The sequence below is a fragment of the Mchenga conophoros genome, linkage group LG1 (assembly GCF_057382185.1).
Source record: "Mchenga conophoros isolate Kocher_MC1m ecotype Shallow Benthic linkage group LG1, M_conophoros_male_GT1.1, whole genome shotgun sequence".
In the NCBI taxonomy this organism is placed as follows: domain Eukaryota; kingdom Metazoa; phylum Chordata; class Actinopteri; order Cichliformes; family Cichlidae; genus Mchenga; species Mchenga conophoros.
Window position 1 is genome coordinate 13,152,879 of NC_140526.1, and position 144,179 is coordinate 13,297,057.

The window sequence follows — 144,179 nt, forward strand, 5'->3', positions numbered from 1 at the left end:
CCTTGGTCACCGTGCCAGTGAACTACATTGCACAAGGAAAGGTTCAGGCAGTTTAAAAATGCTACTAATGCTGTTTAAATTATTTAAAAATATACCTGTTTTCTTCCATTGGAAATCTTGACCATGCCGCCAGGTGTTAAGTTGTTTCTGCCAAGTAAACCTGTATGTGATACATTTATAAACTCAGTCAAAAATTAGTCTAAGATAGACAACCAAACACGATTTACATGAAAAGATTTTTTTGGAGAAGTTTCTGTATCGCAGAGAGCGGTCTACCACTGCTGGTACACGCATACATCTGCAAACCGTTTCACCTTTTGAGGGGATTTAAAACAGTTTGTGTGACTCAGACAAACATTTTGTAGTTTACGGTTATTACATCTGACATTTATTGCTCCGATTGCTTTAGTTGTAGATTTTTCGACATAAAGGTGAGTAAAAAGCTAAATGTTCTCCTTTACTAGCCGTAGTTTTCAATACACAATTGCCTCGCATCAATCAAAAACCACAGAACACCATTTAAATTAACCTCCTAAGACCTGAACTCTTTCGCATTTTTAATTTCGCTTTGCTATTTGGGCTGATTGGGACCCGATGAATGTAAAAACAAAGAATTACATGCTTTTTTTTTTTTTTTTTTTACCTCATTTTTGTTTCTGAGAAAAATGAGGGCCACATATTAGGACATTCACTTTAAATTTCGCTAGAACAGTGGCAGTATCGTGTCCTCGTATGTTGATATCAGACCCTTGTAGAGGAAAATTTAGTATTTTGTCTACACAACCCAAAATGTGATGTCCACATACGTGGACGCTGGGTCCTAGGAGGTTAAATAAGTCAAGTCTGAAAACAACCCCAAAATCTATTTTTGTGTTTTTGTTTTTTTAAATTAAAATATAAATATTTCATTAGATGCTTATGTTGTTCTCTAAACTTTGTGGTAAAAGGGGAAAACACTGGTGCTAATACTTCTGTTTTTTTCACTCTGGGTACAAAAATAAAACCAGCATTTAAAGCTCCACATTGAACACTACAGCAACTCTCAAAGCAATCATTCTTGTGTTAACTTTGAATAAGATTTGAACACATCAACTTTCTAAATCACCTACAGGAACCTGCAAAACTGAAATCCTTTTTTGCATACATAATTCATGCTTAATTTTTTTTTTTTTGTATGACATATGTCTATTCAGCATGTTGTACCATACCAGGTGCGATCCAAAAATTCTGCAACTCTGCCAAAAAAAAAAAAAAAAACAGTGTATAAACCATACCTGATAGAAATTAGGTCACTTTGTTTGATAATTACATTAAGTTTGGGCGGTGAGATGTAATTTCATGCATTTATTTCTTACAATTTAAGTCCAAAGATATTGACAGATTTCTTTCATTTCTTACAGCAGCATTTCTTTATCATGCAGAAAAACTGAAACACATTGTTGAAATTTCACTTTCTTCTGATATTGAGATATCGCAGGGATTAAGGGTTAAGGTAAACTTCTTTACACGTGTGTGTGGTTGTGACAAATAATACTTTGAAATGAAAATGAGCAATGGCTATGTTTTTAGGGTTTGTTTTCTTTCATTGCCAATTATCAAGATAATAATTCAAATTCAAACTAATAATTAAAATAGACTTTTTTCAGTTTGAATAATTTGCCCAAACAGAGGTTGGACTCTAGGCTTTTACATGGAAGTAGTTTTTTAAAATTTTTATTTCTTGTTAACAAATTTCTAAACGTTTTAATACAATAAAAACATGGTATTAATGTTAAAAATACAAGGTTTATTTGATATATTTATATTCATATAAATCCCCAAGCATGTGGTATCAGTTATTAATGTTGATAATCCATAGCTAACAGGCTGTGTCATGTTCATCATAAGGTCTGAATATGTTTTGCAGCTCCACAGAGATATTTTATTAGGGGCAATAAAACCCTTCACAGGGATTGATTGAATTTCATTTTTAGAATCTATGAACTTTTCAGGGAGACAAAATTGGGAAGGCATGCATGGATCTCTGGCTGTTGCCACAGCTGAGGTGGTTTGCTTCAAATGTGCTTCCTTTAAAGCTTCAGGGCATTAAGGGACAACCCGGTGTCGACCCTGGGGGAATTATTCAGTGTGCAACTTCATGAAAAATAGACTGGTCAGCTCCTGAACTGTTGTGGCGCCTGCAGGTTTGAACACTGTTGACTGTTTGGTCTTTGAGTTGCGATTCTCATCTCCAGTGATGAAAGTCAACATGATGGTTGGGTGAAAACAGAAAGTTCATCTTAGCTCTCTGCGTGAGTTTGAGGTCCATGATGACATTGCCCACAGGTAAGTGCAAGTGGTCAGACACCACTTCCAGGGAGCATTCTCAAAATGTCAACAGCACTGAAAGACGTTCAGATGTGTGCAACATGTGACCTAAGCCAAGCTAATATCAGGTATGATTTTTTGCTTTTTTATGGGCAGAGCCACAAAATCTTTTGATTGCTCCTTGTATACACACAGCATCCTAAGCACTTGTAGGCTTGTTGAAAGGGCAAACTGACCTCATAGTTTGAATTGATTCTGTTGCTCTGGGCTGTAAAGACACACTGTAGGCTAACCTGTGAAATACAAGAAATAAGGCCGGAGAAGGACAGCAGACTATTTTGCCATCTGTTGACACAAACTGACAGAAGTATGGGACAACAGCGGTTTCTTTGGTTGGTGTTGATGAAGGTTGCAGAACGACGTAAACATGACTTATCTTAGGCTCATTTGTGAGTGCAGGGCTGAAAACCATAGATCCACTGCAACAAAAACAAACGAAAAACAGCTTCAAGTACATTAAAAGTCACTGTGAGGAACTGTCAGTGCGTTAACAAGATGGTACAAAAATGATTTAAATATATTCAGCCATTACACATAAATGCATAACTTTTTTTAACAGAGCAGAGCTAAACAAAGGTGAATGACAGTCACTCAACATGGGTCTTCAACTAAAAACAAACTCTTAACTATTTACTGTTGGAAAATTGCACTAATATTTGCACTTTACAAAGGTAAAACAAAGTCAAATTTCCCTTGATAGAAAGGATCTGCTTTTTTATATTAACAGTATTGCACATCAAGATGAACTACTCCTACAGATTGCAGTAGTCAAAGAACTGACCAGACACTTGACTACCATTATAGCGCTAGCTCACATAGTCCCATCACCTTTATAACTACTGTAAAAGTAACTACAGCAAAGTGACAACTGTTCCTCACGCACAGAAGTTCATTGTAGTTATTAGAGTTATTTGGCTGCTATTTCTTAAACAGTAAACCTATAAACTCCATTACTTATTTATATCCTTAAAAAGGCTTAATTTCTAGTCATTGGATGATGAAACTTTAACAGTTCCCTAGTGTCTGGACAAAAACTGTCAGCAGATGTTTGGCCGCTAATAAAGTCTTCTGTCAGGGCAGCACCATCACACACCCGTGTCACAAAGCTACTACAACTAGTCGTTTAGCAGTGTTTTTAAATTGAATGTTTCAGATCTGGGATTGTAAAGTACATCTGGAGAAATGTGTAACGTCTATTTGCATCTGCCTAAGAATCGTATAAAACTATAATATTTGCAAACACGTTTGACTCAGGACTCATCTACATTCAGTAATGCTTATTCGTCAATTTCACGCTTTCTCTAAGCCCACCACCTGAAAACAGCAGCCATAATAACATTTAATCACCATGAATATTGTTGATTTGATATAAAAAACTGATGATATAGTCTGCCCTCCATTTTTAAATCTTTTAAATGTCTTAAACTCTCAGTTGCACCCCAACACCTCAGATCGTTTTGTATTACAGTGATGATACAACATATAAATTAATAAAAAAATAAAGGCAACTATTATCTGTGGTTGAAGAAGAGAACTCAGGCATACTTGATACAGTTTTCAAATTAAACCCAGCTCCTGTGATTTTGTGAAAAAATAAAATACCTTGATGACCTGAATTTCTAAAGTAACATTTCCTTTCCTCGTAGTGATGGTCAAACGTAATAAACAAGGCTCTTCAGGGGACAGTACGTGGCTTGTGACAGGATTATTCCTGGGAGAAGCTTAGTTGAAATCAGGAACAGAGCCATCCATTTCTCTCCTCTTGCCTTCTCTTCTGACCTGTCTGTTATCTGTATCCAATTTCCATGAGCGCAGGCCTTTGTTGAGTCATTTGGTCTGTTTTCACTTTGCCTCACTAACAAGGAAACCTCCCATCCATCGTAACTTACAGGCGAACCAGCGCCGCAGAGGGCAGAAGTATTCAAAGTGGAACTGCTGGAATTCAGGTGTCTTGCGGATGTCTCTTAAGAAGGCAATGTCCAGGTCCGACTCTGTCAGCATGATGAGAAGCAGCAGCAGGGCGAACAGAAGTCCAATGGTAACCAGGAAGAGACGCAACACGCTCAGGATAAACTTGTTGAGCTCCTCTACCTCGCTAGATGTTGCGGGCCTCCTCTTGACCATACGTTGTTCTCTCCTGCTGTGCCCAAATTCTGTGGCCTGCCCCTCTTTCGATGTCCCTGCCTCTGACTCCTCCTCGTCAATGCTGCAGGGGGCACCATTGAGGTGACGAGCCAAAGGCATCTCCATTCCATGTTCTGCCACGGGTGTAGGCAGCACGCTGTCAGAGGGGCTGTAGTTCTCATCTGAGATGACTGCTGACGTGCTTGCCTCACTGCCATCTACCGTCTGGCTCCTTGAAGGCATGAAGGAGTCGCCATGCGAAACTGAGCGCACCGGTGTGGAGTGAGCACTGTCTCGAAGGGACTCCAAACCTGACACAAACAGCAGGGAAAGACAGGAGTTCATAAGATTCAATAACCGGAAGGAAGTTTGGTGCTCCTTGCACCACTTAAAAAAGGGATTTTGTCTTAGATGTGGGATCCAGGACAATAACGAACTTTCATCTAAAAAGCACTAAACACTCTCATTAATACAGAGAAGACCCTCTATGAGCAAGCAGTTGGTGACAGGAAAAACTCCCATTTAACAGAAAGAAACCTCTGGCAGAACGGGCTCTGGGAGGGGCAGTCATCTGCTGTGACTGGTTGGGGCGTGAAGGGAGGGAGACAGGACAAAAGTGACACTGTGGAAGAAAACCAAAGACTAATAAAACTAATAATTAAATGCAGAGATTGTGTGAAAGCACAAAGAGAATGAAAACAGATGAGTGGAGAAGAGTGAAGAACTAAGGGAGAAGAAATACTCTTCTAACAGGCCCATTGCAGCATAACTAAAGAAGGATTAAGGGTCACCTGATCCAGCCCTAACTAAATTAAACAATATTATAAAAGGAAAGCTTTAACCCTAATCTTAAACATAGAGAGGTTGTCTGTCCCCAATGCGTGGATGTAGATGGATCCACATGTATTATTTGGCGCAGATTTTGTGCGAGACACCGTTCCAGATGCAATCCTCCTATTTATCCAGCCTGGAAAACAGCACTTAAGAGTACAGTAGGATTTGTGTCTCCCTCTGGTCTTGAACTATGGATCTTTCATGTGTGAACCACTACCCCATAAAATAGACTGTAGATTGCAAACCTACTTGATTGTTAAGTCATCATTTTGTATTGTTTTTCTCTTCTGAAAGCAGGCGGTATTAAAATACCTAGAATCGAGGACTGACTTACAGACTATCCATCATGTTGTTTTTGCAGGCTGATCTGGTAATATTGGAAATAACAGCTTTACACATGTAGGTGCCATTGCATTGGATAGGCAGTTTTTATAGGTATGCAGCAATTAATAGTTGCTCATGAATATCCACATAACTAGTAGATGCCTGGAAAAGACATGCTTATTATGTCTGAAAGTTATAGATATAAAAGTGGATATAAAGAACCTGTCCCTTATAGCACATAAAAGAGGAGGTCTAAAGGGAAATTACGTTCATTTGTTCCTTATTAATTAGTTCTGAAGCAAAGTTTCCACAAGCCTCTGGAGCTTGGCTTGCTGAGCTGCCAGAATATTCTGGTACATTTGTGCTTTCTTTAACACTGTGCTGACATCTCTTATGCTAATATAGTCATAAGGGAAGCTGGATTTCTTTTTAATGGCTAGCTTTTCACAACTTATGCGGAAGAAAATTAGCCTTCACATCATGTAATCTATGTCCAAGGAAATACAAATGGCAACTGTAACCCCAAAGCAAGCATGCAACATAAAACCGATGTCTTCTAGGAACTTACTCAGTTCTCATATTCTCACAGCTGCTTTTTGGAGGTTCATCACAGTGCAAACTTTCTATCTATCACATTAGATTTTAGCAATAGGTCTTACAGTCACTTAATACTGTAATGTTTTGAAATATAACCACAAAAAAATCACTTTTAAAAATCAGGAAATCTATCACAAAATATCTCAATCCAACAAAACCAGCCTGATTTTTACCTGCACGATTGCCTGCTGGGCTGCAGCCATGTAACTGGAGTGGAACAGCTAGCCTGGAAGGAGCCCTGGACTCCTGTCTTAACCCAGGTCCAGAGCCTGAGTTTGAAGATCCCCCCGGTAGAGCGGGGAAAAGGGGAAGGACTCCCAGAGCCTTGCCCAAAAGCCTGGGTCCCAAAGACAGCACACGCACCTTCACATCCCGATAACAATGGTTGATCATACGCAGATGAACATTCACCTTGGTCTTGATGCGGATCAAACACTTCACCATGATTACACAACAGCAAAAGCACTATTTCCAATTGAGTTTCTACACGTTTTCAACTGCTATCCTTTCGCTTTCTAAATCTTAAAACGGCCTCTTTGTATTCTGCCTGTCTGCTGCCTGTCTTTGTCTCCAACTGAGACTGGTCTAGCTAAGCAGCACTACTCCCTTCTATGCAGTAAGCTCCCACATGCTGTTAGGCGGGCTGACAGCAGTAGATAAATAGAAAGACAGTCAGAGTGAAAGACAAGGCCCAGGAATGTGGTCCCCTTGTGCCACAGTTCACCTCGACCTCCCCTCGTGCTGTCGGCTGTGACACACACAGCATGGTCCCTGACAGCAGGAGCTTTTTTCAGGCTGAGATATCATTGCCAGTTGAAATACCAGTACAAATATAGCAACACGACAAAACACAGGGGGGTTGCTTCCCTGCTGATACACTGGGGTGCAATGTCAGAGTCCAGGACAAGAACTAAGGCTGGTTTGATAAAATACATTTTTTCTATTTGCTTTTCTTTTTTGCAGACAGGCTATGTTGTAAGTTTATTAGTGTGACTGAGGCCTATCGGCAAAGAGTAAACTTACTCTCAGTGGCAGCATTGGCAAAAGGTTAATAGCCTGTTGGAGGAAAGGCAGGATGGTAAGTGCCCTTTATAAACTGACAGGATGACTTTCTCATGTCAAAATAATACCTGAGGCCAGTTGCTGATGGGCACTGCAGTGTGTGCACTTTTCAGTAAAGCACACCCTTTAGAGAAAGAGTGAGATCTCACAAAAATACAGAGAAAGCGACTGACATTTGCAAGTAGGTAGGCTGTTAACATGGAAAAGCACTTAGATTGCGCTCTTTCTCCATGCAGGTATTCACAACTATGTCTGATAGTGTTATAAGGAATCTAAAAAAAAATGCTGTGCCATTGCTGTGCAACCCAGATCAAATCACAGGATTAAGACAGTGATTCCCCCAGGGCACACTATAAGGCAGACTGTGATATCTCTAAATTAACCAATAAAATAATTTTTTAAAAGATAATAAAAATCTATATTTTGAGGTAAGTGTAATGCCTCAACACCAGGGCCCAAGATTTAATGGAAATCAGCAATTTAGCTAAGAAGTTTAGGTAGCTACAGTAAGACCTGGCCTAACTGGGAAGACTTTATATGTTTAAACAAGAAAAAAAGCACAGTGGATAAAGTGTTTATATTAGTAAACTAAAGGAAAAGAAATGAACTAAAACTATCTGAGCTATAGCAACATATTTAATACCTCCTGTATTATCAGGATTTGAGCAACCAAATATGGCACACAGGTTCCTCTTAGAACTCTGATGGTTCTTATGGGATAGATTTATAGTGCACCTCGGATTAACCATCTAAAGCAACAGACAGTGCACAAGACAAGTGAAGAAGAGAATGCAGGTATGGTGGAGTGGGTGGAGACGAGTGTCAGGGGGTGACTTGTGTGAAGGATAGCAGCAAAAGTGAATGGGAAGGCTTACAAGATGGTACTGATATCTGCTATGATGTGTGGTTTGGAGATGGTAGCACTAACAAAAAAGACAGGAGGCAGAGCTGGACGTGGCAGAACTGAAGTTTCTTTGTTGGGAACAAAGAGAATGGACAAGATTAGAAATGAGTATACCAGAGGGACAGCTCAGATCAAGCGGCTTCGATTCAAAGTTAGGCAAGGCTGAGATGGTTTGGATGTGCAGGTACTTTGTTTAAGAGAGGAGATCTAGTGGATATATTGGACAAAGGGTGTTGAAAATGGAGCTGTCTGGCAGGAGAAGAGGAACACCACAGAAAAGATTCATGGATATAGTCAGGGAGGACGTGCAGAGGGCTGGTGTGACAGACGACGACCTGTGGATAGGGTGAAATAGAGGCAGATGCCCTCTAAAGTGAGCAGCCAGAAGAAGAATACTTTTATAGCGCCTTTCTCTTCAGTGTGAGCAATCATGTCACCTTCTACTAGAAGTCTCGTTTACCCAGTCACATGAACATTCATACAGTGCCTTTATCTATGTCTTAGTGTTTTATCTAACTTTCACAAGCACTCTCACACTCAAATGGATTCCTCAGGGTTCAGTATGGAGGAGCCGGGGATAACAACAGTGGACCTTCCAGTTTGTAGAAAACCCGCTCTACCATCACAGCCATCACTTACCTATAGATATTGTGACGCCATCGTGTTACCTAGCAACCAACAGTCTAAAATGATCCATGTGCAGTATTTGTGCACTTATAAAGCCCAATAATAGCACTTGTATTTCATAAAGTAACAATAGCAAATAATTTATATCCACAAAAATGATATATTATGATGTCAGCATGTTAATAGTAACCATCCACTAATGGACTAACATCACTAACCAAACAATGCTATAGTATGAGCATATACTAGGTAAAATTATTGGTTAAACAGCCCTCTTTTTGCACACTTGCAAATACATATATTGTTTGGCAGTTTGAGGACTGACTCCCATGACTTCCACCAACACAGTGAGAGCTTCAGCTACACTTTGCTCTTGTGTTTGTGCGGTTTACCTTCCATAATGGAAATGTGCACAGCTCTTCGTCGGGTCCTTGGCACACTCGTTAGACGAGGGCCATGAGTGATGGATGGACAGCTCCTACTAGGCACCATACCAGCCCTGTGAGAAAACACATGTATGCATAAAGCCCCAAACAAACACATTTGACAGTGCATTCAGAGCTTAATCAATTTGTTACATAATTTAATCAATGCATGATTGTTATGATTGTTACCTGTGGATCTCCGGGGGGTCTCTCTTAATTTTAGCACTTTGTTCCATTACTTCTTTTGCAACCTTTCCGCTAAAAAACAGATAAACGTGACCACTACGGCAAGCACTGAAAACTCCCAATTGTACTTAGTATTCCCATATCATGCTTTGCAATAAACATATTGTTCTGTTGATACCTGTATCTAAAGCGACTACCCTTGAAGAAGAGGTTACTACTGGACACAGTGCGGACTTGGCTTGACTTCTCCAGCCTGTGAGTGAAAAACCATAAATACAGTCATTAGCTTAAATGAAAAGATACCTATTCAGTTTTTGTATGTAATTTTACTCACTTGTAGAAGGCCTGATTCTCCACCCCACACTTCCAAAGATGCTTGCAGGCCTCTGGTGTAGGTGCAAAGTAAGTCAGTATGATCTTCTTATCCTGTAACCAGTCCACTATATTAACTCATATTTGTGATGAAAGCAACATTCTTTTTCATCTAAAGGCTTTACATTCTCATTCAAACCAAAGCCTACATTGAGTTTTAGAATATGAGAAGGTGTCTATACAGATATATTTAAAGGGCACTGTAACCAATCAGCCAAAGAAAACCCAAAAGAAATAATCCTTCTGATCTAAACATCAACCGCCTCTAACACAGTGTCTTTATTTTACTCTTTTGTCTGCTAAAACCTATGGGTAGCACACAATTTTGTCAAATCCTTCCTCATTTATTTCCGCATTAAGAATATAGTACAGTGGCTCCCCAGTGGCAGAGTCTCCATGCATAAAACATGGACGCACTCATTTAACTTCCTGAGCTCCACAGGCTAGAATAGGCAGTTTTAATAATGAATACACATACCTCCTTCTGATTTGCATATATATGGAACGTCTTTGCTTCAAACTTAAGTTTGGTCACCTCCTCCCTGAGGTTAAAATAAAGAAGACAAACCAAACAGAGTAACAAAGAAATCAGACCAGAAAGAATAGGGGAGAAAGTGAGCAAAAGAAAGGAGAGACATAAACCAAAAAAGGCTGTAAAATATTAAGAGCTGTAGGTAAATTAACAGGGCTAACAGTGATTCATTTCTGTGCAAGAGCTGCAAGAGCTCAAATGCTGATTTGGAAACAACAAAACAAGTCAGATGCTGTGAAAACCTCGAAGCTTTCTCTGCGGTCTTACAAAGGTTACTGTTATCTTCTTGTATGGATAACTGGTTACTTTTTTCCTTTGGACTCTCTTGCATCACATTTCACAATATTTTAAAAATTGTACTGTACTTTGTGTGTTTTTTTCCAACAATGCGTGAAATTGTATTAAGTTTAGGATTTTATTTGTTCTTTTCTTTATTTAAAGCACTGAGGTCATTTTGAAGTGGAATGTAGCTGATATATTCATGGGCATAAAAGTTTAAAATAAGTTTAAATGTTAAAGTCTTTTGATGCTTAATTCATATTTGAGCTTTTTCTGCAACTGATGGGGAGATTTTATTTAAAATAAAGTCACTGTCTTGCTAGTACAAACCTTTGATATGAATATGATTATCAAGTGAAGTTTCAACTCTTCATCTCTACTCACCATTTGAGGAAGTGAACCCTCCTGTTTCCTTGCAGCACAGTGAATCCAAAAGGGGTGAAAGCCAAAAAAGCCGGGTTCCCAGACACATCCTGACAGCACATCCGTGTTTTTGTAAAAACATGGATTTGAGTTAACATTTTAAATCACAATGACATTCAGTCATTCATGTTAGGGTTCACTTTACTGTAAATCTTAATGATAACCTTGCATGGATGTGGGTCGACCCCATAGGTCTCCAACATCTGAGCCTTCTGAAGAAAGTTGAGCTCTGATGTTTCAGGAGTCTGACCTCTGAGAAAAAAGTTAAATAAATAAAGTCAACATACTGGGTTCTGTCACAACTCTTAATTCATGGAGACAGACTTATGTGAAGATTATCATTATCAAACTTGATAATGTGTAGCATCAGAAAGGTTTGGATGCTTTAATTTTCCTAAAGAAAAAGTCTCTAACCATCTACTTACTCTTTTAAATGTCTATAGCTACCAGGGTGTAAACTGTGCAGGATACATAATTAAATCTGTTCACTGTGTGTAAAGAATCAAACAAAAGCTTACTTCAGTTTTTAGCCCTGCAGGTCAAACTTTAAAGCAGTGACTATAATGTTCTAACAGCTGTTGTACTGACCACAGGAATGAAAGGATTATAAATCAATCTGCTGTCTACATTTTCTTCTATTAATAATCCTTGATGAAACTAGTGTATGAGTCACATTAGCTCAGCTGGAGAACATACTGTAGCTCTTTGTTTTTGCTCAGGCAGTCTGAAATAAACTGAATTAACGTCATTATCCCTTTGCCACACTCAAGTTTCTTGTATCTTAGCAAATTACACTGTTATTCTTATGCAAAATGTTTTACGGACAACCTTTGACACTTAACTCCAGGGAATGTACTTAATTATGGGAAGGAAATGAGCAACAGAGGGCAGTATAGGATTGAATCTATACCCAGTGCCAGCGTCCTCCTGGGTTTTGTACATTGTATATACAGCAAGTATAAGTTACTGTGGAGCTGTTTATTTGATTAAATCCTCTTTTGCCCAGGAATACTATCTGCAAGGTTCATCTTCCAACATTGTACAGAACATTGTACAATGTACTCCTAGTCTCAACATCACTGAGCTGGTCTTAAATTATCCAGTCAGTCTAAATCCACAGAAGAACTACAATTTTTCCAAAATCTTAAAACAAATTACCAGCACAGTAAAAAAAAAATGTATTCATGTTTTTTTAAACATTCTTTAAAGGTTTTGTACCACATGAAAAAACATCTAGGTACCTCTACATCACTGCTTTTAATTCACAATACCTGCTACATAATTAAAAGTTCAGAACTTTTTACAATATATAAGAAATTATGCTTGCCTATCTTGTCTTAATATCCTAAATGAGAATTCCAATGTTGCCGTATGTTGATCTAAAAGCATCCGCACTCATGTAAGTTAAATAAGAAGCTATATATTATATAGAATAGTTGATTGCATAGGTGCTCCAAGTCAGCTATGCTCTTGTGATGCCTGCACCTTGCCTCTGATAAAACTGAAGGAGACTACACAGGTATGCAGGCATCTGGACAGATGCCACCTTACATCAGCTCAGTTTTGTGGATCTCAGCAATCCGCCGCTCCAACTTCTCTGAGTGCTTCGGGAAGAACTGAAACTTGGAGCTGTAGCCCTCTGGATGTTTCCCAGGGTCATAGTCACCAATTTCAGCTGGAAAATTAAAAAGAAAGAAATAAAAGAAAAGGATGACTTTTTTAAATGATTTTATGTTTGGCTTTTTGCCTTGCCTTTATTTGATAGGTAAAGCTAAGTGTGAAACGATGACATACAGAAAAAGGCCAGAGTTGGAACTGGGACTGCTGAGGTAATAAATTAGATGGTGTATGTGCTACCAGCTGGCCCATGAGTCACTTTTTTGTGATGTAAGACCCTTCAACCAACTATGGGATAAAGAAATCGTAGCTAAATGCTATTGCTTGAACTTTCAAACAAACAACTGGACTAAATTATGTTCATCATACAGTTGTTGTTCTTATTAGCTCAGTTTAAAGATAAATTGTACAAGTTGAATAATCATGCACAGAGAGACAGTGTGTTCTCAGTATTAAGAGAATATTATCTCCGTCCTGCTGCCCAGCATATCTTTGAGCATGAAAATGTCACATAGAAAACAGTGAAAAATATTTTCACTTTGCCAATTTTGACATTAAAAGGTCTTTCCTTTTACTCAGAATTATTTCAGTTTATGTTGTGTTCAGCTACCAGTGACAATGTTTGACTTTCTCATTTATGTGGTTGGCCTTGACAGAAAAGAGTTTGTGCTGGGGTGCATGATACTGAAAGACATTTCTTTAAACTAATAGTAGTAAAAAGATTAAACTTAGATTATAATTTTTCAAGGTTAAAACATCTGCTCACGAATACACGAATCTTTATTCTGAATCAAAACTTTGACATTCAAACAAAGATCAACACAATGTAATATGTAAACATCAGTTTAGTGGAATTTATCAGAGTTGAAACCTTCAAATGTGTTATTTGTGTCTAAAGGATTGATGTGCAGCACGAGACAGCTATGGTAATTTACTTCAAATTAACATAGGTAGTAATTATTTAGCATAATTGGGCAAAAAGTCAATAACAAAATTTAAGCACACTGTAAAACGAGTGATTTGAGATGAGAATACTTTGCTCTTCCTCTTGGTTACTTCTTTCAAGTCTTGGAGAATATGACTCTTCTATACTGTAAAGGGGGACTCTGGCCAATATAGGTCCTTTCAGAGAAATGGTGTCCCTATTGGCGATTACATGTCACCTCAGATGGTGAAAAGTGTGACTCAGTGGTGGAAAATCCTGGTGGAATAGCTCTCATTCCTGGCTTCACAGCCTTCACAGAGCCATCCCACCCCCACCGAAAAAAGAAGACAGACTTAATAAAAAGAGCATAAAAGACAATGTGACTGAAAAAATATTTAAAAAGCATGTAAATCTGCAAAGTTTCTCAGTTTCATCTGAGCTGTTGTTGTGTTTGGTTTGGTTAGGTTAAGAAAAGTAGATCCACCATAAAAATAGGTGCTATGATAACCAGGCTAATGACAGCTAACTTAATTACAGTGCCAGCTGCAAAAGATTGGGGAAGTTTTTTGCCCATGTGATAGTATCAGAGTTGTGATTGTCGTAACTGCTGAGATGTTTTCCAACTCACAAATAAACTGTATACATTGCATTAAGTGTATATTATATATATGTAATGTTTTTAAGCCCCCGCAGATGAACTCTCTTTATCTGGTGTATAAAAATACAATATTTCTAAAGACTGGTGTGGTTGAAACCACATTTGTATTGCAGCCACTCAAGGCTTCTGTTTCTTATTCAAACTGTTATTCTCCCTCTCAAGTGATTATTGCTAAATAATTAAAAAACACAGTTCACCCAAAAAAATTACATTTCTTTTCTGGCCTGTTATTCTGTTTATTCGTCTACATTATTTTAGTGTGAAATGCACCATTTTGTTAATGCATGCGTTCTAAGGCACACTGCGGTTTGTATTATTTACTGTAGGAACATAAAGAGACACAGAGGACATTTAGAGTCAGGGAATGTCTGAGAGACAGAATCCTGGCAGCAGAGATGTTTGGTAGTGTGTGTGACAGGGAAACTGTTTCTTAATGCACCTCACCCCTCTGCATGTTGATGAGTCTAACACCCAGAGGAACCAGGAAGTCTTTTTGTCAGAACTCTCAGATTTGGTTTCAAAGCATGTAAACATCTTAAATTAAACTGATGATTTTTTTTTTACATTGAGTTTATCTAAGTTGCTTTTCATACTGTTATTTAAAAAAAAAAAATTCAGTTCAGCATAAAAACAACAAACTCCGATTCCCTTTGCAAACAACAGTATGAACCCTATGAGTCTTCAGCTTTTAAACACACTCTGCTCACATGTTTGCACACAACCACACAGTGAAATATATGTTTACAGTATGATTAAACATACTCGTCTCAAAAAAGGTTGTTTGTCATACCTTGTAATATATAGGCAGCCAGCAAAGCTGCATCTGATGTCTTGCACAGGAGGCGGCCGTGGTAGAGATCCCTCTTAACCTGCAGGAAGACAAGATATCTGTGGAGTGGAACACAGAGAAACTGATTTGGGTCATTACTCATAGGACGTCTAGATGTTTACAATTTAAAATTAAAGTGCCTTTTGAGGCTGCGTATATAGTATATGGGAAGTCACTGTTAGAAGATGAAATTCTGAGAGTACCAAATAAGAGCTGAGGCTGACTTCTATAAAGTGTTTAGAGTGAAAGACATGATGACAGATTATGACACGAGTGTTTTAAGGCGACTTGAGATTGTATGTCTGTGTTTACTACGAATAAGCAACCTTGTAGACCACAACCACAGTAAAATGTAAAATACATAAATGTAACTTTTGAAACCTTATTAGAATACTCAGGCCTTTTTGTAGCCCATTTTTTAATTCACTTATAACACAATTTATGAGAAAAATGAGTCATCATCTTATGTCCAGGCTTCTAAAATGGACTGGTCATGCATTTAAGAAGGTGAAAATTTATTCTAATTTCACACAGAGCATGAGCATCCATCCATCCTCTGCTGCTTCAGCCTTTCCCAGTTTCTCTACATGTTCATGAAGAGCCTGAAGAGGGTGTGAGACAGAGCACACCCTGGACAGGTCTGGACCAGTCTGTCGCTGGAGTTTCGAGCTTATACATAATCATTTTGGGAATTGAGATTGATTTAAAATATGATTGCAGTTTCATGGACAAACCCTCTGGGTACAACTTCATCTTCTGGTCTCTTCTACAACATCCAAGAATTCCTGTCTGTCATTTTGCTCACCCTAAATTCATTTCATACGGCTGTGATTCTGCTTCTCTCCAAGCAGCAAAGCAATAAATAGCATAGAAGTATTAAGCATTGCTGGGAAAAAGTGTGGTTATTGAGCATTTTACATTACTGAGGTTATTACTTGTTGTCTTCAATGTGTGCAAGTTTCATACAAGGTTCATTTTTATGTAATTTCTACTGCCTTTGCCACCTCATTGCTCACAAAATCTTGCATGGTACCCAAGTTTCTTTTACAATACACAAAAGCAGGATTGCTGTGAAATAACTGGTATTATTTAGATATATTTTTGCTTATCCGCTATGCATTCATTTGTCTGTAAAAGCCTCTAGTCGGAACAGATGGATGAGGATGGAGGGGCTCTGCCTTGCCGGCGCGCTGGTCTATCAAAATGAGCTGGATTGTGAATAAGAGATTTCATTGCATGGCAACCAGTCGAGGGATGTGATTTACAGGGATCTGTGCACTTGGAAGCTCTCCGGCTCACGCCTCACAGCAGTTTGTTCAGCTGTCACAGATGCTGCACGCCATACAGTAGTGGCACAGAGCTTCATGACACCACGGCTTGCACAAAAGGAAACACTCAAATCCTCTCTGCACACAGGCCATTGTGCTGAACTCGGAGTACTCTTACAAATTGAAAAGCGTGGGTTTCTGCCCCTTCATAACCACTTGCCCATTTTAATACTGGACTTTAGATAATTTATAGGGTCATTTTGGCTCATTAATAAAGAGGCCAAGTTGAAACCCATTTTCAACGTTCCCATTAAAATTGCTATTATACTTTCCAGGGTTTTTTTTCCTTAAGCGAATAACAATTTACTGAAAAGGATTCCTTATTTAAAATCAAATAGGATTTCCTAAAAATCTCGTTTAAGTTGCAGTGGTATTATTCATTCTTCCATTTTGTAAAAGCCAGCTACAGAAGCATAAAAAGGCATTATCTGATTGGATTTTATGAGATAAGTAAGGGCAGAAGAAAAAGATGTCTTCCCCACCCCTTTTTGGTTCAATAAAAGTCTCTCTTTGCTGTGGAGACTTTTATTATTTTACATCTGCCATTTAAGTTTGATCTGTGTCAGCATTTCTTAGATTGTTGAGTGTAAGAAGCAAAAAGGTAGACATCTATACACATTTCCTGCTTTAAGTTGTGTTAAAAAGGAATATTCCACACACATATAATAATAATAATAATAATAATAATAATAATAATAATAATGTAAGCTAACTTGAAGCACAACAAAAGGAACTCAAGTTTGCCCTTCAGTATTTTCTAATGCCCTGAGCTCCAAATAAAACGAGGCTGACACTGCAGTTTTTTTTCATTGTGTGTCTGTAATTTGTTTTTTCTCTCTTTTCTATGAGCGTCATGATTGGCAGTCCCATTTCAGTGTAATGGCAGACGTCTTGACCCTATTCTGAAATTGCAAGTGACAGATCCCCGTGACCTGATAGAAGGAAATTTGCAAGTGAAAATGAGTCGCTCAGTTTTCTTGGTATGCATTAAATCCCCCTTTTTTCTTGCACATCTGGTTTTTATTTGAATTTTTTACATTTGTTAACTATTTATTTTTTCTAGTTTTCCCAGTAGTCAATACAAATGGCTGCAGACAGTGTGACATTAGCATACTTGCTTGTTGTAATGAAGGCATTTAAGTCATGTAGAAATGCAAAACATGACTGTGAAGAGATGTGAACTGGCAGGCAGTTGTAAAAACTGACACCTTACAGTCAAATATCATTTGTTGATGGCATATTTTATTACTGTGTGCACCTCTGCAATGTGTCATTTTGTTTGTATTTGCTCGATTACTGTGCAAAAAGTTCAACTGTTATCTGCAGATGAAAATTAGCTCTAAGCAAATTCAGGTATAAGACATAAAATTATCATATTTTAAACTTCAAAAGGTCTCCCATAGAAGAAGAATATGATATAAATTAACCCCACCTTTTCCCATGTGGAGCCGACTAAGCCATCTTAATGTCTTACCTGGTGATTTCCTCTTTCAGGGCAGCGGGGTCAGGTGGGTAAAACTTGACACGCAAACACATGGTGAATGGAGGCTGGGCTACAAACAGGAGATATATTTCTTTCAGGGGTTTTACTCTAATCAACTCTGGACATCTTGGAAAATGAATAAACCAAAAACAGTATCAACAAACTCATCAGGGATCTCAAACTAAATACTTACATTTCATTTGTTTGGCAATTGACTTTGTAAACTCCAACCAGTGCTGTAGGGAAGAGAAAGAGAAGTAAAGACCTGCACTTTTAACACTGATTCGATATCTGCCAAACTGTCAGTCTGGGGTCTGATTACTCAGCAGCTGAGCATGATGACTTAAAATCTATAGCTGGAAGGCACAGTAGAATTACTCCCATCGCCTCGCCTTCTGTTTGTTTAGACTCCCTCCAATACAGTCACCATGCAGAGAAAAGAAAGACATTTAGAAGATAATCAGGACAGTGCTGCTTTTCTGTTTATTTTGAGCACCAACCATCAAGATTCATTAGTGGTTTTAATCAGTGAGATAATTACAGTTTGACAATGGGGCACGGAAGTCAACACAGGGTAGCCAAAGATGCTATAAAGAAAGGGCGATTGGCTGAGGCAAGGTCGGTTAGTTTTCTGGGGCAATTTTTTTTGAAGATTTTTGTTCTCTACAAGATCTGCCTCCTTGAGATATCAACCTGGTAAATAATGCATGTGTAAAACGCAATGCTGAATAGCCCTCAAGGTATCTCCTATCTTTTCATTGTGTTGAGCTAGAGTTGAAAGATTTACACAAAGATCCAGCAGAAAGTCTTATCATGTCTGACTATCAAATGCAGTCATACATGATGGGAATGGTGATGTGAAATGCTGTACAACAAAGCATCGTTATTCCAGGTTTATTTCTGAATCATCCACTATCTCAGAGCCTATTGGATTGCACATTCTTAGCATTAAATAGCATATGTTTCGCTTATGACTTTGTGTATTTAGAGGCTGTAAAGTAACCGCCATCCAAAAATGGGTGGTTGTTGGATTACTGGTGGAGGCTGAAAAATGTAAAAATATCACCACTGAAGTAAAATACTGAAGTGACCTTTGAGAGTGTAAAAAGAACAAAGCTTTTTAGACCTTTTAAAGAATTTGTAATCTTATTTACAGTTAAAGGTTGAATAATTAAGGAGTCCTCAGTTCAAGCTCTGCAAATCTACCTATCACTGTATCATTTTTCCCTTTAATTCACATTCACTTCAGTCAAAGAGGTTGGCTTTTTGCCAGCTTTTATTATTAATCTGTAGATCTACCCATCTGTTCAGAATCCTTAAATAGACCCAAATGCTTTCTTATCCTTGCATCAGCTTCCCATTATTTTCTTCAGCGCTTTTAAGATTTATATTTGAATATGGTTATCCTTTAAATCCAGCGTAGCGAATGAATCTCAATGCTGTATAACCTTTTTGAGGCATAAAATGGATTTTTGAGGACAAGGACCCAGCTAACGTGTGCTCACAAATGATCTAAAAGGTGAACAAAACCTCAAATAATGTAAGAAACTTAACAAGAGATAATTATTGCTGGGAAATGTAGATATTAAAAGGTTGGGTTTTATTGACAGAGGGAAATTTTTTTAACTTGTTTTATTTTATTTTTCTATTTGATGGGTTTGTTATGAACAGGGGTGCATATAAGTGGTCCGCAGATTCGCATGCGCTGTCAAAATAAAAAACGCGCACCAGATAAGAAGTTGCAACGCGCGTTTGCGTACATACGATTTTCACGGCACATTCCGCACCACATCTCTGTGCGTTCATCATTTGTTTGAAGCCAGCTCACCTCCTGCAAACACTTTTCGAAGAATACGCGCTTCTTTTGCGGTTCGGGCTCCTTCTGACATTTCTTTGAAGGCGGAGGAGCATCAAAGCAATTGCTTAAAGGAGCTTGCTTCTTCAACATCTTTAAGAGTTCTAAACAAATGTCTGTCCTCCTCCAGAAAATCTTCTGTACACAAACGCGCGTTGCAACTTCTTATCTGGTGCGCGTCTTTTATTTTGACAGCGCATGCGCACCTGCCGACCACTTATGTGCACCCCTGGTTGTGAAGAAGATTCATACTTACTCTCTGCTTGTCTGGGTCAACATATCTGATGCCAAAGTAGTCTTTCTCCAGCAGGTTAAGATGGTGGCAGATGAGGTCAAACAAGTACTGTCCTTTGGCGTCCCGCTGAAAGAGACGTGACATGAGATAGTATTAGAAGATTCAACCAATGTGCCCATTACTGAGGGATATTAAAGTCAGAAGGGTAGGGGAAAGACATGACTGAACAGTCTCCATCCTCCCTCACAGTAGTTGCATACTGGGACACAGTTAATGAACCCCAAGCAGATCAATGTTGTTTACTGTGCACACAAACACGTGGAATCAAAATCTAGACTCCACATTACAGACAGAGCAGCAAACAGCATCATGCATTATAAAATGAAGAGGACATTTAAAGACATAATAATCGTGCCACATCGAGCTGATTTATTTCTGTCTCATCAGGAAGTCAATCTTTTTTTTTCTGTTCTTTTTGAGCCTCTGAAAAGTCAAAACGGCCACCAGAAAATGTTTTAATATTTTACTACCCTCAAGGGAGATATATGAAGGCTATCAAATATTCATATGGAGGCAGCAGCCATCTGTGAATGCTCTGAAACATTACTGCAGCAGAAAAAGTCCCGAAAAAGCAGCAAGACAGTGAGTAGGCTCACTGCAGACTGGAAAGAAGATATAGGCCTTGTCATGCAATGCAGCCAAAAAATCTAAATTTATGACAATTTTTTTTAGATTTCTTTTTGTTTCTGTGGGCCTGTACTTGACCAAAAGAGTGAAGATGGACTGGAAAGGGGGAGAGATAGACGGGGAGATGAAGTGAAGCAAAGGGCCAGAGGATGAATCAAAGTCAGGTCACTGCATGGAGAAATAAGTCTTAAGTGAATGGTAGACACGCTGAGCCAGGTGTGATATGGGGGAGCCCCAGGATACTGTAACACACACACACACACACACACACACACACACACACACACACACACACACACACACACACACACACATATATATCAGATGTGACAGTTAACGTTATTCACTTTTGGAACTAGCAGTTTAACTCAGAGTAAATATGGCTTTACAAAAAGCTGCATGTACCCAATGTGACTCATTGAAAATCTATTTTAGTGAAGTCTTTATTTAGATTTAACTACATCATTAAGACGCATAGCTCCCACTGAATGCAAAATGAACCGTGAGAAGTAATTTGGTGTGTTATAACAGTGCCAACAAAAATCATCTGTGATGGACAACACTGCAATATTTCACCCCTCTTGGGCTTGTAGTATAGACCAAAAGTGATGTTGAGAAAGAAAAGGGAACAGTTACCTTAACTGATTTAAAAAGGGGTTTTCGTGACATACACATGCATTTCACATACACTTCTCCTATGTTGAATGAATGGACTTCAGTCAGCTAGGAGCAATAGGTGTGGTCATGCACTGAAAAATGCAAACGAATTGTGAACATTTATTAGACCACCACCCAGTGTAAGGTTTATATCAGAGCTGCTCTAAACTCACAGTGTTAGTAATTACCAAAATATTTTTTTATGTTGCTGTAATGGTTACATCAGTATGCACAATCAATATGATATTTTTAATGCTAAAATTATTGTTATTATCCATTCATATTTAAATTTTCTGTTTTAAAAAAGCAGAACAAATAGTAAAGCAGTAAATCGGGGTTTTTTAAAACACCAAAATTGCATTAATTTACTTGCATTTCAAAGAGGTAAATTAATTTAGTGGTTGAACGTTATGCTTGATTAATTTTTGACTTCTCAGTGAAGTTTGCTGTGCTGGTTGAAATCTGGTTATAAAAGCATGAATTTAGTTTGTTACAGTTTGCCTAAAAATATGTTAAATAAATATATATATTTTTTACTATTTTTTTACTATACGGGTGGTCCAATAGCACTGTAAATGGAAATTAAGTATATGTGGCAAAAAAAGAGTTTGTATAATTCTAACAAGCTTGAAAGTCAACATTTAGTCTGACCACCTTTATTCTTCAACACAGCCTGAACTTTCTTAGGCAAGCTGTAATTTCTTCAAGTAGTCTACAGGACGTCTCGAAGGACATTCAAAGCTCTTCTTTGGCTATTGCTGCCTTTTGTTTCATTCTATGTCAAGATGATCCCACAGTGATTCAATGATGTTGAAATTCAAGCTCTTAGGACGCCAGTCTATGACTGATAATGTTCCATTGTGTATTTTTATATTCAGGTATTAGGGGTGGGAATCAAGAACCAGTACTTTTAGACGTCCGGCTCCCAGCAGTTCAATTCCTTGGAATTGTTAGCCTGCTTGCCTTTCAATTCCATTCACAGCTCCGGCACAAGTACTACAATCAGCTGACTTCAGTGTGTGTGCTGGAGGAGAAAAATAGTGGTGACATCTACAACGTGGATATGAACATTATTTTTATTTTTATTGCACAAAAGGGTGAGAGCACAATGGTAAAGTGCAAACTGCATCCAGAACAGACACAACTGCATTTAGGGTTGCCAACTCTCTGAAAAATAAATAAGGGACACCTCGTGGCCAGGGCCGGGCGACCCAGTTGTCTTCACCTTTCCCAGTGTGGTGAATTTTCTAGCTCTTTTTTTGTGTGTGAAATTATTTTTTTTTAACCATTTGACTTGAAGTTTATTTAAGTAGATGCATATTCTATTCTTTGTGATATGAACACATGTGAAACAAGTGATCATTTAGCCATTTATTTTTAGCTCAAAATGACAACATTAACACAGTAAAACAGGTCTCTTTCTTAAACAGAAGCCTGTCATGCTTAACTTTTGGGAATATAAGTAAATCTTTCTTTAAAAGAACTCTGTCCTGCTTAACTTAAAATAATAGAAAATAATAGAAAGAAAAACATTCTTGTAACAGTGCACATTTAGTGCATTTAGTACAATTGGCTTCAGGTATTATTTCAGCTTTTCTAATGCTAATCAGCTGCTCCTGTTTGTAAACCCGCTTGCTCCCATGATTACGCATCTTAACTCATCATCATTATTCATCTATGTATTACTTTTATGTATTAGTCATCAATTTGTTGTAATCATCTATCCTTGCAGTTGTTTATTACACAAAATAAGTTATATTATCACACTTCTGGCCACATAGCGCTGATATTCACTGCACATGCCCATATTAACTTTTTCCAGCCAGGTGTTTTCCTTTTCCCATTCTTCCCTTTCTCTGAGGGGAACAAACATTGCTGCTCTAATGCTGGGCTTACACTGTGCGATTTTTGGCCCATTTTGAGACGATTTTTGAGTAGTGCGACCGATTTGGTGATCAGACCGATTTTGGCCTTCATCGTGCGTCGTGTAGTATACGTGGGGTAACGAGAAGTGATTAACACCTCACGACCAGCTCCCGATCATCAATCGCTCGTGAGGGTCTCACCACAGCCGCTCACACTGCTCACGCGCAAACACGTACAGTGGGGCAAAAAAGTATTTAGTCAGCCACCGATTGTGCAAGTTCCCCCACTTAAAATGATGACAGAGGTCAGTAATTTGCACCAGAGGTACACTTCAACTGTGAGAGACAGAATGTGAAAAAAAAATCCATGAATCCACATGGTAGGATTTGTAAAGAATTTATTCGTAAATCAGGGTGGAAAATAAGTATTTGGTCAATAACAAAAATACAACTCAATACTTTGTAACATAACCTTTGTTGGCAATAACAGAGGTCAAACGTTTACTATAGGTCTTTACCAGCTTTGCACACACAGTAGCTGGTATTTTGGCCCATTCCTCCATGCAGATCTTCTCGAGAGCAGTGATGTTTTGGGGCTGTCGCCGAGCAACACGGACTTTCAACTCCCGCCACAGATTTTCTATGGGGTTGAGGTCTGGAGACTGGCTAGGCCACTCCAGGACTTTCAAATGCTTCTTACGGAGCCACTCCTTTGTTGCCCGGGCGGCGTGTTTTGGATCATTGTCATGTTGCAAGACCCAGCCTCGTTTCATCTTCAAAGTTCTCACTGATGGAAGGAGGTTTTGGCTCAAAATCTCACGATACATGGCCCCATTCATTCTGTCCTTAACACGGATCAGTCGTCCTGTCCCCTTGGCAGAAAAACAGCCCCATAGCATGATGTTTCCACCCCCATGCTTCACAGTAGGTATGGTGTTCTTGGGATGCAACTCAGTATTCTTCTTCCTCCAAACACGACGAGTTGAGTTTATACCAAAAAGTTCTACTTTGGTTTCATCTGACCACATGACATTCTCCCAGTCCTCTGCTGTATCATCCATGTGCTCTCTGGCAAACTTCAGACGGGCCTGGACATGCACTGGCTTCAGCAGCGGAACACGTCTGGCACTGCGGGATTTGATTCCCTGCCGTTGTTGGTCCCAGCTCTCTGCAGGTCATTCACCAGGTCCCCCCGTGTGGTCCTGGGATCTTTGCTCACCGTTCTCATGATCATTTTGACCCCACGGGATGAGATCTTGCGTGGAGCCCCAGATCGAGGGAGATTATCAGTGGTCTTGTATGTCTTCCATTTTCTGATGATTGCTCCCACAGTTGATTTTTTCACACCAAGCTGCTTGCCTATTGTAGATTCACTCTTCCCAGTCTGGTGCAGGTCTACAATACTTTTCCTGGTGTCCTTCGAAAGCTCTTTGGTCTTGGCCATGGCGGAGTTTGGAGTCTGACTGTTTGAGGCTGTGGACAGGTGTCTTTTATACAGATGATGAGTTCAAACAGGTGCCATTCATACAGGTAACGAGTGGGGGACAGAAAAGCTTCTTACAGAAGACGTTACAGGTCTGTGAGAGCCAGAGATTTTCCTTGTTTGAGGTGACCAAATACTTATTTTCCACCCTAATTTACAAATAAATTCTTTACAAATCCTACCATATGAATTCATGGATTTTTTTTCACATTCTGTCTCTCACAGTTGAAGTGTACCTCTGGTGCAAATTACTGACCTCTGTCATCATTTTAAGTGGGGGAACTTGCACAATCGGTGGCTGACTAAATACTTTTTTGCCCCACTGTAAACGTCGGTGAAAAAGACGGAGCAGCACGGCTGTGCAGCGTGTGCACTATCCACAAGCGATGGAGGCACAACTTGTAGAACTTTGGAAAGCTCATCCGAGCCTTTTCGATGTGGCATCACAAAATTATCACGACCACAACAACTGTGAAAATAGTTGGATTTACACTGCTGCTCAATCACAGCTGCCTGATAAATGTTTTTCATTATCAGTTTAGCAAAGTTGATGGTGGTGGTGTGTCTGTGTGAGTGAAAGACAGAGAGGGAGAACGACAGATTTTCTGTTATAACCTTCATTTTATGGAGGCACAGTGTGAGCACTCAGGTCGCATCGGGCGGTATAGTGTGAGACCTGCATCGTGACCTATGAACTTCTAACCTCTGCGAGTCAATCGTGCAGTTTGAGCAGGAGCTGAATAACGTGACTGAAAAAATCGCACAGTGTCTGCCCAGCTTTAGGTGTACTGTCGTCCGAGACTTGCACCGCAGTGTCGGCGTTTGGTTCCCTGTTGGCCATGCTTGTTGTTGTGGTCATCTGTTGTCTTCCGGTATTTTCTCCGCAAGTGACCTTTCCTCGACCAATGAGATGAGCGGTAATCTGAATTGTCATACTCGAATTGTCATAAGTGTGCTGTCAGCTCATTGGTCACAAAGCAGGAGAGGGGCTGGGAATTATGTTTTCAAACAAAGCGTTAATTCCATTAACATTTATAGACTACTTTTGATTCTAGCTCAATACGGGACAAAGTGCGTCCCTTATTAGCTCAATACGGGACGTGTACTTTTGTTTCGAAATACAGGACGATTCCGTATTTTAAGGGACGGTTGGCAACCCTAACTGCATTATACTTCCAACACAACTTTGGCTCTTTGCAAGTACTAGCATATACAGCATGCTAACCCTAAGCTAGCCCAGAACCCAGACTGTGTTAAAACTGAGTGAATGCAGACCCACGCCCAGCAACCAGACCCTGAACTTCAACAGGTAACAATGTTTCCATGTTTCTTTATACTGGTTTTTATCTTTGCTTTGTATTCATACTTAAATAGTAGGAGAACGATTATATATGTGCCTTCATTAGAATAGGGATTTGTGTTGGTGTGTGGGACTGTAGCATATGTAGACAACGTGTTTCATGTAACAACAGATGTAATGAGTAGTGTAACAAATTAATTTCTCCTGCGAGTAGTTAAGTAATGTTCTGCATTACTTTTAGGAAAGTGTTCTGTGTAATATATGTAATACATTACTTTTTTAGTAATTACCCCAACAGGCAAAATACCTCCAACATGCACAAACATTTGACCAAACAGCATGCAATTAATTTGCACAAATGTAATGTCTTTGATATGCTGCTTAGCGATGGTAGTGACTCTCAAAGTGCAGCCAATAAGAACCCAATGAGAATCGATAAGTGATATCGATAATGGGATCGGAATTTCTAAATTCTTATCAATTCGCTTCCCTACCAGTTATGCTTTTACTGCATTGGCAGTGTATTTGGAAACACTGATATCCTTAAAAATCAAACTCTTTGCCATTGAAACACTTTCCAGTTAACAGTAGGATCAAAGTCTGATGGTACTTTTCTGCATTTATAATTGAATCAATTTTGACAACGTTGACAAGAAATGCAGGCTTTGACAGAGTCTCCACCGTGTTCTCTGTTTGCAGACACTCACTGTTATACCTCTCCCTTGATATCCTCACTATATAATAATGGAGATTTATTGCAGTATGTCTTAAAATGTCTCCTTTGAGGCGTATCACCATGGATTGGATGTACAGCAAGGGAATTTTTTTGCCCCTTGTACACTGTACTGTACATATAGGATATATTTTGTCTTTGTTGTAAAGGACACTATAAAATATCTGACTCTGCCCTTCAGAAGACACAGTGTTCACATAAGTGTCACAAAACTGCAGAGTCAGAGAAAGTCATAGGCAGATATGTGAGAACGGGAGAAAGAGAAGGGAAAGGCAAAACCAAACAGAAAGTGAGATCAAATTAAGAGAGAGGACAAGAACGCAGGGAGACGACGGAGAACAAAGAAGGCCAGATGACTCTGATTAATATGTCTCTATCCAACACCACAATCAATAGGGGATAGGAGAATAACTGCACTGAAGGACTGGTTCATGTGTGAACCACAATCTATGCTCAGGCCTGCTGAGACATATCATGTCGGACAATGTGTGAATCTATGATGAATCCTGTCCACACTTTCATATCACTCAGTATCAGATCAGATTTTTGAACAATTTTATTATTTTATTTACTCTGTTTCGTGTGGTGTTCCACTTTAACAAATCTGCCTTGGTTTCTGTCTGAACATGAAGCCTTGCTGACAACATCATTCTCTTCTTTGTGCCAGTGAAGCTACATCACATGCTGAATGCTAAATGACCAGTGTGGCCTGTTCTCTCCTTATTTCATGACAAATTAAGCAGATAAAGAAATCTTGAGATGATTCTAACGGTTGAGCATACATTCGGTAGATGTTCACTAGAACTCTCAATATGAGGTCCAAAGAGATGTTGATACAAGGTAAGGAGGCCATTATGGCCTTTAGGTCTATTATTTTAAGCTTTTTACTTATGTTTTTCAGGTTTAGCCCTTAGTTGAGGATTTTTGTTAGGATTATTATTTTTAGTTATTGTTTAATTGAAACCTAGCTTCTATTAGCTTTTCACATGCATTACCAGATTGCTTGTGTTTTGGTTCATTTTTTTCTAGTTTCCCTGAATGTTAAATGACTGTGCATATGTGTGTCTGGCGTCTGTATTTGTCAGTTTCTTCCTATCTAGTATTGTTACTTGTCTCTAGTGTCTTATGTTTAGCTTTACTTCCTCATGTGTCATTGTCTTTGATTGTTATTGTCTGAGTCTTGTTACCCTGTTGTGTCCACTTCTTCTAATTACTCTCATGTGTTTAAATAGGACTGTTCCAACAGTCTCTGTCTCAGCAAATTCCCTTGTTCCCTTGTATGGCTGTTGTAGAAGTTTGTTTGTTTTTGTGTGTGTGTGCACACGTGCACTTTTCCTCTCATGGTGTTATTTAAATCATCTTAATTAAACAGCTTATTTTTGTTACATCTTATATTCCTCCAAAGTCTGAATTTGTGGCTCCTTAGCGTGCTAATCACGATAGAGCTATTATCAGCTATCATTAGGTCATTGGGAATGGACATATCAGTAATCTAGTATGTTCTTAAAAAGAGAGCATGCACTGACCGCCCAGCAACACTAAAAATCTTTAAAGTCCGCAGTAGACATCTAAATTGGATGATTACAAAATTGTTTCATTGGTTAACAAAAATAACTTCGTAATATTTAGCCAAGTCAAGAATATCTTCGTAGATGTATCGTTGTTAAAGTTTACAGCCAAGTCTTTATGAATGTGAATACAGAGGGTTTATGACAAGGTGCAAACCACTGGTTACAATCATGAACCGGAACGCCACATTACCAGAAAGCATCTAACAAAACCGCCACAGGTTCTTTTTACAAATGAAACCAAGATGAACTTGTATTAACATGATAGGAAGAGGAAGGACGGAGAAGAAAGAACCAGCTCTTCACAGTGGAAATGTATAATGGTGCAAAGCACACTGTAAAAGCAACCCGAGACTTGTTCAAGGGAAACAAATGGGATGTTCTTCAACGGGCAAGTCAGTCCCTTGATTTCAACAAAAGGAAAGCATGCTATTCAGTTACTGAAGGCACCACTTCAAAGGAGAAAACAACATTTGGCGTCCATGGACACTAGACAGCTAGTCAACGACTGCAAAGGATTTTCATCAAGTATTAAAAACATTCCTTACATGTAAACATATGCTAGTTTATTTGAAAATGGGTGATTATGTATTAGAATTATTGCGATTCCTAAACACTTGATGCAATGCTTTTGTAAAGCCCTTGAATTGTCTGATTTAAAATCCACTGTGGCGAAGACAAAATTACAATTAATTTGTCAGTTAATTCAGAACAGTCTTTACGAAATGAATCTATAATGAAAAATCTGCCGCAAGAAATAACTTAGAAGCATGCAATTAATACGTGTTTTTAATGAAGTATTTGATCCATTCTTTAGCAAACACCAAAGCACAACCTAACATGAATCATGTTTAGTTGTGTCAAGATGTGCACTTACTAGACCTTTCCCAGGATGCACCAGGCTGACCCTCCATCTCCTCTGTCAGTGTGTCTGTATGTCATTGTCATGACAGACACCCAGACTCACCAGGACAAGCCTGCTGACCAGCCCAGGAGCAAAAATAGAAAGGCGCATCCCTCTTGCCCTCTCTCTCTCTCTCTCTCTCTCTCTCTCACACACACATGCACAAACACGCACACACACGCACACACACGCACATTCACTGTTATAATGGATGGTGATACACCTGTGAAACCTCTAAATCCACAGCATTTTCAGAGCCTGTACCTCCCACTCGCTCCATCTGCTTAGCTCTGTAGTGTAAACTATGCAATCCCACTTAATCACTATGCTATGCTAATATGTGCACTCGAGTGTTAGTATATGCCATATCTTAGTGTGTGTGTGTGTGTCTGCCTGTGTTTCCCTGTGTGTGTGAGTGAGTAACTGATGGTCAATATCCATACAAGTTATGAAACAACAAAAGAAGAAGCAGGATGATTTGTCTCTGTCCAACACTTTAGAATATAAATGAAGAGGAATGAAAGATAATTGCAAAAGCCATTCATCAAGATTACTAGTCTTCCGAGAAAATATTTCCTCACTTGGGTAAGCAAGCAGACGTGCTTTTTATAGCTGCAGCAGAGGTAAACACATACATGTTCTACAATGGTTTCAGTGTCTCTTACAGCACATTTTAAGTGGTTTGACTAAGTAAAGAACTTCTGACCTTGATTTTCCTGTTGTGCATTATGATATAATCCTGTTGTCCCTAGTAATTTACCTGACTCTGCACTGTGATGCAGTTTGTATTACTGAAATCAAAGCACACTGTAACTTTGTCCTGTGCTCATTATTTGCTTTGACTAAACTATGTAGGATAAAGCACCAGAATAAAACTGTCCATAGGCAGCTGACCAAACACTTGTAATGTATGGATGGTGTTGTGTTCCATACTAATAAGATTCACTGAACTTCAGTAAGGTTTCACTTGCTCCACTGGGAGACAAAGACTGAAACATTATCGATCTGAAGTTAAGTGTTCTTCAACATCCTTAAACTCAGAGTTAAGCAGCAATACACTGTTGGCTACAGGGAGGAAATGCTATATGTTTCTAGTTAAAGCACAGTTTTATTGTTTTTGAGTAGATAAACTGCAGCTCTGTTATGTGGTTTGTGGTCATGTGATTTCATTGTGGGAATTGCTTCTCTCACTGCTTTCTCTCCTTTGGTTTTACTGCTGTGGAGGAAATAATTGGATCTGTGCTATATTTGGATTAAAACCCTTTTATAGTCAAAACATCATGAAACTTTGAAATATAATAACCTGCTATTAAGATAAACAGACACACATTTAAGACCTTGTACAAGAGGCTTTGTAGTGAGATTGTCTTTTGTTTTATATTCAACATAAGGACTGAAAAAAGGCCTTGGTAACGAAGTCTGTTATGCATCCTCTTTTTCAAGATTTAACACTCATGAAGTTTATAGTAATTGGGCTTTAAAAACAGAGTTATTAAGTTCTCTTAATTGGTAATGCCACATAACATTACACATCACACAGAGTAAATATCATTGCTGCCATATCATCCCATTGAACTGCAGAGAATTAGACCTATTAATTAGTTAAATCTAACCCTCTTTCATTGACATACAGGGAGTGCAGAATTATTAGGCAAGTTGTATTTTTGAGGAATAATTTTATTATTGAACAACAACCATGTTCTCAATGAACCCAAAAAACTCATTAATATCAAAGTTGAATGTTTTTGGAAGTAGTTTTTAGTTTGTTTTTAGTTTTAGCTATTTTAGGGGGATATCTGTGTGTGCAGGTGACTATTACTGTGCATAATTATTAGGCAACTTAACAAAAAACAAATATATACCCATTTCAGTTATTTATTTTTACCAGTGAAACCAATATAACATCTCCACATTCACAAATATACATTTCTGACATTCAAAAACAAAACAAAAACAAATCAGCGACCAATATAGCCACCTTTCTTTGCAAGGACACTCAAAAGCCTGCCATCCATGGATTCTGTCAGTGTTTTGATCTGTTCACCATCAACATTGCGTGCAGCAGCAACCACAGCCTCCCAGACACTGTTCAGAGAGGTGTACTGTTTTCCCTCCTTGTAAATCTCACATTTGATGATGGACCACAGGTTCTCAATGGGGTTCAGATCAGGTGAACAAGGAGGCCATGTCATTAGTTTTTCTTCTTTTATACCCTTTCTTGCCAGCCACGCTGTGGAGTACTTGGACGTGTGTGATGGAGCATTGTCCTGCATGAAAATCATGTTTTTCTTGAAGGATGCAGACTTCTTCCTGTACCACTGCTTGAAGAAGGTGTCTTCCAGAAACTGGCAGTAGGACTGGGAGTTGAGCTTGACTCCATCCTCAACCCGAAAAGGCCCCACAAGCTCATCTTTGATGATACCAGCCCAAACCAGTACTCCACCTCCACCTTGCTGGCGTCTGAGTCGGACTGGAGCTCTCTGCCCATTACCAATCCAGCCACGGGTCCATCCATCTGGCCCATCAAGACTCACTCTCATTTCATCAGTCCATAAAACCTTAGAAAAACCAGTCTTGAGATATTTCTTGGCCCAGTCTTGACGTTTCAGCTTGTGTGTCTTGTTCAGTGGTGGTCGTCTTTCAGCCTTTCTTACCTTGGCCATGTCTCTGAGTATTGCACACCTTGTGCTTTTGGACATTCCAGTGATGTTGCAGCTCTGAAATATGGCCAAACTGGTGGCAAGTGGCATCTTGGCAGCTGCACGCTTTACTTTTCTCAGTTCATGGGCAGTTATTTTGCGCCTTGGTTTTTCCATACGCTTCTTGCGACCCTGTTGACTATTTTGAATGAAACGCTTGATTGTTCGATGATCACGCTTCAGAAGCTTTGCAATTTTGAGACTGCTGCATCCCTCTGCAAGATATCTCACCATTTTTGACTTTTCTGAGCCTGTCAAGTCCTTCTTTTGACCCATTTTGCCAAAGGAAAGGAAGTTGCCTAATAATTATGCACACCTGATATAGGGTGTTGATGTCATTAGACCACACCCCTTCTCATTACAGAGATGCACATCACCTAATATGCTTAATTGGTAGTAGGCTTTCGAGCCTATACAGCTTGGAGTAAGACAACATCCATGAAGAGGATGATGTGGACAAAATTTGCCTAATAATTCTGCACTCCCTGTACAGTTGCTAACACACTTCATACTTTTCTTAAGTGGCTGAAATGACATGAATACATTTATTTCCTGTAGCTAAAATGGCAACCAGACTGCTTGCATGCCTTTGTGGGGCAATCGTGCTTGGACAGTCTCGGTCGTTGTGTCCTTGGGCAAGACACTTCACCCGTTGCCAACTGGTGGTGGTCAGAGGGCCCGGTGGCGCCAGTGTCCGGCAGCCTCGCCTCTGTCAGTGCGCCCCAGGGTGGCTGTGGCTACAATGTAGCTTGCCATCACCAGTGTGTGAATGTGTGTGTGAATGGGTGGATGACTGGTTGTGTAAAGCGCTTTGGGGTCCTTGGGGACTAGTAAAGCGCTATACAAATACAGGCCATTTACCATTTGTGCAAGTCAAGTATCGAAATGTGGCTGAAGTAAAATGCTCCGGTAATTTTACCACATCCTCTGTCAGCAGCCACTCTGAAATATCTTTTCTATTATTGTCCAGTTGATGTCTCTCATGCAAGTATATTTTGGGTTGAGATCAGGAGTTCTCAACGTTTTGAGTGTCAATTAAGGGAGCCATCATATAACTGACTGCTTCACCGACTTTGCTTTTATTGTAGTGTTTGTCATATATCTGCTCAGAGGGTGATGATTTCTGTGGTAATTGTTGTAAATGTAGTGTTTTTTTTGTTATATTTCTTTACAGCAGCTGTGTATTTCAGCATTTAAAGGTTCAGTCTGTTAGATATTGAATTGAAGAGAATCCCCCTTTCTTTTGCTCTGTTCCTATATAATGGTATGATATTGATAAAAACTATAGATTAATAGTCCACTCTTTTCTTATTAAGTACATGAGTAAAGTTTAACACTAGCCCACAGGTCGCACATTGAGAACCCTGGGGTTAGACTGTTAGAATTAAATTTGCTTTATAGCAAATTTACAGACAAAAAAAGCATAAAAACTAATCACACATATTCATTAAAACCACTTTCCTAGAATAACTCTACTTTCTAAAGGTTTAGGCCTTAACTATGTTTTCTTTATACTGTGATGTACAGTGTATGATCAGTTAAAATGAGTACATATATGAGTATATATTATTAATTATTTAATTAATTAATTATGTGTGTATTCTTGTACCGATAAAGTAGCTCGGGCTAATATTATCCTGTCAGCTTACATTAAATTCACTGAAAAAATCATTAAGCTTTGGTATTTGATTTCACTGGTCTTCCCTGATCAGAATAAATGAATGGCCTAGAGGTTCTGTTCCCCAACACTTGCATGTGTGCTTGCTCAGGTGTATTTGAGAGTGCCTGCAACCTCAGGTATAATTTAATGTAAGAGATCAAATAATCTTAACAACCATCTCATGAATATGGATTTTATGCGAGCCAAGGGGAACATTCAAGACTTGTGATAAATCACAAAAAAGCAGACAGAGATCTGTAGACCAAAACCAGTTTTTATGGTCACAGAAATCAACTTTTGAGTTCTAGAAAAGATGAGGATCAGAAAGAGGATTTTCTTTTGCCTCTTATATAACTCAAAAATTGAGGAGAAGACTATGCACACTGTTCTTACAGGTGAAAATTGCCTTTCCCGCTTTTTAGAAAGAAGTCCACTGAGTATGCTCCATTTATCAGTCCTCCCAGAGAAAGCTTTAGTTGGATCGAGACAGACTGGCTTCAGATTCAAGACTCACATTCAGTGCCTTTGAGGAACGATGGATTAGCTCTTTGCTCTTGGGAAGACACTCAAGCAGTTATGGGAATTTGCTAATCCAGTCTTTGTGCACTTACTAAAGCTTATGACAGCATCCTTCAGGATGTATAGTTGAAGATGTACAGCAGGAACATAGGGTAGAAAGACCACAGCGCTGAGCCATTTGATCTTTGCTATGTTTTGTCTGCGAATGTCATGGTTACAATTTTTATTTTATAGTGATGATAAACTAGTTCTTACTGGTTTCATCACAGTGTCATTACACAAATGGGTTTGATAGTTTTAATAACTGAAATAAAATTTAGCCTATACTTCAGTGAATGAGGTTAAATGAAGTGCATGACTAAATCTGACCACATGCAAGCGTTTTAACCTTCACAAGGCTCATGAATGCTGGCTAACATCTGAAACAATGAGATTTTAAATACAAGCAGCTGACCTCAAAAACTGCACATCCTAATTCTTCCATGGTGAGTCCTGGAGGAGTGGGATTAAGTTTGGCTAAAGTACACTAACCCGTTTTAGGCTCAGCTCAAACTCATATAAATCTGGGAAAGCTGAATGAATTATTTGTGGCAATAGCAGTAAACTTATGAGTAATAAGAATCGTAGCATTTTACATATATACATGTTCATGTATGTATCGGGGTTCTTATGAGATGCGTTGTGATAAGTGTAGTAGCATGGGCATGTGTGCACTGTGACTTCTGGGTAAATTAGATTAGTGCAGACCTGCCACAGGGAGAGGAATGTATTAAACAAGCAGAGGCCCGTAAGTGCTTTATGAAGGCACGCGCCGTGTTTCATCACAGCTACAATAAAAGTGATAAACGGGGAGATGGAAATAACCCAGACTGGGGCCAAATGATCACTGTGCTCCTTTAGTGGGAGCATCAACAGCAGCAGCACGCCGCTCTCTCAGCATGGCCAGGCCTTGCATTAGATTAATTATTGAGAGGGGTTCCATATCAGCTTGGGAAACACCACATCAATAAATAATGGTGTCATTTTAAGCTAGAGGATGGAAATTGCAACAACTGTGGGAATAGTTTTGAAAAAATTACTGCTTATAATAGCGTCTGGTAAAAGTGGTGCTTGACAACGTTTTGTTCCAGTTTTGCAACGCCACACAGCTCTCAGCTTTAGGTTAGCAGACGATTAAATGGAAGTATGGTTCACGGTGGTCTCAAACGTTGCCTGCTTCTTTGGAGCTCAACAACAAAGTTAATATTTAGCATATCTCAAAGCTCCACTGCATGATCTTTACGCTGATTTTTGCTGTTCTTTAAGAAGCTGTCCCTAAAGCTGCAAGCCTGTAAATGGCTTAGTATAATCTTATGATATGGTAATGTGTACTTTCCATATTCTACAGAGCGAAAGACTGTAGTGGATGTTCCTGTCAGTCAACGGCTGTTTGGTAAGAAGATTTACACTCAACATGCCTTCACTGGCAATCTCAGGGAAGAAATAAATCAGCTATATTGCAATGGCTTTTGCAGAAAGAAAGAAAGTGACTCGTGTATATTCTGAACATACACGAGTTACTTTAAATAAATAGACAACAGGCACCAGCACCATGGTGATGTAATAGTACTACTATACATTTAAATAACCTGGTGATGATGTGCACTGTATATTATACTAGGTTTCATTAAGCTTCTCTGTATGTTTGCTTAGTATATCTTACATTACTTAAATAAATAGGCTGTCTCCATAACAGCTGTAGTCACCCAGCTGTTTGCTCTAGCTGCATAATTCATGGACGCATGTGAGAGCAGTATTAAAGAACAGTATTTATTTATCCCTGACATCTTGCACGAATAGCCTCTTTGAAAGTGCATAATCTAAAAGTATAGCTAAGGATTTGTATCAGAACTCAATGGATCCAAACTCAAGACTCAAAACATCACTTTTCTTTCTCAGCAGCATGATTAAAAAGAGCATGGAATTCTTCTCTGAATTCAGTAGAGCTCAACTAAAAGCACAAGGCTATGCAGACCCGTGCTGACACTGGAAAAAAGAAAGTAGACACACTGAATAAAACCGTACTCAATGGCATTTCTATGGGGATGACTCACACCACTTCTTGTAGATAAAGCTCTCTCATTTCCATGTATTTTCCCCCAAATTGCATGAGACTGGGTCTTTATTTTCCTCTACAGCCATTAATTTACTGGTGATTCATTCTTGCTGCACAGCACAGTGACACTACTTTAAATTGCTCAGAATATATTGCTCGTCCTCAGATTTAATCTCAGTTCAACACAAGAAAAACACAGTGAGTATGAAGTCATGTTAGGAGAGGGACTTTTTGACATGAGTAAAGTGACTCATTTTGAGCTGAACATTTCAATTAAATCTTAGCTTTTAGAACAGGATTCGTGAAATATGGCTTTTTTCATGAAAAAAATATGGGTGATTCACAGTATAAACTCTCATGATCAAATCATTAAAACGTTGAAAACATATTAACAACTAGGGATAACCTTATCACCACCTACCTAATGCTATGTAAGTGCCCATTTCTTTGGTTTTGCTGCCCAAACAGTTATTGAGGCATGGACTACACTAGACCCCTTAAGATGTACTGTGGTACCTTGCACCAAGATATTAATACGTTATCCTTTAAATTTCAAGATAGGGATTCCATGGATTGGACTTTTTTGTCCAGATCTAGAGAATTTGGAGGTCAAGTCAACATCTCAAAGTCATTGTTGGAGAATTCAAACCATTCTTGAACCATTCCTCTTACTTTGCGGCAGAGCACAAAGAGGGGACAGCCATCAGTGAGTACTGTTTTGATGAAAGGGTCTGCAGCGTGTCAAAACAACATCCACATGTATGGGAGAACCCAAGGTTTCCCAGCAGAACATTACCCGAAGCATCACACTGCCCGCCAGCTTACATTCCTCCCATAATGCATCCTGTTGCCAGCTGTTCCTCAGGTAAGTGACACCAGGCCATCCACATGATAGAAAAGAAAACATGATTCATCAGACCAGGCCACCTGCTTCAATAGCTCCGTGGGCCAGTTCTGATGCACACATGGCAACCATTGGTGAACACGAGTCAGCATAGGCACCCTGTCTGCAGGTATACAGCCCCAAACGCAACAAACTGCACTGTGCATTCTGACAGCTTTCTATCAGAACGCGCATGAACTTTTTCTGCTATTTGAGCTACAATAACTCGTCTGTTGGATCAGACCAGCCATTTCTCCCTACGCGCATAAATGACCCTTGGCTGCCCAAGAACCTGTCACGGGTTCACCAGTGTTCCTTCCTAGGACCACTTTTGATGGATAGTAATGCCTACAGAGAGCTGCACTTTGGGAAATGCTCCGACACAGTCATCAAACCATCACAATTTAGCTCTTGTGAAACTCGGTGAAATCTTTAAGCTAGCCCATTTTTCTTGCTTCTAACAAATCAACTTTGAGGACAGAATGTTCACTTGCTCCCTAATATGTCTCACTCACTAACAGGTGCTATAATGAAAAGATAATCAGTGTCATTTGCTTCACCTGTCAGTGGTCATACTGTTATGCCTGATCAGTATATAGTCTTTTTTTCAAATGGACAACCAAATAAAAGGATACACGTACACGCACACCCACACACACACACACACACGCTCACACACACACACACACACACACACACAAACAAAAAAGGTGGTTGGTGATTCAGGAAAGAACAGATAAGTCTGAATAAAAGCCAACAAAGAAAAATCCACAGAAAAAAAATCCAAAACTAACAAAAGCAAGAGGAGGTTATGCGGGGAATTACAGGAAAGATAAACAGCCGAAAAGACAAACTGACAACTGACAAGGCAACACACAGAGTAACTACACAAGAGGAGCACACTAGAGGTGATATTAATGAGGGCAGAGGTGACAATCAAAAAAGTGAGAAAAATAAACCCAACGAGAGGAAGCAAAACAAACACAGACACACAAGCCAGTGTTTAATGGAAACAAGCAAAAAAAGACGCGGCAGTGACCATGATGCAGTGTCTGGTTTTTGATAAGCATAAACATTTTGTAGGCAAAGCTGTGAGTCACAAGGTATAATTCAGCAAGAAACAATCACTGAATTTAAAATTCTGCTAATGAAGGGTGTAAGGAAGCAAAAGAGTGGCTGTTAACTATGGTGCCACACTGTGACAACAGCTATGGCAGTGAATATGATGATTTGACTGGCCTCTTTTCCTTGGCAACCCAGAGTTGACCATTATAAAATAGACCAGCCTGCCATTCCAAATTGATGGGCACAGCATGATTGTTCAGAATATTAGTCACCTTTTCTTATTCTTAACAATGTGGTTGAATAGATTAGGGCTCTAAATGAATGGATTCGTTTAAGGTTTAGAATAAACACCACCCTTTCAAGTTCATTATGATGATGGTGCGGACGACCAACCCACGCAAAGAGTTCAGTGGGTGTTTTATTCATCAGAAAAAGAGAATAACTAACAATATAATGTAGGGTGATGTAACCCTGTTAAAGTTGCACAAAGACATGCTTAAGCAAAAATTTATATACAATGTAGTGTCAATCTGTGAGACACTAACATGCTATGACATTGCTTGACTACAGTTTAATACACATATTTTATTTTCTCACTCATATGCCCCTAAAACAACCCTCAGCTGCAAGGGGGAAAGACAGTGATCCTCTTAAAAAGATGTTCACTGTCAGCAGGCTGCCATCTTTATTGCCCTTGAAGTGGCCCAGTGGGACTGAACAATGCTGGGACTGTTCGCAATCACTCCTCGGCTTGGTCTTATAAATCCTTTCTTGTTTGGGTAGAGGTTCGAGCTCCTGGGGCCTTCATTAAAGAGATGCCACAGTGGAGAAGTGTCCCCGAGATCAGGAAACCCATAAGAATTATTAGGACAACCATACTCAGTGTACGCTATTGCTTAAACATGCTGTTAGTGGAAGACGGAAGAGGGGGAGAGAGAGTTTTGGACAGAGAGATAAAAGGCTATGTGGAAAACGCAGGATAGTGCAGGATATAAAAAGGAAAAGAAATAAATAGAGGGAAGCCAGTACAAAAAGAAAGACAACCTTCACAGATGTCTTGTAGCCCCAGCTGAGCAGTCTCTCTGTCTTTTCTCTTAGAAAAATCTTGTGATGTGCATGAGATGAAAACAAGCCAAACCACAGAGCACCTGTTTTTTCGTCCTTCCTTTAACCTCTGATTCAAAGCACTGAGCACTGCTCTCACAATAAAGCCTGACACAATCTCAAAACTTTGGCTGAAAGTTAAAAAGTTTAATTACAAGTGTCCAATCTTATATTTTCAATATTCCATATTTCAGACCAGATAGGCAAACAAAACATGGTGACGTGTAACATAAACAGCGGCCAACCTTCTTGAAATAGGCTGCATTTCAAAATAATATTCATGTTCACGGCTAACACCTGGGCTTTGTAGCTGGCAACAGTTCAGCTCTGCTATATACACAGTAATTTGTGTGGGAGAAATGCTTTACATACAGTATGCTCTATAGCAGTGGTTCTTAACCTGGGTTCGATCGAACCCTAGGGGTTCAGTGACTCAGTCTCAGGGGTTCGGCAGAGCCTCCGCCATGACATGCATGGCTCATTTTGTGCACCAGTAAAAAAAAATCACATTTTATTTTTCACTAAAGAGGGGTTCAGTGAATGCGCATATGAAGCTGGTGGGGTTCGGTACCTCCAACAAGGTTAAGAACCACTGCTCTATAGGATGTGAGACTATAGTTTCTGCACTGTTTTAACATTAAATGCCCTCAACCTATCAGCAACAACTATAGTAGCAAACTGGTAACTTATTTTTGTCTCAAAAATGCTAATAATTAACCCATTAATTACAAGACAATATATCATTATGAAGAAAGCTGCAGCTAATTTGCATTCTCCATGCAATCAAAATACATGTTTGTAACTTTTTCCCAATGCACAGTCCCCATTAATACCTAAATGCCTTTTTACCACCCTCTGATTATCAGTCATTTAAGAAACATTTTAAATTCTTAAATAGCATCAGACTTTTCATTGCACAGACTTTGCAGCCTTTGCCTTTAACACTGAGCAGAGCCCCTAAAAAGTCTTCATTAAAATTCTGTATAACTTTCCTTGTAGTTGCTACACTTTCAAATTTTTCACTGAGGGTTTATATCAAAACTTGATTATGGTGTTATTCTATGTCCATGCAACTACAAGTACGAGACCAGGGAAACATTTTAAAGTCAAGTGGAAGCACAGCTGCTGAATCACTGCTGAAAGAGCTGCAGCCGTGTCTGGCATTTAACAAGCTCTGCAGCAGTGTACGCCCTGTCAGCATTTTTACTGTAGGATCACAGTCAAAGTTTCGTTTAAAAACACACATACAACAAATATATATTCTATCTAGCTGCATTCGTTATAAATATGTGACATATAAAGTTGAAGAAAGACATTTTATTGCTACATGATTGCTGTACATGTACTTTCTTTCACATGCACATCAAAAAGGCAATCAGAAGGTTCTTAAATTTCCTGGTCATTTTAGATACATGAATTGCTCACTGTATAGCTCATGATCTTGATACTGAAGATCACAGAGGGCAAATGTAAGGCTGGATAAATTAAATGGATCACATTCCAGTTACTGCTCTCTGTGACACACAGTCAGCTATATCTGAGTTATTTCTGCCTAAACTTCCTTTCTTTATTTGTTAGATTATGACTGATATGTCTTACAAAAAGAGAGAGAGAATGAAGAAATTCATTCTTTCATTATATATGGGTAAAAGATACACTAACAACCATCTGGTAACTGGGGTCTCAGTGGACATTTTTAGAAGTGTAATGCATACATACACAGCTCATTTGATATCTAACCTTTGAAGCTTGTCTTTTATGTTTTAGATATCACAGAGAAATCCCTAAAGCTGTTTCTGAGATATTGAGAAGAGGGTGGGCCACGTGGACAGATGACAGATCAAGAACATCCCTGTGGCTACGGTTGTTCAATATAAGCCTAAAAATAAAATTTAATTTGAGTGGCCATCTTTGAATTTTGGCTTGACAATACAATATTATTTTGTGCCGAAACAAATCACTGGAGGTAACTCTGGCCTCAAGACATTACTAACAGGTCATTTGTCTCATATTAAGCTATTACTGTCTCTCTGAATTTAGTCTTTTTAAAAAATGAAGGGATACTCTAAATTAGATTCGCTAAACTGTGCCAAAAATCTGGAACACTGCTTGTGATCACAAGAGACTTTCTTCAAATAGTAATGTAATATGCTTCACACTTTAATTCATCAGACTGACGTTTTCTTTAGTCTTGGAGTCTTATATAATGGTGTTTAAAAATCTAGCTTTAACCTATATTAGCTGCTAAATGGTGTTCACTGTTGAATTTAAACTACAGCAGAACCAAGGTAAGTGTATACATCTTTGTTTTTTTGTATTAGCCTTACAAATGTAGATGCAGATTAACATCCAGCTCCATTTCACCTGCAAGAAAACTGGGTGTCTGGCTTTCCCTTTGCTTGCTTCTGAAATAATGGTAGAGAAATTAATTACATTTTACAATTACTACCCCAAATAATATGTGTGCATGTCTGTTTAGGCGTGCAAGTTGTGGAGGAATATCAGGCAATACCTACATTTAATTGAAAACCCTTGCATTACTGTTAAAGAAGCAATGTTATACTAGAACAATTGTCAGTTAAATATGTTGCCGTTTTATCACAGCTGGTGTAATGGTAAGTCCTGTTGGCTCACAAAAAGAAGGTCCTGGGTTCAAATCTGCTGAGCGGTTTCTTTATGGAGTTTTCATGATCTCCTCGTGCCAGAGGCGGTTCTAGCCTCCTCCCCACACATGCATGTTTTTTAATTAATGACTCTAAAGCTATTTTAGAAAATGGATGGCTTTAATAAAATTAACTTTGATAACAAGTGCAATGATAAAGTATGCATTTTATTTACCATGTTCACCTTCTCAGTTCAACTCATTCACTGATAAACATTCAGAATACACAGCGGCATAATAATTTATATCTTTGCTTGCTCCACTTTTCTTCTAAACTTTGGGTGTTGTTGCAAAAAAACAAAAAACAAAAAAAAAGCTTCACAGCTGGAACAGGAACCGAAAATGTCAAAACAGGAAACAAAGCAAACACAGATGGTTTTCAGCAGTTTTCTGTAGTGCGTCCCATGTTTTCCACCTGTTCCAGCAACTGGCATCTGTGCCATCAATCCTCCTGCATTAATGTATCCTGCTGATGCAGACTTGTGCTTCTGCGCAGTCTTCAGCACTTACAGGAAATGACCAGTCAAAATACAAACACTCACCGTGCACCAACAGTAATAATGTCTCTGTTGGTGCCTTCTGCTGCACAGAGATTATGACAACAAGCATAAACTGCCTGTGAAGAAGATGGTAGATTAAATGTTTACTGCAGTCTATTAAAAAGTTACAAGGATCAGCTATAGAAGCTGCATAGGCACCCAAAGTTTTCTCTGATGAGGAGTAATCATGTTGTTTTTTTGGGGGGTTTTTTGGGGTGGGGGGGGGGGGTGGGGGGGGGTGGGGGGGGGGGGGGTTGGTCAATAAATAGGTGGAAATTTGAGCCATGAAGGTTATTTTTCATTTTTTGGACTTGCTCTTGCCCTTTTTTGGCTTGAATGTGCTTCTATGTCTTTTATAGAGTATTTGTACCTTTTCACCATCACATTCTTCTGCCATCTGTGGTATCCCCTATGGCATCGTAAGTTTGGTTTGGTGCAAACATAACAGGATTATATATGTGGACTCATTATCCCTTCCTAAGGTTGCCTGAAAAAAGCAGTATAGCATATAGAGAAGGACTAACTAACTGACTGAGGCATACTACCACTACTAGTGTATGAATGCGAGAGTGAATGAATAGTGGCATTGTAAAGCGCTTTGGGTGCCTTGAAAAGCGCTATATAAATCCAATCCATTATTATTATTATTATTATTACTACCATGTTGCTATCATGGCTATTTTGCACATTTTAAATCAGGATACTAATCACTTTGTCACCTGAGAACATGGCAAGGCAAAAAGATTCTGGCTTTCATTGATTGTTAAAGAGTTTAAGGACTTAGCTGAGAGTATACAGCAAAGCCAGAGAAAAAGGGAGAAGTCAGGCTTTTAAAAAAAGTGTTAAAAACCCTTACAATGCAGAAAACCTTTAATTTTCATTAAGCTAAACCTTCACACAATGTTCAAATCAATTTTAAGCCAATCAGGCAGCACAAACTTGACCCATACTTGTAGGATAGTGAAAAATGTGTTACTGTAGTATACAACGGCTTTGAGCTCAGCAATTTTTAAGCAGTTCTCTCACAAGTCTCTAACCAAGAGGAACTGCAGATCAAAGAGCACAGATTATAAAAACAGTTAAATAAAGCAAAACTATAGCTACTGTGTGAAAAACAGATCAATTAGGAGAGAACTAAAACATTGTTAAGCTGACACTTATTATTTTTAAAAATAGACATGTATGCAGGATACTTTTGGACATATTACTTGCTGTCAAAACCCACTTCTCACTTTTGTAAAATAACAAATTGTAAGTGACAAAAATCTGTGGAATTTTCTACAGATGATAGGAGCGCAATGATTGTCTGTGTTCAACGTCTACTCGATTAGCATCAAGCAGTGTTTACCTTCCGTGACACTTGTTATGTAACGGTGGTGTAAAGCAGCAGCACAAATGTCATGTATCTGGTGAGTTTTTCCCTGTGGAGCATTTGTGAAAGGTTGACATATCCCTGTACAAACAACTTCTTCTGTATATAGTAGGAGGGGTTTAAACCACACTATTGTGGACATGGCTCCTAGATTGTTTCTGCAAAGTGGCAGAAAAAAAATACTTGTTCAGGTAACTGCAGTAAATGCCCAGAAGTCACTTTGCCCAATAATTATTCAGTTTCCTAGGCACTGTAACGGCAGCTCATTTAACAGAATAACTCAAGGAGGACTTCTAATAATCAGATGTTATTACTTGGCTGAGTGATTATTTGGCTCACTGCACAACGTTAAGTTATAAGAGTCATAGGATTAGATTGTGGTGAAATTAGTGAGAGGAAAGGGTCAGCAAAACCCAATTAAAACAATAAGAAAAGAAAAACTTTGTGACACTGAGAAAAACAATATTCAGTACAAATACTTTATATATTTTTTGAAATATTTCTTCCTGTAAAAGCAGCTTCACTGTCATGCCTAAGGGCAGGACTGCAACAAAATGCTTTGAGCTCTGATACCATAGACAGTGTTCTATCTATGGTATCAGAGAAGTCCTTCTGTAAAAAGTGCTAACAGCCAATACTGTTGCCCTGACCGAACAGTCAGCAGGTCAAATGTATTAGTGATCACGGTCCATGATGGAAGCAGGCGCCCTGCATCTGCTGTGCTTGCATCTAGACAAGGATTCGGAAGGACACTGGGTGATTTAGGGCTCACAGACACCAGCCACTTGGAATTGGCTTTCCTAAAACCATGCTACACATGCAGACATGCACACATTCCCATACGCTATCATTATCTGCGTTCATCAAATGCACCAGATGGTGTGTGTATACACACGAATACACACAAAGACTTCTCACTCAGACAAAGTCACGCTAATGCATCCTTCACACAAAAGATTTTTTATTAGCTTTCCCCCTGCTCCTCAGAATGTACAATGAGCACGCTTGTGCGTTGAATGAATTGTTTATTTTCCCTTTGGGGACAAAGTGGCCATCAGTGGACCGTCATAACACTCGTGATGTTGCCAGAAAGGTTTAGAATGGAAAACTGCGCCAGAGAAGCACTAAAGCGGCTTCATTCTTCTACTAACTTATGTGCTGATAAAGACAAGTGGAAAACCTGAGAAAAACCAAAGGGACCTTTACTTTATATACATTAAGCAAAGAAGGGAGGATGTGCTGGAATTTGTGAATGTCCCCTGGGGATGAATAAAGTGTCTAGTGAATGTAATCTAATCTCAGTAAACCACAACCAAGGTTAACATCCGTCTTAATAGTCATAATTCTAGACATTCTCTAAGTGTTATGTTATGCTGAAATTAGCATGCTTTAATTTTTCCAGTTTCTAATTTTAAAAAAAGGAAAAAAAAAGAATAAACAAAATTATAGACATTACATATTGTAATTTTTTTTAACTGTCCCCAGCGTGCAGAGCACACTAAACTGATGTTTAGTCTTTCTGATCTGAATCTCCGTGAGCACTTACTTCCAAAAAAAGCTATATATCTATCTTAATGCCCACATGGTACTTGCCCACAGACAAAAAAAACAGCCACCTTGCTGACCATCTTTATCTCACCAGCTTTATCTTTATTTACATACAACATAAATCACAGGGGACATATTTTGTATTCATGACCAATAATTCCTGTTTACCCAGTACCTTACAGAAAATGCTCTTATTCCTAAAATCTCACTCATATTACTTTTTTGTCTTTACAATTCTGAATACTCTAATAAAAATCTTTTTATTTCATACACAATTTTACAATATTATATTTTTCAGTGTTTTAATCTGTGGGCATTTATAGCTGCCTGCTGTTTTCATCTCATCCTCAGCACATGAGCAGTGATTAACCGCCCACAAAGAACCTTTACCAATGCATATGTCAGAGTCCCACGGTCTTTTTGCTTTTATTTATTTGGAGTTCTTGGAATTTACAGCTTCCTGTTTTCATTGTTTTAGTCACTAGTTTACTTTGTTGACGTTTGTTTTCTTTTTGCTCCTATATGTACTCTGTAGGGGTTCTCTGCATATAGTTTTAATGTAAGTTTCCTGGTCTTCCTCATTGTTTCTATTGGTGTAAAGTTACTGTTTATGTGTGTGTGTGTCCAGCCTCTGTTAGTTACTTCCTGTTTTATTTTAGTTTAGTGGTCGTGTCCAAATTCATGGGCTGCATCCTCCTGAGGACCCGGCCTTCGCGGTCTACGTGGGCCGGGTCCTCAGAAGGTCGGGTAGGCTGGAAGTAAACGGCTGGGGAAATTAGACGGTCTAGCCTTCTGATTAGCGTCACCGCTGTCTCGGTGGAGTTTAATAAACTCAGCCGTCTGCTCCTTGCTATCTAAAATATAACAGGACACTGGCGTAAATTCTCGACCGTCTCATACTTCTGTTTAATCAGTTTTCTGTTTGACGTTTAGTCAGCTGTGTAAAAACCAAGGAGGAACCCACCCGGGGAATTAATAAAGTTTTATTTTATCTAATCTAATAACTTTAATCTCAGCCAAACTGATTTACTCACGAACAAACAAAACACTAAAAAAAGCCCAACAATAACATTTTTAGGTTGTCTAAGTGACTTATATATTACGTTTAACCAGAGTAGCAAAAGTCTGCGGTGATCTGAAAATGATGTGCTGGGAGTTGTGCCGTTCTCGGCGGCTTCAGTGACCCTCGGACTCCCGGCTAGCTATCGAGCTGGTGGGTATAGACGTCTCCGAAAACGTCGAGGCACTTTTGCAAATATGCGATATCTTGATAAACCGAGCAGATATTTGATGTTTACACAGCTACTTTCTCGCCTGAAAATATGTTAAAAGTTTATTTTGTGACCCAGAGCAATAAACCTGCAGGTCTATTGTGAAACGGAGTGAAATTATAGTATTTTATATCTGCATTTATTTTTTTTTGTATAAACACATTTGCATGAATTATGAGGTTGTGTTAGTGACCTATGTGGACCATAAAATATGAAAGCAAGAGTCCCTCCCAACATAGAAGAAACACTGGCCCCAGGTGACTCAAATTGATCTCCACCCATCTGCTGAAGCCTAAAAGTAGAACAAATAGACAAATTAGAGAAGCAACCAGACCATCACCATGTTCAAATGAAATTTTATGCCTTGGTGGCATTACATAAATTTAAAGTTCTATATACTGGCACAATTTTAAAACCCAGTGCAAAGTGAATGGGGAAAAATAAGTGTGTGCCTAAATCCACAAAAGAAAATAAATCCACAGATGTGGCAATAAATCATGGAGAAACAAGTTCAGGCTGCTTTTGGGAGACAAATTTATGTTTATTACAATATTAAAAACCTAGTTAGAATGTTTTTCACAGGTAGTTTGTTTTGCTTTCAGATAGATTTTGTGTCCTCTTTCTGTCACTCACACACACACACACACACACACACACACACACACACACACACACACACACACACACACACACACACACACACACACACACACACACATAAAGGCACTTGGACTCTTTCAGAGACTTAATATAATCATATGTTGGTCCCCAGTATCAACACTTAGGTTTGTGGTGTGTTTCATCCCTAAATAAGAATAATAAAATCTAAACATTTCATTAACATATAAGTGTATATGTACATACACTTATTTCATATTATTTCATATTATTCCAGTTTGAGAGCCTACACTGCATTTTATATATAAATCTGCTGTCTGGTTTACCTTATAATTTTTCTCCCACGATTTCGCCACATTCATAAAAGGGGCAATCGCCCTATTGCATTGTGATATTAAATCTCCTACACAAACACACAGGCTCTTCTGTGTACCAGGTGAGCTGGACAACTTGATCAAACGCCACTGAACAGCCTCAAGCAGATAAGAAAAGGAAGGTTTTACATTCGAAAACAGCATGATTAATGTGTAGAGGGAGCTGCTGCTTCAGTGTAAACAGCAAAAATGTTAAACAACAGGTGGCATCTTCGGAGTGATTGTATTTAAGAAAATCATCATCCTACTGGAAATCTGGTTATTCCAACATTTGCTTTTAGTATCTTAAGTTATTTGGAAAGGGGAAGAGATTTTGAGAAACTCTGATTTAAAGCTGAAAACCAACAAAGACAAAGGGGGACAAGGTCCCTCAAAAAACCTCTCATGTCCAAACTGCAGGACAAAAAAACCCCAAAAAATTTCTTTTATCATGTTGTGATGTTATGCCCATCTCTAACCTTTCTTTTGTAAACTCTGGTTGTCTGCTGAAGGGCAGCACTCTGAAAGTCTAACCTTTAAAACTCTGCTTTTAGAGATTTATTTTCAGATAATATGTGTATAAGTTTTACTTTTTTCATTCTTTAATTAAACAGCAAATAAAGGAGCAATGTTACACCTCTGTCCTTATTTTATTTTATTTTTTTTAAAAAGGACTTAAATTAAAGAAGAAAGCCAGACAGTAGGGTGAGTGCATGAAGACCACTGTAGGATGAAAAAGCATATTGCGTTTTTCTGGCATGCTCTAAAGAAGACTGGAGAGAAAATAGCACTCTATTTACTCGAGAGAGCTTGAGGTACAATTTTGGAGCTTTTCCTAGTAAAGCAAATCAACCCAACAGTGACACAGCCAGCTGTCTTTTATCCAAAACCTTGTGATAGAATTACATCCTTTAGCATCAATATGAGAAACCTATCACACTAATGGCCATATAGTCTAAGTGTTAGCAGGTGCAGATAAAGACACTGCTATTTTTTGAATGGTAGCATCACCAGTTATTGATATGAACGGAGTATACAAGCACATTTATATCCCATATTTGCACCATTGCCTAGACACAAATTCTGCAGTCTTTTATTTCCTTTCTTTGCTGATCTATTCATCCTCCAGCTTCCCTGTCACATTAAATCTGCAGCGTCAGATTTAAATATCTTTGATGACAAGAGTTACTGCACACCAACTCATACAACTACATGAAAGTCTAGTCACATCATGTCAATATATTCAGACTGCTGGATTCCATTAGTGAAGGACCTTTGAGGAGCACTCACCATGTCAGGCTTAGTGAAATAGAAAATTTGCATAAGTTTTAAAACTCACTAAGTTTCTTACAGAGAAACATCAGTAACTTAAATCTGATCCTGAAGTGTAATTATACTGCTTGGCGAAAAATAGAATAATCTTTTATCTATTCAGACATAGAAATGTACCATATGCATGAAAAGCTATAGTAATGCTTCATTTTGCTACTAATTCTAGACGCTACTTTATTTAATATCTGCCTCCATTCGTCCATAGCCATGCCAGTTTTTTCTCAGTATTTTCAGTCTCCGTTTTAATCAAAGCTTACAAATCCTGGCTCCAGCTTAATTTTTATGTACAGACATTAAAGAAGTACTGGACTTGTCAACAAAGCCAATATGTCTATTTCCCAAAATTATTATTCTTTTAAGGCAATATTTCTGTTACATTAAGTTTTTTTTTCCAACTAATTCTGTTCATTAAACCCTGATCATCTCTGCCTGAGGGAAGAGTGGGAATTTTGAGGTTTTGGGGGCGCAGACATTACCCTCCTTCCCCCTTCCTTTACCAAAACTATTGATTAATCCCTCTCCACCTTTTTGTTCTGCCTGGGGTCTCCTGGGGTCCATGTAAACAACAACTTCAAAGATATAGTTGGAAGCCCATCACAGAGGCCTGTAAATATCAAGAGGGCTGCAAAAAAAAAAAAAAAGCCAGAAAGAGAATTTTGCTGAATCATTAAAATGCAGCTCAGCTGCAATACAGCAAGTGTGCAAGCTATAAATAAACATATTTGGAAAGGAAACACATTCACTAATGCTCAGCCAAGTCCAGGCAATGAACAGACAAATTACACAAGGCTAGCCTACAATATTACACCCGTCAACTATACCAATTGTGAATGCATGCATGTGATATGAGGTCCATATAGTGCTGGGGGCTAAAACTAAACAATAGTCTGCTGCTGTATAGCAGCAAAAGTCAGCTCCAGATTAGTTTCACATGATAACAGTTTCAAATATGACAGGAAAAAGTGTCCTGGTACAGCAGACATACATTCACGACAGTGCATGATTTTTCCCTTTCAAATTAAAATGCTACAAGACAGTCGGAGAGACTGATTAAAAGGTACAAGAAGGTTTTTCCTAACATTTTTTAAAAATATGTGCATAACAATTATATTGGCTGAAAAGTCGGGTTGATTGCTTGTCTGCTGAAGTGAACTGACAGCGTGCCAGCCCAGTCCAAAATCCCACTGAATTTTTTGCAACACAAGGCACAGTGGAAATTTGATTTTAATTTAACATAAATATTTGCCCTTGTGGTTAAAAAAAGAACCAAAGTGTGCTGCAGAGAGGTCTGAGATGGATTGAGGTGGACACATTTATTTTACTCCAGTCACCATGCTAGACTCTGGGGCTGAACAAGGGTGCAGTGATATTTAGAATAAATCTTGTCTCATTAATGACAGTGGAGCATGAGATCCCTCTGGAACTGGGATGCCCACACATACACACACAGACCCATCGATCCTCATGAGCACACAATGACACTTGTGAAAAATTCCAAGGGTTAAAGGAAGGCAACAAGAAAGTCTCTGACTCCTGCAGTTGTGCTTTTTGAGGGTTTATGAGGCTATAATGTTTTTATTCTCAGAAATAAAATTTAAACACTTGAGGAGGAAGGTAATGTTTCAATTCTTAAAAGTAATTATTGTTATTATATTATATGCTCATTAAATCCTCACAGGTAAAGCTGGCCCTCCCTTTCATCACTGCCAGAGGCAAACAGCAGCCTGTGATAGGAACAACACTGCTGCAGCATTATTCAGAATGCCGACGCAAAGCGGCAGAGACAATTAGCTGCATAGCTGCAGATATTCACCGAGCCCCTGAAAGGACAAGCAGGAGTCGTTCTTATTCCTGTCACACTGCCCCGAGCTCCGCAACACGCTCCTCACACAAAAATCAGACAGTCGTAAAAGGGAAACAGATTGTGCCGTGATTGAGACTGTTTAAGTCTGGGCCCGACGTTATTGTCCAACAAGACAGACAGGTCAAGAAGGGGATGCCTTCACATAACCAGAAGATTACTGTGATGCTTTTCACCTGTTTGACAGTTTATGTTGTTCCTTGCTTTCATGTTGCTACAGCTTAGCCCCTGACCTCTTGACATTATTACTGATGTTTTTTTTTTTTGTTTTTTTGTCCTTTAACCTAAATTGACTTTTTTTAAACCTGCAGGGCTCAAATTCAACTTAAGACAGGAGGTCATTTTGTTTCTTCAGGTCAGACTTCACGTAATATTTTATTTAAAGCGAAAAAGTACACACAGGGCTAAGATGGCTCATTTCACATTTCACACTGTCTGTTATCCTAGTGTGAGCAAAGCCTCTAGTGAAGGCACATGCCCAGCTAAACCCAGCATTCAATGCCAGCTTCCTCTTGTAGGCTACTGTAAATGGGCAAGCTGCACAGGACAGGCAACCTCTGCCAACCAAGCATCCAATGCAACAAGAGAGTTAACAGTCCATTCTCTTCAGTATTTGTCTTTTTATGTAGATGGAAAATGAGCTGGATGACATTTTAGCTTACAAACATTTAAACTGAGCTCATCTCTACTTGTAATGGCCTGTCAATAAGATTCCTTAAAATCATCATTATTTTTTTCTTTTATGCCACTTTCATGTTTTGATCCCTTCTTGAGACCACTTAGGGTCTGATTTGGATGAGAACCAGCGCTTAATAATATATAAGTACAGTTTGAACAGTTTGTATACTACCTGTTGTATGATATTCCCTGCTTAGCACTAAACAGACAAAGGCAGTCCGCGAGCAACTAACTGCTAAAAACCTCTATCCTCCCTAAGAAGCTAATAACTTAAAGCAAAAAACAGTAAATGTTGAAATTAAATTCATCAAATGGACAGAAATGAGACTCTAAATGAATTCTAATAAAGTCCATTATCAACAATATTAGGTGAAAGATGAATATTCTGTTATAGCTGACTCTTAGTTGGGCTTAAAATTATGGGCAGACAGTAATGATAGCTGTGTACACAGTAGTATATCACGGTTTCTTCCTAAAGTATTTCATTTAATTTTTCATTATTTCACACGGCTCAATGGGCTGATTCATTTCTAGTCTTCCTTTTAGTACAGAGCAAGGGCACTGCAATGAAAAGTAACTGGTCCCACAGTATATAAACATACACTCCTCTCTTAGAGGCCATGTAAAAAATAAACATCTTTCTACCCTGCTGGATATTTAAAAATAGCTTAAAATGATTTCTCTCTCTTCATTCGAGTGTTCCAAGCTGAGGAGTAAGAGTGAAAATCCCACTGAGATGACACTTCATTTAGGAAAGATACTTCCAGTACAAGTTTTTCAATTAAAAGCTCCAGTACCTCAGACAATTGTGTCACTCTAGCTGTGCACTGAGGAGGAAAGGGAGGCTGACTGCTAAGCTCTCTGCAATCACGTGCTGCCAACTCTTGCCAATATAGCGGGCCTCATTTCTCTGATGCACTGTATTAGGAAGGATGACTGACACTTAAAGAAGCCCTATTTAAGCCATACGTCCATAGCGTCAATGTCTGCATGCACACTGCTCTTTCATCTGATGGAGAACAGATAATGTATGCGAAAATAAACTGCCAAGCACATGCATCTTGATAACTAGTTGCAGTAAAAATATTGTCAGATCTTTCAAGCAAGGCTATACTGTGTTTCTTAGTAATAGCTGTGGTTACTAATCATCCATCATTGTCCCAATTTTGGATATTGAAGGAATGTCAAGTTAACAAATGATGTGATGTTTGGAGTAAAGTAGCCCACTAGATTTAGAAGTCAGGCTGTTCAACCAAACATAGACTAATTTAGAGAAAATTGGGCTTTGAGGCCTTGGTTATTAGACCCCGTTTGCTGTAAAGAACAGAGCAATTATTGATCCTCTGAGTTTGTAATTGACTTTTAGATGCTTTCTAAATGATGTTAGCAAGGCTGGCCATGGAAGGGAGAGACAGCATGAATGGCATACAGATTGTCCTAATACACAGCAAACAAGTATGGCCTTGGCTGCTGACGTGAAAAATATCAAACCAGTCGTACTGTTTGGTGGGTAAAAAAAAAAATTAAACAGTATTACAGAATCATTTTAGTTTAAAATATTCCCAGTATATACATATGTATTCCCCCATTTGCTCCTTGTCCCTGACCTTTGCGAGACCTTTTACCTTCCTTTTGACTCAACTGTTTGCTATGCTACTTAACTTATTAATGACCCAGCACTGCATTAAGGATGTGGATTGTGGATTATTACCCATCCTTTTGTCCTGTGTTTTGGACCTCTTATCCCCTGAACAATCACAGAAACACTTAAACACTCCAAAATCTCCATAATTAAATTAAATGAAATGTTTCAAGCATCTTAAGTAGGGATGGGACTTGAGACCAGTTGTATCAAAGAGGTTTGGTTCCTTGAAATTGTTAGTCTGCTTGCCTATCGATTCCGCTTATCGGCTCCACTTGCACTTGCACTACACTCAGCTGATTTCATTTTGTGTGCTGGAGGAGGAAAATAGTGTTGCTGTTTACAGTGAGGATATGGACATTACTTTTATTTTTCCTACACAAAAGGACAAGAGCAAGATGGTGACGTGCAAACTGCGTACAAACCCCTGCACAGACTGTGAGTGATGATAAAGCTAAGTGAATGCTGACCCACGCCCAGCAGCCAGACCCTGAACTTCAACAGGTAACAAAGGGATGAGCAGTCAGGCTGCAGCCTCTGTTTCTACCTGTTTATGTTTCTAAAGTAGGATCACTGTGGCGATCACTTTGAAGTCTGTTTCTGCTGGTTTTCATCTTTGCTTTGTGCTGTTGGCTTTGTGCTCATACGTCTGTGTCCTTGTTAGGAAAGGGATTTGTGTTGGTGTGCGGGAGTGTAGCCTCAGGTTTATATTGATAAATGGTAATTATGAGAACATGCATTTCAGGTCATTTATGGAGAAACTAGAAAGTAATGTGACGAGTAGTGTAACAACCTACTTACCTTCTCCTGAGAGCAATTAAGTAACACTTTGCATTATTTTTAAATAAAGTGTTTAGTGTTATATGTTTAATACATTACTTTTTTTGAGTAGTGACCCCAACAATGAATGCCTCCAACATGCACAAACATTTGAGATGGTGATAACTATCAAAGTGGAGCCAGTGAAAACCCAATGAGAATCAGTAAATGAATCATTAAAGAATCAAATCGATAAGCAATGGAATTACAATTCCAATCACATTACATCCTTATCAATTACCATGGCTAATGAAAAGCCAACTGAAGTAACCAAACAAGGAAACAACATTTGTTTAGAGATTTTTACAGACCTCAGTCACAAAGTGCTTTACATAAAATAATATAAGACAATACGAAAATTAAGAGGTAGAAGAAGACGTACACCTCTGCAGGATGTCCCCCATATTATTCCAATAGTAATGATGTATTTGAATAAATCAGCACTTGACCTTTAGAGATTTATTTGTGATTATCACTCCTGATGTTTCTTTGGAGAAAATATTATTTATTACGAATGGATTGCATTTTCATCCATGCAAGTAGTTTTGTTTAGTTTCTATCTGGTCTGAAATTTTATATCCCAATAACACTCATTGCTGAAAATTATGGTTATCACATTGTAAAATAAGAATGCCTGTATAGATTGCTTATATAATTATTTATTTATTTGGATGACTCATGAAGAACAAATATATGTATTTTTAAAAACAACATTTATGTCACTAGATTGAAGTCAAGGTTTAAAAGTGATGGAATATAATTAGCAATGGGTGGGACATTCCTGGCGTCCAGTCCCCAGTGAAAGTTTTGCCCTTGGATGAGAATAATGTTGCTGATTAATCAACAGCTAAACAAGTACAGTCATCTACAGCAAGAGCGGGAATTCATGACAGGCACTTTCATAGTGGTTTATCCCCACCAGAGTAAATTAGCGATCCATCCAAGTATCCAGGTAAGACTGAGGTCAGGCGTTTCTGCAACGTCAGAAGTGACTAATTACCAACAGCTGAGCCACCCTTATGCAGAACAGAGGAGAGCTCAGCGAAGATAAAAAAGATGTGCAAGGCAAAAGCTTAAATAAGTTTTGTTAAGTCATCACATGCAGATGACACTATTTCATACCAACTAACAACAATGTGAACAGAATCTTAACAGAAATGCTTAACAGCAATTGCACAAAAACCTAGATAGTCTTAATGAACAACTATAGTTTCAAGGGTTTTCAAGTTATTCGGGGAACCAGGAATAGGTTTTATGATTTATCCATTTTAGTGTAAAAAAAACAGAATATTAAATTCACCCATCTAAGTTACTTTCTTTGTGCAAATTCTCTTGATTTTTGTCAGATTAATGCAAACATACAAAAATTGTTCACATGTTTACTCTTTTTTCCATTATCCAATCTTCCCCTCTCATCCCAAATGAACCACCCTAGTGTAAATATTCATTAATACACTCAATTAGCAAATTCGAGTATGTGTTAATTTATGTACTCATTCTAGATTCTGGCATAACTGCTCATTTATCATTTTTAAGATAAACGTCTTTCTAAATTGATGTCAAATTGGTGACATTTCATTAATTGAATTAACAACTTCCTTAATTAACACCATGTAACTCTGCAGAAGTGAGAACCACTGATATAAAAACTGATTTTCTTAATACCAAGCTAGTGGATTTTCTTAACTCTGTATCTCAATACTTGAATGTGATATGTTTTAAGGAACAGATTAAATATAATGTCTCCCAGTTTAGTGTTGGCTGTTGAAACTATTTATTTAACATGTATGAGTAACACAGCAGCTGAATCCTGTTTTCATTGATTTTTCACATCTGAATATTGAGCGGCAACCACATCACCAGTGCACTAATGATAATGATATAGTTAAAAAAATAGTGTTTTTACCCTTCCATAGATATAGAAGAACTAAGTAATGGGTCAACTGAATATAACATAGAGCTACGTTTTTGATTCAATGGATCCGAGTGTGAATGATGAAGAGTAAAGAATAATAAAATTGCATAAATAAAATTGTATTTTAAATCCAGAAGTAATGAGGAAAGAAAGGTAAAAACAGCAAGATAAATGAACTGGTACTTATATAGCCCTTTTCTAGACTAAATGAGCACTCAAAGCACTTTATACTACAAGCCTCATTCACAGACCCACTCACACAGCACTTTAGTCTCCCCTAAGTGCATTCTAGTTATCACACACACACATCGGAGGTAATTAGTATCAGCATCTCACCCCACAGTGGTTTGGCAACGCTTCAGTGGAGAGGAACTGGGGATCGAGCCACTAACCTTCCATTCGGTAGATGACCCACTCTGCCTCGTGAACCACAGCTGTCCGAAAGACGTTTTCATGTTTGATTTTGTAAATAATGTAGTTTATCATCAGCTTTTAGGTAGTTAGACATAGTTAACAACAAACTGTTGCTTATTTACTCGTCTAAATATACAAATCACAAACCTTGCCTGATTTAAATTCAGTGTTCTACTGAAATATCCTGATGCCTCTGGTGGAGAATATAATGCCAGCAAGATAGCACAAAACTGAAAACTGAACATTAAAAGAGTTAATTTGTTAAATGTAAGAGTTAAATAAAGAATAGTTGTATTTTTTTTAGCTACCACAGCACAACTTAATTGCTCACAACCAGGACTGCTTACCAGTTATCTCTCCTTGTGACTTTGGCCACTTCCTGAAAAGGTGAAGTTGAAGATTTTGAAACATTGGAAGAGATTCACCTTGCATTGCGGAGGCACAAATTCAGCGGGATATAACGGTACTTTTATGGAATGATTTGTAAATGACTGCTGATGAGAAGAGATTAAACTGATCTGGAGAGTAGCCAAATTTAAATCCCTTCACTTAAAATGAGTTAAAATATTAATATTACTATTTATATTTATTTAACTACTGGGGGGGGAAAAAAACAAAGAGGTGAATGGTTTGCTCTGTGTCTGCGTGATTTCTGCATACCCTCTCCCGGTACGTTTAAGTGGAAGGATGGAATATTTGCAAGATACTGTAGCAAGATTTCAAAATGAAAGCGCTGTCAACCCATAATTTGTTGGCAGTAACATTTCTTTAACAAGTTTCCATTTCTTCTCGGCAAGAAGAGTTTACTATATATCTTCAAATCTATAATCTATACTATAATCTTAACTTCTCAGACTTATTAGTCCACACTGCATGAAATCAAAGCAAAGGAGGAAAACATTTAAAAGCTTTATCGGATCTGTGGTTTGAAGTAAAAAGCTATCCATAAGCCTTCTCGGATGGAAAAATGCTGAAGGATAGAGAAGCAGCTCAACAGTGAAAAGGCTTACCAACAAATACATCAATTAATGGGTCTTTTTAAATTCACTTTAGCTTTTTCTATCTTTTCTTCTTTGTCTTCTTCTCTAGGCACATCAGCTTGGACCTTACCTTTGATTCAGGAGATTGTTCACCTCTCTTGAAGATGTATATATTTTCATTTGTACCTTTCATGACCGTTCTGCAGAGATGTGTTCTCATTTTAGATTAAACTACATAAGAAGACTTTTGCCTTGAAATGCCAAGTGGACAGTGTTTTTAAACTTATTATGATCCACAGTCACAGAGACCCATTTGACTATGATTTTTCACTCCTCGACCGACTGTTTCCCACTGTCATCTCTACTCTTATTCCAGTTACAGCTCACCTGATACTTGTCTCATCCATCCATCACTCCCTCCTCTTAGTGAGACCCTAGAGCATGCAGCAAGCTGCATGCAAATAAATGTTCAATAGCCAAGGGACCAAAGTCAGACTGAAGAGTTCAGTCAGGCAGCAAGGTCACTTTGACCTCTGCTAAAGCTGAAAGTACACATGCTCTTCTGGGATATGCTGTCCAGTCTGCAACAGTAATGACAACTTGATGAATGATGTAGCTGAGGGACATAGTAGATTATTCTGCCTTCATGCACTTCCACCAGAGAAAACCTGGCTGGCAGGTACAGGGGTTAAGGAAAGGGAGACAGGATTGTTGAAGCTACACAGATGACAAGCCTGAAGCCTTGAATACTTTGTACCAATCATAACCCCATCCTCTGCATTTGCACATTACAGCCAACTGTAGGTACGTTACTTTCATGTAGCCATCTATCACAGGCACCCACAGGGACCAAGCTGACTGAAAACTGGGCTAACACAAACTGTTAACCCCATTTAAATAGTGCCAAATGTTTTAGGAACTAACCTTCCCTGAGGCGAAAGCCAAACTGGGGTAAAGACAGCCTAGAAGTCTCAGAAGCACTGAGGAATAACATCTCCAATTTATAGTCATTTGATGTTGGTTGGATCCTTTGTAATTATGGTAAAATATAAAACTACACATCCTTTTAGATGTATTCATATATTTATTGTATTTATTTTATTAATTCATACTACTATTTTTTCTCATAGGAATGTTGATTATATATATAACCTCAAGAAGAGATGAAATTACCTATTTTTGTCTCTATCAAATAATTTTCTGGACTAACCAACACTTTTCTGTCTGTAAAATGTCCCAAAAACATTAAAAATGGATTAACAAACTTTTGTAAACCTTACTCATAAGATAAAACAAATCCATTTTAACTTATGCTAATCACAGCTAAAAGTCTCACACCAAAATCGTGATATTTGTGGACATATGGACCTCCTCTTACAGTTGGAAGAGTTCACAGTGAGGGTTCTGACATGCACAGCAGTGAGTGTATGTGATGAGTGTGTGGAGTCACTACCGGGCTGCCGCAGAGCTTGGCCAAACACCAGCCTGACGACAGCAGCTGGAGAGTAGTGATGTAATAATCTTGTTGCCATGGAGACCAGTGGTTCCCCAGCATCTCCAAAAATTCAAGGGCGGTGGAAAGTCACTAGGCTGGCTGGCTGGCTGGGACACAGTGCTGCTGTGATGAGACGATGCACGGCTGCACATTCAGAGTCATAGGAGCTCAATTATTAATCCATGCAGGATAAGATTTTAAAGATTTTTAGATTTAAAGGTTTTTCCACTTGCTTCATAAGAAACATGAATAGGAAAAAGACTTTACTGGAAAACGGTTGGGCTTTTATGCCAAGTCACTGAAACCTTGTTAAAATATGCTTTGGTGTCAAAACGGCTGAATCAGGAAAGCCCAAATCCACAGCGAATAGAGAGGAACTAAGTCTTTCAATCAAACATCTGTGTGCAATTGTGTTAAGGGGGAGCGGTAAAGAAAGTCTCTTCTGTTTTTCATCCCATAAGCCATATGAAGCAAAAAATTTTAACCTGAAATCAGAGCACAAACCTAACACACCACTGATCAAGACTGAGAAGCTTGTTGTTCTCTTGATTTAGATGAGGTACAGAGTCCCTGCAATGACTGGAAAATAAAGAGTTTAAAAATATGGACAGTCGGACAGCGAGAAAATAAAAACAATAGAAAACAAAGAAAACAGGACTATAGCTCTATATCACATCTTTGATTAAAGACTGGGGTTTGTTACTAAACATGCAAAGGGAGTCATGATTTCTGAGGCCTGAAACAGGGCCCGGGAATTTAAGTAGACGTCTGTTTAGATAAACATCATCTTGTGATTAATGGCTTCATTCTTTAAATCCACACAAAAGTGTAACTGAAAAGTGGAAATGGAAAACATTGTAAAGCAGCATATCATAATGTCTTCAGGAGCTTTTGGACATCATTTCATCTGAAGAGCTAACTTCTCCAGCTGTAAATTTTGAAAGTTAAATCATTTCTTGCCTTGACTGAGGGACATAATGAATAATTTAAAATCTGGATTAGGAGCATTTCTGTCGCCCAAGAACAACATTTGGAAGTAACTAGGTACATAATGTCACTATGTACCTAGCTACATAATGACAATATAATTGCATTCTTCAATGATTTTGGTCCATTTTTGACATGATAGCATCACACAGTAGCTGCAGATTTGTTGGCTGCACATCCATAATGTGAATCTCCCATTCTGTCAGATTCCAATTAGATTCCAGATTCCACCCTACTGGGTAGAGATCTGGTGACTGTGAAAGCCATTTGAGTATAGTGCACTCGCTGTCATGTTTGAGATGATCTGAGCTTTGTGACATGTCACGTTATCCTGTTTTAAGCAGCTATCAGAAGATGGGTGCACTGTGGTCAAAAAGATTAGCAACAATCCTCCGGTAGTCCATGGCATTTAAATGATGCTCTGTCAGTACTAAGGGGGCCAAAATGTGCCAAGAAAATATCCTGCCCACTAATATATCACCAGCAGCAGCTTAAGCAATTGATATAAGGCCGAATGGAGCCGTGATTTCATATTTTTGATGCTATTTACACAAAACTCTGACCCTAAAAATCCAAATCCTAAATGTCTTCGATTCTCCAAGTGCCTTTCAAGGGGGAAATATATCCACAAACATAAGTCCACATTCCCCATTTCTTATCTGTTTTGATGGGCAACTTGAAACTCTTCTCATCAGGGCTGGAAGCCAATCTAAGCCATCACATTTTCAGTGGACATTCAAATCCATATTTCATACTGTGACCATTGGATCAGCAGTAACTGATGAAAAATGTGTCTGAAATAGATTCACTGCCAGCAGCGGTGCTAATGACAGAAGGTGTGTGTGTGTTTATTTTTGCTGTGTATGTGTGTCTGTCACTTATTCTTTATGCAAATATGTGCACACTGACAAATGATCTTTATTGTATACTACAGTCACATCCAAAAAGAAAATGAGTGCTGTGTGTTTGGCACTGATGAATGAAGGAAACTGTTGCCATCGATCACGTTTGACTCTGTGTGACATGAGTATGAGGAGTTGCTTCTGAAATGATACTAAATCGAGAACTTTTATGTAACATAATATGCTTAACTTTCCCTACTTTGCATCTGTATTTTAGTGTATGTCAACTATTTTAGAATCACACACACACACAAAAGCCTCAATCCCTTGATGCTAGAGAAATTCTGATTCTGAAATACAGGGCCAATATGGATCACAATGTTTAAAATAAAAATGTGCAGTAAATTTTTTACTTTTTGTAACTGGTTCCTCTTTTTTGTTGTGACACCACAAATAACTACCAGCAAATCTTATTATCTTATTTGCAGGAAGAATGATATCAAACAATAAGACTGATATCAGCTGATTTCCCAATATACTGGTGCATCCCTACTGGAATTCACAAACCATTCCACTAGCAATGCAAGTGTTGGGTCTGTAAACATCCAAAACACCAATTCAGTTTTAGCATAGCAGCATACAAAATGCCAGAAGCTATATGTAGAGGAGATCAAACCCTCTCAGTGAGTCACTCTCATGCTGTCTACCTCACTCAGAGAGAGGTGAAGAAAGGAGAAGAAAGCTCTCACAGTGCAGACAAACCTTTGCTGAATCTTCCCTCTTGTAGTTTTAAGAAACACACGCACACTCTAAGCGGAAGGCAACGCTGAGCTGCCCTGTGCATCAGAACAGCCGCTCGCCAAGACGTCATAAGATTACAAAATAGTCAGTTAGCCATTCTGCTCACTGTTTATACTGCTTACCGTGCCAGAAGGTGTTGAAAAAACTAAGTTTCGCAAAGAGATAAAAAGGAATATTAGAAAGGTGATGAAAGGAAGATGAAACAAAATAGATAGATTGTCTATTTCTGTGTGCAGAGAAGAGCAAAAGAAGGAAAGCAACAGATCCAGGAGGAAAAAGCGAGAGTTCTTTGACTGATACTTGACTGAAGTGTGGCCTGTTCTTTGCATAGAAGTGAGCCGATGATGACTACAGTTACCCACAGTTAGAGAGGGGAAGAGCAAGAGTGTGTAAGAACAGGGGGAGCGCTTAATATTCCATGCACACAGACTCTCTCCACTATAGCAAGAGTTTAAAAATAGACCGCAGATGAGCTAAAAAGAGAGGCGCCGTAGCGTATGAAGAGGGGGATCCAGACTGCTCTGGATGATGTGAAGGGGAGGGAAGTAAATGGCTTAGTCCTTCGTAATGATAATTAATGAATTGTAGAGTTTTGACCTAACACATGACACTGGTATCAATGTGAGATCAGAATATGCTGTTTCCTTAGAAATGTATTGTATTAATTTAGTATTCTATAATATACTGATTGATATAAAAGATTTAAAAGAAAAAAATGGGTGCTAAGATTAAACAGACCCACATAAAATGAAAACAGTGGCAAGACCTAAATAATGGTTACTTCATGCAGTAATTTATCTTACTTTGTCTCAACAAATTTGAGAACTGATCAATACCTTAAATATTTAAACAAATGAGAGAAAAAAATTAATAATTCTGGATTTTATTGGAGTCCGTGAGCACAATCAATCTAGCGCTCAGTCCCGCGGCCTCTGGCTGTTATTCTAAGTAAACTATATTGAGGCTGTGTGTTTAGACACAATAATACAGAGAAAACCCCAACCAGCAGACGACCCCTGATTACCAAGCACTTGGTAACAGTGGGACGGAAAAACTCCTTTTTAACAGGAAGAAACCTCTGGATTAACCAGGTTCAGGCAGGGGCAGCCATGTGTTGTGACTGGTTGGAAAGGAAGACGGAATAAAAGACACACTGTGAAAGAGGGAGAAACTTTAATAATGATTAATGATTGAATGCAGACTGTTGTATAAACACACAGAGAGAGAGAAAAGAGGTGAGTGAAGAAGAAATGCTCAGTGCATCAGAGGAAGCCCCAAGCGGCCTAGGCTTATTGCAGCATAACTAAGGGAGGGTTCTGGGTCACCTGATCCTGATCAAAAGGGAAAGTTTGAAGGCCAATTTTATAGAGAGTGTCTGTCTCTCTAATCCAAACTAGGAGCTGGTTCCACAGAACAGGGTCCTGGAAGCTGAAGGGTCTGCCTCCCATTCTTCTTTTAAATAGCCTAGGAACCACAAGTAAACAGTCAGAGTGTGAAGTCTAGGATTTACACTAGAGCAGGATTTATACTTGAAAGTGCACTGGTGTAGATTTATTTATTTACTGAATTACATTGATCACAATTTTAAAGATTTATTAATGTGTTTTAGTAAGCTATTAAAGATTTACAGTGACATAATGCATTTTGAAGTTACTGAGCTCACTAAATTATATGATGTTGAGGGAAAATGATCTGATCAGAGGGCTGATTTTATTAATGGGCAAAAAAACCCCTCTGTATGCAAACAACAGCAGAACTGAAAACAATAAACCCATTTTATATTGCAGAAATATCTAAATTCAGAGTTAATAAATGCCATGGGACCATGGGAGCAGCATTTCTCTTCCAAAGCCTTGTAAAAGATTCATAAGCCTAGATACAGTTTATATCAGTGCAAACCGCAGCCAGAGTTTTGCTCTTTTCCCAGCTGATCTCTTGAAAATCTCAATCCAGCCATCTGAAGGACTGAAGTGATTTGTTTAACTTCTGCTCTTTACTTCTATTTTCCTAGAAGACATGTCCACTGGCATTTGCATAACTGTGACTAAAAGTCGAATGTAACTTTTGTGATTCTGAAAAAAAAGAAAGCATGCCGAATTATCTTTTTAAAACAATGAAAAAAATAAAATAATATTTTCCCCACCAGAGAAACTTTTGTGTGCCTCTCTGTCCAGCCCAATGGTTCACAGCATTAACTTGGTTTTGCTTAATGTTTGGTTTAATGAAAAAAAGCATGCTACTATCTGTAATTAAATCTGCACATTATTTAGCTGCTTCAAAATAAAAGCCTTTGAGTATTTTGTTAAAAAACAAGAAGAAGCCATTTAAAAAACCACTAGCATGGTGATTGGGTGACTGGTATACACGTTAGCATTATATTCTGTTTTAAGGACATGTTAGTAGACTCCTAATACAACTACAGGTACACTACAATAGTGTATTCAGCTTTGTTATATTGCAGCCACTGCAAACAATTTAGCTGATGGAACACAGATGATTTCACACCATCACTGCTGATGAAAAAAATGGTAATGTGCATTTCAAGATAACAACACAAACTAGAAGCTAGATCCCTGCTAGACGTTTGCTGAAATGCCAGGTGGAACAACTGCAGTCTCAGAACATATACAGTACCTTACATACTGAGAAACACATATATGGCCACGTTTTCTTAATTTTCACATTGAAAGGTATTATAAATAATTATTATAAATAAATATAATAAATGGCATACCACAGTCTTGCAGTTCTGTGTACATCCATGAAGGTTATTTTAGTTGAAATGTTGTGCACAGTATTGTTATACATCATAAAATGCATTAACCTCCTAAGACCCGAACTCTTTCGTGGCATGCATTTTCAATTTCTCTTTGCTATTTGGGCTGATTGGGACCTGATGAATGTAAAAAAAAAAAAAAAAAAAAAAGAATTACCTGATTTTTTATTTTTTTTTACCTGATTTTTGTTTCTGAGAAAAATGAGATCCACATAAGAGGACATTTGTTTTAAATTTTGATAGAACAGTGGCTGTATAATGCCCTCGTAAGTGGATATCAGGCCCTTGTAGAGCAAAATTTAGTATTTTGGTCTAGACAACCCAAAATGTGATGTCCACATATGTAGACGCCAGGTCCTAGGAGGTTAAAAATGTATCTGTCTCAATTTTTATCAGGCCACAAATTTTTAAAAAAGAAAATACTGTAAATAAGTGTATGAATACTTGTTGCATGCTGACTCTTATACCTTAACTAATAAGATATTGACACTTTATATTTTATTTGCTCGCATCATTATGTTCTTGTATGCTCAGCGATGCAACATGCATGTTTCAGATTTTCTTTTCAAACATGATCAGACTGCGCTGAATACTGTGTGGCTTCCACCTCTACCCTTAAACTGGTCCTGTGAATTGACAAAGAAGAGAAGAAGAGCACACCATCATCTCATAGTATGGCACAGACAAGCGCATATTCCCAAGAGACAACAAACAAGTCAGCTACAATACAAACACATACACCACAAACCACAGCACACACTCAATAATTACCTCACAGACCGAGGCACTCTTAGTTAACTAACTTGCATGGATATGTACAGCCTTAATACTCGTTGGTGCCCCTGCAACAGGCATCTCAGCCCACAGAGATGCAAAATGCAACATATACATAGTGTTCACTTAAAGGAAAAATGATTTAACTGACAGGCCCAAAATCAATCCTTTACCGCTTTGAGTGATCTCGGCTGTTTCTTGAAGCATCGCTAATTATTTAGCATTTTCATTTTGTCTCTGCAACAAAGTAATTAGCACGCACAGAGTGTTACCCAAGTGAGAATCCCAAAGTCATTATAATGATCCTTATGGTGCTATGTCTCCATTCTCCTTTGTCCAGTCCAAAACCTCCATTCAGAAGCACTTGGATGCACACATGCAAACACAAACACACACACACACAAACAGAGGATACTGTTGTCTGCAATCTGCAAAGCCAGCAGCCCCCCAACAGGATGTCAGCATCCACGTGTAATTAAAGCTCTATGCCTTTTGTTTATGAGGCACCCTCCACCAGTGGACACCAGCAAAATCTTTTGTGCCATCTCTCATTAACGCAGAAATTGCACACAAACATTGAAAAGAAGAAAATCAGATACGCAAATAAACTGTTCAGCAATGACACACACAATTACACATCAGAAACACAGGCAAAGAAAACACACACACACACTAATACTCACACTGGCAATTAAGAGCACCTCGATGAGAACATCATCAGTATGATGATTAAATAGGGAACTGAGTCATGAATAAAACATTTGACCCGTGTCTGAGCAAAAATCGCAACGGAACGATTTCCGACATCAGTGAGGCCAACATCAGCGTGTGCAGAATTGCCACTGTGCCTCAGCTCGCCCTTTCAAGCAACATTCTCAACTCCACAGCAAGCCCCTGCATTTCCAAAACAAGCTTTGTCTCCCCTTTCAAGTTTGACATAAAAGGAAAGACAAAAGGGGAATAGGAGCACCAGAGAAGACTGCGGCGAGAACAAGAGACTGCTCTCTCATTTCTGTAAAGTCTTAAAGATTTCCCTGCTGTAAAGCCTGTGCCAGGGTGAGAAGATTTCTTTGTGCTTCTGATATCAACTAGTGTTGAAAGGCTAATACACATCCATTCTGCTTATTTTTTTTCATTCATTCTCCTTTTTCTTCTTTGTGAAGATGTGGGATACAGTACCGCTAACACCTGATTGTAGCTGCAGCCAAACGCTGCAGATGGAGAATCCACTAATTGAGTAATGTGCAAATTGGTGTTACAAAGAGACAGACAGAGGAAATTGCAAAAGTGAGAAACATCCATTTACAGACCATCACCTTGAGGGTGTTTGCAGTCTCATGGGAATCGTAGTACATAATCCCTGAGCTACAACTGCTTCTATACATGCAGAGGGGTGATTTAGTTTGGGTGGTTACAGTCTGTCTGTTACTCAGTTCCCCACATTATACCATAATCTTTTTGATGCCTCCCAAGTACAACAGGAAAATTACTTGATTGTGTTTCAGCTGCATAATTAAAATTAGCAACATAGGTGTCTTCTATTCACACTATACTATGCAGATCATTTCTAACGCCAAGCGTAACTATTAGAATTAAACTGATGAATCTCACCTTGAGTCAATATTGTATTGACCTACAATCACATTGGCATTCTCTTATGTTTTATTGAGAATTAAGCACACCTCGGTTGTATCAGCAGGCTTCAGAAACACTCATATTTACTGCCTCCCAACAGTGAACGGCTCTCTACACCTTTTCTCATATTTTTATTCCTGCATGCTTCAAAGGCATCAGCAAAAGACACGCCAGCTCCCTGAGAGACATAAATCACCACCGTGAAAAAGAAGCAGAGAATAAATATATTGTATTTCATTTTCTGGCATTCTGAGTGTGATAGGTATGTGGATAAAAAAAACAACAACTGCTGTCTGTTATGTACGAATGCTAGACATTAAAATAACGCTGATATGCCAGGCCATGTTACTGACTCCATGACACTGTACAGATGGTGCATTTCATTTATCGTGCAAGTTGGACCTCGAGGTGCAGTTCCAGCAGTAAAGTCAGTAATTCAATGAAAAATACAGTTTATTGTCCCTCTTAGCAGGGTAGATCCATTAGTGTATCTCGAGCAATACAACACAATGCTTGTTTTTGGCACTTAAAAACACCACTACAGCACATTTGTGGACAGAGCAGTGATCCATGTATGTATGTTATTCAACCTGTCACAAATACGCAACAGCATTTTGGATTAAGCTGGGTTTGGTAGCTCTACTTCAGCTTTACCATTTGGAAATTCGACTTTAGCAGGTGTTCCAATTCCAACCTTTGGAATGCACTATTAGGCTTGAGCACAATGCTACTGTGCTTCAGTTTGCTGTCATACTGTAGCATGCTAGTATTGTCTGAAAGAGAAACTGTTTTAATTCTTAAAACCTTCAGCTTACCATCAGTATAACCACCACTAATTGTCAATATATTTGCTGACATGTGTGCAACACAACTTTCCCACAACCAGACACACTTCTAGCAACAGGCAATAGTTTATCTAGAATAGAGCTCCAACATAGTGCTTTAACAGTAGGCTACATACTGACCTCCTCATCACAAAAAAGTAAAATAAGTAAAAGTCATCCTATCATGAACTCTGCCAATGGACACTGTACTGGCTCAATTACCCAACCCTCACAGGGATGTCAACAGTTTTGCTGGAATTTGGTCAAGAACCAAGGTATGGATATCCAGATGTTCACACTGTGGTCAAAAAGGTAACTTGTAAACATTGAATCTTGCACAAAATTTAACATCAGTCTACCCTAAGAGTTCAATGTGAGTTAAAGAACCAAAGAAGTGGCCATTTCTAGAATCATGCTGCTAGTGTAGATAAAACACAGGGTCCTCCATGTATGAAACAATGGCTGTAATCTCTAGTCTTGAGTTAAGTGCCTCTACCATCCTATCTGCTGTGTCATGTATAGAATGTCTTTGCTGCGATGTTTACTGGTGTCAGGTTCACTCAGGCCAAGCTCATTAATCTGCTCAGCTGCAGTGCTACGGGCTGAGAGAGGACAGGCATAGAGAAGAAGTGGGGAATGAAAGTGAGACAGAACAAAGAGGGGATTTTACAGAATTTAGGGGGCAGGCAAGAGACAAAGAACAAAAAAAGAGGCGAGATGAAAGATACTTCAAACGGGGCCGACAGAACAAGACTGATAAAGAGACCGAGGACAAAGAAAAAAAGAGTGTTAGAGCATTGAGAGTAAGATTTGTTTTACTATACGGCTCTTTTCATATGCTTTTATACAACAAGTCAAATGGCATAACAAAGACAAATGCTTTATGTGTACTGGAAAATTCTCCTTTTACTACTTGAGCAACTTAGTGCCAGTGTCAGTGTTAAAATATGAGATGCAATCAAGAAGACCCCAAACTATGCCTAGAAAAACTAAAAACTTCACTGGATCTCAGTATGGCTGTTATCACATTCAAGGTCAGAACAGAACTTCAAGGGAACGACTCAAACATGGCCGATTGAGAGCAGTGTATAGCTGCTAAAGGAGACTAAACTGAAGGGGATAGCAAGCAAATTTAAATCAGGTATAATGTTTCATTTTTATAGTCACAGTCACTTTTTGATTACACCTTATACAAATACTGGTTAGCCAGTGTGGGATGAGCTCCATGAAAAGCAACCTGAGAGCCAACAAGAGCTACAAAATGTTTTTTAGGAGTCTCAGTTTTGGATGTAAAAGATCTGTCCCTGTGCGATTCACTTTATGATTAATTTTCACATACTAAATTCTCTTCTCTAATTCTTAATAAAAGTAATTACATTAAGCTCAGTTACCTGCTGGTACTAGTGTACACAGAGAATATCCACTTTTCAATTAACCGTTGAACAGTACATCAGTGGTTAAAAGTTTATGTGAGCTGCTGAACAGTTGTGGCATACAATACATAATGGCATACAATCTACTATGGATTATGGGTTATATCTGACTAAGACAATGAATCAGCCTCTTAATCAGAGTTGCCCTGACTTCACTGGAGTCCTACACATTAGTGTCATTGCCAACACCTAAAGTCCCAGGATTAAAGCACACCAAAGCCTTGAAGGCTCATCCCATCAATTCTGCACATTATGGATTAACATGTTATTTAGCAGTTTGCCTTCTCATCAGACAGACATGTCAGCAGGGTGGCACATAGCTGGAAGCGAGGCAGATAAGCAAGAGCTCTGTTTAAAGCACATCCTACTTTTATTCTATATTAAGCCTTTACAGGTTAGAAATAAATCTACTTAGGAGGCCAAATTCTTTCCCTGAATGTTATGCTTGTGCTTTTTTGGCCATCAGTTGAAATTTATATCTGCATATTCTGTAACTATATGTTCAATAGTATATCCCAAACACTCATCAAAGGAGAGTTACATGCTGGGCTTTTCTTTTAGCACCTCTGAAGGTGCTACGTGAAGCACCACGAACTGTGATGAGAGAACAAAGCTATCAACAGTTTTTCATTGTTAAGTTGTCCAAAAATTAAAGGCTGAACACCTCATTTAGCTCTTTTTTAACATCTGGGAGCTTCCAAATTCAAAGACAGTTCTGTTATCTCCAGCTGGCAGATCCAACAGAGCTGAGACTGAAAGCTCTGATCAAAGACATTTTGACAGGAGTGACAGCATCCGTGCTTGCACCAGCTGATCTGATGCGCAAACATTTACAGAATGCACAGTCCAAATTGAAGGCTGGTTAGTTGTCTATTGAATCAATGAAGTCCCAGAAATTTGGTCAGATTTGTCCAGGGCTGTTCAATTAGGGCAAAACCCATGATTACTATTATATTCGTCAGTAACTGCAATCTAAATTACAACCCCTGAAATGAACAAGAATATGAAGCAATAAGAATGGCATTTTTTTTAAAAAAGAAACAAAAAAAAACTTGCACCACATTTTTTCTGAACAACGTATTTTAGTACCTACTAGTTTGACTGCTATGACATTGTGCACAGACATTCAGATAATGAATCATTACGTGATCCCCTAGCTCTTCCACAAGGGCCACCAGGAGGTTTATGTCTGTGCTTTTTGGTGAAATATCTTGATGGAGTGCCATGAAATATCAAGATTTTTACTACCAGAAGTAGTAATATGCACAATGGCATTAGCACTGTTGTCTCACAGCAAGAAAGTCCTGGATTTGAATCCACTGGTCAGCTGGGACCTTTCTGTGTGTAGTTTGCTCGTGCTCCCTGCGACTGTGTGGGTTATTTCCAGGTACTCAGGCTCCCAAACCCCAAAAAATCCTTGTTAGTTTAACTGGTAATTCTAAATTGCCCGTAGGTGTGAATATGAGGATGAGTGGTTGTCTTGTCTCCTTGTGTTATCCCTGTGATAGATTGGCGACCTGTCCAGGGTGTACCCCACCTCTCAATCTATGACAGCTGGGATAGATTCCAGCCCCACCACGACCATGAATTGGATTAACCGAAGAATACAAATGAAATTTTAGCACAGCATAAGTGCTTTGACTATTGTTTGTCCTCAAGGTACAAACTGAAAACAACCTGAAACCCAAACCATTTGGGAGCCAAAGTATAATATTTATCAAGAGTGAATCAATACCTGCTGTAGTTCAGTGTATGAAGACCATTTATAAACTTGCCAGTTTTACTATAGAACAATCTTTTAACACCAAATTGATATTTTTGAATGCCCCAGTGCCTTCTGGTCTCTTGTGAGAGATACTCAAAAATTTGTAATTTGCTATTTTTCTTATGTTCATTATTTTAGTGTGGAACCTTGATGAAGACACCATAATCAGTAGAGGCCCTTGCATGTATCCAAACACAATATTACAACGTCTACTCAAATTCTAGCAGAGTACACCAAGTGGAAAACAATACAAGTGGACAGAGACCACTTTGGAGATGACGGAAGCCTATTTCAATAATGCATTCACAATGCAAACAAGACAAGCTTCTTCCAAGTTGCGCATTTGGCTGCATTACAGCAATCCTAATTTCATTAGCGACTTATCCAGGGCTTGAGTTGGTGCCAGGTGACTGAGTCACTTAATCACAGTGATAAGGTACCTTTCCTTGCATCACTGCATTTCTATCATTCACCTAGCTTTCAATCACTAATACATACATATTCTGGTTCACAACAGGAATATTAAGTTAGAGCAAATGGCCCGCAATATTTAACTCCAAATATTAACTGCCTGACTGCTGGATGATATTTGCTCAACTGTATGTTATATTGAGCTTTGAGTGAATTACATAGCTTGTATTTTCATAGAATAATCTCATGAAATGTAACTCACTGGTTTGTGAGCTATTGGAGAATTGATTCTGCTGTTCTGTGTTGAGACACTGCTTATTACTAGTGCTAGACCGTGGCTGTTTAACCACACTCCTTGACTACATAATTCAAAGGCATCCAGGGCATAACTGCCAAACAACACGTAGATCCAAATAATCCCTGTATTTGTACACCTCTTTAATTACAGTGATTAATTCAGAAGAGTAAAGAAGCCGACACAGATACTCATGAGCTAAGGCTAAATCCAAACCAGAGTAACACTGTCAATATATTCTAGGACAAAAATAATAAAAGGCAAAAGACGCACATAAAGGAAACTGGTCAAGCAATAAAATTTGAAGTTAAATGTAAACTTATTCTTTTTAATGTATATTGCAGATCAACTGCAAGGTACCTGAAGCATCAAGGCATTGCAGATGGGAGGAAAATGTAATTCACAGTAGTGAATCAACAGTGTGTCTCACTTATTTTAACAGGTTTTAAAGATTAAATCCCTGTCCTATCATCTTATTGATTTGGACAATCATGCCTGTACTGTTGAATGGTCTGGATAAAATACTATTATTATTTTTTGTAATACTGAATGAAGAAACTATTCATCCTCGTATTGATTGGGATAGGGTGACTCAGCAGGTAGAGGGCATCTGCTTATTGCAGATTGGTGATTCGATCTATGCTCCTCCTCTTCACGAGCTGCCTTACATTAAGTACCCCAAATTACTCCCTTTGGTTAAGGCAATGCCTTGCATGGTAGCATGCCACCATCAATGTGTTTGTGGGTAAACTCAACCACAGGGGGCCACAAGTGAGTGTACTTCTAGCGCTCGAGCCTAGATAAATGAGAAAGGTTGTGTTAGGAATGACATCCGGCGTAAAATCACTACCAAATCAAACATGCAGATCATCAAGAATGTGATTTTCAGAAGGAGTGAGGGTCCAGAATGCAGGACGCAAAGGTGGGATTCAAAAAAATTAATGATGAGTCATTTATTAGGTTGAAAAATAATACAAATCTAAAACAGAGTCCAAGTAACAAAAATACAAAGAACAAGAACAAACAGGGAAAGAGGAAGGCAGGGAAACAATGCTACACAATAACACAAATATGTAGACTTACATTTGTAACTAGAAAGATGAGGTAATCAGAAAGAGCAAATATTGCTGGAGAAAACAAGGCGAACAGAAATCAAGATAACAAGAAAAGGGAGAAATAAAACTAAATACAGAGCACAAGAGGACACAAAGGACTACCAAAATAAAATAGGAAGCTACCAAAATATGAGCGCAAACACAGCGACTGAGACAACCACAGGACATGAGGAACACAGAGGGAGTAGGAATCAAGGAAAACAAGGAATCAAATATGAATAATCAATTAACAATAAACAGAATTTCCTTAGTGAGCAAGAACAGACAACTCTAATAACAATAATAATGATGAAGAGTCTATAATCAATAAAATAAATAATAAACGATAAAGAATCTATACAAAACATAAGAAAACAAGACTTGAAAGTCTTGTAATGAGAAGAACTAAATTACAGTTTTTCTCAAATGTTAAAACACAAAAGCCAATCCTGTAACCCAAATGACCAGTAGTCTAAACACATTTACTAAATGTAGCCACCATATTCCAGTACCATAAACACATGTCACATGAAGACACAATTCACAAAACACAACCCTCTGTACTCATAAATCTAAACACATTTTTCCTTGCTAAAACACATGTTGCAAAACAACTCTGCTCATATCCTCAAATGAAAGCCCATGTGATGCAAAATGCTTGCCACAGTCACCAATCTTTGAACACAGGGAACACACCTGGCGTCATTCACTACACACAATGACTCAAAATTGAAGACACTTGTTGCTAATGCTGTACCCACATGTAAAAGCAAGTTCAGAGTGCACAGTATGCTGAAGGTTCCAAACAAACACAATGGATGAAGGCAGAGTCAGGGGAAGAGGAATTTGATGCAGAGGAGGGAGAAGAGCTGACCCTGGAAGAAGAGGAGCAGGCCAATGAGGAAGAGGAGTTCAAATGAGAGGAGGAAGAGGAGCGACCAACGAGGAAGAGGAGAAGGCCAACATGGGAGAGGAGAAGGTCCAGGAGGGAGAGCAAGACAACCTCGCACCATCATTACGGACGAGATGCGAGCAACAGCTCAGCGACATGATGCCGCACAGCGATTGTGGTGTGTGTGTGGTGTGAATAACGTAAATACACTTCACACCCTGTTCATGTTTTCAAGATTACTGTTGTGTGCAATAGATTCTGTTTTTGCATTGAGTTGTGTTACAGTAGTGTACGTACATGCAGGATTTTCTATAGATTTATACTACTCATATGAAACTCACAAATCTAAATGCCTAATCCTCTGCAGAGATCTACGACGATCCGTTACTGTATAGTTTCTAAAATATGCATTGGCAGTTATGGAACAAAGAACCTTCTCACAAATTGAGCATTGTGTTTTCAATTGTTTTGCTGTAGTGTGTAATGCTGTGTATAGTGTTTACAGTTTTGACAGCTTCGAGCTGCTCTCTTGGTGTGGGAGTTTGAGTTTTGCAGTGGGAAGGTGTGGTTGTGTTTATGTAGCTTTAGAGAAGGGTGTTGTGTTTGGACATTGGGGGACCTGGTGGTAACGTTTGTGACATGTGTTTTAGCATTTGAGAAAAACTGTAAAGGAAAAACTCTAAACAACAAACAAACTCAAATATAACACATGCTTAAACACAAATGAAAACTAAACCTTAAAAGAACTCAAAAACCTGCGTCCGAGACCCAAGGACCATAACACTGAGAAGTGGACAGATGAGATTAGGCAGGGGCCCCGTGGACTATGATGCTTGCAACATTGTGATCTGCAGTAAGACGCAGGTACCAGAGAGGACAAAGGTTCACAAGATGGTAGTGAGAGTATAGCTGTGAGATAATGGCACTAATAAAACATGGAAGGCACAGCTGGTGGTGGAACAGTCGAAGACGTTAAGGGTTTCATTGAGAGTGACCAGGATGGACAAGATTAAAAATGAGAAAGTTAGTGGGATAATTCAGGTTGAGCAGTTTGGAGCAAAAATTAGAAAGGCAAGGCTGAGATGGTTTGGACATGTGCAGATGAGAGATAGGGGACAAAGGATGTTGAATATGGCGCTTCCAGGCATGAGGAAAAAAGGAAGACCTCAGAGAAGATTAATGGATGCGGAGGACATCCAGAGGATTGGTGAGATAGAGGAGGATGCCAGGGATAGGATTAGATGAAGGCAGATGGTTCATTGTGGATACCCCTAAAGGAAACAGCAATAGAACTTGGTAAAGTGTATAAAATCATAAATCCAGTCGATTTATATTTGGCCAAAGATCACTAAGAATAAAAGGACTGGTTCCAGTAATACTAAAGCTTTCTCAGGTTATACAAGCTATACCTCTCCATATATACTGCCATTCAAAAGTTTGGACACACCTTGTTATTTAATGGTTTTTCTTTATTTTCATGACTATTTACATTGTAGATACTGTGACAGCCAGTGGTGTGGTCTCTCTTATCCTTGTCACATTCTTTGAGCCAGGTTGTGACAATACATACTGAGGGCATCAAAACTATTGATGAACTCATGTGGAATATGTAGTAAACAAAGTATGAAATAACTCAAAACATGTTTTATATTTTAGACTCTTCAAAGTAGCCACTCTCTGCTTTGTTGGCAGCACTGCAAACCTTTGGCCATCTCGCAATGAGCTTCATGATGTAGTCACCTGAAATGGTTTTGTCTTCACAGGTGTGCCTTTCCAGTTTTGAGACCACCAGTTGTGCCGTGCAGAAGTCAGGTTGGTACACAGCTGACAGCCCTATTAGTTAGAATTCATATTATGGCAAGAACCAATCAGCTAGGTAAAGAGAAACAACAGTCTATCATTACTTTAAGAACTTGCAAAAACTTGTGTCCCCAAGTGCAGTCGCAAAGCCATCAAGTGTTAGAGATTAGAGCCCAGATAAATGCCACATAGAGTTCCAGTAGCAGACACGTCTCTAGATCAACTGTTCAGAGGAGACTGCATGAATCAGGCCTTTATGGTCAAATAGCTGATTAAAAAAAAAACTACTACTACTACTAAGGAAAAGCAATAAGCAGAAGAGATTTGGTTGAGCCCTGAAACACAAGGAATGATGTGATGGTGTGGGGATGCTTTGCTGGTGACATTGTTGGGGATTTCTCCAAAACTGAAGGCACACTGAACCAGCATGGCTATCACAGCATCCTGCAGTGATATGCCATCCCATTGGGTTTGCATTTAGTTTTAGGACATTGACCTCCAGGCTGTGTAAAGGCTCTTTGACCAAGAAGGAACATGATGGAGCGCTGTGCCAGATGGCCTGGTCTCCGCAGTCACATGGCCTAAACCCAATGGAGATAGTTTGGGATGAGATGGAGCGCAGAGCGAAGGCAAAAGGGCCAACAAGTGCTCAGGATCTCTGGGAACACCTTCAAGGTTGTTGGAAAACCATTTCAGGTGACAACCTCATGAAGCTCATCGAAAAAATGCCAAGACTGTGCAGTAATCAGAGAAAAGGGTGGCTATTTTGAAGAATCTAAAATATAAAACATGTTTAGAGTTATTTCACATTTTTTTCTTTACTACATAATTCTATGTGTTCATTCATAGTTTTGATGCCTTCAGTGAGAATCTACAAGGTAAACAGAAAAACCATTAAAGGAGGTGTGCCCAAACTTTTGACTGGTAGTGTAGCTATAGTCACTCTGAGCACAGTGTTTCTAAACAGCTGAATTCAGCTGAACCAATGTCTTTCTATCTTGGCTAAATCTAAAGTAAACCTTAAGCAGCCTGTGGAAAAGTGAATTTGACCTTTTAGCCTTTAAAGTAAGTCTCAACTGTAATGAAAAGGGGAACACTGGATTTATTACACAATGTAACTGAACATAAAATCCAATTAACTGCACAGCTCTATATGTCCATTAGGTTACTCCTTCTGCACGGCCATTTCTACCTTTAAATGCTGAAATTTTGCTTTTTCAAAACTATCTCAAAGTTTTCCTGATGGGGTTCATAAGCAACAGGTGGTCCCAGTCCTGATCCTGTGGTTACTGAACTTGATATTCTTTAAAATTTGGGGTTTTCAGCACCACCTTCCACCTTTTCATTACAGCAACCATTTACCTTCCTAATTTTTCCCTGCATAAACTGCTCAGTCATGAGCTGAGGCTTAAACATCTGTGGATGTGCGACGTCTGTGAATATTGTGAAGGGCAGTCTTGTCAGAACAGGACAGATGAGTGAACATGGTTCTCCGTTCTTCAGTCTGATTATACTGTAGGCAGGCCTGGCCAACTGACAGGCAAAGTTAGAAGTCCATGTTAAAACAACAGGACACCTTCACCTTCTCCTACTCCACTTTAGCTTGTCTTCACATTGAGAAATTCTCCCAATTATGGAGGTTGTATCTCCCATTGTTCCCAAAAGATGTTATTTCACTCTAACAGCAGCTGTTAAAGGTGTAGGCTAATTGAGCTAAATGGAGAATGTGACCACTGGGCCCCACGAGGACCCTTTATTCTGGGCCACCTCTGTAAGGTGGGCCAGGAAAGGACAGCTACCATCCACTCTCAATTTCCCTGAGCCCACAATTATGTCATCCTGCACTAAGGACACTGTAATGTCCTTTACTCCGATGCAAAATGAAGTGAACACCAGTGTCTATTTAGCTTTAGAGATGCTTTGTGTAAGACATAAAATAGAGTTTCCTAAATACTGCATTCACCCATTCGGATGTCAGCAAATAAATGGCATTGTTGTTGTGAATAATAGACGATTGATTAAGCCGATGATCCTATTTATGTCTCCATTTAGACCAGTTGTGCTTCATCAAGGGCCCCATAGTGTGAAATAATGGCGTATGTCATTATTTCCCATGCTGGAAATAATGACATACGCCAAAAGAGCGCTAATCCTTCTCAATACAAGCTCCACTAGAAATTAGGCATTCTGTCCCTGCTGTGTGGTTTCAGTTGCTTAAAGGATGGGATCAGCATATCTTGACAGCCAAACACTTTGAATCACACTCAGGGGAAGGAGCTGTTTAGAAGTCAAAGGGGAAAAAGTACAGGCTGAAACTAAAAGAAAGCACAAGGACACCATGTCGTCCCAACAAATGGTACATGGTGTTTTGCTTGTTAAACAGTAATGTTAAAACTCACTCAGGTAAATTGGCAAGCTGGTCAAAAGTCAATTCATCTACAAAGCACATCATTTTCTCTCAACAGTAATGTGTATTGAGCTATGAGGACAGCCTCAAAGTCATCTAAACGAGTACTCACCAACATGCTACACTAAAAAAACTGAATAATTTGAATGAAAAACATTCATGTTTCTCCCAACTTGTTGATAATGCTGATTTTTTTTACAGATAGGAAAAGACCTGACACTGACAAAATCCCCATTTTATCTGTCCCCTGAGCACCGCCACTTTAAGTTGTTACATGCTGAAAGCCTTGCTTTGCCTTTGCTGTCAGATCGTAGAAATGAGCAGGTGTTGATGGCCTTTCTCTGCTGTCATCTCTAATTCAGCACCGCTGGAAACTCTTCCAGTAAGAGGCATCAAACGCACCTCCAGCAAATCAAAGACCAGGTTAGACGACGCACAAATCATACTTTATAATGTATGCAGTAACACAAAAGACACAAACACACTTGATTTACAGAGGAGGTAGTGCACATTAATCACTTACTCTTATTCCTGCATTCACTCATTATAAACAAACTGCACTTATTGACTGCAATCATGTTTTGCCTTTATTCGTGCCAATTTATTTTATTTAAAGTAACTCAGACTAAAGGAAAATGTGATTTTTATTTTACTTACAATGTCAGTTAATGACACAAAAGTACACAATAGAAAGAAACTGGCTTCTGTTTTTTTACCTTTTCTATAAGATAAGATTTTCTGAGAAATAATTTTTGGAGCCATGTATTTGTCATTTATGTTCACATTTTTAAAAACTCAAACAATTTTTAGATCGTTAAGGTTTGTGCTGCAGAACTCTTTGAAAATGTAAATATGATACTCGTTATAGATTTGGAAAAGAATATTTCTGTGTTAAAGCTGACTCAGATATAAAAGACTTTCTAAATGGCTCAAAACAACAACCACAAATGCAAAAATGTATGTACATCCCTCTCATCACAAGTGCAGTTTACCAGCCAAACATGAGGTCAGTCTGAAGGTCAACCACCTTTGGGACTATGACACCTGAGTTGGTTACACTAACTATAAACATAATTAGTATATAAACATCTAACATTCTGTCATTCTATGATAAAACCAGACTGGCTGATGTAGCTAAAGAATCTAGAAATCCTGACTGTCTCTTCCACTGAAATCGTTCAAGATCAGATTATCCAGATTAGTTTTATAATGCATTCTAATCAATGCATGCAAAAAGCTGTCAAGAAACACAGCTCATGCTGATATTTTATTTTGTATTTATTTAACATTAGTGTATTCCTTCTGTTGGCATATAGAGTCATCTGGCCATCCTTGATATTTGCTACGCAATGCACGAACCACATGCGCTCATCATGGCATGTCCACACAGGTATCTCTCTGACGAAAGCCTAACATCCGCAGCTACACAATGACAGGCTGCACCATAAAACATACAATCAGGTGTAATGTGAAGATGATTGGACCTGCCGTAGATGACACCTCTATTAATCTGAATGTTTCCTGCAAGCATCACATTGAATGTGACGGGCGAGCGGTGAAAACGTCACTTTACCTGATCGCCACCCTGTTACGTGTCAAAAGCACGTCCTCCGCAACAAGGTGATTTGAGAAACAGGAAATGTTGGTCTCCACTGACCTGGATCGTGCAGGTGTACTCCGAGTCGTCCAGCAGCCTCACGGTGCAATTGCATTCCCTGTCCAGACTCCTGATGCTGCTGCTCATTAGTCGGCTCAGCATCTTCTCGATCGTCTGCGAACGGGACCACAGAGAGGTGCACACAGCACATACATACAAGTTTATGTTCTGAGGCGTTAACGGCGTCCCTGGTCTTTGCTCCAACACCTGGTCAGCGGCAGCGCGTGTGCAGACAGGCGGCGGTGGTGCATCGTTTTATTTGTGTGTGAGCGCGGACTGAGCGGGGTGCTGCGTTTCTCCAGTCAATGAGAAGTGGGAACACTGCTGTAACTGCTGCTGCTGCTCCTCTCTGGTCCGGTTAAACTGTCACCCCCTCACCACACCTTCTCCCCCCGTCTCCGCCGTTGCCATGCCGCTCTCAATGGTGCTGGGCGGGCTGGTTGATGAATGGCGAATCTGTCAACCAACAGAGCGGGAACTGATGCTGCCTTCGCAGAGTTAAAAACAGAAGTCGAAATTCCGATAGGCTGCCGCAAGTCGTGACTAAATCCACATGGAATAATAACACAGCTTCACAAGTAAAACAACAGGCAGGTGCTTTGTCCTGTTTTAGAAGTTGCTCAGTTAATTCAAGGTGATAAACGAATAACTAACGCAATAAAAGAAGAAATGCGTCAGCTGAACATTCCCGAAACATACTTACGCTCAACGTCACACCTCACGTGCCAAATTTTCCAGTTAATTTATTATTGTGTGTGTTAAAATGGATATTTCCGACAGAACGTGAAGGCAACAGCATATTTTAGCATTCAATCCGCTTCACCTCCACAGGTTGGTTTCCAGTCTTTAATTATGTAGTCAGAGAGACGCATTGTTTATAGATGACGAAGCTGTTAAACTCAAATGCACTTTGTTTATCAGAAAGTAGAATATTTATGTATCTGTGTTTCTGCCAGGCTATTTTTAAATGACAAGTTATTTTTTGTTTATTATTTCCCTGCTTTTATGCCCGAGTGCGACCCAACATAATTCATTGGCATGCCTTGCTCACGAGCAGCGGAGGACAGGCGGTATTTATTATCCTACAACTGATCAGCTTATTGTACAGAGAAAGATCTCGGCTGGATGAGTTTGGACCAAACAGAAAACTGAAAACTCAAATTTCTTCAACCACGTCTCTCTCTGGGGGTGCTTAATGGTAATTACAATGGAGCAATGGGGGAAACAGGGCCCTAGTCCTTTGTATTGTGGCTGGATACGGTTTCCAAAATACTCCCAGTGGTAGGAAACGAGTGAACTACCACGTATTTTAGACCTGTTTCATGTCGTACACATTTACGGCCGGAATTTTAAAAAATAATCACGAAGCCACATATTTTTCTTACATAGTCGAAAAGAAACTCATCTGCCGTGACATTGTTTCACAATGCCGTGACCCGGATTCGAACCGGGGTTGCTGCGGCCACAACGCAGAGTACTAACCACTATACGATCACGGCGAGCTACGATGAGCTGACGGGTTTAGAGAGGCAAAAACGAGGTCTCTTTAGTAAACCCTCCCCGGAACTTTGTCAAAGTGGTGCTATTGTTAGTGATTGAGGTAAGCTTCAGATATATGATTTAAATAAGCAATATACACACATACATTGCACAACTTTTAATAATTATCGGCAGCAAATGGAGTTAGTGTGACATTATAAGAGCATAACTTCGGTTATTGTCTGCCCGACATTACCACCTGGTGGATAAACCGACAAACTGCTACAGCCGCACCACGTGTGGTTTTGCTAAGCCTCCTCGCTCTGGTTGGCTGCCCTTGCTGCAGACGTAACACGTCTTCCTGTTTTGTAACACTCTGAATGTGATTGTTACCAAACACTGAATTTTTCTACAGCAGTTGATCTGAATCGCGCAAAGTTGAAAAGCCCTAAGAAGGTAAAGTTTTTCTTTTTTTGGCTTGAAATGTTTGAATGTTATTATATCCTGTAGTTATCATACCGTTGATTTATTGCATTGCATGTTAGTTGCAGTTTAGAGGTTTCTGCAGGTTCTGCCGCTGAAGTGTAAATTTAAGCGGATGCTCAGAACTTCCAAGGAATCATCATATTGTTTTGTGAAACGTAATGTTGTTTTGTTTGGTTTAAGATTTGTGCTGTATTTACCGTAGTTTTAAAGATCTTAACTCTTAGTCGTTTACATTTCTGAGGTTTCGTGTCTGTGTAAGGATGTGCTCTCCATTAACTGAAATTCATGAGGTGGAGAGGAGGAATGGATGTTAACCTACAGCATCAGTTCTTTTAAAATTTTAGTTTATGTGACGCGTTGACACAAGCTCACTGAAGATCATTAACTTGATGTTTTGGTGCCTTATGTTTGTGATTCACGTGTCCGCAGGTATGGCTCACACGTGTATTCACTGGTTCCGCAAGGGACTCAGGTTGCATGACAACCCAGCTTTGATGGCTGCTCTCAAGGACTGTAAGCAGCTGTACCCTGTGTTCATACTGGACCCTTACCTCCACAACAACGCGTGTGTGGGTATCAACCGCTGGAGGTTCCTCATTGGAGCGCTGAAGGACCTTGACGGAAGCCTCAGGAAGCTCAACTCTAGGTAGAGACACAGTCGACTCTCAGCAACATTAAACACTTTTTAAAAAGTCAGACAGCTGCCATCAACCTATATTGTCATGTTATGGTATGTTTAATCTACTTAGGCTGTTTGTTGTGAGAGGGAAGCCAGAAGATGTGCTCCCCAAGTTATTCACCAAGTGGAAAGTAACCAGGCTGACCTATGAGTATGACACAGAGCCCTACAGCCTGCAGCGCGACAGCAAAGTGACGTCACTGGCCAAAGAACGTGGAGTTGAAGTCATCTACAAAGTCTCACACACTCTTTATAATATTGAAAGGTAAAAATCTTGCTGAGCATTTTCAGACAGGGGATTTTTTTTCTGTGCTACTTGTGTTGTCATTTCTTGACTGTGTGTTTGTTTGTTTTTTTGTCTTAATAGAATAATTGAGGAAAATAATGGAAAACCCCCACTTACCTATACCAAGTTGCAAGCAATAGCGAAGACGATTGGTCCCCCTAAGAGACCAATCCCTGCTCCAACCATGGACGATATGAAAGGTATCACAATACCAGAAAAACAGACTAGTGTTACTGAATTGTCAGACAAAGTTATTTGCAATGATGTATGGACATTTATCTAAAAAGCAAATGTCAACATTTAGAAGTGATTAGATTAAATCTATCCCCACTGTCAAAGATGTAAAGACACCATCCTCAGAAAACCACGAGAAGGAATATGGGATTCCTACACTGGAGGAGCTCGGCCTGGACACTGCTCCTCTTGGAGAGGATCTGTTTCCAGGAGGAGAACAGGAGGCTCTCAGGAGACTAGATGAACATATGAAAAGAACGGTAAATTAGATTCACATCTACATCCTGTTATTTGCAGGATTGTAACAACAGACATGCCTACATTCTCTGAAACATTTCTGTGTATGCCTTTCAGAAATGGGTCTGCACCTTTGAGAAGCCACAGACTTCTCCAAACTCTTTGAGCCCTAGTACAACTGTTCTCAGTCCCTATGTCACCTTTGGATGCTTATCAGTCAGAACCTTCTGGTGGAGACTCACAGAGGTGTATAGAGGGGTGAGTGATGCACTTTACATACAGATATTGTAGTTAATAATGGTAAGGAAAATTATGCTGTAGTATTGTTTAATACATTTCAACAGGAAAGAAACTGAATTAATCATTGCCACTTCAAATACTTTCCTTGTGTGATTCCTGTGGTGAGACACTGTACGTGCAATGTGCTTGTATTTGCAGTAATCTTTGTCTTTGACTTGTGTGATTTTTGCAGAATAAACACTCAGATCCTCCAGTTTCTCTGCATGGCCAGTTACTCTGGAGAGAGTTCTTCTACACAGCCAGTTTGGGCATTCCTAGCTTTAACAAGATGGAGGGTAACAGCGTGTGTACTCAGGTGGACTGGGACACAAACCCTGATTATCTAGCTGCTTGGAGAGAGGTATTGAGATTGAGTCCTTGAATGAAGTGTCTCTAGAGAAAATTGATGGTGCGAGAAGAGGAGTTTTCATGTTGATGTACTTATGCAATTGTTGTTAAATGTGGAGTAATCTAATTTTCTGTGTCATAGATGATTCATTGTTATTTCACACTCTCCTTAAAGGCTCGGACTGGTTACCCCTTCATTGATGCTATCATGACTCAGCTCAGGCAAGAGGGCTGGATCCACCACCTGGCCAGACATGCTGTTGCTTGTTTCCTTACTAGGGGAGACCTCTGGATCAGCTGGGAAGAAGGGCAGAAGGTCAGCTCGCAAAGGCTGCAGCTGCTAATATCACAAATATTACAATACTACTGCTACTAATAGTAATTATTATTAGCTATACACAACACTTGTGTTTTTTTTTTTCTATCATGAGTCCAGCAGTACATATGCTAAATCAGTATGGTACCTGTAACATTTTCTCACTGCTCATGAAGGTGTTTGAGCAGCTTTTATTAGATGGCGACTGGGCTTTGAATGCTGGAAATTGGCAGTGGCTATCAGCGAGCACCTTCTTCCACCAGTATTTTAGGGTTTACTCTCCAGTGGCCTTCGGGAAGAAGACAGACAAAAATGGAGACTACATCAGGTAAGATCTATCAGCCAAACGTATTACCTAAACAATTCACATTCATTACATGTATCGTTTATAATGATTTAGCATTTCTCCTATGTTTACAGGAAGTACCTCCCTCTTCTGAAGAAGTTCCCAGCAGAATATATCTATGAACCTTGGAAAGCTCCACGCAGTATCCAGCAGGCAGCAGGATGTATTGTGGGTAAAGACTACCCACATCCCATTGTACAGCACGAAGTGATCAGCAAGAAAAATATTCAGAGGATGAAACTTGCTTATGCCAAGAGATCCCCAGAGTCACCTAGCAAAAGCAAAGGTACTGCAAGAAACATACAGGAGCATTATGTCCTTTTATATTAGTCATGCTTCAACTAAATTCTGTTTCTTCTTTTGTTTTTATTTCTTTGTTTTGCTCCAAGGTGTAAAGCGGAAGGCTCCATCCATCATTGAAATTATCAAGAAGAAAGCAAAAGTAAAGTAATTAGAAATCATGTTCACGTTTTGGTATCTTTCCAGTACTTTAGTTTTATCTCAGTCCACAGTTTTCTATATTGTGTTTTTATTGGGATTTTCATTGGTTATTTTTTTATATCATTATTATTGTTACTTTTTATGTTGTATTTATGTCAGTGTTTAAAAGTCCCTCTTGGATTTAAAAAAGGTCAGGTGAGAGACTGCACAGAGATTAGGTCATGTTTTCTAAAGGTTAATAACCTTGTGTCAAATTGTTATTATGTTACATAGGGAAAAAAATAAGCAGGTCTGAATGTCTCCATGTTAGAAGGGTGTAAAAATAGACTTAAGTTAAAAAACAAAATTAATGCAGACAGTAAATATGGTAGATATGCATTAACTTTAATGGTTCGGTCAGTTCGCCCACCATACAATTCAAGGAGCACATCAGAAAATAGTACATTAATTATAGACAATGAAAGAATGGTTCTAAAAAAAATAGAAAATCAAGAAAAGTGGAAAATTTAAAGTTTTAAATCTTGGATAAGATAATCCAACATCTCAGTTTGATTGACATCAGACATCAATTGTATTGTGTCAGTTTGTTGACATTTGCAAACAAACTGACACAATTTACACATGATTTGTTTATGAGTCAGATTGTATCACTGTCAAATAAGATTCTTGTTATATTAATAGTAATCATACATTTCTGTCTTCTATCTGCTGCCATTAAAATAAAAAAATCTTACACTTAGAACTTGGACGTGACTACACAGAGGATTGTGTCCAATCGTACAGCTGTCTCATATACTCAAAACTAAGACAACTGTTTACAGGTGAAATGATCTTTTCAGCTCATGTTATCAGCTTGCAAAGTTGTATGTCATTTCCATATCATTCAAAATTGTTGCTCTTTTAATAAAATGTCAAAATGGAAAATTAATATTGTGTCTTAACTAATAAAATGTGTGGGTCCTAAAACTGCTAGGTCTATGTACTGTTATTCCCACTAGATGGCGCTGCAATACCTGAAGAAAAACTCAACTCAAGTACATGTATACAGAGAATATTCCCCCAAGTATATTCTTAAAAGTTATTTAAAGATTTAATCTGTTATGTGTTTTGGAACATTTGTAATGGAGTTAATTTAACTGTCATAAAAATGAGAAATAAATAAATAAATTTTTAGAGTATCTGTGGTCAGCACAGAACATCTGACCTTTTATATGTTAACTCTTTGCAGAAAAGAAACAGAAAGTAGAAGTGATCTGTTAATATTTTTGGTGAATAATATTGAATCTCAATTAATCTCAATGAATATTAAAAATAAAAACAATCAAATTTAATTTTATTTAATTTGATTCTAGCTACAATGTCATTTGTCTGCTTTCTATAAGGAATTCATTTTTCCAGCTTCCTCATTCCTAAAACTTTGCTTTCCTTTTTTTTTCTAAATGTAGCAATGAGCATCAGTTTTTTTTCTTATCAGGATTATGCTTGAGATGCAGTATTACATAAGGCCTGTTAATCAATTACTAATTGTGTCAGTGCACAATTGGTGAAAGTCAGTATGAACAGGGCTGTGCGACATAAAGGCAAAGATGTAAGTGAGTGTGTTTGGGGCACACAGCTGTTCTTGGAGCTCAAGTCTTCTCCTGTTTCTGCTTCCTTGGAGTTGACACTGGTGTGAATAACCAGAGGATGATGTCACAGGCTCAGTAGCAGGCCAGGCGGCCATACAAAGCCAAGCTCAGTTTCCACAGAGACCTGTCAAACATCAAAACAATCTGTTCTCTGACTGTGCATTAATGTACAAGGGTGTTTTGGGGTACACTTGGCATTGGGTCACTCTTCCGGTAAACTTTCATAGCAGAGCTCAGCAAGCCTGGGTGAACCGAAATCACCTATTCAACAATGTACCTGCATGCATTCCAACATTTTCTGATATTATGAAAATGTTTAGCCTTAATCCCAAAAAGAATAATTAATTTTCAATCAAAATTCCAAGAATAGCTGGCTCCTCCTGTTTGTCCGTGGGTGTACCCCTCTCCCCATGGGTCCACGTCGTCACCTCACCACTCAAACCATCTTGGATCTGGGAACTGTAACATCCCAGCTGAATTAGAACAGTGTGTTCCCATGCAGCTGGTGTTTCATGTAGCTGAAATAGTAGTGATTTATCTCAGGAGGCTGCTCCACAGGCAGCAACATGAAAGAGTTAATCCCCACTTTATGCAACAAATTTTTATGGCCATAATAATAGGACAGGGGCTCTCCAAGGTTCAAAAACGGTTCTTCTTTAGGTTACATTACAAAATAATATGAGTTCAATCTAACACTTGATTAGCAAAGCTCTCAATACAAGCTACTGCACGGTGGGTCAAGTGGGTCAGTGTAAGTTTACATCACCATTTTATGAGGATTACCACAACACCAGTGAACATGCCCGTCTGTTTATAGGCTTCAAAGCAGACAAATAACAGACATACATTTCTGTTGATCAATACAAAGGTACCAATATGGTTTTACATGACAAACTGCAGACCATCTATTCATAAACAAATGTTATAACTCTTAAATTGCAAAAAAAGTACATAAACAGTCATAACTATTTGTTAAAGACCAAAGGGTAACGTTCTTTGGTGGCCAAGTAAGACTAAGCTGAGGAAGAATAGTGAAGCTAATTTTTTTTTTTTTTAAAGAAAAATCTAATTATCTCTTTTGTTGTACCAATGACATTATAATTGGAGAAACATTGAAGGACAAGAGGAAGCTGCGAGTAAAAGGTTCATGAACACGTGCTGAAAGGTCACTATTTATTAGAAGTCCATAGAGGTGGTAAATAAATACCACAGTGAAACTGAAGAGCTGATGGGTGTCCAATCTGCTTCAGTTTTTTTGCTCTATGTTTGTCACCATCGGGGACACACACGCACACACCCCTCTGTACACATCCTGAATGACAATGGTCCTGTTGTCGTGGGATGTCCATTACCACACAGGTTCTAATGACTGATTATAACAATTTACATTTGCCCCACAGGACCCCCCTTTTATTTTCTGATAGAAGCACAATTATCTTTGCAAAAGAGATAATGGTATAAACAAAGCCAGAGGTAGTGATCTCAGAGAGCATCATTAGTAGCCCCCCTATAAATCTGCACCACTAAGCCACTACAGGATTTTGTGTAGAGCTATAAATGGCAAAACATGAGGCAATAGACATGCAATGCTAAAATTATGCACTCCACTACAGACCTCACGTGCACTGAGATTTGGAGAGAGATTAAGACCTTAACATGGGACAGGGCATAACATTCCTGGGATGTTCCAAATAGTAAGGAAAACAAACTTCTGAGAAAACCTTGGAATGGTTATTGATGTTTTAGCTGGTATCTAACCAGGTCTTTATTTTTTATATGGATGGTAATTTTGCAGGCAGATAAACTGGTGTACTTAAGATTTTTCTCCACTTGACCAGAAGCATAAATATATGTTTCTTTTTTTTATTTCCAGTTATTATATATTGGAAATTCCTCTTCCATCAGCAGGTTTCCTACATGCTTAAGGGGATACATGTTCAAACACAGTCACATGACAGAGTCTTTGAACACGTATCCCCAGAGTCTTCTGGTTTCTGTTCTGTTTCACCGCCCTGATGTGCTTTCATCACTCTGTATACACCCCACTGGAGAATATCCACAACACGCAACTGTGTTTTCCAGCCTCTCTACAGCTGACTGACGTACAGCCAAATACAAGATCCTGCAGCCTATACATGTCAGTCACCAGTGTGTGTGTGTGTGCGTGGTATGCTATAACTAATGGAATCCATAATGAATTGCCCAACTGTGTGTTCAATTTCCATTGCTTCCAAGAGTCTTAACATATTCCATTTAAAAATGTTCTTTTAAAATTAAATTCTTAATTTAATCTAGGTTGTTAAATCAAATCACTGCGTCACGGCCCTGGCAGGGAGCTACAAAAGAATATGACGAATGGATGGAACAGAAAAATGTAAATAGATGTAAGGAAGTCATGCAGGCATGTGTAATATGATGAGCATACGTAGTAACCCGAGAGATAATGCAGTTTGATACCTTTGAACTTGGACGAACACACTCGGGAAGCTGTAACTCATTGTAGTAGTATCAGTGCCAGTCAGTTCAAAGACAAGTTTGGGGGTTTGGAGTGTGTTTATCATGGAAGAAGTCTATATAGGTGACAAATAAAACATTTGTTAATGTCACTTATGCATCCAGTTATCAGCCTTGCAAGTTAATTTAATTTCTGCTTAATATTGAGATTGTCCCAGCATTTTGTTTTCAGACTGAGCCAAGTATTTGAATCAGTCTTGAATCCCTGGAGAATAAAACCACATTAGTCTGACTAAATAAATAAAAATTAAATGAACTTGTTCATAAATGCTCGCTCTCTCTCTTTCTCCCTCTCTCTCTCTGTTTGTGTGTGTGCAGCAAAGTGTGTGTAGATGTGTCTGTGCATCCTTGTATGAAGATTAGAGCCCATATCTCTTTGGGAGTCAGTGGGATCTGCCTATATAAGGCTGTTCTATTCCTACTGCTTTTCCTCTGGGGACACAATGCAATTGTCAGCCACTGAACAATACATGTCTGAGAACTTAGCAAACTTCACTGTCTTGAATAAACATATATATATAAATGGTTTTACAAGAGGTGATTCTGGGAAATACTGGGCTAAATGCTGTTGCATGATGACTTCAAGCTGTTTTTGCTATGTTCTACTTATACTCGAGAGTTTCCTAACGCCACACTTTTTAAATAGGAAACTATGTGACCGTAAGAATGTGCTGCTCATGTTAATGCACTCAAAACTAAAGGCGTCATCCTTTTGACTGACAGGCTCAAATGATACTTTACCACAGCCTGTAAACACAGCTAAAAAGTTGGACAGAGGATACCCAAAGAGAAAATCTTTTTTGTCTTTGCGAAACTGTAATTCACTAATAACAGAATGAGAAAAAAAGGCTTAACCATGTTTCTTTAAATTCTTTTCCTGGTATCTGGTGAACTAACAGATCTGGACATGGAAAATGTTTTGTTTTGTTTTTGTTTTTAAAGCATCTTCTTGATTTTTTTTACATTTATTTCTCTACTTAAGATATATATTTGGTGAATCCATTAGAGTTTTTTCCCCCCTCTTTATAAAACAGCTATAAAGATGAGTTTTGGAAAGTGTGATGTGCTCTTGTGCCTATTTGCAGGCCAACTATAAATAGTCCAGGAACCTACGCATGCTCATGTTTGATTGGAAATTGCAGTGCCTTAAGCCATTGCTGTGGGGTGTCTGTCAAAGGAAGGAATGAAACTTGTGTATGGTGAGTTAACTGTGTAAAATAGACTGCTGAATGTTGTTTATGTAGCTACTGGATAAGCACATGCAGAAGATGTAAAGTATATCTTAACCTAGCATCTCTTGTGCTGAATAATTGTGTTTTTAATATACAACATTTGTTTTTAATGTTTTACAACTTTATTGTTTTAAAGTTTAAACTCTTCTCTTGGCAACAAAACAATATCTGGTGGAAAATGACTTCATGGAGGACAACAAGACGCTCGTCTAATGGGAATGGGCGGTCTTCCAATGGGGAAGATGTCAATGGAAGTGGCCGCCTTGGTGGCTGCAGCTACCTCTCTAATGTGAGGCCAGAAAACAGGTACAGAATCCAGACTAACTCAGGGTGCTGTCCTTCCACTTGAACCATCTCTGCTGGGAACATGCAGTATGTATGATCCCAGCATGTATTTATTCTATAATATATCTATAATTCAGGGTTTTACCTAACCTGGGATGAGCATGTGTTGCATGGTGTTTTTTTGTTTGTTGTTGCCATGGACGGCAGAGTTTAAATAAACTGCTTATTAAGAGCACAATCTCAGCTATGCACCATTGGCCCCTTTTCACATCAAGGATACACGACAGCGTCTGCATGGGAAGATTTGTTTATAGCACAAGTAGTTGTTGCTCTTCAGGTCCCCTTTTTAATTAATCTTGTGTAATATTTGATTAAACTGCTGTTCTTCTTTAAACTACTGACGCAGGACAAACCGAGTAACATTATCTGCCAGTTATCTTGCATCGTTGCTTTAGGGGAACTTTCACTCTGTCAGCCTCAGCTGAACTTTGCAGAGACCACTGATTATGTCCTTTACTTATCATATCTAGTGTATTACCAAAGCTAAAATCAAGAATTACCAGTGATTTGTGTTCCCGATTTTAGTTACTGAATCATTACTGAATCTAATTTTCTGTTCTCCATCTGTATTGTTTTGCTAAATGTATATATATTCACAATATCTTGTTTAGTGTTTGCTTCAAAACAATAATAGTACCAACTGTATAACATTTAGTGCCTTGTTTATTAATCATGAGTAATATTCAGTGAAGCATAATGATCTCACCTGACTGTACACTGATCTAATACTCAAGCCTTTATCATTTCATTCATATATTCATATTTCATTCATATCTTTGGACGATCAAATTTTTCATGCAATGAATGTAAATATGGGCTAAATGTAAAGCTTTTTATACTGAATACTGTAGTGAAAGATCAAAGAAACATTTTATTTAAAAAACAAAAAAAAACAAAAAAAAAAACAAGTTAATTGTATTTGCCTCCAAAACTCACAACTGTTTTGGCCTTTGATTTCAGTTCTTACATTCATCATTTTACATATATTTTGACTTGGGACTTTCTTTTAAATGATATGAAAAAACTAACAAACAATCAAGCCCAATATATACAGATAAAAAACTCCAATAAACAAGGTTTTTTAAATGATAAAAGACATATGAATCCAAATAAGTACCATGACTGACCAACTCCATTTTCTTGTAAGGAGCACACTCTGCAGTGTGATTGCTCATTTAACTGAAGAAACACAGCCGTCCTTTGAAGCTACCCTGAAGTCAAAAGCTGTGTCCGAAAATTCAAACGTGAAGTTTTCCTGTGTGGTTAGAGGTAAGCATTGCCTACTCCATACATCTGAGCAACTGAACTGAAATATAGCACAAAGAAACAAAAATAATAATCTAAAAAAAAACAATGCACTGTACGTTTTTGTGCTTATGCTGCATTTTTTTTTTAAAAGAAGGTCAAAGACAAGAATAATACAAAGATAAACCTTTTGAACACCGACAAAGTTGGGAAACTGTCAAATTTAAGTTAAAAAGAAAATGCAATGATTTCCAAATTGCATAAACCCATGTTTTATTCACATTAAAAATAGAAAACACATTAATTGTTTAAATTGTGACATTTTACAGTTTAATGAAAAATCTTGATGTGTATTAGTTTTTCTGCTATCCCTGTGTGAGGCTGGCGACCTGTCCAGAGTATACCCCACCTCTCTCCCTCTGGTGGCTAGGATGGGCTCCAGCCCCACCGTGACCCTGACACGGAAAAGCAAAAAAAAAAAAATGGATGGGTGGTTGAATGACTCGTTTTGATTTTGATGGCAGAGAAACATCTTTGAAAAGTTGGAACAGGGGCAACAAAAGAGAAGAAACTAATTAGGTTAACTCGCAAGTGGTCAAAAACATGACTGGGTATAAAAAGTTGAACAGTAGAGAGGCAGTTTGTTGGCAGCAAAGATTGGGCAGAGCTTCACCAATCTGCAAAAAACAGTATCCACAAATTGTAGCACAATTTCAGACTGATTCTCATCAACATAAAATTGTTAGTTCTGTAAAAATGTCATTATCTGCAATACATAATATTATCAAAGGATTCTGAGAATCTGAAAAATATCTTTACACAAGGGGCTAGGCTGAACATCAATATTGGATTCCTGTGATCTTTAGGCCATGAAGCAGCTTTGCATGATCCAGGTGTATGATCTCAGAAACACTTCCAAAAATCAACAATTGGCAGCTTGCACATCTGGGAAGTCAGCATGCTGAAAGGTATATACAGCCTTCAGACAGTATCTTTTTCAGTTTATCTCAGCAAGACAGTACTAAACTGCACACTGTATCTAACACAGCATGGCCTTGTAGTAGAAGACTCCAGGTGCTGAATTGGTCTGCCTGCAGTCCAGACTTTTCATTAATTGAAAACATTTTGCGTATTGTGAAACAAGATGCTACACAGTAGTAAACATGACCCTGTCCCAACTTTCTGAGACATATTTCTGCCATCAAAATCAAAATAAGCTAATACATGTTATGAAATATTAAAATGTCTCAGTTTAAATTATATTGTTGACCTATGGTATTCCAGTATCTATTTACAAATGATTGCAGTTTTGTTTGTTTGTTTTGTTTTCTAGGATACCCGGCCCCTCAGGTTACGTGGTATAAAGACGACATGCAGTTGGATAGATACTGTGGACTTCCTAAATATGAAATATTCCACAATGGACAAAATCATTCCCTGCATATTTACAAGTATGTATACTTGTAAATGCTGTTTGATGAAATCCACAAAGGAGATATAAAGAAAATTCAAATAATAGCTTTGCCATCTAAAATGTTTTTCCTTTCCAACAACTGCTGCTTGATGTGATATTGATTAATTTCCAGGTGCACTGTGGAGGATGCAGCTATATACCAGGCCTCAGCCATCAACAGTAAAGGTATTGTTTCTTGCTCTGGTGTTCTGGAGGTGGGTGAGATGAATGAGTTCAAAATCCACCAGCGTTACTTTGCCAAGGTCAAACAGAAGGCTGAGAGCAGACGCAGGGAAGCAGAAGGCAAAGAAAACCAGGAGCCACCACGAACCATGAGTCCCGATCGTACACAGAGGAAACGCCGCTCGACAATGGAGGCTTTTCTTAGCACACCAAGCTCAATGGAGGATGATGGTAACGAGGAGAACCATCAAGCTGTTGTTCTAGAGACAAAGCCCAGGTTACAAGGGGCCCCTGGGGAGGAGGTTAAAGAAAAGCCAGTCCCAATCCCTAATGGCACAATGTCTAGTTTATCTAAAGGAGAGCCTGTTAATAATACTGGCAGTAAGGCTGAGAAATGTTTATATGACGCTCCCCAGAAGATTTTTACGACACACCAAACGAAAGCTCCCTTTATCAAGAAAAAGATTAAAATTTCCAACAGTGCAAAAGCTGGAAAAGCAGATGGTCTAGCAGAGAGAGTGTCTGAGGAGAGAAGGCTGAAAGATGAGCCCTCGGTCTCTGCAGCTCTGACCTGTAAAGAGTCAGTCCAGATCCAGAGGAATTCAGATGAGATTATGGAAGTAGAGATTATTTCTAGTTCATCAATTACACATTCAGAAGTGACAAACATGATAAAAGAAGATCAGAAATCTGCATCAGAGGTGGCAGTGTTTCCTCAAAGGCCGTCACAGGGTGAAAAGATATGTACAGAGGTAACAGTGGCTTCAAAGAAAGAGCAACTCACTGTGCCACTGTCCCCTGTTGCTTTTGCTTCTTCACGCCATCCTGGGTCAAAAACCGAAGGTGAAAATGCTGCAAAACATGAGCCGAAAATTGGATGTAATGGTACAGAAGAAAGTTTGAAAAGACAACAGCAAATACCTTACATTTCCTCAACACAGCCACTGTCAAGTGTTAGATCAACACTCCTAACCAAATTAAAAGAGGACATTCACGCAACAATCATGGATGGTGATGTAAAGACAAAGCCTTCAGTTGATGGATCTCTAGTCCACGAACACAGTGAGTCAGTGGATACACCTTGTGACAGCAGGACTGCTTTATTTCAGCATCCATGTAAACCGGCTGGACACCAGCTGTCTGAGAAGGAAACAAGCCACAGCCAAAAAAAGGGGCCTGCGTCTCAACTACCCACGCCAAGTGAGGTGAGGGAACCTTTTCACATGAGCTCATGAGTGCTTTGTGCTGCCAAAATCAGTCCCATCACTAACACAGGCATCCGAAATCTATTTACAGCTTTTACAAGTATCCCCCACTGGGTCACAAGAATTAAATGACGCACATGTTGACAGTTGCAGTAGATATACTGATGTAGTGGGTCTGATTTTGTTTTAAGTTTAAAGGTCTGAAAGTGAGATTTTCTACATTTTTAAATATAAACAATTTTATTATTCTTTGAAACATTATTACAAGAAATAAGCAGACTACCAGAAAGTTAAAGTAATGACTTTGAAGAAGCCTACACTTTGGTTTATTGAGGGATCGACACAACTCTCATGTCTGTAAATTAAAGCTTCTCTCAGTTAGTCTAACTTAGCAGAAAGACTGTGAATGGGTAAAGCAAGATTTGTAAAATGTTTTTGCACAGATCAAATAGCTGAGATGTAATATGTTATTCGGTAAGCCGACTATCCTGGCAAATGGATTTTGGTTAGCTGTTTCCTGTCAATATTTCACTGCCAGCTGCAGCTTAAAATGATGCAGAGTTGGATCAGTTATCACATCCCATTCTTTAGATCCTTTTCTAGAAAACAAAAAAGTGTCATCCTTTAAAAGTTTTATCATTCCTTGCAATTGAATGAAAGTAATTGTGATAGGAACAAAATTTGTCATTTTAATTCACTGCATTAAAAAATAAATAAATGACTGGCTGGGAAACAAAGTTATCACTGATTGTCAGTCTTTATACTGCTTACGCAATCACATCAACCTCTACTGCATAGCTGAATACTGACGGCACCTATGACTGAGACAAAACACTGAATGGCTGGAGCGGCACTTAAAATAATTTGCATTCCCTTTAATTGAGGCCAGTCTTGCGTGCAGGATAGCAACCTTCATTTTAAACAGGCCTTCCCATACCAGACTTGCAAAGAGGATAAGAGAAAGAAGCAGAAATATAGAGTAATTCTCTTGATTGTGTAGACTAAAGGCTGCTTTTTGAGGCACAGTATTGCTTAATATCCTAGACTATATTGGGTCATATTAAGGCTTATGTCATCCATGGTTCAGTTCACTAGCAGACTTTAATAACTGCCTCTCCACAAACGTGCTTTTATACCATATTTATGTTTTCCTTTATTAATTATGCTTAATTGAAATCACACTTCGAGGTTTTCCAGTATATTGGCAAGTTGTCTACTGAATGATGAGCAATATTTCTTAACCTATTTATCAATTCAAGAATCGACTAAAACTCAACTCTTGTTTGGCGTTGGCAATGGAGCAGATTAACACACTTAAACTTTTCTCCAGTTCATAAATTTCTCTTTGTCCTAAGGTCTTCTCATTCCTTTCCCTGTTTGTTGCTGGTTACACAGTTGCTATTGATAAAAATTGCATGTGTTTATCCATGACCAGCATAGCCAGGGATAAGGGAATATGTATTTACAGCTTGGAAAATCTGTGCTTGTATTATGTCCCAAGGTTACACAAGATCCCACAAAGATGAACAGGAATGATGCACCTGTCAGCCTTGAGCTACCACCAGACCAGTGTATGGTCAGCTCGCGACAACAAAAGACTGCAATAGAAAGGCCGACCGTGGCAGATGACATCCAGACCCCTCTTTTGCATAGTGGTTTTAAAACAGCCATTGACACAATGACACAGGACGCATGGGATCATCCCAAGGCATCAAATGAAGTTCTTTCCACAAAAGTGCAGAAGTCACCCCTCAAAAGCCCTGTCAGTGGCGAGAACGCTTTAGGGTGTAATATTTCGCTCAGTATCCTGGAGAGTCAAGTTAACACAACTATAAAAGCTGTTGAAGGGACAGAAATACAACATGATGAGAAGGCAGAGCTCACTAAGTTGTTGGTAGAGAGTGACAATCCAAATGAGAAGATAGTTAAGATGGAAACTGAAACTGCTGCTGTAAATGTGACTGAACAAACTAAAACAGAAGAGAGCAAAGATGCAAGGAACAAATACACTGGAGGAATCATTGTGGATGCACCTTGCAATGAAACTGGGCAGAAAGAGCACATATCAAAAGTGGTGAAGAAATCTAGTTTAGACTTAAAACATTTGATGGAAGATATAAATGACACCTCTCCCTCGCGCTTAACAAAAAGCGCAGAGAACACAACCTCAGTAGAACACATCAAAGGTTTTCAAGAAATTTCAAAACCTGAAACAAAAATAATTTCTATTGCTGAACTTTTAAGATCACAAATAAAAGCTCTTGAATCAGCATTGGCTAATCCAGTATCTGACATACCACCCCATTCTAACTTACTACAAAATCAGAGTGTAACAGCAAGGGCACGCCAGGAATTAGTACAAGATAACAGAAAGCTGGAGGTGAAAAAGTTCATGCCTAAAAGAGAAAATAAGAAAGGCGTTGACGAGTCACCCCCCACAACCATAAAGGCAACACTTATGGAGGTTTATCATCAACTTCATAAAACAGACTACGAGCAATCTAAGACTCAAAGTGCAACATCACAGCCTCTTCAGGCTCTTTTGATGCCACCCATCTCTGCTATAGACAGTGGAACAAATAAAGTCATGGCAGGACTTCACGGAAGTGTTGAAAAGTATAATGGAGGTGCCATGGATATTGGCAAGGAAATCCAACCTTCAATTCTAGTTCAGCCAGAAAATTGTTCTGTTGTTGTTTCTCAACAAACAACACCCAAACTAAATTTTCCCTCTTTAACTTCTGAAGTCAAACTGATCAGTACACTTTCAAATCTATGTGGAACTGCCAGTCAGGAACCTGAGTCTCCACTTACAGTGACAAATAAGAAGCAAAGTATTCAAGAGGCAAATATAGTAAATTCGGAGCGTACCAAAGATGAAGATGTTCAAGGCAAAGACGTGCAATTCACGCAAAAGTTAACTCCAGAAATTAAGCTCAGCAGCACAAATGAAAGGGATTTGACAACAGTTTCTGATCAGTGCAAAATGGAAGAGCAGTACACAAATACAAGTTCTTTGCAAAGTAATGAAAGGTTTCCCTCTGAAACTGGGTCTAACACTCAAGGGAATAATCTTCCACTTATTCTCAAGGAGGTTAAGGAAGGTTTACCGTCAGACTCCACAGCCAATCAAACTGCAGAACCTAGCCCATCATTGAAGAAAAGAACCTGTGTTTCTCCCATCCCTTCTGCTACTCCACAAGAGCTGGCCTCTGGGGCTCGCCGCAAAATCCTAACACCCAAGGCCAAACCTGACGATACCACAGAGGTCACATCAGCAACTGATAACCAGACTCTGAAAAGGGAAGCATCTACGCAGAGCAGCAAGCTTTCCACAACTGCTGTGGCCCTCTCTGTATCTCCAAGCGTGTTGCGACGGTCATCTGCACTTCAGCCCACAGGTGAACAAACCTCTCTACTAGAAAGGCGTTCACCCATCTTGAGCAGAAAGAAGATGGCATCAGAAACACCCAGCCAGCTGCCTGCTGAGGAGATTCAAACTGAAAGGAAACCTGAAGAGAAGGACAAGCGTAACCCATTCAAAGGTAAAAAGAAAAAAAAGGCCTGAAGGTCTCATGCTTTATCAGAATTCACTCATGTGAGACAAAGGAAATGTTTTAGTACTTTTGTATTTTACTACTTTTGAAAAGCCACTATTGCATCTTTTCTGGCCATATCAGACAAGACACCGTGAAAGGCAGCAATCCATGCTGCAGGTCATCAGAGAGACGTGATTCACAACCTCCTCATTAGAATCTAACAAAACCAGAAGTTTCTCCTTTTCATGAATTCATTTTCTGTATACAGGCTGGTTCTTATAGTACCTATAGTGGGGCAAAAAAGTATTTAGTCAGCCACCGATTGTGCAAGTTCCCCCACCTAAAATGATGACAGAGGTCAGTAATTTGCACCAGAGGTACACTTCAACTGTGAGAGACAGAATGTGAAAAAAAAAAATCCATGAATCCACATGGTAGGATTTGTAAAGAATTTATTCGTAAATCAGGGTGGAAAATAAGTATTTGGTCAATAACAAAAATACAACTCAATACTTTGTAACATAACCTTTGTTGGCAATAACAGAGGTCAAACGTTTACTATAGGTCTTTACCAGGTTTGCACACACAGTAACTGGTATTTTGGCCCATTCCTCCATGCAGATCTTCTCGAGAGCAGTGATGTTTTGGGGCTGTCGCCGAGCAACACGGACTTTCAACTCCCGCCACAGATTTTCTATGGGGTTGAGGTCTGGAGACTGGCTAGGCCACTCCAGGACTTTCAAATGCTTCTTACGGAGCCACTCCTTTGTTGCCCGGGCGGTGTGTTTTGGATCATTGTCATGTTGGAAGACCCAGCCTCGTTTCATCTTCAAAGTTCTCACTGATGGAAGGAGGTTTTGGCTCAAAATCTCACGATACATGGCCCCATTCATTCTGTCCTTAACACGGATCAGTCGTCCTGTCCCCTTGGCAGAAAAACAGCCCCATAGCATGATGTTTCCACCCCCATGCTTCACAGTAGGTATGGTGTTCTTGGGATGCAACTCAGTATTCTTCTTCCTCCAAACACGACGAGTTGAGTTTATACCAAAAAGTTCTACTTTGGTTTCATCTGACCACATGACATTCTCCCAATCCTCTGCTGTATCATCCATGTGCTCTCTGGCAAACTTCAGACGGGCCTGGACATGCACTGGCTTCAGCAGCGGAACACGTCTGGCACTGCGGGATTTGATTCCCTGCCGTTGTAGTGTGTTACTGATGGTGACCTTTGTTACTTTGGTCCCAGCTCTCTGCAGGTCATTCACCAGGTCCCCCCGTGTGGTTCTGGGATCTTTGCTCACCGTTCTCATGATCATTTTGACCCCACGGGATGAGATCTTGCGTGGAGCCCCAGATCGAGGGAGATTATCAGTGGTCTTGTATGTCTTCCATTTTCTGATGATTGCTCCCACAGTTGATTTTTTTCACACCAAGCTGCTTGCCTATTGTAGATTCACTCTTCCCAGTCTGGTGCAGGTCTACAATACTTTTCCTGGTGTCCTTCGAAAGCTCTTTGGTCTTGGCCATGGCGGAGTTTGGAGTCTGACTGTTTGAGGCTGTGGACAGGTGTCTTTTATACAGATGATGAGTTCAAACAGGTGCCATTCATACAGGTAACGAGTGGGGGACAGAAAAGCTTCTTACAGAAGACGTTACAGGTCTGTGAGAGCCAGAGATTTTCCTTGTTTGAGGTGACCAAATACTTATTTTCCACCCTAATTTACGAATAAATTCTTTACAAATCCTACCATGTGGATTCATGGATTTTTTTTCACATTCTGTCTCTCACAGTTGAAGTGTACCTCTGGTGCAAATTACTGACCTCTGTCATCATTTTAAGTGGGGGGACTTGCACAATCGGTGGCTGACTAAATACTTTTTTGCCCCACTGTATAACAGACCTTTGCTATTTAATTTGTATAGGAAAACTTATAAAACTGGGCACTTATGGAAAAATGTGTCTGTTTGTTTAATTTTATTTCTCTCCAGCTCCTCAAGTTATCCGTAAGATTAGGGCTGAAACTTTTGCAGATGCCTCTGGACACTTGAAACTGTGGTGCCAGTTTTTCAACGTTCTCAGTGACTCGACTATTAAATGGTACAAAAATGAGGTGGAGATTACTCAGGTTAAAAGAAAGTAAGTTCTCAGAGTGATCTTTTTGGAAATATGTTACATTCTTTCAATATGTACTGTAAGTTTAGGTCTTCTTAAACATTTTTATATTATTTCTTAATTGTATGTCTTCAAGAGCAGGGGATGAAGCCCAGGTCAATCTTGCCATTGTTCAGGCGTCTTCCAAAGATGCCGGTGTTTACGGATGCTCAATCACAAATGACTATGGGACAGACTCCACAGACATTCTGCTCAGTGCAGATAGTATGTACTGTTTTAAAATAACTTTGGAATACTAGATACTTAATTTTTTCCTTTCATTTCCTGTCTGCAACATGATTACTTTTCTGTATTCTCTCTTATTATTTTGCAGTCTTGACTGGACTGTCCATACGTGAGGACCTTGGGGGTAAGATGACATTTCACATCTTAAGATAACATTTTTTTTCCTGTGCTTTTCTTTTCTAACTATCACCATTAAAAACTTGTGAATGCAGTTGGGGAGGAAATCGAAATGACACCCCTAATATTCAGCAAGGGAGTGGCTGATTCTGGTGTCTGGGGCAACAAATTCTTTGGTCGCATAATGATGAAGGAATCTCATATTGGAGATGGCTGTTCTCATAAAGTCTGGAGGGCAAAAGTCATCTACGGTCTGGAGCCTGTGTTTGAGTCTGGTAACACATGTATCATTAAAGTATGCAACCCCATCGCTTATGGAGGCAAAGAGGACAGCTGTCTTATAGATACAAACCTGGACATCATGAAGCAGGTATATAAGAACGGGCTAATGTCATAATTTATTCATGCCTTCATAAATATGTCATTCGATAAACAGCAATTCCCGTATTAAAGTGGATCAGGTGTCAATTCTGCCACCTTAATAGGATTACTATGGCACTAATCCAGTAAAGACTGAATAAATGGTGTAGGTGGAGCTGATGTTTATTGGCTATTCTCCAATGTTCTACATACAGGAATGTAAAATTCAGAACTTGGCTCGGGAATACTGTAAAATCTTTGCTGCAGAGACAAGAGTTATAGAAAACTTTGGTCCCTCTCTTGAGTGAGTACACTTTATTTTTTCTTGAAAAAGTTATAATAATTTTGTATATCTATCTATACAACAGGGACCATTAAGCATCTCCTACACCCTGACAATCTTTGTTAAACAGGGTGATTCCAGTCTATTTGATGTACCGACCAGCGAACGCTGTACCATACGCCACAGTGGAGACAGATCTCACAGGAGTGTATCAGAAATTCTCTGACCTGGACTATACTGGCAGAATAGACATGAGGACTGGCTCTGAGGTGGAGCAGAAGTGCTGTACCCTGCAGCATTGGATCTTTCAGTGGACCAATGGAAATCTGCTGTTCACTCGACTTGAAGGTATGGTCACACATGAAGCCAGAGTAATATTTAATAAGTAATACGTTTGTGTTTTTCCTGTACTTGCTATAATTTGGAATATGTCTTGTGGTTTGGCACAGAAAATTACCAGAGGCCACCTTGTCTACTTATGTCCCACCTTACCCCACATCACAAGATTCACATTTAACAAGTTTGTGTTAAATTCTCCAGTATAATAAAGGTCCAGTGAGCAAATGAAGCTCAAACTGGTTGAAGAAAATATTGCTTACATACATGACCTCATAGGCTAAAATTGTGCTTGCAATAATGAAAGGATATTTCAGTTTTAACATTTAAATTGAAAGAGTAGCAACAGTATTCCAGATACTTTCAGGCCCAATACGGACATTTATTTTATTTTGATATATTTTAGGTTGTGAGGTTTGGAAAATGTGCATGTTGTCTTTCACATTTCTAAAACTGCAGAGGGTATTTAAATTGTACATCTTTCAATATGACTATGTTACATGAACAAGTAATTTTGGGGTGTCATTTTGCAGGTGTTGACACTAAGATCACCGGTGTTGGAATTTCAGTCAAATCAACAGGGTCAGTATTATTTGAATTGTTCGTTTCTGCAAATTATACTGCGAACACCTCATTTTACAGGTAATTTACATTTATAGGAATCATGTCTGTTACATCTAGCTTTGCTCTCTGTTTTGCATTGCTACAGGCATCAAGGTTTATCTATCGAAGCGAATCCCAAAGTTTTTGAACAGTTTGTCTCTCAGCACAAGTGTAACTACTTTTGTGGTCTACTTGGCCTGCGGTCACTAAAAGTTATGGACTCTTTGCTGACACCAGCAAAGCCAAAGAGCTCCAGGAGTCCCTTGCTTCAGCGCAAGATGGCTGCAGGCTCCTCCAGCCCACAGACTGGGAGGAAAGCTGCTGGTAGCCCTAGACTGTCGAGGAAGACTGAGCAAGAAGGAAGCAAGATGGCAACAAAACAGAAAGCTGCTGATGCTCCCAAAACAATGAAAATGGCATAGAATAAATATCTCTTAATGAGACGTGAGATGTTGGATATATTCACAGCAAGCCCAGGAAGAGCTTGTGGAATGATAGAAGCCTGCTGGTACCTTATTAGGAAGTATAAATCTTACAGAGACAGGAAAAGATGTTTATTAATGATATAACTTTTTACTATTAACAGCCATCATTCCTTGCTATTTAATGTGGACTTAGGCATTTATCTAGTGTAGCAAATCCTAGGGCTAAAGCTGTTCTGTAAAGAAATGCATTAAGCTTTTGTTCTATTCATCAAATACCATAGGTTACTGATTGTGGATGCCTCTCACAGGTCAGTGTATTCATCCTATATGAATGTCAGACACTTTGGACTGAAGTGGAATTGTGTTCTATGTTGTCTATGTGTAATTCTCAACTTTACTCTTTTGTGGTCACATAAATGAAGTCAAGAAGAAAAATGGAAGCAGGATATGCATTAAGCCGATCGACCTGATCTAACACAGGGAGGTCACACTTACCTTTTACAACATTCTCAAAAAAGGTTTATTTCATATGCATTGATCATCGCAAAGAAACTGATCCTGCAGCTTTGGAAAGGCAAAGAGGTTCCTGTGTTAAAGATGTGGCTTGCAGAGCTTACAAATACTCTTCACCTTGAAAAAATAAGATATACCATGAATGGCAATGTGAAAGATTTTGAACTAATTTGGCACCCTTTACTTGCATATCTTGGGAAAATATAAATTTTTGGCAGTCGGGGGACCGGGGCTCCTAGTGGGTGTTTTTTTTTTTTTTTTGTTTGTTTTTTTTGTCTGTTTTGTCTTGTTTTGTTTAGAGAAAAAGGGGGCATAAGTTCTATTAATTTGTAACAACTGTGATACTTGCTTCTAATAAAAGATATTTGAAACAGGATATGCATTAAGCCAATCACGCAATGCAGGTTTTAAAGGCTGAGAGTAACCAGCCAGTTTTCTCTTTCAGGAATATCAAGCCAAATGCAGCTGTTCACGTGACACTGTTGTACAGTGGCTAACGGTGCTGTGCTTTTATATTATAACCTGACATGTTTACTTGCTACTGTAATTTGCACTGCATTTTTAGAAATTGCACATTTGAATGCAACTGGCTGCACAATAAAAGATATGATCTTGTATGTTCTGAGACTCTGTCTTAGTCCAAAATGTACCTTTTAAATTTGGAGTGTCTCTCTTACAAATGTGCCTATTATGGAGTGGGCTGACTAATAAAAGCCATCCCACTCTGTCTCAGACATCAGCTTTCACTCATTATCATATATGTATTTTACTTAGAAAGATTAGTAAGATTGTATCTCAGTGACCCTTGTTATTAATGCAGACTCTTTGAAATCTCATCAAAGCATGAAGTTTCTAATTACAGCATGAGAACAGCTTAAGACAGTTTTTAAAATTCTAAATGCTTTAGCTTTATTTTTCCTACCTACAGCAGAAAATGTATACAATAATATATTTGTCTTGTCTTTCAAGTCACATTAGTGGAGCATCAGTATACAGCACATCTTGGAATGAGTAAATCATCTAACTGATGGTACAAAATCCAACATAAACAACACTTGGTGGCAAAAATGTGCATTAATGTGAAAAGAGTGTGTGCTGACATTAAATGTGTTGTAATGTCTATGATTTTGTGTTCTAATCAAATGCTGTGGCTCCTGTGAAACAGGATAGTGTTCAAATTTGGCCATTGCATGTTTAATAACACTACCGCTGAGGGGCAAATGCAATTACATTCTGTAATATCTTTGATAGGATCACACAAGCAGTGTGTGTTTACTACGTGAAAGGCTAACTTCATCACACTAATCATATTTGATTTTGTGAGTCATTGCTGATGTAAGTGGTGGCCTCGCTCATAAGTGTGAACAGTGCTGGAAAGCTAAATTCATGCAAAAAAGTGTTACTTAGTGTCACCTCTTATGTTGTCTAGTAGCACAAGAGGGTTAGAGGTTGTCACCAGAGGGGAGAGATGACAGACATTGGTGTGAATACCTGATGCTTTATGTTGTACATTTCATACTTCCTACACGCTACCATGAATGTACTGCATTACAAATTTGCCTGTAAAAGAAACCTTTCATTACAATTTTAATAAACAATATAATAGCTTGCAATTAAGTGCAGCTTTGAAATATATTTTCACTTGACACAAGTAAAATATACTTCCTTGAAGCTTATTCAACTACAGTATGTAACTAATTCATAGGTAATTTACAGCTGATATATCTTTATATCATGGAAATGAACAAAAAAGGTCTTTGATAGCCTCATAAAAACAGGTAACTATACATAAGCATGGATAATAGCAATAAAAGACTTTCCAGCAAGCTGGGGAAAAACAAACAATCTTAACAATAAGAGCAAATCTTTATTTAATGTCAAATAGAAAAAAAAAACGAACCGACTGGCCCATGAGCTATACAGATTAATAAATAGCTATCATGTTCACATGACACTGAAGACGGTCTGCTTCATTCATTACTTTATTAATTTACCATGGATGAAGTGTGACTGAGGCGTGGTAACAAGATGAGGAAGACACAACACTCCTGCCACCTACTGTTAGTTCAATCACTGTGCTCTTGACAAAAACTAAGAGAGAGAAAAAACACTTTCACACTGACATTAAACTCTGTCTGTTTTAACTGGACATCTAAAGTATGTCTCTTTTAAACTTGACTAATTTTTAGGTGAATATTATGCTGTAGTGGGCCAAAATGAGAAGTGTCTCTTAGTGTTAATGTCACATTTGTTTGGGCTTAAAACTACTGAGTACATTTTTATGCTACTTGAGAGAGTTAGCATTTTTTAAATATTTTAAATAATCATATTTCTACCACAAAACTGCCACCGAATGAAAAAAATGTATTTAAAATTAATGTTGCTTAAGAATTTAATTAACATCATCTTCATTCTGACAATGCTCTATACCTCTGTACCTTTGTTCAGCGTCAGAAAATGATGTGCACTAATGATATGATCCAACTGTTTCTTACAAGACATTAATAAAAAAAAGTATGGGTGAGGTGAGAAAATTACAGAGAAAAGCTGCACTGACACTGCTCTTCATGGTGCACTGAGTAGCTCTGATAAAATGCAATAAGGAGCTCGATCACTAGCCGTGAACTAAGCATTAATACTCATGACATGACACAGTAAATGAGGGAATTATTAGTCACAAACTGTAGAAATTTTACTGGCACATTTAAGCCAAAGGAAGTTCCATTTCACTTAATAGGACGTAATGTTGAGTTAATGTCAAGATCTCACACTCAGCACCCAGATCCTTAGCACATTAAACACATTTGCAGCGTTGATTTTCACACTCTGGCTTATTATGTGGCAATATATAAAACATGATGATCACAAAGGAGCTTATTTGCATTCGATACTTTCAGCAGAGAACACTGGCAGAAACCTGTGAAAGAATAAAAATGCTCTTTACAGGCTGTGCAAGGTTCAAAATAGGTTTAAAATAGAAAAACAGGATATAAGCAGAAACAGAGAGACCGTGCTCTCTTACAGAGCTGACTATTTGACTCACATTGTTGTGGCTGACTGACCTCAATTACCATTGCTGGTTCATCATGGGTGTGACCATTTAGGTAGATTATATGAAAAGGATCACACATTCCTAAATGCCACAGACTAGCTGGCATTTGAAAAAAGTTTTATCTCCAGTTCTCCAAAAGTCGCAGGCTGCCAGTGGTCTCAGTGGCATCGCTAAGTTGACTGCCAGTGGTGAGTTATTCTACCATATCACAGGAAGCTTTTTCTGACTATGAAACAAAACAGTTCTGATACATATCTCGGGTTATTTTCTCTCACAGGAGAGCTTAAAGGCTAAATCTAAATAAAATCAATGTTGTCTACATACTGTATGTTGGAGACAAGAAAGCAGTGATGATACATAGAGGAGACAGCAACCTGTTTTGACAACAGGGAGTCAAAGGGTATGTCTACAACATCCCTGGGATATCATGTAAAAGTTTTGTAGGGATATTCGTGTTCATTGTAGAATGCAGGTGAACGGCTTCAGTAAATCAGCTAAATGTAATTTTCACAATACCAATCAGCACCCCTGCTATATTTAGTATGACTTGGAAAGAACAACCCATCACCTTATTAAAGCTGTCCTTTATTCAAAGGAGGAAGACTGCTTTAACACCAATAAACAACACACAGGAACAACAGCATTCTCTGCATCATAATGTTAACCTTTAGTAGTTACAAGACTACAATTTAACTATTGTAACAGAGCGTAAAGACATGACAAACAAATTCAGTCCAATAGTCTGTTTTGATAATTTGTGCTTTTACGAAAATATAAATTCAAACAGAATTTAAGTCGCATTGGTCTTTAAGGAATAAACAAAAGCAGTTACTGTAGAGGTTACCAATTGTGAAGCCAAACAGACATTAATGAATAACTAAATTCTGTGGTGTGTGCGAACTGGACAGCTGCATTTCCTGCATTTGGAGGTTGTGCATAATAAGCACAAACCATACTATATTTGCTTTTTTTTTTTTTTTAAAGCTTACCTTTTATTGTAGATTTAGGCCCCCACAGTTGCATGAGATCAGCCCTGTCAATAATATGCATACATATCAGAAGACAATGTGTCACATAAATCCAATAGTGTTACTCAAACACATATCCAAATATACATAACCCTATTTGGAAAAAAGCAGAATTTAAAATGGACTTTGGAACAAATTGGGAACAAAAACACAATTAAATGGCTTTTTAATTGTGGCTCAAACACACGTGACATATATTCTACTGATCATGTTATCAGACTAAGTCAACAACCAAGCAATGTTTGTAGGTTTCATGTGTGTGTCCACTAATTATGTTATCACTTGCTCAGTCAAACGCACTTCCTCTAGGAAATTAGATGTAGTCTATGATAGAAGAAAATGGTTAATAATTACTGGTCATTTTTGTTACATTATTGCACTTTTAATTAGGAGACGCATTATTTAAAGTTGCAGTGGAAAGTCAATGCAATTACATTTGCTATTTAATTTGCAGAATAAACTTTAGCCACCTTTAAGGCAGCAATTAATGTAATAAATTATTAGTTTAAGTGATTATTTTATGGTTGGCTGTTTAGATAATGACACTATCCCAGTCACAATAAGTACATCACAGTTTACAAGCTTTACTTCATCTGGATCACAAGTGGAAACAGGATGGCTGCTGTTTGCACTGTGAACATTTAAAGCTGCACTCAGTAATGTGAAAGTAATGACTCAGGGACTCTGATGCAATCTGGAAGGTTAGGACATCACAACTCTGTAGTGATTTTGCACTGATGAGCCAATTGTGCTGGTTTTCAAATCAAATGAGTAACAGGAAATTGCTACTAAAAAAGATCCTATAAACTCAATGAGGACTACCTGTCCACAAACCAAATATCAGCCAAAGTTAGTACATAACTGATAATGTAAGCAGAGCAATTGGGGTCTAGAAATAAGCCAGGATTTGGTGAAAAAGGAAGCAGAGAACACACGCCAGTGAATATTGAAAATCAATCTTATTCCAAAGAAATAATTAACCTGCACAAATCTTCTAAGGCAGGACACTGAAAATGATTATTAACATTCAGTACTGCCATACACTATATCAGCCAAAGTATTGAGCCACCTACATATTACACCTACTAAAGGAGCTTTTCTGAGAGCCCTTTCTAAACTTTTACCCTTTTTTGCACCTACAACAGCTTCCAGTCTCTTGGGACGCCTTTCTGCAAGATTTTGAAGTGTGTTTGTGGGAATGTCTTCCTATCTAAGGAGAGCTTTTGTGAGGTCACACACTGATGTTGGACAAGAACACCTGACTTGCAATTTCCCTTCTAGTTTATCACAAAAGCTTTCGGGGTTTGAGGTTGGGGCTCTGAGCGGGCCAGTCACATTCTCCCACACCAAACTCATCCAACCTGATGCTGGGCCTAAGGGGCCCGTGTCAAACACTAGAAATACAACCCCATAGCAATATTGAATTCAATAATTAAGAAATGTGGGTATGTGGATGTGTGTGTGCAACATAAGGAAGTGGTTTAAAAAATGAACTGAAGAAGCTTCTCAGATGAGAGGTGAAACGTCTTCAAGCAACTTAAAGAAGTCCAAGCGCTTTTCTTTCCAAGCTCCTTAGACTACGAGAACTGGATGACTGAGAACCTTCACAGACATGGTTTATAAAGTGTGATGTGTTCTGATTATTGTTTTTTTTTTCTCCCACAGAAGATGTTTAAAATTCCTTTGGTTAACGCAAGGTGAAATCTGTCAAAATGTGAGCTGTTTGTGAAAAAGCACCAAAGCTCTGCCACACAGTTAACCAACACCCATTCCCCCCAAAAGTGAGCCTTACTTTAGAATTTTCTATTTGGACAAAGTGTGCAAATATATTTATATATTTCCTAGACTTTTATTTTTTAACTAATTTAAAATAATATATATCTATGTATATATTTGTTATGTATATATTTCATTTTGAATTAAAAAAGAGAATGAAAAATGGATGTGTCCTTTTTTGTCCTTTTTTCAATATAGTGTCCATGTTCATTGTTTTCATTTTCAGGACATATCTTAAATTCTACAGTAAACTCCAACAGAAAACACAGCAGCCAGCTGCACGCTTGCAGACAGTGTGGTGTCCTTTTTTGGAAACCCCCCTCTGCTCGCGTCTCGTATCCTGAACTGACACCTCAACACAGCACTGTTGCGCGGGCGGGACTTCCGGTGGAGCGCACCCGGAAGTTTCGGATGCAAGTTTTACTGCCCGACCGTGCATCCATATGGTCGTCACTGTAAACGTTTTAATGTGATTTAGGACTTTTTCTACACCCTAGTTTTGCAAAGATGTTATCGTTAGACTTTCTCGACGATGTTCGTCGCATGAATAAGCGGCAGGTAGGTACCAGACCGTTAGTTCACGGCCACCTCTTTGTATGGCAAGTGAGCTCATAGCTAATGATGACTAGCCGCCGACCCCGTTTTTACCGTTGCAACCTCTCTGCGCCATCAAAAGTGTTTTGTTTCATGCGCATTTATATTTTAAAGCTCGTCCTCTCTAATGCATTACGAAGGGCCTATTTTAACCACGTGTAAAAAATAAAATAAAAATAGATGACTTTGGTGTAGCTAGCTGGTTTCCTGGTTTAACATTACTGTCATAGCACCGCTAGCAAAAGTCAAATGCCGAATGTGCTAAAAATGAATCACCACTGAATTCACAAACGCACAGCAATGTTGCCGTGTTCAGTAAGTTGGGCTAGTTTATACTTGTTAAGCATGCAGACTTGTATTTTGAAATAACTCGTTTTTTTCCCTCGTTTTGTTTGCAGCTCTACTATCAGGTGCTGAATTTTGGTATGATTGTTTCCTCTGCGCTGATGATCTGGAAGGGACTCATGGTTGTCACTGGCAGTGAGAGTCCTATTGTTGTTGTTCTCAGGTGAGTTCGGTGTTTTTGTTGTTACTTTAAATCTTGTCCCTTTTTAATATCTGCTGATAATTTATGTTTGTGTAAACTGGAGGAAATTCCTCTGTGTAGTAAAGAACCATGTTCCATATGGTGGTGATTGGACTTTCTTGCAGATAAAAAAACAATGATATTCTCCAAGGATATTAAGCTTTATACCTTAGAAGTGGGTAACGTTATGATTTTTGAAGTACATATTAGGAGAGTTGTACACATCCTTCAAAAGGCACATTTCTTCTTTACATTTTAATGCGTTTGAGCTCACATGGTTGTCCAAGAATGTGCAGCAGACTGAGTTCAGATGCACCATGTGTCATTCCCCCCTCACTCTCTCCATGCTTTACTGTACACTCAACACTGCCTTATCCTATTAGGATGCAAAGCTCAGTTTTCCTGTATACTTTTATTAGCTCTTTCTTATATGGCGTTTTGTATAGTTTTGGGGGTTGACAACATACTCTTTATGAATTAAATGAACTGTTTCATTGTTGTGAAGCTGTGTAAACTGTTAATTTCAAACAGGATGTGATGATTTGCAAATCATGTAAAGCGTATATTTAAGTGAAAATCAAGATGCTGAAAGTTAGAATTTTAACTGTTTACTTACATCTGATAGCAGCAACAGGTTTCAAGACTGAGCGAGGGGCATGTTTACCACTTTATGTACGCCATTATTTGCCAAAGCTGGTAATGACTGTGATTCAGATTACTTTATGACCCTGTGTAAGTAAGATTCATATTGGCATAGGTAAACTTGTTTTATAACCCAATTAAAAATTTCTTAGCTAGTGTCTTGATTTATTTTTAACCTTATATAAGCTATGCAGCATAAAACTGTCATTTTTAAAGTAGGCATTAATGCTTATTCCAAACTTAAAAAAATTAAATGTTGCCAGCTTTACTAATGTGGGCATCTTTTGTATTTCAGTGGAAGTATGGAGCCAGCTTTCCACAGAGGAGACCTCTTGTTTCTGACCAACCGGGTAGAGGATCCAATCAGAGTTGGAGAGATTGTTGTCTTCAGGATAGAAGGCAGAGAGATCCCAATAGTACACAGAGTACTAAAGATTCATGAAAAGTATGAATGTGTATTTTATGAGTGTTGTTTTGTTAGGTTGGATTCCCATTCCCATCTGTTAAACCGGAATTTTATTATATTTTGACTGATGTGGTGAAAAGGATGGGGCACTCAAGAGCAGCAGAAAGTTAAGCTATTAATGTAGCATGTTGTGATCTAACACCTTGCTGCACTTTGTTGGATTTCCTTTGATTTGTCACCAGTTTTGTATTTAATGTTCTAGGAAGCCTCTGTTATATTACACACATGAATCCTCATCCTTACACAGTATTGAAATGGGTATTTAGTGACGCTGCGGTCTGAAAATCATGCTGATACTTTGTTCACAGGGAAAATGGAGACATTAAGTTCTTGACCAAAGGGGACAACAACGCAGTTGATGACAGAGGGCTGTACAAGCAGGGTCAACACTGGCTGGAGAAAAAAGATGTGGTGGGACGAGCTAGGGGGTAAGTATTTTGGTTGGGAAAAAATGCATAGGAGGACAGATGTCCTAAAACATATTTGATACAGATAACTCCAATAAAATGTATCCCAAAAGGTTGATTCTGTTCATCTGGACGTAGCGTTTTCAGTGGGAGAAACTTTTCGTCACTCATCCAAGTGACTTTTTCAGCCTCAGTTGACTGCAGGTTCCCCAACTTTAGAAACAATACATTGCACAATGACTTTTCATTTCACATTTCTCCCACTGAAAACGCTATGTCGACTGATGCTCTAGTCTTGTCACAGGTGAGAGCAGGTTCAAAATAAACATGTGTAGATGTGAAAGAGTCCAGAGTTGTGGTGATGTTATACTCTCTGCAACATCATCTAGCATGACCAGTTCTGGAGGCTCAGCGATAGCCTGGGAAGCCATATTCTTAGAGAATTCGATTGAAGTTACATAATGCTTGCGACTGTAGTTGAAGACACAGTAAACCTTCTTGTAAGGTTTTTGCTCCTGCATGGTATGTATATGGATGTGCTAAGAGATGGTTTACCTGTACAGCCCAAAGATGCTGCGTGTACCATCTTATGCTACCAGTAGTGAGAAGGACACAAGCAAAAAATCAGAACTAGAAAGAAATCAGCCTCGATGGATAAGGTATTAAGATATACTCTTCGCAGTGGTTGCTTTGCTTGCTGCTGCGATATTGTCACACAGTTGCTTTTATTTATGCCTGCCATTAAGGCACGGGAAGCTGTTGCAGTATTACCCTGAATGATAGGTGTTGCCCCTCAGACAATAGCGCCACATAAGCGCTGATATAGGAAGAGAGGAAGTCAAAACTGGAAGGAAACACTTGCACAGCATTTTATCAACAAAATCAACATCTCCCTCTGTATATCTGTGCATCTCTGAGCTTCTGTAGTGGAATATCAATTAAAGTAGCAGTGGAAATCAACACTATGATAGACTTGTTGTCTAAATCCTGCTGCAGCGGCTGTGGCACAATGTGCCAGGTTACAAAATCGAGGTGCATGTTTGGCAAAAGTGCCACAGGCATTGTGATGTGAGATCAAAATCGGCATGTGACTACCCATGATGGGGGTGCACGGCGAGCATAAAAACACCATAAGGAGAAAGCAATGTACTGTGGCCATAACCTTTAAATGTTTTTGTGGCCTGCTTTGTTATTGGCTCTCGAGTGCAACTGTTGTCACTTTCATTTGGATCAAAGCAGGATAAATGAATTCACAAGGGTTTATGCTTCATATGACATCAGTATCGTTTGCTTTTCACCAACTTTGTGTTATATTGCGATGATTGGGTGTTCCACACTTGGACTGTATATTTATAAATATATGTAACTAATATAACAGCCACTATTGGTTGGTGAAGTCCCATTGTGAAGCTACATTTTTTTCTGCTTATCCTGGAATATTGAAAAACTTCTTGCTGGACATGGAAACGAATGAAAAGTTTTAGGTGTTGTTTGTGAACCAGGTTAAAGCCAAGATCCAAAAGGAAACTGTTGTGTGACAGCTAATTAACACATTTCCTTATCTAAATCTAGCCAGAAGAACAATATGAATAGTTTACACACACATACTACATAGCGAGTGGTCCAGAACAGTACAAGCAGGAAAACAGTCCATGTAGGTTTAAAAAACAAATGCATCTAAGGAAGCTTTAATGTTAGGTTGGTCTCGATACTGAATAACAGGCCACTCGCTTGAATATAGAAGTTTATTCTGTTGACTTTGAAGCTTATGCACTTAATAGCTACAACAAGTAAATGTAAGTGCTTAAAACAGCATTTTAAATCCAGTGTAACATTCATACTTGCTCATTCTAAAATTCATTGAAGGAAGTTTTAGACGTTTTGTTTATGTGGATTACATTGTGTTACAGTATGTGTCAATAACATTTAACAGCATTTTCTTTTTAATCATTTCCAGGTTTGTGCCATACATCGGAATTGTCACCATCCTCATGAATGATTACCCCAAGTTTAAAGTATGTTGGCTGCAAACAATCTCTGGTTTTTAGGCTTAAAAATGTAGAATGTGTTCTGATTTCTTCTTCCTCTGCTATAATTCTGCAGTACGCTGTGCTCTTCTTGCTGGGTCTATTTGTGTTGGTCCATCGGGAGTGAGGTGCCCAAGCTTCAGCACTTGAGAAGGATAAACTACGTCCAGGAAACCTCAGTCATGCCTTTCAGAACAGAATTAAGTTAGACTTTGTCAAACCCAACTGGCTTTTTGTACCATTTGTTTGAACATTTTGTAGAAATGTGGATAGGGTGTTTACATTTGAAATATCCAAGCTTTAAAAATATTTTTGTGAGGGAATTAGGCTAAAACTAGCATGTAGTCGCTCTTTATTTGTAATCTTTGGAAAGTGAAACGGCGTTCTTAATGACTAATTCAGTCGTTTCTTTCCTGTTAAATTCATTGTCTTATGTGACCAATATGTGAAGTATTTTATGACAACTGAATATGAATGAAAATTAAATATGAAATCTGGTTACCATCCACTATGAATTATTTTACTCTGTGTCTCTGTGATTTCTTTTTTCCTCTGCCTGTTGAAATCAGTGTCAAACATCTTATACCTTCTCGTAAAAAAGAAATTATACAGTTTATTTGCTATTTGTTTGGAGTTCTTCAAATATTTGAAAAATGAGTTTTTGTATTTCTGTTGCTGGTTGTCATTAAAGTTTTCAAGCATTGTTAGTAATGCTATAGAATTCATGTATTTCTTCATGTGGAATTGGTAAAGAAAGTTAAGAGTTTTGATGGTAAATAATTAGTTCTTTCTGGTTTTGGGGTTTGTTTGTGTGTCCCCACCCCCCATAAATTCACCATCTGATTCTTGTGTGTGTGTGAGAGAGAGAAACTGGGGCTGTGCCAGAGATAATTTGCTGCTCGCACATTTTGTTGCAAATTAAATGGTGTAATGGCTTGTTTGGTAAATTTCTATTTAAAGGTCAGTGGAGTGGGGTCCAGTGTTTTATTTCTATGGGCTGAGCTTTAATGACTGCAGAAATGGTTGTTGATGACATCAACACACTTGCAATCAAATCTTGGATATCCAGCTTTAATATGTAATCATATAGTGGGAGGTGTAAACTATAATTTTACTATGGATCCACTTGAAATTGTGTTAAGGCACCTGAACTCGGATTGAAATTGATTGCATTTGCAGTTTTCCTTTGACCTGAGAGACGACCTTGTTAGGTGTGGATTGCCACTTCCATTTGAAGCCATGTATATTTATAAACCAATATTTCATAAATATGATGCAGTCTTGACTTCAGACACTAAACTTTCATATGAGTTATGAAGTGTTAAAGAAGTATTTTCTCAAACCCTGATTTTTGAACCATGCTTTGTTAATTAATTTTGGTTTGGCCTTCAATGAACAAAGCAAATCCAAGTAACCCCAAGCATTAGTCAATCCATGAAGTTAATTGTAGACTTTCGTGTCTAAATCTATTATTTTGACCCTTAGATGCTGATGTCCACATATCGTAAGGCAGCCGTGGCTGTCTCTTACCATTTAATCTGTGAACATAGGTTTGTCTTGATGGTGAGGTGGTTTCCTAATTAAACTGACATTCAGCTGTGCACAATTTATGAAATCACAAGATTGTGTGCTAATGTGAAAGGTTATAAAAGAGCAAGATTTAAAACTGCAGCTCTTTCACTATACTTGTAACTTTAGCACCCTGAAGTGACAGAGAGGCCATCTGTCTTTTCAGCTCTAAATTAGCAGTGAGAATCAGCAGGTTCTCTTGTCCACGGAGAACTGACGGTGATCACAGTGGCATGTTGCAACTGGCCAAATGTCATGTTGCTCATTGTAAGGGGCTAGGCATGGCCATGGGAGAGAGAAGGGGTGTAGGGACCTTAGCAGGAAATGATTATATGTGTGATTATGCTGGAGAGGAAAGCATTAGCTACCCCCTGTGTAATTTTGTGGCTCTAACCAGCAATTTGCACCAACAGTGCACAACATTTAAAAAATCATTAGTTTTTGCTCACCTATGACACTTTTATACTAATAGTTAAAATATAGTCTACTGCGATGCTATATAGAATCATACAGATTAAAAATAAACTAAAAGGTCATGATGACGCATTTGATTGAATTCTCTTAAAAGAAATGCCATATGCATCCACGCATATACCTTTTCCATTTTCCGGAACTTCTGAAAACAATTCCAAATACAGAATTTTATTTCAGTTAATAAACACACATATGTGTACCGGTATGTTGCTGTTCATAGCTTGGTCAGAGGAGTGTTTTTCAGCAAAGGTTCCTGTCTGCTCTGAGTAAGAATAACCGCGTGGCGCGTGAAATACGCACAGCCCGACGCGCAGACCAACAAAACCTTGAGAATGACTCAACTGTCTTCATTTCAATTTATGCAGCAAGCTGACTGAAAAATATACGCATCATACAAAGAGCCCACCCCGGTCGGGAGAGCCTATAAAAGCTGGATACATCGGAGCAATCTACAACCAACAGGAGACACTTGGAAATTTGCGCGCTGGAGGACACTTCACTAGTTGACACGCTGAAATGAGAGGGTTTACACTGAATAATGTCTGCCAGTGTGGCTTGTTTACATATCTTGTTTTATTTTCTTTCACCGCTGCAGTGAGTTTCGACCTGACTGAGCTCAGAAATAAAGTTGCAAAAATCAAAGTGCATCCAAGAGGCAATCTTTGGGCTACAGGTAAGAATATCTGAAGTTACACTGTAGACACATGGGTCGTATTTATGTTGGGTTCCATCTCATCTTTGTATGTATTTTAATAGATAGCATGTTTCCTTCTTTTTCTTTTCTTTTTTTAAAAAACATTTTTATTGTGTTATGTTTTTTTGAAAAGTTATTATGTCTTATGTCTTCCAATTTTTGCTTAGTTTAAGCAATAATTAATGGGTGTTTCTTCGATTTGGAAGGACATTTCATGGGCAAGAAGAGTGTCGTGGATACTCCTATGCTGCCTTCAAATGAGGACCAAGGTGCCGATGCGCTGGAAGTCACCCTTCCTGCAGAGCAGAGTGCGCTCGGGGAGCTTTTCCAAGAGTTTCTGCGGGTGGCGCTGCAAGCGCAGATGGATACACAAGAAAGTCGTTCGAAAAATCAGGCGAGAAAACTTTCCCACGTTTTTGATATAAGATGTCAAAAGGCTGTTTCTGTGTTATAATATACTAACTCGCAATGTCATGCTCTCTCTTTCAGGAGGCGGACTTGTTGATGAAGATTTTAGAGAACTACATCCGAACCAGAAAGTGATGTAAAGGATACAAACCTGGCACGCATTAACATGGATCGAAGGTCACCTGGGCTTATGAGTTAAAATAAATAAGAATCGTGTACAGTCTCATGCTCATCATGATTGTAATTTACTGTAACTGGCTTGCTCATTTGCAATACATCTTTTTTTCCAATTATTTTGATGGATCTATTTTACATGTTCTTGTCATTTGTTTAGTTATTTGTATTAAATAAAATAATGATTTGCACTGCTTTGACTTTGATGTGTGATAAATTATAGATCGATTTGTTCTTTCTGATTGCAAAAGCCCCTCCCAAACAATTCATTAGTGAGCCTAAACACTGATTTTATTATATATACACCGCTGGTGTCCACTTGCACAAGAATGAGCAACACAGAAAAGATGCAGGTTGATAATGCTATAATGTCTGGGCACCTTTCATTGAGATGAGTTGAATTCATACTTTGGTAACACTTGTGGCCTAAAACACAGTATTACAGATATGGATAAAGGTCTTATTTATACACCTTTCATTAACATTTGCGTCAACCTTTTTTTCCCTTATAAAAATAACACTTATATAAATATAAATGTAGGAAGCTTACATAAATCACACTTCTTAGTTTCCTGAATATTTCGACATGAAATCAATATAATCTTTGTACTTTTTTTGTCCTTTGCATAAAGGGATGATCTGTTCTCTCGATCAATATTGGTCGAGCGCAGTGAGATGGCCCATGCAACTTCTTTGCCTTGAGCTATTCTGTTGTATTTGAAATGGATAGGCTATTTCAATTTCTCTCCCACAATGCCTTGTCTGCTTTGTGTCATTTCAAGGTGTGGATTGTGCATCAAATCCAACGTGGTGAGAGGTGTGAGTAGAGGAAGTCTTTATAAGCTCTAATACACCTTTCCGGCAGTGTTTTTGAGAGGGTCAAGAACTGTTATCTTGATATCAGTACGATATGAACCCTATTACCTATGATACACCATTTGTTCAAAACTTTTAAAATTATAGTCATGCAAAAACATAACATAAAAAACATAATTCTGTATCCATGATAGTTATTGCCAGTTTCTGCTGAATATGTACATTTGAAGATGGGTAAGAACCAGATATTATAACTATTTTGAGCCCTGTGCAAAGTGGGAAGCTTTCTTGAAAAAGAAAAATCCATAATTTTCTTTTGTTGGGCACTTGGCTCACTGAGTTTGTTACACGAAAAAAGAACTAGTGCCAAACTCAGATAAACATGTAATTCATGAAAATGCCTACAACCAAATGATTCTCTGTCTCAATGGCTGCTTCGTGTCTAGTGCTGATCAGAAAATCATAATCCTCAAAACTTTTGCTCACGCTTTCAAAACCTACTTTTCATGACACCAAATCAACATTGAATTATTTTGCAGTTAATCAATTCTCTTTCTCTTCATTAAAAAAAGAGTAACGAGTGTTTAGCCAAACACAAGGAAATCGAAGTGATTTTGAATATAGCGTGATTGTTGATGCTGGGCAGGGTGGTCTGAGTATTTCAGAAACTGCTGAAATGCTATTCCAATAAACAGATGAATGAATAATTAATTCTAATACATTTTCATTTACAATCAACTCCAGGGAAGGGTCACTATAGATAAAGAGGAGTTGAAAATGATTTACTTTACTTCTGGATAGAGCTCCTTCCTTGCTAAAGTTACATGTGGAGATGTGTCTGCTTCTTAGTAGTGTGGGAGTCCCACTGACATGCACAATTCAACCACAAATCACAGTACTGCAAATAACAAACTGTTGTTACCTGGCTACAATTGTAACTGTGCCATATTCTATTGAGTGGTAAATTCTAGACTGCTGTAGGCTGTTAACATTTTGTCTATTTTTGTTAGAAACTGGGTTATCAAAATTGACCCTTAAGTTTGTAACTTCTGATTTTTGTATTTCACATTAGAATCTGGAGCACACACATTTATAATTAAGTCTTTGTCCAGTAAACAACAGCTTTTAGATCCTGGAATGTTCAGGTGCAGGATGCTGTGTCCAACTAGGTTAGTAGGCTAGAAAATTGGCCACAATTTTTACAGGAAAATAAGCCTGCACAATAATTTAAAGGAGAATGAAAAGCACTAAAACATGCTTTTAAAAATGACAAAAGGAAAATCGATAAAAAAAACATTCTCGTTCCTTTTTCTTTTCTTTTCATTTTTATTTTGTTTAAAAGTGCGAACATGTGTCCTGGAACTTTGCAGTCATCACATAGATATGCAAAATGTACAAGCATTTGATTTTTATGAGAATTTTGGTATTTTTCTTATTTATTTATTTATTTTAAATGTGAGGCAAGTGACTGTTGCAGTTTGATGTAGTGGTAAAATAATTAGTAAAGTCCAAACATGTTGCATGTTTAACTCTTGAGAAAGGTGATGTTTTAATAAAATCTGAGCATGTGCTTACTTACTACTAGGAAAGTGAGAAACACTGTTCCTCTATTCTCTGTTTACTTTGCACTTGTTCCATTGCTCATTTAACTGAGGAAAGAATGCTGATTATAGATGGGATAGAACTAGAGAGTGATAGAGAAGGATCTCTGAGCCAACGTGTCAGAAAAAGCTTGTGTCAGAAAGATTCAGAGATGTATCAGTAGGAGTAGGCCAGAACTTTCTTGGAGATAATGTGAACTGTGTCACAAGTTTATGGCATCAAATGGAAAACACACTGTCAGGAACAGGTCAAGTTGAGCATTTTTGAGATGTGCAGAGGAGGTATGGTGGATATACTGGCAAAGAGTGTTGAAAATGCAGCTGCCAGGCAGGAAGACAAGAGGAAGAACACAGAAAAGGTGTATGGATGTAGCAAACAAGGACATCAAGAGCATTGGTGTGACAGAAGAGGATGCTAGGGATATCGATATGTTGACAGATCTGCTGTGGCGATGCTAAAGGGACCAACTGAAACAAGAAGAAGAACAAGAGTGGTCCATCACTTGTTATTTTTGTTGATTATTTTATATTTATGAGTTCTGACCTTATCTCTTTTTCTTTCATATAGAATGGTCCAGTATATCTTATGCTAAAGGAAGCACCTTTCCTTAGTAGTTAGAGATTTTGACCAGATTGTGTTATGACTGCCACATACATACTTCTTGGACATTTCACACTGGAGCAAATTTGACTACTTGACCACATCGAAATACCAAGGAGGGAAAATTAACATCTAGAGGAAGTGCAAACAATAGAAATGCACAAGGACCAGTCATTACTGAATAAAACAGGAAATTACTTAAACCGAACCTAATAATGCAAAACTATGAAATCATTCTGTTATTAAAGCTTTGTCCAAAAAAACATCCTCACTAAGCAACTCAGTCTGCATCTCAAGTCAATTTCAAGTCCCAGTGTGGTCCTGTTTTTAAATGTGTACCTCCCCTTCTCTTCCACTTATCATTTTCAGGGTCACAGGGTGGCTGGAGCCTATCCTAGCTGTTTTAGGGCGAGAGGCAGGGTACACCCTGGACAGGTCGCCAGTCTGTCGCAGGGCTAAGACATAGAGACAGACAACCATTTGCACTCACATTCACCCCTATGGGCAATTTAGAGTTACCAATTAATCTAACCCCACTAACTGTATGTCTTTGGACTGTGGGAGGAAGCTGGAGTACCCGGAGAAAACCCACACCAACACGGGGGAACACGCAAGCTCCAAGCAGAAAGACCTTAGCCTGGTGGCGGAATTGAACACAGGACCTTCTTGCCGTGAGGTCCTGAGTGCTAACCAATGTGCCACCGTGCTGCCCATAAATAAAATTTGCACATACATAGATAAAAATATAGAATTTCATGATTTTACTGAGGGGTAATTAGTTTTAAGAATATGGCCCAAAGTTACAGTTATGTATGCCTCTGCCATTGGAACATTTGGTATTCCATTTTTTGTCTTTTCTTTTCTTTTTATATTTTATATTGTGCTATTTTAATCATGAATTAAGTGATTGCCACAGGCAAACCTGATGCATAATTCACATAGTGAATATATGTTGTGTCAAAACAGGCAATCTCTGCTAGTGAAATTTGTAAATTCCATTGTTGTTAGTTTGAACACCAAAAGCTCACAGAGACGAATTTATCCAGTGTTCTTGCAATAAAGCCATGGCTTTGGGCACCACTTTAGGTCATTACTGATAGAGTGTTGCATCTAATTTTCTCCTGTGTAATCCATCCTGCACTCTTAAGAAACATGCGAGCCTCATAGGTGACATGTATTTCTTACATTTGTTTATTTTTGCCAGGGGACTGTGTGGGCACGCTGTGCTTGTTATTATTTATTCAAGCCTGATACTGAACACCTAAAAAATTCATGGAGTTGAAAAACAGATTATTATATGGTTGTAGGCTGTTCTTGCCAACTGCTCATTCTTGATAAATCTCTGTCTCACAATTTGTGTGCCTTTGTAAAACTAGCAATGATACACTGCCACCCTCTGGCATAAAACCACTCATTACACATCACTGACATCTCAGTGTGGAATTTCCCTGTTGGATTTTTAAGAGCTTCAAAGGAAGGTGCTGATGAAAGTATAAAAAATAAAACGAAAAACACGTAAATCAATATTTGTCTTTATGGGAGTCTATATGTAAGTAAATAAACATATAAAACTGACATTTGATACAGGCGAGTGAACACAGTTGAACCTGAATCATATGCAACAGCAGATTGTTACAATACTTGGATCAAAAACAGTCACAAGAGAACTATTCTCTACTACTACTACTACTCCCACATCATAACCAGTTCTGACAATTTTAGGTCCTTGTGTAGATTATTCAAGGAAACAGTGCAGGGTATCTAAAAGCATTTTTTCTAATTCCATTCTGACTCTAGAGATAAACACTTGTAAAATATTATGAGAGGATAGGGCATACTGGCAGCAGGTTTTACACATAAAAACAGACAAATAAGAAGGAAAGAGCCCAAGCTGAGATTTATATATGAAAAAACAACCAAAGGGAAGTCTGCGGACAGCAGCACACACAATTTCATCAACCAGTAATAACATGTAAAGCACAATGGTAGACATTATCTAACCTCTTTAGGTACAGGTGCTAGGCCAGGTGCATTTATAACGAGATCATCATAATCTAATAAAAATTCCTCACCTGGAGGAATGTATTTATTTGTATAAAATAAACTTAATTTTCAATTTCAGTTTCGTTTGCAAAAGTTCAGTTTGGACACAAGCTTTTCAACATGAGTTTTAAAGGACAAATTCTGGTCTATAATGATGCTTAAATACTAGTTGTGACCATTTCAGTTTCACCCACTTAAGTGTTTTTGATTTTAGGAAGTTTCAGTGTGTTTGCTATTGTCTAAGCTGTATATTTATGAGATTACAAACAGCAAAATACCAAATGTTAATCTGTTCACACTTGAGTTTTATAATATAATCTGATAGGTCAAAATAAAAAAACAAGGCATTCAGTCTCAGTTCATGTTAGGTAGTTTCATTGTATATCGGTGTTAACATGCTTTAAAAAAAGACTCCCAAAGTTTTCAGTCATTAATGAGTTAAGTGATAAGGTTTAAGGTTTAAAGACAGGGTTGAGCTTGACACCATGAAGCTATTTTACTTTGCTAGCTTTGTTAACAAACTCAAAGGACATAGATAAGGAAAAACTATTTAATGAGTGCAGTCATCAAGATAATAAGACATTAAATAAAATTAAAAAATACATACATGCATTAGTCTATTCATGCCAGTTTATGTTTCTCAGAAACCTCCTGCCTACAATATTGGAAAGCTGCAGTAAAATAGGAGTAGCACCAGTGGCGTGCACAGACATTTTGGGGGGCAAGTGCTCCAGGGGGAAAAAAGGGCACTTTTTGCATATGTGGAAAACCTTTTCTTTGTATAATAAAAAAATCGCACAGGTTAAATGCAATTTGACTTTTATTTTCTCCTTTCTCAGCCTCTCTTTCCTAGACATTATGCTTGCTGAAATTAGTAAATAAATAGACCAAAATGTATGAGAACGAATAAGACTGACTGTGGTCATTACAAGAACAGGGCAGAATGGTCGTTTTCACAGGCAATTGGGAACTGCCTATTTTTCCTTTAGCAAATTAATGTGTTAATGTTGCCAATATGTTACACCAAAAAAAATTAACATGTCTAACCAGTGCTTCTCAAAACTTTTAACATGCACCACCCCCAACACCGTACCCTTCAAACTACCAATAACAACGTCACTGTTCTGTCACAATCAGGTCACAACACAGTGCGTAAATGTCTGCGAGCATCGCTGAGTCAGTAACAACCAGTTAGGCTAAAGACTGCATCTTCAGACAGTTGGACGGTGTTCTAACTTTCTCACAGGAGACACCTACTAAAGACAGTCAAAGACATTAATTTCAATCTTACCAAAGTAGGACAGTAGTTGACGTTAGTTATGGAAAGGCTAATCCACAAAAACGGAGAAACGTCCATAATTCTATTATTCATAATCATGTCAAGGTTTTAGGTTTTTCTGCAGTTCCATCTCTAAAAAGTGTGATGTCTTCCCGTCACTGACTTCAGTTTGAAAACTTTGTATTTATTCACAGATTTCCGTGAGATCATCCTAAAATTTGTAACGAAAAATGGGCTCAAAAGAGCCCTCTGCCTAACGGCATGTAGCCTTAGCCTATAGCATAACGTGATATTTTCAATAGTGTATGCAAAAAGGTCGGAATTGATGGAGAGTGGGGTTGCCTAAATGGTTTAGGTTACATTTTAAATGTGTCGTTTTTTTGTTTATCCATATGGATGGATGGAGGGGTAAGCTGGCAAAGTTTGTCATGTGCAGTTTCTGACAGGCTACTTCACAACAAAACAATTGCAGGTTGGTCTTAGAGGGCAAACAGAATAATTTCACTCGATTCATGGGTTACCTGACTGGTTGGGAAGGGAAAGAGCTGCCGTGTTGTCCGCCGTGGCTCCCAGTCGCTATAGTCAGCCTACTATGCCTACTCCAAGTAGTCCTGTGTCATGCCGCTGCTACACGCCTCACAACAAATGAACTGCAAGCGTGTTCACGTGACACGGTGACAGTGAAAAAGCGACAGGGTTCGGGTGTCTTTGAAGAAGGGGCACAAATCAAGCCATTATTTTCACACCTTTTTAAATCGCGCAGCTTTAAAAAAAAAAAAAATCACGTCTTTCAAAAGGGCACTTTTTTGGACTGAGGGCAAAAGGGCAAGTGCTTCAGCACCACCTCGTCTCTATCTGTGCACGCCAGTGAGTAGCACAGCTGGTAGTTGGCATGAAGGAAACTTGCAGCTGTGGAGAGCAGCATGTAGGGAGAAGAAAGAAACACCCCACATGCAAATTCTAAATATCAAACTTGTTGAGTTACTTCTAAAAGACTGATCAAGCTCACTTTAACTCTGGTGCTGTGTCAGAACTTTATGAAATAGATGCTGTTTCAAATAACACCGCACGATAGATTTACAGACTCACAGATCATTAGCTCAAATGTAGTACAATGTTGTAGACAAACGTCCCAGCATTACCCCCAGTTTGTTTGTTTTGAATGGTGACGTCACCAGAGCACGTGACCGAGCAGCGCTTCCTTGCGGCTATTTTATTGGTCAAACCTAGAAGAATCTGCACAGTGGGGCAGGACGAAGCCATTTTATTATTTTAACAGCAAAGGTGCAGGTGCATCAGTATTTTATTTTTTAAATATACATATATACTAAGTCTTTCCATTTAAGCTCTCTCGATACGATGGGCCAGTGTGGGATTACGTCATCTAAAACCGTCTTGGTTTTCCTCAATCTAATATTTTGGGTAAGGAAACGGCAGATGCTTGAACAATGTGCAGCATCCCAGTAAGGCCAAGGATGGAGACTGTTAGCAAACTGCGCCAGAGATGCACTGCAGTTAGGCGATAAAACAGATGCATTATATGGCGGTAATTATGTGTACAGACTCACTCTGACGTTAGTGTTTACTGTAAGATGCACGGACCTTAACTGGAAACCCATTTGAGTGGTTAGCAGTAGCTGTAGCTGTAGCGTGTTCTTTAGCTGCCGCCCACAACTTATAGCTATGACGTTATGCAGCAGCAGCTGAGTTAACCTCCAGCGCAGTTTGAGCTGCATCATGCTAGTATATTAAAAGAACAGCAGAGCTAAATTAAAGCATGTATAGATGAGCAAAATTCAAAATATACGATCAGGCAGGATGACTGAATAATATAGAGACGTGAGGCCCAGTCCACACTGCTTATGCGTGCTTTGTCTGCGAGCCTGAATTACCATTATTCATGTGAAGCTATGATGTCGTTATAGCACATGTGGGTGATTGAAATGTCTTGTTTTTGTGTCCAAGTTCATGATTTCTATTTAAAATCATTTATTAAATGAATTACTTGTAGGTTTTTAATTTGATAAATAAATAATATATTTATATTTTGAGTTTATTCAAAAAATATATATGATTTACAATTTTTCCGTTTTGGTAAACATGCCTATATTTGTGTGTGAGTATAAAAGCAGCATAAGGAATATTTCTCTATTGGATATCATGTTGTAGATCTTATATATAATGTTGTGTTTGTAGCATTTTGAAAAAATGTTTTGAGTTTGTAAGGCTGCTATCTTGTCCAGGACTCTCTTGGTTAAATAAAAGTAGTGAAAAAAGAGTAGACTAAGAACACTTTTAAAGCTGGGGTTTAAATTATTATACATTCAAAATCTGATATAACAATCATTTTAAAGCTGTTCAGCTCATTAAAATAATTGTTTAATGGTTTGCATGTTCTCAAATGTCAGGGTGGTGCAACCATACAAAAACTATAGTTTAATTATGAAATCAAAAAACTAATAATAGGGGAGAAGTGTATGCTTTTGCTACCAAATAAAAACGTTAACACAGACGATTAAGTAAAAGCCTGTCTGAATTGAAAATAATTACAAAAGTTGCAAAGATGGCTTAAGTCAGGTGGTGCAACTGCAAGAAGTGTCAGTTAAATTCTTTTAGGCCGAAAATGTATTATTAAATGATTTGCACTCACATATATTGAAGCATTGGAAAAGCAGGTTATTTTTCCCTGTTTCTCTCTGCAGGCTGCAGCTGGAATTTTATGCTACATTGGAGCTTATGTGTTTATCACATATGATGACTATGACCACTTCTTTGAAGATGTGTACACGTTGATTCCAGCTGTTGTAATCATAGCTGTCGGAACTCTTCTCTTCATCATCGGTTTGATTGGCTGCTGTGCAACAATACGTGAAAGCTCCTGTGGCTTGGCAACGGTGAGTGAAAAAAGTGGTTGTATGCCTATGGTAGGAAACTGTAGGAAACATGTTAAGAAGTGCCAAGGAAGGTGGGTGATATATATCAAGAAAATTTGCAATAGCTATATTTCTGATGATAAAGTAAAAAATACTGAATGGTGTTTTTCATGCTTGCAGTTTTCAGGCAGCACCATTAATATTGTAAGTAAAGGAAGGGCATTTTCACAATATTGGCACTAAAACCTCATTTCTACCTGGGATGCTGTATATTGCTTTGAGCTTCTTAACTAGCATTTTAAAGCCCTTCCTTTCGACCATCACTAATGGTGGTGTTGAGCATAACTTGCAAGTGCTGCGCTTGGGGGAGTCGTTTGTTTACATTTCAGTCAGACATCAGCAGCTGCTAGTATATCATAGCCTTTATATTATCTTCATAGCATGGTTGTGTTTTTGCCTCAAGTGCTGAAAGAAGTTTATGTCTTTAGTGAGAACAGTTTGTTGCACATTTTGAGAACTTTTTGCTTTGTTGAAAGTTGGTGAAGAAACTCCCTTTTTTAATTTACTACTGGGGGATGCTGACAACTGACTCTTGCTGGGAATGTACATACATGGCTTTGCTAAAGCAATAATAATGCAATATGGGTTTTAATGGGAGTTTATTGAATTAAATTGCAGTAGTGGAAGAAAATACTTAAAATGCGGTAAAAATGCAGGGAGGGATTTTAAAAATAAAATGCCAATAATTTGACATTTTCACTTGTTTTGGCAATTTTGATTGATACAACCTCACATTGCATTGAAATTACATTAGAAAAGACACTTTTTATAAATGGGGACAATTATTATTATTATTATTAATTACTAATGCATTCAGTGGCCAACTGCCTATTGATTTAAGAGTTTTAATATAGGCTTTAAGACAGAGAGGAAATGTCTTATGTTCAATATTTTCTTTAATTTTAGATCAATTTTACCATCAGCTTTCTGTCCCTGTTTTTCAGTTTGCTGCCATACTCCTGCTGGTATTTGTAACGGAGTGTGTGGTGGTGGTGCTCGGCTACATATACAGAGCAAAGGTAAACACTGTTTTGCTGGTCACGTTCTCTTCTGTTAAAGGCGACAATGTAATGCTGCTGCTAAATCTTAATTTGTCTCCTGTTTCAGGATAAATTACCCACTGTGGCAACCCCTTGTGAACAAGGAAGTTTTTATGTAATTTACAAATAAATGGTTTATTACTGTGTGTAAAACAGCTCCTTCTGCTGTGAAGAATAAATGTAATTAAATTAGCCGCTCTCATTTATCCTTAATCTGTTTGGATTAAAGTGCTTCTATAATTAGTTTTTTGACAATGTTATAAGACTAAGTCAGCAAATTACTTTGAGTGAGCAATGAGTGGTGAATAGTGACAGTTGTGTTATTTTTTCTTTTCTTTTCTTTGTTTTTATAGGTAGAAGATGAGGTGAATCACTCCATTCAAAAAGTTTACAATGAATACAGCGGCACCAACACTGATGCTCCTAGCCGGGCGATTGATTATGTGCAGAGGCAGGTGAGAAAAAAACTTCTATTGTGACAAATGATTTTGTCATCTAAAACTGAGGAAAAAGTGAGTGCGTGCAGTTTTTAATTACGTTACTTTTTATGCTTTCCTGGTAGTGTGTATATATATATATATATGTATATATATATATATATATATATATATATACATACACACACACATATATATATATATATATATATATATATATATATATATATATATATATATATATATATATATATATATATATATATATATATATATATATATATATATATGTGTGTGTGTGTGTATATATATATGTGTGTGTATGTATATGTATATATATATATATATATATATATATATATATATATATATATATATATATATATATATATATATATATATATATTAGGGGTGCAACGATACACAAAATTCATGGTTCGGTTCGGTTCGATACTTTGGTGTCACGGTTCGATATTTTTTCGATACAAAAAAAATGTTCATGCCTTTTTAATTTGTCATTTATTAAAATTATAAATATATATTTTAACTCAAAAGTACAGTTTTTAAATTTAACCCTAACCCTTGTGCGTGTTTTTTATTTTGACAGTGAATGCGCACCTGCGGACCAGTTATGTGCAGCCCTGGTTATTTAGCTCGTCATATTGCAGCCACAGAAATTATTTTGTCCATGAAACCATAAAGCTGCACTTTCTTTTTGCCTTATAGTCTGATTTGTCATAACTTCTCCGTTTTGTGGTAAGCTTTTCTTTGGCTGTCACTTCTTCACCCTGACCTGTCTTATTTGGCTCAGCAGAACTAAAATATATATCTGTCTGTGAAGGTTCTCAGTCATCCAGGTCATCGTAGTCAAATATAAATCCTGCTGCTTTTACACACGCACTCACATAAGCTCAGCGATTCTCTGCGCGATCAACCTCTCACATGTGTAAGCTGCGGGAGATTTCACTTGTCATGTTTGCATAGTAAGCTAACGATTAATAAGACGATGTCAGAGGAATTGGTGCGCAAATTATCATCACTCACAGATCAGTGCTGTCGCTCTCTATACACAGTTCGCACGATTGCAAAGTGAAAGCAAAAAAACAAGCGCAAATTCAAACGCGATTTCAATATGTCACATATTGACAGTGGCTCACCGATGCCAATGACATAATTACCCAGCTACATTTCTGAAAGAATGCAAAAGCATTGACATATATTTTTCCTTCCTACAATAGCCCGACGGGCAGGGAAGAGATAGATTTTGGTAGCCCGACTTTTCGCTAGCTCCGGGACGTCGGGCTAGCGATATTGCAAGCCCTGTATCTGATTGAGGAATCACTCATCTTTGGAAAAGAGAGTTTATTACAGAGAAATGGCTCTTTCCAAAATAAAAGCTATACTATCCGCTTCTTCTGGGCTATATTCTCAGCAGCATAAGGAGAATCACGTGCTAACAGCTGTCTAAATGACTCGGCTAAAGTTAGTAGCATGCTTGTTGTTTTTGTCTTTGCACTAGGATGATGTCGGCGTAAATGTGCAGTCATATTCGTTGTGTTCCCACTAGTGCTTTCAGGTTAATCTCGTTGAAATGACCTTAACGCCACAACACGGCAAATCTCCGTTAACGAGCTACCGCCGATCGCCCCGTGCGTGGGGCTAGACGGCCAACACGTTAACGAGCTAACTGCGCTAACACACTAGTTCCCACCCATGTAATTGAGCATTGCATGGCACATCCAACATACTGTTTTACTTTAGTCCATGATTCGCTTACCTTCAGGGTCATACGTCACATGAAAACCAAAATAATTCCAAACGCCAGATCTGAATGAGGGTGGGGGAGGTCCATCTTGCAAGGAGAGCTTAACTTCTGTCTCGCTAGCTTGCCCTGCGCTCTTCCTTCTGACGATGCTGTCTGTGTTGAGCGCTCAGTGGATCTGCGCTCGACAGTGCAGCCTAGGCGGAGTAGTCAAACGCAGATTCACTGAGCGCTCAACACAGACAGCATCGTCAGAAGGAAAGTTGATAAAATAAATTACAAATGTTGTATTGTTCGATACATATGCGTACCGAACCGAAAGCACTGTATCGAACGGTTCAATATCGATATATATATATATATATATATATATATATATATATATATATATATATATATTAGATGATGATGAATTTTAAAATTGTAATTAAACATTTTCATCCACCGTTTGTCCTAGCTTCACTGCTGCGGCATTCACAACTACTCTGACTGGAAGAACACCCACTGGTTTAAAGAATCCAAGAACAACAGCGTCCCCGTCAGTTGCTGTCAGCCCAACATCAGCAACTGTACAGGCACGCTCACTCGACCAGCAGATCTTTACCAAGAGGTACACACCACTAGTTTGGCGTCTGTAATTAAATCGTTTGCAGAGACTGTAAGTATTTTCCAGCATGTTACAAGTGTGTTTATAGCTGGAGAACTTTTTTTATTTTTCGTCTTTAGGGATGTGAAGCTCTTGTTGTGAATAAATTAAAGGAGATTATGATGTATGTCATATGGGCTGCGTTGACTTTTGCATCTATACAGGTAAGGAATATAAGCTGCAAACACAAGGGTCTTAAAATGTTGACACCTATATTTTGTCTTGCAGATAGTTATAGTGAGATTTTACATATTTATATGCCGCATCATCTCTCAGCTAAAGCTTATAATCAGAACTATATTTAAAGAGTCTTGCAATAGACTCAGGTGAGTAGGGTGTATTATTGAAACTGCAGTTGTCTTGGTAACAAGTGAACTGAAAGTAGCTCTGACCTAATTGAGACAAAGTAAATGTGGTCAAAGACTCTATGTTTAACAAAGCATCTATGTTTAACAAAGCATCTATGCTGTGGTTGTTGTCAGCATAACATCCAACTTTACAGCCAGAGTCCATATAGTGATAAATACAAGTATAGTTCTTATACATTACAGAGTATGTTCTATAGTGTGTCCCAATATTCCTGTTAAAATTTGAAACTGTTGAGTTGTGCTGTTTAATGAAATTCACATGGAGGTTGCTGAAGGGAAAAAATTAACTTCACAGTTTTGATCCCTGTGCTGTCTGCCTGCAGATGCTGGGCATGCTCTGTGCTTGCGTGGTGCTGTGCAGGAGGAGCCACGACCCAGCGTATGAGCTGCTGGTCACAACCAACAGCTATGCATGAAGAATGCAGCCGGCCAACAAAACACTAAGAAAATCAACAGGAGCGTCACAGGACATGTTCACACTAGTTATCAGCTATAGTTATATAAGCTCAAGCACACCTTGCACAATTCATGATAAAGTAGCGAACACTGACGTTTTGGGTGGGGGCTTCAAGGGAAAACCATTTATTTATTGACATGCTTTCCAAGTTCCTGTTACTTTTAAATGTTTATCCTTTTGTTACAAATACTGAAATATTTACAAAAGCCAAAGTTGTATATGGCTAACTGATTTCTGATTATTGATGTGCAATTTTTTTCTTTAAATTGTGGCTTCATAAAATTTGTGTATATGCCCAATAAGGATGACGAGAAGCTTAAATGTGAAAATAAGACTGGTCGTGTTGTATGAAAGCTTTTTCTTGGCGTGCTATTTTGCACCATGGCTGGAACTCTGGAGATATTTAGTGGTTGTCCAAATGTATAAGCTGTGTTAAAAATAACATGTACTCTGTTACCAAGGCCTTGGTTTGACCAGACAAATCTTTTTAGCATAGTACAGATCTGACGTTTTAATCTTAGCTGTTCCATGAATGCAGTCTAGTTTTTAAGATTTGCAGAATAAGAATTATGAATGTTTGGTTTTTTTAGGTGTTGGAGCAGCATCTCATTCTCAAAGCGATGTTTGGTGAAAGAGTTGTTTATGTTCACAAATATTCCGATTGTAAATTTCCAAATCAGGCTTCACTAACAAGGCATTGCTAAGATATAAATTGTGAATTAACTATTTGGTCTCCAGTGCCATCAGTAGGAGTATTATCAGTGTTACCTAAAGATTTATATATGTAGATTTAATCGGTTACAGTCACACATTTACTTGTTTAGTTTGATTTGTTAAGTTTAAACCTGATTTTTAAAAAAATACACATTCTTTGTACCTTGTAGTGAAAGTGTGTACCCTTTTAATATTTTTAAGCTGTTAAGTTGATCCCATATTTAGCTAGTTCCACAGAAAAATATGAGCGATAAAAGGAGACAAATAAACTCATACACCTCAACTGGATTCTTTTAATTTTTTTTTTCACGTGACAGTAAATATGCTACCAAAAAAACCCAAACCGACACAAAGTACTTAAACAAGCAATATCATATGGCTATATTTCATCAGGCGCATGGAATTATATAAAACATGTTTAAATGTGCCGTCACTTGACAAGCATAAAAATAGTTTATTCTAGTAGTTTGTTCATCTGTATGTGCTACTTTTGTAGCTGATGGTCTGTGGAAGGTTTACAGAAAAACTTTTATGTACAGCAGATATAAATGATGATTACTACAGTCATATGAAAAGGAACGTTTTTGCAGGATTTTATGCAGTCCTGTGAAAAACACATTACACAGTGGGTAATTATCAGCCTGGTGCTGCTAATCAAATGCAACTGATCATCAGCAAGTGTGACCACCTCTGTAAAAGAAGAAGTTTTGGCAGATTACTAATTTGGAGCATTTAGTTTTGTTATGTTAACGCTACAAGACCACATCTACTTCCCAGTAGTAAATTCCCCAGCAATTTCACCCAAAGTCTGACCATGCAATACTTAGAAAAATTGCAAAAGGCCAAGAGCTACATTCCTCATTTGGGTGTTATATCTAAGTTCCTGACAGTACAATTCCTGAACGAGTATGGCTTGTTTGGAAGAATTGTAGGGAGAAGATGGAATAATAGTTTAGGTTTGCAAAGTTGTATTTGAGCAAACCAAAAGACCTCCAGAACAAGACCAAAGAGAGATGCCTAGTCATAATGCAAAGGGGCACATTTATTGGAAGCCAACTGCACATCAGCACAAACACCCCATACCACTGTTAAGCATGGTTTTGGAGGGCTGATAATTTGGGCTCATTTTGCAGCCATTGTATTTCAAAGAACACCAGAGTCAAGAGTGAGGCCATCTGTCCGACAGCAAAATCTTGGCCAAAACTGGGCTATGCAATAGGATAATGATCCCAAACACATAAGCAGGATGGCTGAAATAGAAAATATGTTGCAAAGTCCAGACCTCAACATGACTGAAATGCTGTGGCTGGACCTTAAGAGACCTGTGTGTGAGCAAATGCTCACAAACCTAAATGAACTGAAGCAATGTTGTAACGATGAGTCTTCAACAACAGCGTGAGAAACGGATGAAGTATAAAAACGATTACTTCATGTTATTGCTGCTAAAGGTGATTCTACAAGGTAGTGAATCATAATTTGTACTCAGTTGTTAAGGACAGCATAGAGTTCTATGAAAACCTTCCTTTTCCTAGAAATCCAGCCCTCTATTTTCACCAGCTCACATGTGCACCAAATAAATGGATGATTTAAAAGACTATGTCATAGTTTAGTCACAAACTGCATTTCTAAACAAAGAAGGATTGACAGCCAGAAGCATATACATTTCCGCTGTATATATGTGGCTGCTTAATGCTGTTAAACTTAGCAGTCACTGGTGGTTTACACATGGTACTCATTCTGTTTTCTTGTCATTTGAGATGAATAAGATGATTCATCTTATCACAAGTCATTTAAGTTCAAATTTTAATGAAAAAAGTATGTGATGTTACAGTGCTTAGAATGTACTGGTGCAGTACTAGTTTGCTACTATTAGTAACATACAGATTCATGTTGAAAACATGGTAACTTGACTGAATGAAGGGAATTTTAAAATTCTTCATTGGTTTTCTAACGTAGATGGCTAACCATTCTTTAGTCATATATTACAAGTATAGGAACTAAAGATGAGATAAACAGTATAGCTATACTGATTATCCAAACCAGTTTAAACAATGAGGCTGATATAAGCTGGTGAATGCATTTCCTTTAACTTGCATTAATTGCTTAGGTAGTCTACTGCTTACTAAATGATCTTTTTTAGTTCAGGTTTTTGGTTAGTTTTTCATGTTAGCCAGTATTGTAAGAGCACTTGGGAAAAAAAGCCTGGCAAAAATGTGTGTGTCTGTAGGCTGTATTGTGTGTGGCATGTGTTCGCTTTGGTGTGTGTCTTTGCAAGCGTGCAAGTTTTTAAGCATATGAGACATCTGTTTTGATGTGTTGACATTCTTTGTGTCTACTTTCTTGCATTTGCAACTGTTGTTCTGTGTATACCACGCATGTTGTGGGGGCACAATTGTGTTTACACAATCACAGTGTGTTTGTCCCCCAAAACCAGTCATTCTGGGGGCAAAAATCAGATACCAATAACATAAATTATTGCATTTTATGATAAAACTCATTGTAAGGCAGTGGTTCTCAAAGTTCTTTTTTTTTGCATGCTCTATATCATAAGCTATAAACCCCCCACCCCCCACAGTATTTAATTTGATTAATTATATTAACGATAAAAAATGATGCACATAGCATTTTACTTAAATAAAGTTGCATATTATCAGTGAAATAGCCCACCCACATTTTGTGAACTACTTTTTTAAGGTAAAGGGGCAGGCAAGTAAGAATTGGATTTACGGTTCTTTTTCATGAAATTACTATAAATAAATTGAATTTCTCCTGAGATATAAAGAAAATTACTGTATTTGCGTACATGTTTAAATTTTGCCTAGATAATTTCCTGGCACCAGTCCACTAAACCCATTCCTCTCCACCGTCCACCACCCATTTTGTTCTTGGTCCAGCACTCGAACTACTTCTCCTCGGCTCACAGATAGCTCATCTTCTTCCTGATCAGTCGATGTAAAGAAAGCACATCTTAATTACAGGCAAATATCGCTTAAATACAGTACTGCTAATATTGTCTATTTTCTTCTTTTCTTTCTCGATCATCTTGCTCAATGTTCACTTTCTTGCTGTAGGTTTTAAAATAATCATGCAAATCACCTTTGCAGTGTATTGATAAAGCACAACATAGAAGATTTCATCAGGTGGACCCGTGGACAGTGGCACTTCTTGGTGAATGCATGGAAGGGGTGCATATCCGTCATCTGAAAGCTGAACTAAAGCAGAATTAAATGTCAGAAAGTGCAAACACAAAATGTAAAAATAAATAAATAAATTTATTAATCTGTTATGTCTTTTAAGCTCCATGACAAAGATTTTCAAAGTGCAGCTTCTCACACTAAGGGCAAAGGTAGCCACCCACATCCACCCACAGAGTCCAACTTTAAATAGCACAAAAACCAACAAATTCACACACCTATGTGTTTGACCCATGACTACATATAATACTTTTTCTAGCCCCATGTTTTATAATTGCAGTGTGTATGCATGCAAATACATTAAGAGACCAACAGGGCCAGTGATGTGTTACTGTTCAAAACCAACAGTCTATACAGTTTTACACATTTGGCACATACATGACTCATTGGAGAAGAGATTGGCCTCTCATCAAGTCCACTATAGCAAATTTAAAGTTCTTTCTTACTTTTAAAGTGTACTTTCTTGATATAATATTAGAATATCATTTTTATCTCTGATTCATATAGTGAAATGTTTCAAATTAATTGACTGCTCTAACCTCCAATATATGAATAGAAAGACCAACTCTCTATATATGTAATTCATAAAATATAGCAGAACCAACAAAATATTGAAGATTTAGGTCTTTCCTACAGTTTAACAATATAACTGAGTGAGCAGTTGCAGTACTTACATTCTCCAATGGATGACAGTGTAGATCGTGGGCTGAGTGGACTGTCCATGCCAATGTTCAGAGACCTTCCAAGCAGGGGATCAGAACACCTTTAGATCAAGAAAGATATTTAAGATACAAATGTTTACTTTTGTGAATTCACCGAGCAAAGGTCCAAATTTCTAACATTAAAAAAATAACAACAAACGATGAAGATAAAGATGATGATTAACAAAGAGAATATTTTCAGGACATGGTTTGTGTTTAGTTTGCAGAGTACAAAGTATATTATATACATTATATGAACTAAAGTATATTATATAGTATATTATATACACTATAGTATAGTATATAGTATGTTATAAATACTGTTGAAGCAGGTCTCCTCTGGAATTAATAAGTAAGTAAGTTAAATGTATTTATATAGCGCTTTTTAAAACAGGAAGTTATTTCAAAGTAACTCACATTGGAATAAAAACATATCAAATGAAACAATAAAAATGGTATAAAAAAGGTATAAAAGCATATCAATTGAAACAGTAAAACACAGTATAATAGCACATCCAATAACACAGTTTGCTACACATGAATATTACCTAAATGCCTGTCTAAACAGATGTGTTTTGAGCTTTGTTTTAAAAGTAGCTAAAGGGTTGATGTTGCGTAGTGGGGGAGGTAAACTGTTCCACAATATTGGAGCCAAGGTTTGAAAAGCGCGATCCCCCTTTGTTTTCAGATGGGTCCGTGGAATGGTTAGAAGACCACTATCAGTGAATCTAAGGATCCGGTTTGGAGAGTAGGGTTGCAGAAGCTCAGTGATATAAGTGGGGGCCTCACCTGGATTTCTTTTTCCCATTTTAATTCTGCCTAGCCCTGCGAACCCGAACACAAGTGTGGAAAGATCGGCTCTCCAAAAACAGCATGCACCTGAACATCAAGAAGACTGAATACCTTGAATGCGGCCCCCAGACTAACAGTACCATCACTATTGACAGTGAGCCACTGACTAAAGTTGCCCAATTCAAGTACCTCGGGTCCCTTGTCACCTCGGACTGCAAAACTCTACCAGACGCTAGACTCCGTGTCAACGCAGCGTGGATGAAGTGGCGTCAGATCAGTGGAGTCTTATCCGACAAGAGAATGCCAATCTATCTTAAGGTGAAAGTTTATAAGACGATCGTGCGCCCAATGGCACTCTACGGGTGAGAGTGCTGGCCAGCGATGACCAAGCACGAACAAGCCCTTTACACCATGGAGATGAAGATGCTGAGGTGGCCTTTGAGTCTCACATGACTAGACCGAGCGAGGAACGTAGATGTCAGGAAACGATGGGGAGTGACACCGATCACGGACAAGAGAGGCGCGGCTCCAATTGTACAGCCATGTTGCCTGTAGCGATAAGAACTCCATCGCAAAGACAAGACAGCACAGCAATTAGATCTAGGTGGCAACAGGCCACGAGAAAGACCAAAAAAGTGATGGATGGACCGAATCAAAAATGATATGAAGGCTGCGAATGTTACACCAGAAGACGCCCTGGATAGGGAGAATTGGAGGAAGACATGCAAAACATCGGACCCTGCATCGCAGGATATGAACTGCTTGGAAGAAGAAGATTTTAATTCTGTCTCACCTCTTTGAGGGATCTTCTTCTCCTCCTACAGAATGAGCTTGGCCATTGTTGTCCCTGACTGTCCCCGTCTTGTAATAGCTTTCAAACACTATGGGCTCTGCAAGAAGAAAAGTGAACCTGCTCATTTGAGAAATGAGGCCAAGTGATACTTTTTGCCTGTCTGTCAATTGAAAGAAAAAGTCAAGAAGCTGAGCTGCACTCTTTATATCCTGTTATTTTGTAGTGGAACTTTTCTCACTTCAACTTTGTACTTATAAGTAAAGGAAACAAAACAACCATCTTTCCAGTAAATACAAATTGTGAAAGCTCACCTGGTGGCTTCAATCCAGTGCCTTTCATTTCTATGAAAGAGTTGTTGTCTTTGGTAATGTCACACTGTTCCAGAAATTTCCTCACCTCCTCGTAAGACTGGTTTTAAAAAGGAGGAATTCAGTACATTTTATATTACTATTATATTACTTTCACTTTTCATTTAGGTTTATGCATAAGTGATAGTTAATTAGGTTTATGAAAAGATCCCGGTTTGGGTTTATATACAATCAACCAATGCTGCTCACCAGCTCTTACAAAATCTTAGATTCCTAAATCCTGGAAAACACACTTTTTCTGTCTGCCAGTTATTTATATTTAGAATGGTTAAGAAAGTGGCAAGTACGGAGCCCATAAAACTATCGGCCAAGTGATTGTAATAACTTTCAAGAAGAAGTCAAGGCTACATGAGCCCACTAACATGCTTCAAGTCACAATCCATTAGTTTATCCAGTAGCAGGCCATAGCTGTGGTCTGACATTCAACTTAAGCACACTTAAGATTTGAAAATTAAAGCCTCATTGAACTAAAATGTGATCAGAAGAACGACAAAGAGTGAAAACTGCACTATTATTACAATTCTGGTTGATAAATTCTCATTAAAAGAACATTTGGGAATAAAATTTTAAAATCAGTTTTTTGTAACTGTTACGAACTTGCATGTTTCATTTTGTTTTTTAAGAAAACTTTTTTTTAGGTTTATCCAGCAAGACAATGTACTTATACTTGATTTAAGAATAGAAATTTGCATTTTTATTCTTCTTGACATTTTTATTCTGTTTAAATATTAAATAAAGGGAAAACTACTTCACCTCATCATCTTTGACACATTGCATGGAGAAATGATTGCAGTGGTCCCAGAGAGCACACCTGAGCATGCTGATGCGATTTCCCTCCAACTGTTGGAACACCTATAATTATCAAATGAATTCTGTGTTATTACCAACAATGTATTATTGTACTATGTACTATTTCAAGATTTGCCATGATACTGGGTTGCAGTAATGCAACTTCTGCATGCGTGCCCATTTCACGTTTCAGAGAGGCAAAATGGGCACAGTGAACCTGTGTGTTTTTTTACGCATTTTGAAATGATACCCTGTTGGGTAATGATCAACTCAGTATCACAGCAAAACGTGATATTTGCCGTGACATAGGGTTGAATTGCCTTAACATATACAAAGCTCATTATAGTTTCTTTTTTCTCTTCTTACTTACAGGGGCACCACCAAGAGGTGCCGTGCGTGTGTGTGTGTGTGTGTGTGTGTGTGTGTGTGTGTGTGTGTGTGTGTGTGTGTGTGTGTGTGTGTCCACTAGTGACAGCAAAGTCAACACAAAGAGGCTGTCGTTCGAAAAAAATAAAGCAGAACTTTTGTGTGATTAAGTGTGTTTCTGCATGGTTGTATGTTTTTCCATTTGTGGCTCTCTCAGCGCAAGATGAAATGTACTTCTGCAAATGGTCGCTGCCAGGAAGGTTTTCACAGTTATAGGGGTTGTGGTGTGAAGCTATTTCTGTGGTTAAAAGCCATTATTTTGAATAGAGACATGATTAGAAAGCAGTTAACGAGAAAATATTCTGCAGTACCTCGCATGTACTTTTGTGTGTCCCCTCCCAGTCCTGGCGAACAGCTTCTAGTTGAACAATGTTGTTAAAATACACCTTCTCTGTGAGAATAGAGCATAGTTAATAGTTACAGTTAACAAATGAAACACTGGTAAAGAACACAACAATGACCGCCGCACTGTTTTCCACTCTCCTAATTTATTTTTCCATGAAATATTCTCAAAAAAAGTAGTGGACAATGAATGCAATATACTAAAAATGCATGCAAGTTAAAAATAAAATGTGAAGGCATACCAGCATCATTGGCCGCCTGCCTGCATTGCTTTATCTTGTGACGTACCTGTGAATGAAATCGGTGCACAGGAAGCCACGTTCAGTGAGTTATGTAACCATTTTAACACCAGTCAGAGAGACTGATATATAAATACGTTGTATAGGGAATGGTCTTGAAAGAGATAGAAGAAGAAAAGAAAACATCTCACACCAGCACACAAACACACTTTAGTTCCGCCTTGCAAACTGTTGCACAACTGCAGAAAAGTCCCATCATAAAGACTGCACCGCTGACAGCTGGAAACTTGTAGTTCATAAATAGAACTGACAGTGGGCATTTGCATATTTTGTGGTGAATTTCTCAAATAATCTAAAAGTTTGTATTTTGTTGCTTATAAAAACATTTGTCTTTTAGCGAGGTAGCTCATGCACTTATTTGACCTTTTCAGGGTTTTTGGACGTAGCATTTGTTTTCTCAGCCCCCTGCTCTGCCTCATCGGCCTCCTTGCACTTCACCTCATAGTTCTTCTTAGACTAAGAAAAAGAGAAACAAAAGTTATTAGTTCTATTTCCGACAAAGCAACAGGAAGAACACTTTTTGTAAGTGATGCAAAAATTTTTTATTTTTTTAAAAATCTGACTTCTATTTTTTGTGCTTGCTTGAACATAAATTAAACAACCTTTATGTGGTTAAGTTTTCATGTTTATTTCTAAATCACGCTGATTCCATGTGTTAGTGATAAATGATAGGAGTGGAAGTGTCTCCTACCTCCATGGTCTTCTTGAAGAATGAAACTTTTTTCTTTTGAACCTTCTCCATGATGCTTTCAAACTAAAGATAAAAGGTTGAAATTACTTGCATATGTTGCTTCAATGCAAACCTGATACTTGCAGTTATTGTTCATTAATGAATAAAAGACCTGGATTTTTACTGTTAATGTGATAAAAGTCTTGATGTCACTTTGATAAAGACTGAATTAGTCTTTACTCAAGTCTTGAATCGTTTGATTTTTGAAACTATAGGTTTCCCCTTATCAGCTGCTATCACACTCAGTGTCTGTAAAGTGATTTAAATGGTTGCAGGATTAAGTCAACACTTACGTAACACAGTGTTTTCCAAACAGGAAACAGCCATTAGTTACAATATTATTCTAATGACTTGTGCAATACTAAAAGTAATAAAGAATTATATTATCCTCAGAGTATTCACACCTTAACCATTTTTTTTTGGGGGGGGGGGGGGGTTATTTAATAAGTCAGTTGTTAAGCAACACACATTTCCCAAATACCTTCTTCCTCTGCTCTTTCTGACGTTCTCTGAAACTCTCAATCTTTTTCACCTCCTCTTTCAATATATCAGATAGTTGGATGTGAAAGTTTCCAATGTTCTCAATTTCTGCAACAAAAAACATCGAAATGGCACTGTGAACCATTTGACATTTGACACATATATGGGTGTAACTTTACACAGCACATGGACTTACGAGTTTTTAGTTGTTCGAATGATGCCCTCAAAGTGCTGGAAAAACAACACACATTCATAATCAAAATTATTCACCATGCTTGCACTTTGTGTTTCTTTCACAAAGAGGCAGATTAACATTTTTAAAGCAAAATTTTAAGCAAAATAGCAGCTGAGTACAATTTTATTGCTAGAACTCTGCACTGTGTTTTATTGTTTAACCAGCTGCCAAGACCGTGAGGACACCCAAACCTTAACAGGCAGACTTTGTGCCCTAGTTTTGTTTTGTTTTTTGTTTAAAGAAGAAAAGAAAAGAAAAAAGAAAAAGATTTATTTGGTTTTACTGCACTTAGATGATTCTTTTATTGGAGGCTCATTGTTTCCTTTTTGCGGCTCTTAGAATATATTGAGTTCAGTACAGATGTCTGAGATAGCAGGGAACAGGAAACTGACAAGTTATGACCTACTGTACACTGAGCGAGGGGCTTACCACACACACACACACACACACACACACACACACACACACACACACACACACACACATGCACACACACACATACTTACACTTCAGTCTCTTTTTTTCTGTGTCTCACTTTCTGTATCACGCACAAATGTGTTTCCTCTTAAAGAATGTGGCGATGATGTGCCTGACTGTAGTTTTATATGTAGTCTTCCTGGTCAGTGCCAGTCACCCTTAACATGTCCATCCCTTACCAAAACCCTTCCAAATAAAAGTTTTTGTCCAAATTGCTATATTTATGTACTAGTTGGGCAGTCTATACAATACATAATGCTGACCTCAAAACAAGTTTTTCACCTTATCTCTATGTGTCCTCCAGCTTTGCGAGCAATAGTCACCAGTTCCTTTCCATACTTTTCCTCTGCCAGTGCCCTGTGGAGTATAAATAAGCAGACAAATCATTAGAACCCAGAATGTATATTTTAGTATTTATTTGTAAAACTGAATTAGCTTATATAAAGTCTGTTATAACAGTCCAACATTTGCCTTGACATGCATATACCAACATTTTTACCTGAAATTTTGTTGCTACTTAAACTCTTGTTGCTCTTTTACCTAAAGGATCACTGACTTTATGTTACGTCATTCTATTCAGGCCATAACATCACAAAGATGATTTTGGTGACATCTTAAGGTTTATCTTGAATTACTTGTCATTATCAATTAATATATTTCAACAATCACAAATGAGTGTTAATGCAGAATATTTTCATATTTCAAGACACAGAATTAAAAGAAGAAACAGCTAAATTCTCATATCTTGTGACCTAAATGAGTCATGGGCCTGCTATCTTTCATACATGACTAGCCACATGTGGTGTTTAATGAGTGAAATGACAACTAGATAGCTATTTTTTTCTTAATGTTATGATCAAGCTGGAAGTTGATTCCATGTATGAAGTCATGTAAAGTAAAGATCATGGAAAGAGAAGCGCAGCTATGATTAAAATCACAGAACCCATGATTTTAAGTTTATTTTGATTGCACAAATACAAGCTGATCCAACCTCATCTTCAATAGCTCTTCCACATCTTTGCACATTTGCCTTCCATCTCGTAACCTTTGGGTCACGGCTTCATACCCAGCGTGGCAAGTGATGTCAGACCCCTGCATTGACGAAACACAAAAAACGAAAACTGCTGCAATAAACAGCATATCTGAAAAAGGTGTTGCAACATGTTCTAGGCTCATTTTGTGGTAAAATGCAGAACTAGCACTTGTGTACTGCAAAGATATCTGTATGTGGCATGGCAGCCTTAGAGTTAATACACTTGGTAAACCAACCCTCTAGATCGCTTCAAGTGCACGCAGTGGTGATTCAACACGTTACAGTGTCTTTACATGTATGATGTTGATAATTGTGCATATTAAGTATTTTTTTTAAGTTGTAAAGCTTACCTTAACCCCCCCACCCCCACTCCCACCCCATACTGCTGTGTGTCTATACTAGTATAAACTATAATCACTTGTGGTTTACCTGATTTGGCAAATTGTAACTTACAGATGACAGTTAGGGTGTAAAATATATAATGTTTTAACAAGCGATAGCTGACTGTAACGTAGTGTTTCTCGTGGTGTTTCTCGGGTTCCTAAAACAGTCTGTTCAACATAATTAATACATACTATAGTTTAGAAACTATAACAAAGCAAGTAGACAACAATACCACAAAAATATACTTACCCAGAAAGCATCCTTAAACATCAAAGGAGCCATTGTATTTTTTACTTCCTTGAACTAAGCACAACTCTTAGTGCCGACCTCACTTACAGGACATTTCTCCAAATTTAAAAGCTTACCAACAACCTTGTATGGCTGAAACGTCAGTGAGTCACTTTGAATGAGGAAGAGCTTTTGTCCCGTGATGTCACTGACCACAGACAGCTCAGCCCATTTGTGAAACGGCAACTCTTTCACTTTATGTTTGGTCTAACAGTTGTGTCAGAACACAGTAGTTACATGTGCCTTGCTAGGTAAAGGTGTCAGTATGTCTTTGTATTGTTATGCATTGTTATGTGTTATGTGTGATGTGTTGCATTGCTGATGTAATCAACACTTACACAGAGACAAGCAATATGTTTAAGTGTCACATACTGTAACCAAAAGTTGATGGTTTACTTGCTGCAAGTAGCATTAGTGGTAAATCATAATTGTCTTATTTTAATTATGTTGCAGTGACATTTTTTATCAGTATTTTAAGACATTAATATTATACAATTAAATGTGCTTTAAGGTGATGTTAGACTACTTTGATTCTCTCTTTTCTTCCTTAAATCATTTACCATGTTGTTTTGCAAGATGACATTATGAAGTGCTGCAAAATTAGATAATATTATTTTTAATAATATGTCATCATCAGCATATTAACCTTCTGTCATTAGAGCTCCAGAAACTATTGTTGCCATGTACATTCCAGAGATTACCACAAGAGGGAGCCAAAAATCTTTGTAAAACATCAAGGCTTGTAATATTATACTGGCTAAATATAAGAAGTCTACTTTATGGGAATCAAACCCACCTGAATCAACAGTTCCTAAATCTGTATGGGATGTCTGACATAAAATCCCAAATCTCTCGACCCAGTTGAGATGAATACAAATCTGTGCCTCGGGCATCTCTAAGGGAAGCCACAGAGACACGTGAATGAACACATAGAAGGTTAATATTGATTTTCAAAGTGAGAAGAAGGACAGGCTGTGGCGTCTCTCACCAGTCGCTCAGTGAGATGTGTGAAAATCTTTGACTCTCTCACAAAGCTGGAAAATCATTTTGTCACACACTGAACAACATGCTAAAGGGACTGTACAAATCAATACATCTAACTCAGAATAATGGGGCTTTATTTATTTTATTGTTTTTTTATTTGCATTGCATATGCATTTTGTTCTATAATTACTCTTTTTATTTATCCAATTAGTGTTCTTTTTTAAATAGGTTGCATTAAAATCCCATCAACTCACTGAGTAACAGTTAATCAGTGTTTGTCATTTCTCAAAGTAATTTCTGGTACTCCTTCAGATTTGAAATGGTGGAATATCAGATACCAATGCTGACATAGATAACGAACGAAAAAGCATCCAATAAATTGACATAAAATAGTAGGAAATTACGTCAGTATTTACAATAACTTTTTTTTTCATCAGTTCCCAACCACAGAAAATTTGTATTCAGGAAATGCTGTTTTGGTTTTCATTCTGATTATTTACCAAATGCTTTAGATTAAAGCTAGCTATCAGTAGAGTGGCCATTGCTGGGTTCAAGAGGAGAATAATAATTCAGTTTTCCCACTTGGAAAGCCAAAACACTTACCAGTTAGAGCGAAAATAATTCTTCCAGGCCAAGGCTCACAAGTTTTCACATCATGATGTCTGAGTCCATCATGCTTGGCCTTCGTTGTGACCCCGTTTGAAGCCTCAAATGGAG

General features: G+C 38.4%; 7 protein-coding genes and 1 non-coding gene across 11 annotated transcripts; 5 read left to right on the plus strand and 3 right to left on the minus strand.

Moving 5' to 3' along the window:
• Window positions 1–1,329: 1,329 nt before the first annotated feature.
• frmd5b (FERM domain containing 5b) lies at window positions 1,330–79,644 on the minus strand. Its single transcript, XM_085265339.1, has 14 exons — window positions 79,101–79,644; window positions 20,008–20,112; window positions 18,090–18,132; window positions 17,888–17,966; window positions 15,047–15,144; window positions 12,608–12,731; window positions 11,221–11,308; window positions 11,018–11,106; window positions 10,301–10,364; window positions 9,785–9,876; window positions 9,629–9,703; window positions 9,454–9,522; window positions 9,232–9,338; window positions 1,330–4,802 (listed from the first exon to the last, which is right to left on the minus strand). The coding sequence occupies exons 1-14, from the start codon at window positions 79,200–79,202 to the stop codon at window positions 4,210–4,212; spliced, it is 1,728 nt and encodes a 575-aa protein (XP_085121465.1). The 5' UTR covers window positions 79,203–79,644; the 3' UTR covers window positions 1,330–4,209.
• Window positions 79,645–80,527: 883 nt separating this feature from the next.
• trnah-gug (transfer RNA histidin (anticodon GUG)) lies at window positions 80,528–80,599 on the minus strand. The gene has a single exon. It is a non-coding gene; the product is annotated as a tRNA-His (tRNA).
• Window positions 80,600–80,934: 335 nt separating this feature from the next.
• Window positions 80,935–85,197, plus strand: cry5 (cryptochrome circadian regulator 5). Of its 2 annotated transcripts, XM_085265833.1 has the most exons (11): window positions 80,935–81,035; window positions 81,495–81,711; window positions 81,815–82,009; window positions 82,112–82,230; window positions 82,370–82,524; window positions 82,619–82,759; window positions 82,974–83,141; window positions 83,304–83,444; window positions 83,621–83,772; window positions 83,865–84,076; window positions 84,180–85,197. In XM_085265833.1, the coding sequence occupies exons 2-11, from the start codon at window positions 81,497–81,499 to the stop codon at window positions 84,239–84,241; spliced, it is 1,560 nt and encodes a 519-aa protein (XP_085121959.1). In that variant the 5' UTR covers window positions 80,935–81,035; window positions 81,495–81,496; the 3' UTR covers window positions 84,242–85,197. The 2 variants fall into 2 exon arrangements, with proteins under 2 accessions (XP_085121959.1, XP_085121882.1); XM_085265756.1 differs by lacking the exon at window positions 80,935–81,035 and having other exon boundaries at window positions 81,455–81,711.
• Window positions 85,198–89,151: 3,954 nt separating this feature from the next.
• On the plus strand, window positions 89,152–104,219 carry alpk3b (alpha-kinase 3b). Of its 3 annotated transcripts, XM_085266032.1 has the most exons (14): window positions 89,152–89,572; window positions 89,742–89,911; window positions 91,098–91,219; window positions 92,529–92,646; window positions 92,782–94,036; window positions 95,538–97,581; window positions 99,568–99,715; window positions 99,828–99,955; window positions 100,065–100,100; window positions 100,189–100,463; window positions 100,669–100,757; window positions 100,867–101,084; window positions 101,606–101,654; window positions 101,782–104,219. In XM_085266032.1, the coding sequence occupies exons 1-14, from the start codon at window positions 89,570–89,572 to the stop codon at window positions 102,095–102,097; spliced, it is 4,971 nt and encodes a 1,656-aa protein (XP_085122158.1). In that variant the 5' UTR covers window positions 89,152–89,569; the 3' UTR covers window positions 102,098–104,219. The 3 variants fall into 3 exon arrangements, with proteins under 3 accessions (XP_085122158.1, XP_085122075.1, XP_085122242.1); XM_085265949.1 differs by having other exon boundaries at window positions 89,152–89,911; XM_085266116.1 differs by lacking the exon at window positions 89,152–89,572 and having other exon boundaries at window positions 89,778–89,977.
• Window positions 104,220–108,848: 4,629 nt separating this feature from the next.
• On the plus strand, window positions 108,849–113,639 carry sec11a (SEC11 homolog A, signal peptidase complex subunit). Its single transcript, XM_085266233.1, has 6 exons — window positions 108,849–109,027; window positions 109,462–109,571; window positions 110,527–110,676; window positions 111,006–111,125; window positions 113,062–113,119; window positions 113,208–113,639. Exons 1-6 carry the CDS (start codon window positions 108,977–108,979, stop codon window positions 113,256–113,258), a joined length of 540 nt encoding a protein of 179 aa, XP_085122359.1. The 5' UTR covers window positions 108,849–108,976; the 3' UTR covers window positions 113,259–113,639.
• Window positions 113,640–115,456: 1,817 nt separating this feature from the next.
• On the plus strand, window positions 115,457–116,644 carry nmbb (neuromedin Bb). Its single transcript, XM_085280347.1, has 3 exons — window positions 115,457–115,847; window positions 116,075–116,262; window positions 116,358–116,644. The coding sequence occupies exons 1-3, from the start codon at window positions 115,691–115,693 to the stop codon at window positions 116,409–116,411; spliced, it is 399 nt and encodes a 132-aa protein (XP_085136473.1). The 5' UTR covers window positions 115,457–115,690; the 3' UTR covers window positions 116,412–116,644.
• A 7,388-nt stretch (window positions 116,645–124,032) lies between these two features.
• LOC146583060 (tetraspanin-3-like) lies at window positions 124,033–131,430 on the plus strand. Its single transcript, XM_085266404.1, has 7 exons — window positions 124,033–124,212; window positions 125,493–125,684; window positions 126,668–126,742; window positions 127,117–127,218; window positions 129,420–129,572; window positions 129,689–129,772; window positions 130,300–131,430. Exons 1-7 carry the CDS (start codon window positions 124,150–124,152, stop codon window positions 130,390–130,392), a joined length of 762 nt encoding a protein of 253 aa, XP_085122530.1. The 5' UTR covers window positions 124,033–124,149; the 3' UTR covers window positions 130,393–131,430.
• LOC146583061 (proline-serine-threonine phosphatase-interacting protein 1-like) lies at window positions 131,333–142,579 on the minus strand. The gene is made up of 15 exons (XM_085266311.1): window positions 142,440–142,579; window positions 141,765–141,865; window positions 141,056–141,130; window positions 140,258–140,292; window positions 140,063–140,169; window positions 139,543–139,605; window positions 139,215–139,307; window positions 138,795–138,840; window positions 138,522–138,601; window positions 137,749–137,847; window positions 136,939–137,035; window positions 136,628–136,724; window positions 135,016–135,104; window positions 134,244–134,359; window positions 131,333–134,086 (listed from the first exon to the last, which is right to left on the minus strand). The coding sequence occupies exons 1-15, from the start codon at window positions 142,470–142,472 to the stop codon at window positions 133,955–133,957; spliced, it is 1,263 nt and encodes a 420-aa protein (XP_085122437.1). The 5' UTR covers window positions 142,473–142,579; the 3' UTR covers window positions 131,333–133,954.
• Between the last annotated feature and the right edge of the window lie 1,600 nt (window positions 142,580–144,179).

Bases quoted from the DNA above. Each gene is read 5' to 3' on its own strand.
- frmd5b (XM_085265339.1), bottom strand. From the start codon at position 79,202: ATGCTGAGCCGACTAATGAGCAGCAGCATCAGGAGTCTGGACAGGGAA. The intron at 20,113-79,100 runs GTCAGTGGAGAC...CGTCTCTTTCAG, and splicing joins AGTACACCTGCACGATCCAG to CGGGACGCCAAAGGACAGTA. The intron at 18,133-20,007 runs GTAAGTATGAAT...TCTTCCCTACAG, and splicing joins TTGACCCAGACAAGCAGAGA to CACTGGTTGGAGTTTACAAA.
- cry5 (XM_085265756.1), top strand. From the start codon at position 81,455: ATGTTTTGGTGCCTTATGTTTGTGATTCACGTGTCCGCAGGTATGGCT. The intron at 82,525-82,618 runs GTAAATTAGATT...TATGCCTTTCAG, and splicing joins ATGAACATATGAAAAGAACG to AAATGGGTCTGCACCTTTGA. The intron at 84,077-84,179 runs GTACTGCAAGAA...TTTTGCTCCAAG, and splicing joins GTCACCTAGCAAAAGCAAAG to GTGTAAAGCGGAAGGCTCCA.
- alpk3b (XM_085265949.1), top strand. From the start codon at position 89,715: ATGTTTTACAACTTTATTGTTTTAAAGTTTAAACTCTTCTCTTGGCAA. The intron at 91,220-92,528 runs GTAAGCATTGCC...TTTGTTTTCTAG, and splicing joins GTTTTCCTGTGTGGTTAGAG to GATACCCGGCCCCTCAGGTT. The intron at 100,101-100,188 runs GTAAGATGACAT...TTGTGAATGCAG, and splicing joins CATACGTGAGGACCTTGGGG to TTGGGGAGGAAATCGAAATG.
- sec11a (XM_085266233.1), top strand. From the start codon at position 108,977: ATGTTATCGTTAGACTTTCTCGACGATGTTCGTCGCATGAATAAGCGG. The intron at 109,028-109,461 runs GTAGGTACCAGA...TTTTGTTTGCAG, and splicing joins GTCGCATGAATAAGCGGCAG to CTCTACTATCAGGTGCTGAA. The intron at 110,677-111,005 runs GTATGAATGTGT...CTTTGTTCACAG, and splicing joins GTACTAAAGATTCATGAAAA to GGAAAATGGAGACATTAAGT.
- nmbb (XM_085280347.1), top strand. From the start codon at position 115,691: ATGAGAGGGTTTACACTGAATAATGTCTGCCAGTGTGGCTTGTTTACA. The intron at 115,848-116,074 runs GTAAGAATATCT...TCGATTTGGAAG, and splicing joins AGGCAATCTTTGGGCTACAG to GACATTTCATGGGCAAGAAG. The intron at 116,263-116,357 runs GCGAGAAAACTT...TCTCTCTTTCAG, and splicing joins AAAGTCGTTCGAAAAATCAG to GAGGCGGACTTGTTGATGAA.
- LOC146583060 (XM_085266404.1), top strand. From the start codon at position 124,150: ATGGGCCAGTGTGGGATTACGTCATCTAAAACCGTCTTGGTTTTCCTC. The intron at 127,219-129,419 runs GTGAGAAAAAAA...CGTTTGTCCTAG, and splicing joins TTGATTATGTGCAGAGGCAG to CTTCACTGCTGCGGCATTCA. The intron at 129,773-130,299 runs GTAAGGAATATA...GTCTGCCTGCAG, and splicing joins TGACTTTTGCATCTATACAG to ATGCTGGGCATGCTCTGTGC.
- LOC146583061 (XM_085266311.1), bottom strand. From the start codon at position 142,472: ATGGCTCCTTTGATGTTTAAGGATGCTTTCTGG. The intron at 141,866-142,439 runs GTAAGTATATTT...TCGTCAATGCAG, and splicing joins TGTTTAAGGATGCTTTCTGG to GGGTCTGACATCACTTGCCA. The intron at 139,606-140,062 runs GTATTTGGGAAA...TTTTATCTTTAG, and splicing joins AGAAAGAGCAGAGGAAGAAG to TTTGAAAGCATCATGGAGAA.